This window comes from Vicia villosa, unplaced genomic scaffold (genome assembly GCF_029867415.1).
Source record: "Vicia villosa cultivar HV-30 ecotype Madison, WI unplaced genomic scaffold, Vvil1.0 ctg.001280F_1_1, whole genome shotgun sequence".
Lineage (NCBI taxonomy): Eukaryota > Viridiplantae > Streptophyta > Magnoliopsida > Fabales > Fabaceae > Vicia > Vicia villosa.
The window spans coordinates 209,203-353,381 of record NW_026705557.1 but is presented as its reverse complement, the minus strand read 5'-3'; the positions used below and the strand labels follow the sequence as shown (position 1 = coordinate 353,381).

General features: G+C 34.1%; 12 protein-coding genes, 1 long non-coding RNA gene and 1 other non-coding gene across 21 annotated transcripts; 5 read left to right on the top strand and 9 right to left on the bottom strand.

The window, feature by feature from the left end:
* Window positions 1-2,665: 2,665 nt before the first annotated feature.
* LOC131634299 (putative FBD-associated F-box protein At3g50710) lies at window positions 2,666-5,140 on the bottom strand. Of its 2 annotated transcripts, none has more exons than XM_058904953.1 (4): window positions 4,193-5,140; window positions 3,949-4,077; window positions 3,582-3,860; window positions 2,666-3,031 (listed from the first exon to the last, which is right to left on the bottom strand). In XM_058904953.1, exons 1-3 carry the CDS (start codon window positions 5,015-5,017, stop codon window positions 3,594-3,596), a joined length of 1,221 nt encoding a protein of 406 aa, XP_058760936.1. In that variant the 5' UTR covers window positions 5,018-5,140; the 3' UTR covers window positions 2,666-3,031; window positions 3,582-3,593. The 2 variants fall into 2 exon arrangements, with proteins under 2 accessions (XP_058760936.1, XP_058760935.1); XM_058904952.1 differs by having other exon boundaries at window positions 2,666-3,028; window positions 4,193-5,139.
* A 33,597-nt stretch (window positions 5,141-38,737) lies between these two features.
* Window positions 38,738-40,399, bottom strand: LOC131634320 (uncharacterized). The gene has a single exon (XM_058904977.1). The coding sequence runs from the start codon at window positions 40,397-40,399 to the stop codon at window positions 38,738-38,740; it is 1,662 nt and encodes a 553-aa protein (XP_058760960.1).
* Window positions 40,400-49,154: 8,755 nt separating this feature from the next.
* On the bottom strand, window positions 49,155-51,722 carry LOC131634301 (F-box/FBD/LRR-repeat protein At1g51370-like). Of its 2 annotated transcripts, none has more exons than XM_058904957.1 (4): window positions 50,787-51,722; window positions 50,511-50,639; window positions 50,143-50,415; window positions 49,155-49,590 (listed from the first exon to the last, which is right to left on the bottom strand). In XM_058904957.1, exons 1-3 carry the CDS (start codon window positions 51,609-51,611, stop codon window positions 50,155-50,157), a joined length of 1,215 nt encoding a protein of 404 aa, XP_058760940.1. In that variant the 5' UTR covers window positions 51,612-51,722; the 3' UTR covers window positions 49,155-49,590; window positions 50,143-50,154. The 2 variants fall into 2 exon arrangements, with proteins under 2 accessions (XP_058760940.1, XP_058760939.1); XM_058904956.1 differs by having other exon boundaries at window positions 49,157-49,587.
* Window positions 51,723-54,949: 3,227 nt separating this feature from the next.
* On the bottom strand, window positions 54,950-55,899 carry LOC131634313 (uncharacterized). Its single transcript, XR_009293520.1, has 2 exons — window positions 55,763-55,899; window positions 54,950-55,502 (listed from the first exon to the last, which is right to left on the bottom strand). It is a non-coding gene; the product is annotated as an uncharacterized LOC131634313 (long non-coding RNA).
* Window positions 55,900-56,212: 313 nt separating this feature from the next.
* Window positions 56,213-61,251, bottom strand: LOC131634304 (uncharacterized). The gene is made up of 2 exons (XM_058904961.1): window positions 58,076-61,251; window positions 56,213-57,491 (listed from the first exon to the last, which is right to left on the bottom strand). Exon 1 carries the CDS (start codon window positions 61,234-61,236, stop codon window positions 58,510-58,512), a length of 2,727 nt encoding a protein of 908 aa, XP_058760944.1. The 5' UTR covers window positions 61,237-61,251; the 3' UTR covers window positions 56,213-57,491; window positions 58,076-58,509.
* Window positions 61,252-67,333: 6,082 nt separating this feature from the next.
* Window positions 67,334-69,018, bottom strand: LOC131634307 (F-box/LRR-repeat protein At4g14103-like). 2 transcript variants are annotated; one of them, XM_058904963.1, is made up of 3 exons: window positions 68,138-69,018; window positions 67,851-67,991; window positions 67,334-67,767 (listed from the first exon to the last, which is right to left on the bottom strand). In XM_058904963.1, exons 1-3 carry the CDS (start codon window positions 68,960-68,962, stop codon window positions 67,468-67,470), a joined length of 1,266 nt encoding a protein of 421 aa, XP_058760946.1. In that variant the 5' UTR covers window positions 68,963-69,018; the 3' UTR covers window positions 67,334-67,467. The 2 variants fall into 2 exon arrangements, with proteins under 2 accessions (XP_058760946.1, XP_058760947.1); XM_058904964.1 differs by having other exon boundaries at window positions 68,318-69,018.
* An 11,935-nt stretch (window positions 69,019-80,953) lies between these two features.
* On the bottom strand, window positions 80,954-82,676 carry LOC131634293 (F-box/FBD/LRR-repeat protein At4g00160-like). Of its 4 annotated transcripts, XM_058904945.1 has the most exons (5): window positions 82,279-82,662; window positions 81,999-82,199; window positions 81,757-81,894; window positions 81,459-81,599; window positions 80,954-81,385 (listed from the first exon to the last, which is right to left on the bottom strand). In XM_058904945.1, exons 2-5 carry the CDS (start codon window positions 82,017-82,019, stop codon window positions 81,095-81,097), a joined length of 591 nt encoding a protein of 196 aa, XP_058760928.1. In that variant the 5' UTR covers window positions 82,020-82,199; window positions 82,279-82,662; the 3' UTR covers window positions 80,954-81,094. The 4 variants fall into 4 exon arrangements, with proteins under 4 accessions (XP_058760928.1, XP_058760927.1, XP_058760926.1 ...); XM_058904944.1 differs by having other exon boundaries at window positions 81,999-82,662; XM_058904943.1 differs by having other exon boundaries at window positions 81,582-81,599; window positions 81,757-82,676.
* Window positions 82,677-84,441: 1,765 nt separating this feature from the next.
* LOC131634306 (uncharacterized) lies at window positions 84,442-88,450 on the bottom strand. The gene is made up of 5 exons (XM_058904962.1): window positions 88,002-88,450; window positions 86,639-86,748; window positions 86,179-86,550; window positions 85,209-85,707; window positions 84,442-84,952 (listed from the first exon to the last, which is right to left on the bottom strand). Exons 1-5 carry the CDS (start codon window positions 88,225-88,227, stop codon window positions 84,855-84,857), a joined length of 1,305 nt encoding a protein of 434 aa, XP_058760945.1. The 5' UTR covers window positions 88,228-88,450; the 3' UTR covers window positions 84,442-84,854.
* Window positions 88,451-104,702: 16,252 nt separating this feature from the next.
* Window positions 104,703-108,256, top strand: LOC131634303 (probable plastid-lipid-associated protein 4, chloroplastic). Of its 2 annotated transcripts, XM_058904959.1 has the most exons (6): window positions 104,704-105,104; window positions 105,224-105,337; window positions 106,444-106,542; window positions 107,066-107,140; window positions 107,551-107,618; window positions 107,951-108,256. In XM_058904959.1, exons 1-6 carry the CDS (start codon window positions 104,784-104,786, stop codon window positions 108,021-108,023), a joined length of 750 nt encoding a protein of 249 aa, XP_058760942.1. In that variant the 5' UTR covers window positions 104,704-104,783; the 3' UTR covers window positions 108,024-108,256. The 2 variants fall into 2 exon arrangements, with proteins under 2 accessions (XP_058760943.1, XP_058760942.1); XM_058904960.1 differs by lacking the exon at window positions 107,066-107,140 and having other exon boundaries at window positions 104,703-105,104.
* An 840-nt stretch (window positions 108,257-109,096) lies between these two features.
* Window positions 109,097-113,118, top strand: LOC131634290 (uncharacterized). The gene is made up of 7 exons (XM_058904938.1): window positions 109,097-109,734; window positions 110,929-111,072; window positions 111,722-111,794; window positions 111,965-112,070; window positions 112,165-112,261; window positions 112,354-112,449; window positions 112,536-113,118. The coding sequence occupies exons 1-7, from the start codon at window positions 109,189-109,191 to the stop codon at window positions 112,710-112,712; spliced, it is 1,239 nt and encodes a 412-aa protein (XP_058760921.1). The 5' UTR covers window positions 109,097-109,188; the 3' UTR covers window positions 112,713-113,118.
* Window positions 113,119-117,734: 4,616 nt separating this feature from the next.
* Window positions 117,735-120,904, top strand: LOC131634302 (protein SUPPRESSOR OF GENE SILENCING 3-like). Its single transcript, XM_058904958.1, has 6 exons — window positions 117,735-117,868; window positions 118,094-119,010; window positions 119,124-119,418; window positions 119,716-119,960; window positions 120,122-120,276; window positions 120,465-120,904. Exons 2-6 carry the CDS (start codon window positions 118,123-118,125, stop codon window positions 120,688-120,690), a joined length of 1,809 nt encoding a protein of 602 aa, XP_058760941.1. The 5' UTR covers window positions 117,735-117,868; window positions 118,094-118,122; the 3' UTR covers window positions 120,691-120,904.
* A 2,638-nt stretch (window positions 120,905-123,542) lies between these two features.
* Window positions 123,543-127,073, top strand: LOC131634296 (FBD-associated F-box protein At5g56370-like). The gene is made up of 3 exons (XM_058904949.1): window positions 123,543-124,468; window positions 124,581-124,697; window positions 124,790-127,073. The coding sequence occupies exons 1-3, from the start codon at window positions 123,626-123,628 to the stop codon at window positions 125,075-125,077; spliced, it is 1,248 nt and encodes a 415-aa protein (XP_058760932.1). The 5' UTR covers window positions 123,543-123,625; the 3' UTR covers window positions 125,078-127,073.
* Window positions 127,074-132,853: 5,780 nt separating this feature from the next.
* LOC131634298 (26S proteasome regulatory subunit 6A homolog) lies at window positions 132,854-136,713 on the bottom strand. Its single transcript, XM_058904951.1, has 10 exons — window positions 136,469-136,713; window positions 136,259-136,375; window positions 135,990-136,097; window positions 135,120-135,311; window positions 134,835-135,026; window positions 134,196-134,314; window positions 133,945-134,032; window positions 133,555-133,674; window positions 133,326-133,466; window positions 132,854-133,067 (listed from the first exon to the last, which is right to left on the bottom strand). Exons 1-10 carry the CDS (start codon window positions 136,583-136,585, stop codon window positions 132,990-132,992), a joined length of 1,272 nt encoding a protein of 423 aa, XP_058760934.1. The 5' UTR covers window positions 136,586-136,713; the 3' UTR covers window positions 132,854-132,989.
* Window positions 136,714-141,902: 5,189 nt separating this feature from the next.
* Window positions 141,903-141,974, top strand: TRNAE-UUC (transfer RNA glutamic acid (anticodon UUC)). Its single transcript has one exon. It is a non-coding gene; the product is annotated as a tRNA-Glu (tRNA).
* Window positions 141,975-144,179: the final 2,205 nt, after the last annotated feature.

The following is a 144,179-nucleotide window of genomic DNA, read 5'->3' as shown; positions in this document are numbered from 1 at the left end:
GATTGAGATGGCGGTTTCAAATCGGTGGTCTCCGGAAATGCAATTTTCCGCAATTGTTCTTTTATGTGCATTTTGGTGGTGTCATCCGTTTTAGCAAACTTCTCCATTATCACTTCCAACTCGTCGGAGATGGTGATTTTGGAGTCATTTTCCTTCGGCGGGTCAAAATCATCAAAACGAAGTTTCTTCCAATGGTCGGCTACCTCATCCATGCGTGTTGGTGAATTCAACTTCTTCTTTTTTGAAAGTATACAAGCACATGGAAGGCCGTATGTAGTTCTAATGGTACACCCACATAAAGAACTATCCGGGCCCGTGGTCTCCGACCGTTTCGCTTCATGAAACAAAAAATTCAAACCTATCCGGGATATGCTGTAAATCAATTGAGAGAATAGAATTTGGCCCTTATACCGGTGTTCCATAACCGTCTTGCTCCGACCGAACGATGTTTGAATTTCATTGTGTTGATTTTGGAGCATTTGGTTGACGGTGTCCCATCCCTGACACAAATCTCCCTTGCTATCAGCCAACCACCTCTTGAAGACCGCATGTGCGGATTCAACTCGGTTAGTCGTGGTGCAACCAAGATGTCTAACTCGATTTGTCCAAGCAACACGACTTTTTCTCTAACTTTGTCAAGAATGGTGGATTCGACGTAATGACAAAATGTCTTAATGGAACCACACAAAGACCTAAAGTGTACCAATTTCTCGGTATACACCTCTTCGGAGTGTGCATCCAAAATTTCCCTCCATGCCGCCATTCTCCTCTCAACCACAACATCGGCTTGATAACTTTACCGTTTTCATCCGGCCTATCTTTTGTCCCAACTGCGGGTTTCAACTTACTTCTCACGTTGCAAGTTATGTGATACCGACAAAGTAACGCGGTCGATGTCGGGAATACGGTATCAACCGCATTCATCAAAGCATTGTCCCAGTCGGTGACAATGACGTTTGGCATAACCTCTTGATCAACCAACAAAGACTTGCAAATTCCCAAGGCCCATGTAAAGTTGTCTTCTTTTTCACACTCCAAAAAAGCAAACCCGACCGAATAAGTCTTGTCCGTCGAGGTCACACCGACTATCTCTAGAAGAGGAAGCCTATACTTGTTTGTCTTGTACGTCGAATCCATGACTAGAACGGTTGGAAATGTGTTGAATAATTTGATACTTTCGGGATGAGTCCAAAAAATATCATGCACCGTAACTTTGTCCTCGGAGGATCGGAAGCTTGAAACATAGTTGTTATCGCCTAGTAGTTTCAAAAGTTGTTGCATTTTCGACCGAGGGCCCATATTCAAAACTTTGAGATTGTGTCGTTCATTGTAAACTTGTTTGATATTTGAAACTCTATTCGGTTTCTTACGCTTCAAATCCGCAAGTATGTTGCGAGGCGCCACTTTGACTATCGTGAAGTCCGATATCACATTCCTCTCTTCGCGGGACAAACGACACGCCATTGGATGTCCGTGTAACTTGACATCCAAGGCATGATTATGAATTCCACAAATTACGGTTAACTGCCACAAATCATCAACCCTCTGAGTAGCACGCAACTTAAAAGGGCACCCGCACTTTCTCGTTCCCGTGTCGTCGTGTTTTAGCACCCGGTTTGATTGTACATAATTCCCACCCCGTTCGCAATTCAAAACAACGAAAGCTTTCCGCCTACTATTTCCGTTGTCCGACCTTAAAATAACAATTCCAAATCCAAGTTTACTAGCTTCGTTCCTAACCCACTCAATCAATTGTTCGCGACTACCGGAGCTCCGATCATTTGTAAATTCTTGTCGAACATCAACCGCATTGATCATATGATTAACGTCGATAACCGGATCGTTATTAACGCTGATAACTACTGGAACTACTGCGTCAACGTCTTGCACAATGTTGTCCGGATGCACCATACCTAACAAATGAAAAAATTAGCAAAAGTTGGCCAAAACAGTTTTTTTTTAACTGCCAGGGCATATTTCGGAAGTTCATTTCCGAAATTTGTTAGGTAATATATTTCGGAAATGAACTTCCGAACCATATCAGTTTCAGCATAAATTTGTTGAATCAATGTAGTGAAATAGGGAATGAAATGAGAGATGTTTACTTGAAATTGTAGCTTTCTATGCTCCCTTTAACGTGATCAACGGTTTGAAACTTGATTTTAGGACGAAAAATGGATGGAGATTGATCGGGTTTTGGAGAGGGTTTGGGGAAGTTTTGGAGAAAAATGATGAAATAGTGAAGGAGGGAAATTTGTATATGCAGCAATATTTTCGGAAATGAACTTCCGAAAATATTCACGGTTTTTGAATTTTTTTGACTTCGGAAATGTATCTCCGAAAACACCACTTTTTTGGTGTTTTCGGAGATGTATTTCCGAAGTCAAAAAAAATTCAAAAAAAAAATAACTTCGAAGATGCATCTCCGAAGCAGGGGCAGTTTTGGGTTTTCGCTGGGGGTGACCCCCATAGGGAGGTGAGTAAAGAAAAATTCAAAATATATATATATATATATATATATATATATATATATATATATATATATATATATATATATATATATATATATATATATTTGAAATCTTCTTTCATTTGTTCACAAGTGTAGTTTGTTAGATGTTTTGGTCTTGGGCCTGTCATAGTTTAGAGCGTTGGGATGTGTCTATAATGAGTAAAGATAAATTAACTTTAATATATTTTGGAAAATTTGAATACCAATGATATCATAAGCTATTGCCAATAAAATCAAATGCCATATGTAATGATTTTCAAATCATTCCAAACCACACTGCAATTAAAGACAAATGAGCAAACTAGATAAATAACAGAAACATATAGAGCAAACTAATCTAGTTCTACAGAATCTTCATTTTCTACCTTCCAATACTCTTGCAAGTAAGGTAGCCACTAATACATACTTGTAGCAATCTCTACTTACCATCCATTTAACATAATGTATTTGAGACACCTATTTGGAAGAGCAATTCCATGGTAAACCCTCCAATAAGAATCAAAGTTAATGCAGTTCCTGCTAACAATAACAAAAACAAATGGTAGAAGAAAGTCATAATTACATGGTAGAAGAATTCCAACCACCAAAGATCTCCCCCCCATAAACTATTCTAATCCATAGACAACCACATCCATATTTTCGTTGATGAGCTGCATCTCAATAACTCAAAGTATTTATGAATTTTGCTTTATGCATAACCGCGTACATACATATAAGCCATTGTGATAGGCCAAAATATGCAGGGTAAGTCGTACATGTAAACCTTAAACCAGGGTCATAGTACTTTCACAAAAACATATTATGTATATATACGAAAACAAAATATCCATTAGACATGTAAACATGAAAAAGTCAAAACTAAACGAAAGCAACACGGCTCTTACTGGAATTGGTATGACAAAAATGTTCATTTCTAAGTTCAAGTAATAAACACTTTAAAAAATAAATAAACAGAAAAAAGTTACTAAGTAAATCATTTAAAATCCGTTTTCATTGTGAGACAAAGTAGTGATATTCATAACCAAATCTAACAGGAAACAACAAACAAGATAGTGAAACTACTACTTACCTAGTAAATATCTTAAACATGAACAAAGAGTTGGCATGTTGCTGAGGCCTTTGGGCATAAGGACAATTTTCTTTCTATTTCAGATAGTTCACTTCGGTACCAGATTTTGATTTTCATGGTTTGTAAAATTCTTGCATTCTTCAAAATATACATTGGCAATATAAACTTCCTATGTAGGCGTCCAAGATTATGAATAGTGCAAATTTTAAGATGCGATAAAAGGCATTGTGGAACAACTGCCGGATCATCATCTTCATTCTCCCTTTCCACGTACATAGCCTATTAATAGCGCACAAAATAAAACAAAACATAAAGGAGATGTGCTAAAAAAAGGATAGTCTGATTATGAATCTTAAACTTAACAAACCTCGTAAAGTTCAATATTTTGAAGCTTAGGACAGTGGTGGAGCAATTGTACTACTAAATCCCAACTATCAGTGAGCTTCAAATGAGTCAGATTATGGAAGATGGGCATATCATCAAATGGCTGATTCACCTATATTATATAGAAATACACTATCATTTAATTAAAAAAAGAGAAAAAGCAGATAAATTTTTTTTATCAGCATGTACTTAACATTTCAGTATCAATAATTCATAATAATACTAACCTTGAAAGGTTCATGGTGTTGTAATGTATCTAAGCACAAAGACTTGGAAGTAGAGAGTGCTGCCAAGGGTAAAATGTGCCACAAACTTTCAATGATGTCTGTTGTTTTCAATTTGGGCAAACTTAAGTTTTCAAACTCCTTCAGGATAGCAGACTCATTAAACCAACATCGCAAACTTACATGAAATAGTTTTAAATCCTCGAGAATTGGACATCCGGATAGAAGCAACAAAAAATCCCGACCTCGCGGAAACTCAATGTCATCCAAATGAAGGGTTTTGAGTGACGGAAATCCAAATCCATCGGAAGAAAAATTAAAACCCTGAACACGGAACCGCCGGAGATCGAGACTGACAAGTGTTTGGCAAGTGAAAATACTTGTAGGCAATTTAGGTAAAAAATGTTCATCTTCATTGTTATCTTCATCATCGTATTCATCCACATCGAGATGAAGACAAAGATTTTTGAGTTGATTTTGAAGAACAATCTTGTTAACCCATTTGACTACATTGCGAAAACTGACCTTATAGGCAAAATGAGGATGACCGTACAGGATTTCGAGAAGGAAAGTGTTGATGGAGCGAGAGTCGGTGGTGGCCAAAACGGACTCGACAAGTTTGTTACATCTGCGATTAGTTCTATTGCAATGAACTAGAATATCGGTGAAGTCGATAGTGTGGCAAGATTGCCATAGATCAGTCCATCTCTTGGACAATAAGCTTGTGCGAACTGCCTTTTTGGTGGTTAGAAAAGAGAGAATGTGGCTGAGGATATCATCGGGTAAACGGCTGATTCTATCTTCTTCGGAAATTCTCCATCGCTGCATTTTTCTTCTTCTTTCACATAGCCATCAACAGTTAGGGTTTGTTGGTTTTTTTGAGACTGGAGTGGGAATAGTTTGCGAACAGCATTTAGGCGCTTATCTGCTTAATAATCCCGCCCAATTGGTACTGACTTTTTACTTTTTACCCTCTTCCGTTTATTATTCTTTTATGTCTTATTTCCGTCTATCCTTAATATATTAAAACAAAATACAAGTTTCCCTCCTAGTCCTTCATAAATTTCCCTCCTAACTTTTTTCTAATCAGTCATGTGCATCGCACAGATAAAAGTACTAGTTTCATATAAATGAGGGAGAAAAAATTGTAAACAAGTAAGAAATGAGTAAGGATTCACTTCATTTCTTAAAAAAAAATGGAGGGTCTATTATTATAGTTTTGTATGTATATTATACGTATTTTTAAAATATGTGACATATATTTATTATTTATTTATCTTTATGCACACAAATTTATAGTAATGGACCATCCATTTCTTTTTAGGAAATTGAGTGAATCTTTATTCTACACTAACACTAATACTGTAAAATATTAAAATATTTTACATTGTCAACTAATAAAAAACATGTATTATGCTAAATTACACTTTTATTTTTAAAATATTGATATAATTTAGCATCTAACTGTCTTCTTTTTTCGATTGTGTTTTAAGAAAACCTTTAGTGCTGAGACAACTTTTTTAAGTGTTTGGATTCCAAAATATCCTAAGTCCTTGATGTTTGTCGAACGCTTCAACTTCGACATTATGTTGAAAGATCAGTTGGATATGTTTTTGTGATTCTCCCAAACCATGCTCACCAAGCTTAGTCGAAACACTATAGTCAACGTGGTAATTCCTGTCGAAGCTTGTCAATAAATACTCATTCACACTTAGTATTTTCTCAACGTAGCCTTTCTTGGTTGACTTTTCCTTAGCTAGAATTTCCAGGCTACCAACTGCAGAGAGGAAGAACAGGATTATCATGAACATGGTAAGCAATATGCTATGAGGCAAGCATTTACCAAATGGTTTGTGGGGTGAAGTTGTGCCAACTGCAACATATATGTCCGACAAAGAAGCAAGAAGGAATTACACAAGAAGAAAGTTGGTCTAGTGTCAAGCATAGCTTAATACATTTTAATGTGTTTGGATATATAGCACATCGACATGTGCCTGATCAACTGAAAAGGAAACTTGATGACAAGTCAAGCCTAATGATCCTGATAGAATAACATTCGTGTTAGTTCCATGGTTTTGTGATTGACATAATTTTGTTAAAACATGGTTCTTAAGTGATGTTGAGCAAGATGTTGAAACATCTTAACCAACTGTCATGACAGGTTCTGCTGTCATGAGTTTTTACATATGTTTTGCCAGATGTTGTGACATGTTATACCAGAACATCATGATACTTTAGACTGATTTTAATCCTTGAAGATTTGATTGAAAAATATGAGATTCTAGAAGATTGAGAAACTCATACAGTCGCAACCAATCAAGGAGTTTTTAGGATAAATGCAAATTTGGTTGTGTTTAAGAAAAAAGGATCATTGAGACTTTTTTAGGAAACTTAGATTTGAATTGATTTGGTCCTATTTTCTATGAAGATCTTGCACCTGATTGATTTGGTGTTTCCACAAAGCTTCTTTTAAAGTGATTTAACATGGTTCAAACATGATAAAAAAATGATATTTAAAAGTGATTTAATATGGTTCAAATATGATTAAAAAAATATATTTGAAAATAATTTTAAACACAAATGGTCAATGCATGCAAGTGATTTTTTGGAGAATAATTTGAGCACTAAAATTATCAATATAATTGCATGCTTGTACCTCTATCAATCAAGATCCATACTTAGTCTTCAACTTTAATTTTGAATAATTTGGTGCTAGCTTTTGCTCATGATAAGACTTGGACACTTGAATTGATACATTGTTCTTGAAGCTTTTTCCATACTTTTTGACATGATTATTTGGCTTTCACTTTGTCTTCATCAAAACACATTGGATGGAGAGTCTTGACTTCGCATTCTCCCTCTTTTGGACAATGACAAACAATTGAAAGTTGGAACGCTTGAATCTCTTATGTGAATGTTCCCCCTATCTTTGATAACTCCCCCTTGATCAAATCTATCCCTTGATTCATATAGATTTTTGCATCTTTCTTTTAGGCTGCAATAGTTAGAGACAAGCATACACATACACATATATTTCTTCTCCCCCTTTGTCATTAGCAAAAAGGATGGGAAAAGACTTTAAAATTATAGAGAAATTTATAAAAATAAAAGAAATTTATACCTATGAGTTTTACCTCATGAGTGACTTCATCAAAACATTCATCTTTGGTGAATATGATTTTGAAACCTTTGTCACAAAGTTGACTTTTGCTTTAGAAGATTTTGCTTTAGTCTTTCAACATAAAGTACATCTTCAATTGGATGTGAAAGTTAGTACTTAAACTTTGCCAATGCCAAGAATTCTTCCTTTAAGGTATTCCCCATATGAAATAACCCTTGGAATTTTTGAACTAGATTTAAAATTTAGTTTACGTCTCTCATCAAATGCTTAGAACCACCATTTATCAAACCATCATAGATTTAAAGTGGTCCTTAAGTAAACCTACAAAACAAATTAAGTTTGATTTGGTACCCAATGTGCTTTGGGTCCATCATAATTAGTTCCTTTCTTAACCCACACATAATGTCCACTTGATACACTAAAGTTTCTAACATAGCAAGCATTGGATGTATGGCCACTTATACCATAATAAAAACATGTAGGAACAAAATTACTTCTATATCTAGGAACATAAGGTTTATTTTTAGGAAATCTTTTCTTAGGATGGTGATCAACTGTTGGATCACGGTTGTAAAAAGTTTGCCACCGAAGAAATTATTGGGTCGAGTCGTGGACTAGGTCGCGCTCTTTAAGGCGTTTTGCGGTACTGCCCAAAATTATGCAAAGCATTTGAACTACCGCCTCGCCTCCATGATAAAACAACACAGTTCCATAATCAAAAGCTATTTCTGGATTTTAATTATTTTTGTTCATCTTCTTCCCCAAATTTTTTCTTAAAAAAACCCAGAAATTTAAGGACAACAAAAAAAACCTAGAATTTCATAATCAAAAATTCAAACACTAATCTCATCTCCTATGCTTCCATCTTGTTTCTATATTCATTAGTCCTTTTTAAAAACAATTATGTATGTTTCATTTCTCTTGTATCTTCTAGTATTCTTTTTGAAGTAATTTGGTAGAATCCACAAACCTTTGCGCAGGATACAACCATCACCATTTTCGCACCAGACTTTGCTATGTCATTTGCCTCGGATCTTGAGCCCACCTACCAACAAGGTAGTTTTCCAATATCACAACTCAAAATTGTTAACAGAAAAAATGCTTAGGTTTAACAAAAAAATTGAAAAAAATGAGACACAAACAAATAGTAAACATTTTGCTTCAGCATTCTAAACATTTCCAGAAAATTATGACTGTAAATAGGACAAAAAATGATGGATGACATTAAGTGTATTTTTCAATCACTTATTGAACCAATCCAGTGATTTTGTGAGTAAAGAAAGAACCAATCTACTCAGAAATAAGAATATAGCGACACAATGTTCTTCACAGTAGCGGCGCAGTTGTCCAAATCTACGGTGTTGAGCCACTGTTTGAACATGGTGATACTTAGTCGGGTCTGAATCGAAAGGTGGGTGTTGTTCCATTCTTGACCTTCATGCAACCTGGCTGTCATGAAGACAAACACAAAAGTGAAAGAAATTAGGGGTGATATGATGAACCTGTATGTAACCATATGCCTTAAATCAATATCAATTCCTTAATTAAGAAATTCTTGGTTTTTGTTGTTATTCTTAATTTATGGTTTTTTTAAGAAAAAATTTGGGGAAGAAGATGAACAAAAATAATTAAAATCTAGAAATAGCTTTTAGCGTCTGTTTTTCTGACGCTAAATCCGTCACAATACTTGGTCAGATCCGCATGTCACTGCTACGTAAACTTTTAACAGACTTTGACTAACGGAGCTGACAGAAAGGACAAACGTGGTCCTTTTTGAACAATTAAAGGGTCACTTCGACACTTTTTAGAGATAAGGGACCATAATGGACCTTGGGGTATAGTTAAGGGACCAAAAAGGGTATTTTGCCAATTTTTAATCTAAGCGATGTGGGACTAAGGAATTTTTCCAACTAACATACAATGTGAGACTTGACTTAATGAATTTTTTTTAATTCATCTCTCTCTATATTGGAATATATACATAATGTTCCAACAATCCCCCACTTGAATTTAAAAAAAAATGTTTCAGAAATAACGTCAGACGTTTCTAAGATTGTGCATAAGCAGAGGTGTCTACGACTTGAACCTTTGCGTAACAAGTAGGATTTCGATTCAACAAGAGTGACACAATTGTCTTGAACTCTATCTCAAACATCAAAATCGCACACAATCTTTTCTTGAGGTGTATTCTAATTGCTCATGCTTCAATGGCCCTGCACGTGTATCCCAGTTTAGTGAATGCTCTAGGAATTCTGCCTCGAAATTCCATAAGAACCGACCTAAGTTCTACAATCACATAGGTGAGTCTATCAAGATTACTCCTGTAGCCTAGGTACTCCCTCATACAGAGTATAGATTTCATTAAGAGTTTCTATTATCTCATCCTCTTATTACTTCAGGATTCATGCTTCTCTTATTTACTCTAGCATGATCGCCTCATATTACTCAAAACTTGTTATTACCCATTGATCCTATTTCTTGGGATCTCCAGTCATTTAGGTCGAGTTACCATCATGAGAAACTCATTTCTTTATAGGCATTAGTCCCATTTTTGGATATATTATGGACTTTCTCTCTAGCTTATCCTTTCGTCAAAGGATCTGTTAAGTTTTCATCAGTGCATACATGATCCACTCTTACAGCTCCTTTAGAGATACAATCTCTAACGGTGTTGTAATTTCTTCTTATTTGACATCTTTTACCATTATAGTAACAGTTCTCAATTTTTTCAATAGCTGTGGTACTATCACAATGAATCAACACAACTGGCATAGGTTTTTCCTTTAAAGGAATATCAGCTAGCAAGCATCTTAACTAGCTTGCTTCTTCACTAGCTGTGGCTAGTGCTATCACCTCATACTCCATAATGGACTGAGCCAGGATAGTCTGTTTCTTTGATTTCCAAGATACAACTCCTCCTGCTATACTAAATATATAGCCACTAGTAGATTTGGAATCATCTGATAAGGTGTTCCAATCTGCATCATTGTACGCTTCTAGCACAACAAGAAATTTCTGATAATGTAGGCCGAGATCTATGGTCCTCTTAAAGTACCTCATGACTCGCTTAATAGCTTGTTAGCGCTCGTTACTCAGACTACTCGTAAATATGCATAACAATCCTACGACATATGCAATGTCGGGTCTAGTACAATCAGTGGCATATCTAAGGCTGCCAATGATGATCGCATATTTAGTTTGTCTCACACTTTCACCAGTGTTCTTAAACAGTTTCACACTTGCATCATAAGGTGTGCACACAAGTTTACAATTAAAGTATTTATATTTCTTTAAGATCTTCTCCACATAGTATGATTGATTCAAAGAAATTCCTTGCACGAATATCGTGATCTTGATACCAAGAATTTCGTAATCTTTCATATCAATGTTGTTACACCACAATGATTTCACACCATAAATGGTTTGAATGTTTGATCCAAATATGAGTAAATTGTCTACATAGATACATATGATAGTTCATATGCGACTTTCAAATTTGTAATAAACGCATTTGTCACTTTCATTTACTTTATACTCATTCGATATCATTAAGTTATCAAACTTTTCATGCCATTGTTTAGGAGCTTGCTTTAATCCATACAGAGATTTGTCTAACTTACAGACCTTGTTTTCTTGTTCGTGTAACACAAACCCTTTCGGTTGTTCCATATAGATTTCTTCTTCTAAGTCACCATTTAAAAAGGTTGTCTAGACATCCATTTGGTGTACTATTAAGTTATAAATAACAGCAATTGAAATAAGTAACCTGATGGATGTAATCCTGGTGACTGGAGATAAGGTGTCAAAGAAATCTATATTTTCTCTTTGTCTAAAACCCTTGGCTACAAGGCGAGCCTTGTATTTATCAATAGTTCCATCAGGTTTTAGTTTCTTTTTCAAAACTCATTTACAACCGATTAGTTTGCAATCAAGAGGCAGGTCTACTAAGTGCCAGGTCTTGTTAGATTCTAGAGATTATATCTCATCGTTTATAGCTTCTTGCCACAAATATGCATCCATAGATGACAAGGCTTCTTGAAGATTTACTAGATCTTCTTCTACATTATAAGCCGCCTAATCGGGCCCATAGTATTTAGAAACTCTTACTCTTTTACTTCGTCGGATTTTGGTTTCTACATTGTCGTTGCTTTCCGTGCTTCTTATCACATGAATATGACTCGATTGAGTGCCCCCACTATTTCTCGTTTTGAAGGGAAATTCGTCTTCAGAGAAATCATCATCATTTGATTCTATGATCACTTTTGCATTTAGGACATAAAACATATGTGCCTTACTATTTGCTGTATATCTAATGAGTACACATTCATATGGTCTACTAGCGAGTTTAACTCGTTTTGGATCCAGAATTCTGACATAAGCCAGATATTCCCAAGTTCTCAAATAAGACAAGTTTAGTTGTCTTTTCTTTGATATCTCATAAGTAGAGATATTACTCTTTGACTTGGGAACTCTATTCAGGACATAACAAACAGTCAATAAAATCCCCCCCCCAGTATTGAGGTGCAGCACCAGAATTCATCATTATTGCGGAAACAAGTTCAGTAAGAGTTCTATTCTTTCTTTCTGCTTTACTATTCATTTTAGGAGAATATGGAGCAGTCAATTCATGTACAATTCCATATTGTTTATAAAGATCATTAAATAAAGGGTTAAATATGTTTTTAGTCCCTATAAAATTACCAAAATCTACTTTTAGTCCCTATTAAAAAAAAGTCTACTTTTAGTCCCTATAAAATTATTTTTGCACTCACTTTTAGTCCCTGTAGAGGGACTAAAAGTTAGTGCAAAAGTGATTTTATAGGGACCAAAAGTCAACATCTTTTTTATAGGGACTAAAAACTAAAATTGAGATATTTACAGGGACTAAAAACTTATTTAACCCTTAAATAAACTAGAATCATACAGTTTACCTATCACTACAAATTCTTGATAAATCATTTTCAAATTCTTTACAATTTTTTTTAAACTTATCAATTTCATTCACGAAATTATCATTCTTTTTGATGATGGTGTACAAATCTACCCCAATAAATTGACTAAATCTTTCCTTATTTATAAGAAGAAGAAAAAACATAAACATGATTCTTTATAATATTAGAAGTATACATGACATCCTTCAAGATTAAAGTCTTTTCATAGGTGGACCATGTTCCACTTCTCCAATAGCGACAACATTAGTTGTGTGGACATCTCATAACAACACTTTCTTATCTTTAGTATTCGTGTACGTTTTAAACATAACACGATCATAACAAACATGACGAGAGACGTCAATTTTTATCCACCAACCATCAGATCTATCAACCACATTGATTTAAATTATCATAGCAATGATTTGCCCATTATCCAGATTAACTTGTGCATTACGGGCTACAATGGGTTCAAGCATGCTCCTACATAGCCATATGACTTAGTTTTCCTCGGTTGAAACAAAGGGAAACCAACATCATTTCTTTGAGGTAGTGGTTGTTGTCTAGTTGGAGCAATTGGGACCATATAAGGGTTCCCATTCTAAATTCGATTCACAATATTATGGTTCTAATTCTTTAATGATTTGTCGTATGGCTTCAGAACCACACTGAATTTCTTTTTGTTGATTAAAACAACCAAGAATTTTCTATTTAATCATGTCTCTGAGATTTTTCTTCAATGTAAATGAGAATAATCAGTCTCTCAATTAAAAATTATTTTATTTTGTAGGAAAGCAGAATTCATAAAAACTTTCAAACTAGGGGCAGTTTGTCAACAATAAAAGAAATTTGAATTGTTCATATAAATACATATCTTTAGTGATGATCTCATGAGCAATTTTTTGAAGTTCGTGACTTTGGGTTTCCACGGACCTTTCATCTACCATATGATACTTCACGTGGCTGCTAAAATCATTCTTCTGTTCTCCAGCTTCTTCAATGTCATACTTGTTTTTCAGAGCCTCTTAAACATACTTTGAAGTATCGCAGTTACTGTAGTAGTGATACAAATCATTTGCGATTCCATTCAGAATGTTATAATCATTCTTTCTATAAGGTATTTTTTTCCTAAGCTGTAAATTGTTCACTTTAATTTGTGCAACAGATTCAACTTCAACACTATCACGCGTTCCTTTTGAATCCTCAGATTTCTTACTATTAGTTTGTTCAATTGATCCAAAAGGAGCAACAAAATGTCCTCGTTCAAAATGTAAGCTATCTTTAAAAAGAATTTTTTTTGTATCCAACATTTGAAGTGACATCTCTCAAACATAAACGGTTTGTCAAAGACAGTATCCGCAAAAATACCAACAATTTCTTCGGTAGCCATGGCAATTCGAAACTTCTTAAAATTGTTGGATCACGGTTCTAAAAAGTTTTCCACTGAAGAAATTACTGGGTCGAGTCGCAGATTAGGTCGCTCTCTTTAAGACGTTTCGCAGTACTGCTCAAAATTATGCAAAGCAGTCGAACTACCGCGCTGCCTCCAGGATAAAACAGTCCAGTTCTATACTGTACGATTACTATTTGCACGATAGATAATCGGCCTAGAAATACACCTTCAGATGGTACTAAGACCATTCAAATATGGTATAAATACCACCTTACTATCTGGATTGACCAGTCATAGTAATTTCTCAAACCAAGAGAAATTTCAATTTTTCTCCAAAGAGAATTTAATAATGGTCATTTGACCAATCACAATAATTTCTCAAACAAAGAGAAATTCGAATAATTCTCTAAAGAGAATCTAAGAAAAATTATACTTGAAAATTTCTCAACTCAAAGGAGAAGAAATTAAGATTATTCTCCAAGGAGAATTCAAGAAAATACTCGGAAAATTCAACAAGTAGAAAGAAATGGAGAGAAGTTGGTGCTTCGACAATTCGAAAGACGCGAAGTTATGAGAGCGAGGAAGGAAAAACTCAAAATAAGTTTTTGGTGTGCTTTGGAATGAAACAAATGACTTCCTTATATAATGAAGTAAACTAGCCAAAATTTTTAATCTAAGCGATGTGGGACTAAGGAATTCTTCCAACTAACATACAATGTGAGACTTGACTTAATGAATTTTTTTTCAATTCATCTCCCTATATTGGAATATATACATAGTGGTCCATCTCTTGGACAATAAGCTTGTGCGAACTGCCTTTTTGGTGGTTAGAAAAGAGAGAATGTGGCTGAGGATTTCGTCCGGCAAACAGCTGATTCTATCTGCTTCGGAAATTCTCCATCGCTGCATTTTTCTTCTTCTTTCACATAGCCATCAACAGTTAGGGTTTGTTGGTTTTTTTAGAGTGGAGTGGGAATAGTTTGCAAACAACATTTAGGCGCTTATCTGCTTAATAATCCCGCCCAATTGCTATTGAGTTTTTACTTATTACCCTCTTCAGTTTTTTTTTTATGTCCTATTTTTTTTTATGTCCTATTTCCGCCTATTTCTTATAAATGTGAGAGAAAAAATTGTAAACAAGTAAGAAATACGAGAAAAAAATATACACTAACACTTATAGGTGTAATTTTACATTGTCAACTAATAAAAAATATGTATTATGCTAAATTACACTTTTATTTTTAAAATTTTGATATGATTTAGCATCTAACTGTCTTCTTTTTCGAATGTGTTTTAAGAAAATCTTTAGTGCTGTGACAACTTTTTTTAAGTGTTTGGATTCTAAAATATCCTAAGTCCTTGATATTTGTCGAACGCTTCGACTTCGACATTGTGTTGAAAGATTAGTTGGATATGTTTTTGTGATTCTCCCAAATCATGCTCACCATGCTTAGTCGGAACACTCTAGTCAACGTGGTTATTCCTGTCGAAGGTTATCAACAAATACTCATTAACACTTATTATTTTCTCAACATAGCCTTTCTTGGTTGACTTTTCCTCAACTAGAATTTCTAGGCTAACAACTGCACAGAGGAAGAACATGATCATCGTGAACATGGTAAGCAGGAGGCAAACATTTACAAAATGAATTGTGAGGTGAAGTTGTGTCGACTGCAACATATATCTTGAAAAGATGTCCGACTAAGAAGCAAGAATGAATTACACCGGAAGAATGTTGGTCAGGTGTCAAGCCTAGCTTAATACACTTCAAGGTGTTAGGATATATATAACATAGACATCTGCCTGATCAGCTGAAGAGGAAACTTGATGACAAGTCAAGCCTAATGATCCTGATAGAATAACATTTGTGTTAGTTCCATAGTTTTGTGATTGACATAATTTTGCTAAAACATGGTTCTTAAGTGATGTTGAGCAAGATGTTGAAACATCTTGACTAACTGTCATGACAGGTTCTGCTGTCATGAGTTTTTACAGATGTTTTGCCAGATGTTGTCACATGTTATACTAGAACATCATGACAGTTCAAACTGATTTTAATCCTTGAAAATTTGATTGAAAAATATGAGATTCTAGAAGATTCAGACACTCATGCAGGCGTAGGCAATCAGGGAGTTTTTCGGAAAAAATGCAAATTTGATTGAGTTTTTGAAAAAAGGATCATTGAGACTTTTTTAGGAAACTTAGATTTGATTTGATTTGGTCCTATTTTTTGTGAAGATCTTGCACCTGATTGAAAAAGGAGAAGATTGAATTTTATTCATAAGTCCAAGCCCATGCTGCAAAAGTATATAAATAAAGACTTGTTAAACCTAGTATAGCAAGCGTTCGCAAATAGAAACCGTGAGTGCAAATAAGGGTTGGTTTTGGGAGTCTTTTAAGGTTTTTGTGTTTTTGTTTGTGTGTGACTCATGTATCTTCTAATACATTGAGGTGGACTGGTTGTTCTCACTCTTGAAGCTTTTAAGTGAAAGAGTTGAGTATTGTTCTTGATTGTAGCTTTTAAGCAAGATCGAGTGTTTATGTTGAGACATTGTGTTTGTGTTGAGACATCTGTCTTGACATCTATATTGTAAGTGCCAGAATTTCAATTCGACTAGAGGTTACAAATTATATGATCCTGTGAACAAACAAGATGAGATTAACAGAGATGTAATCATTGATGATTTGAAGGGATGGGATTGGAATGATAACATCAAGAAGGATTCAGTAAAAATCTATGTGAGGAACCGACTAGTGAAGCAGACAATGAGATTCACTTCAAAATCATCATCAAAACATGTTTAGAAACACAAATTCATAGAATCTAGTATAAACCCTAACAATTTCAATTTCACAAAAATGGATACTAAGTATATCATCAAAACCCCACCATAATCTATCATCATACAATCCCTTATCATGAAAGAATCCCACCATTACCTTAGGTTTTAGATTGAAGACAACTCTAGCTTCAATTTGGGGTTTGACCTAGCTTTCTCTCCTCTTCCCTTCTTTCTCTTCTTTTCTCTCATTTCACCAAATGATCTTCTAATTCTATTTTCTCAATTTCCCTTGTTTTGTTTAACTCACTAACTTATTATTACTAATGGACTCTAATTAGCACCTCTCATTTACTAACATTACCATTAAGTTAGGCCCAATACCATTTGTCTCATTATGCTATTATTACTAATTTCTAATAAAATAACATAAAACCAATTAATCACATAATTAATACATAAATCACAAAACATACAATAAAATAAATAATTAAACTAAAAACGAGCGTTACACCTCGCATACTATCACACAAGTTAGAGATAACAAAGTACTGCAATCGGAATTGCGTTGTTGTGTTACAAATTAAACCGAAAATGAACGACGAAATAGAAAATGAAAATAGGGCAAAAGAAAATCAAAACCCGAACAGGACAGCAACAATGCACATAAGAAAATATATGCAAAACAATGTCGGAACCAACAACAAACACCCACAAGTAGGCAAGACACAATTAGAAACAAAATATTTGGTTTTTTAAGCAAGAATTGAACAATTAACACACTTTTAAGCATAAATCGAGCGAAAGTAGGACAGCAACATGAAATAGCACTCAAATATTAACCAAATATGTACACAAGTATTATGGAAACAAAAGCAAATATATACAAATAAAAAAGTACACCGAAACGGCGAAATCGGGTAAAAACAGTAAAAATCAACTTTGTCAGAATTAAACTAAAATTTTATAGTAAGCTAGAAACGTGTTGAAGAACTCAAATATGCGGTCGAAATTTATTAAATCGGCTCGGAAGCACGATTTTTGAAACGGGACAGTAGCAAAATCGATAAAAAAAGCCGGCTGAAACCGAAAATAAACCCCACCATCAGCTCCGGAAACATTATTCTACTCAATAAACATTATTCACATGCGCAAAAATTCAACATGATTCAAGAGATACATCGTTTTCAATTAAATCTGATGTGTCGCGTCTACTTTGCAAAATTGGAAGAAGAGGGAAACTAGCACAACAGCAACTTTCAGCATATATGAACAATAAATAACTCTCATTTAAAGTCTACTCCACTCCTTGAATCAACAACTTTGCACAACACTTGTTCTCATTTTTCACGTTTTTCATGAGTCAACAAACAATAGAAAACCACAATATTTTTCATATTCAAGACTCAACATCAAACAAATATCATCACCAATTTGCATTGAATCATGTATTATGCCAAAATGGGAAAACGTTTGTAAACCTGAGAATTATCATATTAATCAACATAGAACTTGAAAAAACTAGCATTATATTAGTAAGCAACTTGAGATGAAGAAACACCAATTACCAACTCAACATATTATGTTAATCTGAACTAGCAAGTAAGCTTGAATTATCACAAGTTCAGTACAAACAAAATTATTCACGGATTGACATAACCGAATCAACGTGAACATCCTTCAATTACTATCACCATGCCACGACAAACATGCTTCAACATCAAACCGGCAATTAGCGATAATCCTCACACGGGACAGCAAGTGCATCACAACAAAATGCAATAAAAGCATGCATAGAAATAACCAACCGATCACACCTAGGGGTGTTCGCGGGTTTGAGCAGTTTTGACGGAAAAAATTGTTGCAAATTGTGATTATATTTCAAAAGTTTAAATAATTTTGATAAATATGAGAAAATAGTTTTTTAATTATTATTCATTTTATTTATGATGTGTAACCGATTGACTTGACTTAGTCAATTATTGACTCATTTCTCTCTCTCTCTCTCTCTCTCTCTCTCTCTCTCTCTCTCTCTCTCTCTCTCTCTCATATAACAACTCCCTTATTTTTAGGTTTTTTCTTTAGCCACCTCCCTATGGGGGTCACCCCCAGCGAAAAACCCAAATTACCCCTGCTTCGGAAATGAACTTCCGAAGCACTTTTTTTTTTAAAAAAATTTCCACAATTTGGAAGTTCATCTCCGAAAACACCTCATGGGGGGTGTTTTCGGAGATGAACTTCCGAAAACACTTTTGTTCAGATTTTGGGGGGTTTCGGAAATGAACTTCCGAATTATGCAGAAACAGGTTTTTTTTTTATGTTTTTCACAGTCTCGTATTTTAATTAAAGGAAACCGGGAATTAAAATAAATGACATATAAACAGAAAAAACTAATATGATAAAAAAAAGTAATATATACAAGCCGATCCAAATCCAAATAAAAATAGTGTGCTAAAGATACAATCCGAAAACAAAAAATAAATAAACCCGACCACTACTGGGTGTGCCTAACCCTCTCACCCTGGGCCCTCCTCTGCCGCCTGTATGCCGCCGCACGGCCCGCATCAGTGACGATCATCTCCATCACGGCGACTGCCTCTGGACCGCCCTGATGAACGACACCTCGATCCAACGCGTCCCGCCCAAGCATCTCTATCCGCTGGCAGATCGGCATGAGATCAATGGCGTGGTCATCCTCGGCCTGCTGGTTCTCCAGGATCTCCTCGTGTGCTGGCCTAGGAGCGCCGGGAACGTCGGGTCTCAGCAGAGGATGTGACACCCGGTAGAACCATGTGACGTATCCCTCCACACTGTGCCAGTCCTGTGTGACCCGAGTGCGACGGTACTCCTGCGGTACCACATGATGCTGCCAGTCCTCCCATATGGCAGTGAGCTACACTCGGGTCACTGTGTCGGGAGCAGCCTCAAAGGGTGACCTGGGTATCTGCTGCACGAATCTGAACTGACGCATGCACCGCTCAGGGAGATACCGGACCATGATGCCGGTCCCGCATGCCAACCAGCCAGAATATAGAGATATGCCGTCAAAGGGGACAATCTGAGTGTAGTCGCTGAACGGCCTCCAGGTGATGTCGTCGTGCATCGTGCGGTCCAGGTACCCACGGTATGGTCCCACCGCATTGTTCCCCCTTAAAGAACGTATCTGGCGGCCCTGGGCATGGCGTCAACGTACACAGGATCGATGTGGAAGTCGTGGATGCGGGAGAAGTAGGAGATGATCCAGCTCTGAAACATAAATAAATACGAAACATAAGTAAATACGAAACACAAATACGAAACATAAATAAATACGAAACAATTAAAATGAAACGTACCGTGAGTAGTGTGCACGATCCAACCAACTGCCTCGTCCTCCAGTTGGAGGCCTCATTTAGCTTCTGGTAGAGGTATGCCAGAGTAGTTGCCCCCAGTTTCACTGGTGAACGGTATCCAGGTCCATGAAGTAGCGGAGGTAGGTCACGTCGACGTACCTTGCACTCTTGTCCAAAAAGCATGCAGCGCCTACCACATGCATGTACCAGCACCGGAGAGCGCAGCCGCGGTGATACTGTGTGAATAGATCGTCACCCGCCTCCTCAGCCTCGGCTGCCGCGTCCAAGTGGTGCTCGAAATAAGCGCTCAGTGTGGTGAACCGGATATGAGGCCCAGATGTCGTGATGCACTCATAGTCAGCAGCTTCGGGCTCCATGCCCAAATAGAGCGCCATCCACTGACTGGCTTCGACCCTCTGGATCCGGGTGTGGGCCAACAGCGGACCCCTGATCGGCAGGTGGAGAAGACACTGCACGTCATGCAAGGTGATCGTCATCTCCCCAACCGGCAAGTGGAAAGAAGACGTCTCCTTGTGCCAGCGCTCCACAAAAGCCCCCTGCATGCCGTGGCTGATGGTGGTGTACCCCGTCATGCAGAGCCCGCTAAACCCTGAACCTCGCACCGCGTCGTTAAACCACTCAGCTGCTGGTTTAAACAGACTGAAAATCTTCCGGTCGTGGTTCACCATTTTCAAAGGATCTCTCTCCTGTTACAAAAAAACAAATAAAAGCATATGTTAAATAGACCGTTAAGAAAATATCGAATAAACGTCTAAATTATAAACGGTTAAATTAAAAAAAATACCTCTCCCTCCCAGATACGCCGAGCGACGTGATCGCAGTAGGATATCAACACGGAAGTGTCATAGGGCCCTCCCGGGTAGCTGTCCTCCTGCTCATCCTCCTCCCCGGATGGAGGGTCAACATCCGGTACCCCCTCCGGCTCGTGGTATGCCACTGCCACCTCCTCCTCCTGCTCCTCCTCCTCCTCCTCTCGCTGGCGGGAAGAAGATACCCAAGCCAGCCGACTCCTAGATCCAGATGAAGAGGTACCCTCTCCCACTTCCACGGGAACTCGCACACGGCGTCCCCGGCCCTGCCCCCGTCCCTGGGTCGACGCCAGCTGCGCCGCCGTCCGCTCGCGTCTAGCCGACGCAGTCTGGGACTCTCTACCCTGTCAGATGCATGCTGGTTGGTTGCCTGGCATGTTCCTGTAAACAATTGAAATCGATTAATATGCGAGACAAAAGAAAAAACAAAAAAAATTGCACTTCTGATACAGTTCGGAAGTTCATTTCCGAAAATTGGGATGAAGCTGTTTTCTGAAATGAACTTCCGAAACACCCCTGTGCAGAACTTCTCTGCAACCTCCAATGGCAGACCCCAAAATCAAACTTCAAAACTACTTTTATGCCTACTAAACAACCTAATATCAGTACCAACCTATCTTAATGTATATTTTTCAATTTCTAAACACCCTAATAGAGTTTATTCAAATGGATCTAAAAATTGAAATAAAATGCTAAACTTACCAATTAGTGTTTGAGATTATTTAGGTTGAGATTGGAAGAAGACTTGGGCGATCTATTTGACTTCACACTTGCTTGTTGCAGAAATTTTGAAAGAGGATGATTTTGGAAGAAGATTAGGGTAAATGAATGGGGGAGGGGGGCTGTTTTGCTTAATCTGCAAAACGCGCAGTATTTCAGAAATGAACTTCCGAAATACTGTTTTCGGAAATGATCTTCCGAAATAAGGCAAATTTTTTTAAAAAAATGGCGCTTTCGGAGATGCATCTCCGGAAACACCTTTTTCTTGCATTTTGGAAATGCATTTCCGAAGTTAGGGGTAGTTTGAGTTTTTCACTGGAGGTGGGCTAGAAAGTTGGGAGGTGGCCAAAGAAATTTCCTATTTTTATATCAGGGGAGAGAACATGACCAACTCTCTTTTTTCTTCTATCCTTTATTTCTTTGTGTTCTTTCCTGATTTCATCTTCCGGTCAATATTTCTTGTTGTTCTGATACCTCAGATTGATAATGAGAATCTGGGAAGAACCTGTTGAATCCTGGGGGATTTGCGCTTATGAGGCGGATAAATCCTTAAGGACAGTGTTCTTACACGCCTCAGGTTTATTTAACTTTTATTATTTTGTAGGTTTAATCATTGTTATTACGAGAAGAGAGGATTGGATTATGCAGGTGACCAAATTCTACAACAATCTTAAGAATTTATTTAATCAATTATATCAAAGTAATAATTTCGGTGAATAACAAATACAATGAGTAGTTGAGAGATTGCATGCATGCTTGAGCATGATACTTATTCTTTCAAGGTACACACATTATTCTCTTTATTTGATAGATATATTCAAAATGAAATTCCTTTGAAAATATAATCAATGCCGGTTAAATATTGACTTTTATCGTCTTGGATAGATAATTATATATTTGAATGATATTTTCTTTATATCAAATAAGATGATTTCTTTGCGTACCTATTGATTGGTTGTTGAGTACTTTTTAGAATTTTTATAATTAAATACTATATTAAATATTAAATTTAACAAGACAAATTGGTCAACCCTTATAAATATTTCAGTTTTATAAAACAAAGATAGAATAGAATTAATCAAATTAGTGTATTTGTGTGAGGATTTGAATAGTGGAAAAATGTTCCAACGTGATATTTTGTTAGCAATTTATTTTCATCTTTAGAATAGAATAATAGATAGTCTGTTTCTCACTTTTAATCGGACATATCCTATATTAAAAATATTAATTTGAAATCAATAATATAATTGGTTACATAATTATTATAAATTATTATATTATGTTTAATTGTATATTATTGATTATTAATTATTATATTAATATTATATTATTAAATATAATTAATTTTTCTTTGTAATAAGTGACAATGTTTTCTATGAGATTGTGATATTAGTCTTGGGATATTATCAATGTTGGGATATTATTACACTAATACACATTGATTGTGTTTTTTAAAACCGAATTTCTCTTGTGATTTATATTGATTGTCCTTTCTAATATGTAACTGAAATTTAATTGCTTATAATGATTGAATAGAAACAAATATTTATAGCAATGAAGATTTATTAAATTACTTTTGTGATTTTGAAAAGTCAATATTTAGACTATATGTTTCTGATTTTCATTATTATATTATAATGACAATATATTTAATTACATGTGTCATAAATATCCTTAATATATTAAAACACAATACTATGTACCATTTTAAGCGCCTAAATACAATCAATTCCCGCCTAAACCTATTTATTTAATATTTGCATTTTTTTTATCTCAGCCACATTTATCCTTAATATATTAAAACACAATACTATGTACCATTTTAAGCGCCTAAATGCAATCAATTACCGCCTAAACCTATTTATTTAATATTTGCATTTTTTTATCTCAGCCACATTTATTGGAAAGAACAAGAACACGTTTGTTGTTCGTGTATTTCCTTTTTTTTATCTCAACCACTTATTCTCTTTCCAATAAATGTGATTTTATTATTAATTATTAATTATAATTCTTAATATATATTTTTTTTTTTGACAGAAAACAACTTAACGACTTTCATTCAATAAGCAAGTTTCAATACAAGGAGGTATCAAATTAAGGGTACTACGCCTAGACCAAGAATTGGCCGCCTTTGTTAACAAATGGGCAACCGAATTCGCTTGGCGCTTAATGAACTTTACCTCAAAGTTCGGATACAAAAGCAACAAAGTCTTAATATTCTTAATAATAACACTAAATTCAGAGTTTCCTAACTGTTTAGAGTAAACAGCATGGACTACACCTTGGCAATCACTCTCAAAAATAACATGTGATAACTGAAAAGAGATAGCCTTCTGGATCGCTTCCTTCAAAGCCATGGCTTCAGCCTCCATGACCGATAAGAACCCCACATCCCACGCCACACCTGCACACTGGAATCTCCCTAAATGATCCCTGAAACACCAACCTCTGTTTGTGGTACCACACATATTATTGAAACCTGCATCGACATTACACTTCACCTGACCATACTCCGGCGGATTCCAACTATCCATAACCGTAGTACCTGTAGCGATATTATTATCTTCTTTAGCTAGAAACCAATCCTGCCAATTATGAAAAGCTTGTATCCCAATGCTAGAACCATCCTCTCGAGTATCCTGCCAAACCACCTTATTTCTACTCCTCCAAATATTATATAACAACACGGCAAATCTACCCGCATCTCTAGTATCTTCTCGACTACAAACATCAAAAATGAGGGATTTAGCATCGTGGAAAGAAGACAACCGGGATTCAATTATAAAAAACAAACCTGCTGCCCGCCAACTGTGAGATGTAGAAAAACATCCAAAAAAAACATGCCATTCATCCTCGTCTTCAAGCTCGCACCAAGGACAAAGAGACGAGCATGTACCATTTTAATATATTAAAACACAATGCTATGTACCATTTTAAGCGCCTAAATACAATCAATTCCCGCCTAAACCTATTTATTTAATATTTGCATTTTTTTTATCTCAGCCACATTTATTGGAAAGAACAAGAACACGTTTGTTGTTCGTGTATTTCTTTTTTTTATCTCAATCACTTATTCTCTTTCCAATAAATGTGATTTTATTATTAATTATTAATTATAATTAAAAATCATAATAAATTCTGAACCATTCTATAGAGCCATTCTATATTCTCTTTTTTATCTCCAGTATTTACACTCCCATTCTATATTCCATTTTTTATGTCAACCACATATACTCATTTTCTTTAACCCACGTTCACCTCCTAAAAAAATTGACATATCAATTCATTATTATTAAATTGATTAATTGATTAGTAAATAAAATTTTCATCCCATTAAATTATAATAATTAAAAATATATTTCGTCAATTTAGTTTATTTATTTATTTATTATATTATTATTTTTTATTATTCCCTTTTTTATATCAATTATTTATATTCTTTCTCTTTTTTATCTCAACCATTTATATTCTATAAATAGCTCAATATTTAAAATCGCCATTTAATTTATATTCTATATTATTTCTCTCAAATTGTATTTTATAAATAGTTGAACATTTAAAATCACTTAATTATTTTTAACAACATATTTAGAAAAACTTTGATATTAAAAAATATTATATATTTAATGTAAGTAACAATTTAAAATTTTGATATTCTTAACTTAATTATTTTTAACAACGTATTTAAAAAAACTTTGATATTAAAAAATATTAAAAAACCTAAGCTATGTTTGGGAGTTTGGAGGGGAAGGGAGGGGAAGGGAGGGGAGGGCTTTGAAAAATAGGAAGAATTGGGTGAAAAGGATAAAAAGATTTTGGGTAGGAGGGTTTTGGAGGGTTTGAGTTTATTCATAAACCAAAAACTCCATAAAATGGGGGAACTCAAAAATTGTATTGAAGGAGGGTTTTGGAGGGTTTTGAAGGGCTTACATAAATTTTCCAAATATCTTTTAGATTGTTATAGTATTCTGAAAATTAAAAATTTAGTAATGATAATGACTCTTTTATAATTCTAAACAAAATCATTTTTTCAAAAAATGTCAAATATTTTCTATATTTTTTTAAATTTTCGTTTTTGAAAGCCTTTTCCCTCCCCTCCTCTCCAAACTCCCAAACATAGCCTTAATGTAAGTAACAATTTAAAATTTTGATATTCTTAAAAATGTTGTATTAAAAATATGAAAATTTTAATACGTTATTTTATCAAAAAACTATGTAAATTAATTTATTATTTAATGGAGCCATTCTATATTCTCTTTTTTATCTCAACTACTTACAATCCCATTCTATATTCCCTTTTTTATCTCAACCACTTATACTCCTTTTCTTTAACCCACGTTCACCTCCCAATAAAATTGACATATCAATTTATTATTATTAAATTGATTAATTGATTAATAAATAAATTTTTCCCCACATTAAATTATAATAACTAAAAATCTATTTCATCAATTTAGTTTATCTATTTATTATATGATTATGTTTTATTATTCCCTTTTTTATCTCAATCATTTATATTCTTTCTCTTTTTTATCTCAACCATTTATATTCTATTTACTATAATATTATTTTTTTATTATTCCTTTTTTTATCTCAACCATTTATATTCTTTCTCTTTCAAACAAATGTGATTTAATTTATATTCTGTATTCTTTCTCTCAAATTATATTTTATAAATAGGTCAATATTTAAAATCACGATTTAATTTATATTCTATATTCTTTATCTCAAATTATATTTTATAAATAGCTCAATATTTAAAATCACTTAATCATTTTTAACAACATATTTAAAAAAAACTTTGATATTAAAAAATATTATATATTTAATGTAAGTAACAATTTAAAATTTTGACATTCTTAAAAATGTTGTATTAAAAATATGAAAATTTTAAAACATTATTTTATCAAAAACTATCTAAATTAATTTATTATTTAATATTTTCTTTTAGTTTATTATTAAATATTATAAAATAAATGTTCACAAAATTTTATCAATAATATATATTATTAATCAATTTAATACAAATCAATCAATCATTTATTTATTTTTCTTCTCAATAAATACAATTTAATTATATATTATTAAATTATTTATTTATGGTCATATCAACTTAATAATTTATTTACTAATCAATCAATCATTTATTTATTTTTCTTCTCAATAAATACAATTTAATTAGAATATTTTTTTTAATAAACAATTTAAACCTAGCTATTACTAATAAGCAATCATTTATTTATTTTTCTTCTCAATAAAAAATTTAACTATGAATTATTATTATTATTAAATTAGGAACTATTATAATAGATTGTGATATTTTTTCTAATACGTGTAACATTTGTTTGGAATGTACAATCCAATAAGTTATTATGTATTCCCTTTTTAATCCCAACCATATTATTTCTTTTTAATTAATTTTTAGAAAAAACATAAGATATCTGCACTTATTGCTCAAACGATTCATTGAACGAAAAATTCTAAAGTTTGCCTACTTTACCTTCTCCCTCATTCTTTGAATCTAACCCTTCACTTCTTCTCCATTTTTAATTTTAATTCTGCAGTTTTCAACTTTCAATGCAAATTCCAAAAACTCTACCAATTATCTGCACTTATTGTACCTATTCACATTGTCCTATCATGATTTGAGTACAAATAGATCCAACCTCCACATTTTTTCTATATTATCCAAATTCTAAACAGAAAGGTTACATCAAGGTTCTTCAAACTTTAGGTATAGAAAATGTGCATTGGGAGTTCTTAACTCACATATATTTTCACGTTTTGATTTCCTTTATATCAATTAATTGTCTAAATTTTTTCTTTTGCACTTTATGCAGAATGACTCTGTGTATCAGTATGATTTCATTATTTTGTGTGATGTTTACTTTTTTTTAAATAGGTGGATAGTGCCAATTACAAATTAGAAAGATTTTGTTGCACATTACATACATATTGTGTAAGTTTGTTTAAATTACTATTTTAATTCACTTTCAACATATGCATAATGAATTAGGTTATATGTCATTATCAGTGTTATAAAAAGTTTTATATTCTCTTTTATATTTATTCTTTTTGCTTTCAAGTTTCAAAGATTATTTTACTCTATTTTTGTTCAATTGTAGGGAAAGTCAGAGAAGGATAATTTATGTTTCATGTTCTTATTGTATCAGTGGAATGTAATTTTTTTGTTTTGTAATATGAAAAATATATATTTTTGTTATTTTCATTCATTTATATTTTTACATAAAAATACAATATATATCTACAATTTGTCCCGTGCATAGCACGGGTAGAAGTACTAGTTTGTGTTTAAATTCACAATAATTTTGTTATTAATACTTTATTTTTTTTAATCTCCACAAATAGTATTTGAAAATTATTTGAGTAATTGAACAGAATGATAGGAGACTTTTGTTTTACAAATATCTTTAACGCTTCATATCTGTGTTTGTTGATGTAAAGGTGTGTGTTGGCAGCCATAAGTATTAACAATTCTTGTTATAATTATATTTTTTTTTGAGAAAAATTATTAAAATTTTATCTGCCATCAACTATATCACAATGTAATGTATAGTGGGTGATGTTATATTATTATGTTTAGTTTTATTATATTAACAAATTGAATTTAATACTATTTACTCTTAATGATTAATTGTGGAAAAGTGTAAAATTTAGAAATATTTTGTTTTTGGTGAAATTTTTGTGAGAACAAAATATATTGATATGAACAGTATAATATATGTAAAATATAAATTATTGCAGGGACATATAATATTCATATTACAATAATAATAGTATTTTGCAAAAGAAAAAAAAATTAAATGTAGAAAATATTTTAACTAGTGATATTTTCCTTTGTAACATTATTATTTTATTTAGAGGTTGAGAAAAACAAAAATTAGATTGTGGAGTAATACTTTCATGCCTATAATTTTTGAAGTGTATGTCCATTCTATTTTGTTGAAGAAGAGTTTTAAATTAGATCATCTATATCAGAATATATTTAGTATTATATTTTCTTTTTCAAATGGAGAAGTTGTCACTTAGAAATTATCTAAGCAGACCTGTGTAGTTTAATATGAAAATTTTAGAGGTATTTAATGATCATTAAAATATTTAAAATCGTGGTTATACTTTGTGGTGTTACTTTTTATACTTAAGATTACATTGTAGTATTAAAATTTTACAATGACATTATATGAATTAAATTTGTAAAAAAACAAATTTATATGTGAGTATATTTAATTTTATCTAATGTGGGGGTGTTGTCATTTGAAAGTTATTCAAATAGACATGTATAATAAATTCATAAATGAATTTATTTATATCGTGATGGTATGATATCTTTGTTGGAGTAGTGTTGCTTATATATTTAAGCAGACATGTATAATATTTTTTTTGAGATCAAGTATAAAATATTAAATATTTGAGTAAATATTTGAGATTTAACTGACTTAGAGACGTCTTGGACCTTGGTCAATATTTTTAGGGAAGAAAAATGTATCTTCTTCATTTGTGTATAAAGTAGCTACTTATAATGAGGCAATATATCCTCTATTATTGAGAATTCCAATTAAGTTGATCCTAGTTGATCCTCTATTGAAGTCCTGGGAAAAAATTAATTTGTGACACATCGAGGGTAATTGGACGTAAGCCAATTGAAACTATCAAGTGATGGGAACCCAACCTTTGTGATTGGAGATCCCATGAAAAAGGTTCATATGGGTAAGAACAAGTCACTTGTTAGTTCTGCTAGCACCAAAAATTATATAGCTAATTTTTGTTCGGGTCCTTTTCTATGGTGTAAATGAGAAAGTGCTAGACACTGTATTACTGAGAGGATAAGCTTATGTAGCTTCTAATGAATTTCACATCCCTTATGGGTGGTGTATGATTTGCAGCATACACTTGATGAAATCACCTATATGAGTGTTGAGTGGGGCCGCTTATATGAGATCTTGGCAAAATCTCTAGAGCACTCATGAAAATAACCAGGCACGCGCATGGCCTATTAGCGCACCACAGCGTCAACAACAAGAATTGTGGGGGTGTGATGTGGGTGGTAGACCTCTAACATACGTAAAGTGTTTTTGGTTCATATAGCTTGCTACACCAACTTCACTGTATGTTAAGTACTATCATTCTAGGACTAGTTCATATAGCTTGCTACACTAGTTTGATGCATCACACTCATGATGTTAATCCAGGAAATTCCTTTTTATTTTTCTTTTAAACTTTTGAAATATGTGGGGGATTGTTGCAAATTATGATTATATTTCAAAAGTTTAAATAATTTTGATAAATATGAGAAAATAGTTCTTTAATTATTATTCATTTTATTTATGATGTGTAACCGATTGACTTGACTTAGTCAATCATTGACTCATCTCTCTCTCTCTCTCTCTCTCTCTCTCTCTCTCTCTCTCTCTCTCATATATAACAACTCCCTTATTTTTATATCAGGGGAGAGAACATGACCAACTCTCTTTTTTCTTCTATCCTTTATTTCTTTGTGTTCTTTCCTGGTTTCATCTTCCGGTCAATATTTCTTGTTGTTCTGATACCTCAGATTGATAATGAGAATCTAGGAAGAACCTGTTGAATCTTGGGGGATTTGCGCTTATGAGGCGGATAAATCCTTAAGGACAGTGTTCTTACACGCCTCAGGTTTATTTATCTTTTATTATTTTGTAGGTTTAATCATTGTTATTACGAGAAGAGAGGATTGGATTATGCAGGTGACCAAATTCTACAACAAAAATCATCCGAACTGTAAGAGAAAAAATCGTGCGATTTGATTTGGTTCGATTGGCTTTTAGAAAAAAACCAAACCAAACCAAACCAATATGTAAATTATTTGGCAAAACTCGTTATATTTTGACAACTTTCTATTTAATATGTAAAAATTAAATTAGACAAAAGTGGAATAATAAATATAAAATAATAGCATAAAACAATATAAAAATTTATTATAATCAAACCAAAAAAAATAGAAGAGATGAGTGAAAATGAAAAAGAAAAAAATAAAAAGAGTTTAGAGATTAGAGAAGAAGATGTGCGATAAAAACGAAACTGAAATAGAGAACATTTGCATAAAAATGAGAAGGTGAAAAAGAAAAAATATAAGAGAGTAGAGATTAGAGAAGAAGAGAAAAGATGTATGTGGCAAAGAAGGCGCCATAATGCTATTAGAGATTTAAGAAGATCGGGACTGAAATGATATGTGTAAGGATGAGAAAATTGTTCATAATCATAAGGCTAAGGTATAATAGATTTAAGTTTGGGTTGGATGTGAGTTAAGTAAAAGTTAGGTTGTAACATAATGCGGTTTGATTCGGTTTACAAAATACAAACCGCAAACCAAATCGAACCGTGTGGTTTTATTAAAAGATGACCTAAACAAATTCAAACCAAATGCGGTTTCGATTTGATTTAGTTTAGTTTACGGTTTTCTATTGTGTTGGTTTGGTTTTGAACACCCCTAATCACACCGCAAGAGGAGAACATGTTTTCATCAATTCATGTAAGCAAAGTATCCATAAAATATCTCAACATGTGATGCGTTCAATCAATTAGAATACAACATGTTGGTGATTTTAGTATCATCAATGTATTTTGGTAGTAATGTGATTTACTATAGGCCAATGCAATTATGCGTTAAGTTTGAAACGAGTTAGGGTAGTGCGGAGTGCACGCTCGTCGAGCCAAACGTGTAACTGAATACGAATAATAGAAATGGGGTTCCAAGGGGCGTAGCCCCTGGCGGGGTGCGGGGCAGCGCCCCGTCGGGGTCCAAGGGGCAGCGCCCCTGGATGGGGTCCCGCTGAATAGTTGTACCCTTTCCCAACAGACATGACCGTTTTTTTCGAAAAAGGTGTGTCTGTTCGTTTTCTGTTATTTGTCTCCTATATAAGGAGTCATTTTGCCTCAATTTTGGTACACGAAATATACTTCCTCTCTACATTCTGATCTGTTCTCTATTGTTAGAAAACAGATTGCTCTTCGAGAATTATCCCCACAAAGATTTCGTGAACCCAGACAAGAATAGGGTCGAAATACTTTGTTCGGAAAGTGAACGAACACGATTCTTCGAAGATATCCAGGATTATCATACCAAATTTCTAACAAACGAACAAAGTATTATTTCTGATAATCATGGCTGGAGGAGGAAGCACCGTCAAGGAGATGACTAAAAGTTTCGGAAAATTGGACAAGTTTCAAGGACAAGACTTCAGGCGTTGGCAGAAGAAGATGCATTTCATGTTGACAACGTTGAAAGTGGTGCACGTCCTATCTACACCAATTCCAGAACGTGAGGAGGATGACACGGTTGAAAATCTGAGACGCCGATCAAAGTGGGAGAACAACGACTACATATGCAGAGGGCACATTCTTAACGGTATGTCTGATCCCTTATTTGATATTTACCAAAATGTGGAATCTGCAAAGGAATTGTGGGATTGTCTCAAAGCCAAGTACATGGCAGAGGACTCATCCAGTAAAAAGTTCCTGGTGACCGATTTCAATAATTACAAAATGGTTGAATCGAGGTTTGTCATGGAACAATTCAATGAACTCCTCTGAATCCTTGGACAGTTCACACAACATGGATTGAAGATGGATGAAACAATATCTGTCTCAAGCATCATAGACAAGTTGCCTCCTTCATGGAAGGCTTTCAAACACAATCTGAAACATGGAAAAGACGAACTGTCTTTGATCCAACTTGGAAGTCACTTGCGCATAGAGGAATCTCTACGTGCTTTCAATAACAAAAAGGGCAACTTCGGTGTTAACAAGAAACCGAAACTAGAATGCTGGAAGTGTGGCAAAATAGGCCACTTCAAGAAGGATTGCCGTTTCGGCAAAAAGCACGACAACGCGAACACAAGTGGTTCAGGAAAGGGGTATAAGGACCAATCTGAAAACCAAGGTCAGAAATCAATTTGTGATTTGAATAGTTTGATTAAACATTTGGTTTCACTAACTTCTGAGGCATTTTATGTGCAGGATGATGCTATCGCGTGGTGGATTGATTCTGGCGCCACAACACATGTTTGCAAGGATCGTTTCTGGTTCAAGACTTTTGTTCCAGTGGAAGATGGTTCTGTTCTATACATGGGAGATGATCACTTCGCTCCCGTTGAAGGCAAAGGAAACGTGGTGCTAGAATTCAGTTCTGGAAAGACTATTACTTTGTTTAATGTATTGTATGTTCCTAAGTTACGTAAGAATTTAATTTCTGGTCCTGTATTGAATAAGCTTGGATACAAGCAAGTGTGTGAATCCGATAAATATGTTTTATCGAAGTCTGGTGTGTTTGTAGGATTTGGATATTATAATAATGGAATGTTTATGATGAATTTGAATGGAGTTCCTAAAGATTCTGGTTCTATATTTATGTCTTCTTCAAATGTTATCAATTTTTCGTTATGGCATGCTCGTTTAGGACATGTACATTATAAAAGAATGCATGAAATGTCTAAAGACGATTTAATTCCTGTTTTTAATGAAAATAATGAAAAGTGTAAAACTTGCATGTTAACAAAGATCACTATGCAACCTTTTAAAAGTATAACAAGGAAATCTGTCATTCTTGAGTTAATACGTAGTGATTTATGTGATTTGCATGCTACTCCATCATTAGGGAATAAAAAATATTTTGTCACTTTCATTGATGATGCATCTAGATTCTGCTATGTTTATTTGTTGCATGCTAAGGACGAAGCCTTAGATAAATTCAAAATTTATAAAACTGAAGTTGAAGTGCAACTGAATGTGCTGATTAGAACATTACGTACCGATAGAGGTGGTGAATATTATGATCCTGTATTTTTCCAATCGGTAGGAATCATTCATGAGACTACGGCACCTTATACACCTCAACAAAATGGTGTGGCTGAAAGGAAAAATAGAATTCTTAAAGAAATGGTAAATGCCTTGTTATCTTACTCTGGTTTGAGTGAAGGGTTTTCGGGAGAAGCTATGTTAACGGCTTGTTATTTGTTAAATAGGGTTCCTAATAAAAGGAACAAGGCTACCCCATATGAACTTTGGTATAAGAAACGATCTAACTTAACATTTCTACGTGTTTGGGGTTGTAGGGCCATGGTTAGACTCCCGGACCCAAAAAGGAAAACTTTGGGCGAAAAGGGTGTGGCTTGCATTTTTGTTGGATATGCTGAACACTCCAAGGCTTATAGGTTTTATGTTATAAAACCTAATGACTCGATTTCTATTAACACAATTATAGAATCAAGAGATGCCATATTTGATGAGAATTGTTTCTCTTCTATACCTAGATCAAAGATATCTATACCTAATTCAGACGAATCTCTAAGGGATGATCATTCATATGGTGTGCCAAGTGAGACACTTGAATCCCGTAGAAGCAAAAGAGCTAGAAAATCTAGATCTTATGGATCTGATTTTCAACTATATTTAGTTGAGGGATCAAAGGATCAGATTGAAACTCAATACTTGGGTATTATCTGATATAGTTGTACCCTTTCTGTAACACCCCATACATACATTGCCTAGGATATACGTATATGGCATTAAAATGGTACTCGAAAATCATAAACATAAGCAGCGGAATGGATAATGTATGAGTACAACTACAAAAGCCCAAACTGTCATGGCCAAAAAAATACAAGAGTTTCAACTGGTACAAATACATATCCATAGTACAAAAGATGGAGATACAAAAGATCATAGACTACAACAGAAAGCATCGCCAAGAAACATCAACTCGAAGCTAAGTCATCTTACCCTTGCCTCGATCCTGCCTCGAACCACCTGTAAAAAGAATAATTGGAATGGGGTGAGATTACTAAATCTCAGTGAGTCTCCCTATCTTACGGGTTCACTCAGTTCTACAGGGAACATGCAATCAACTGATTCACCGAGAATCCGGGTTACCTCACGGCTAGGTACAAGTACAAACAAGGTACACCACCATTGGAAGTCCCATAACTATCCAATGTGGCCACAAAGATAACCATATAGTCAAAACCACCGTATGCAAACCCGTACCCGTGTACGAGGAATCCAGGAGTAAGTTACAGCCCGCTCATTAGGCTACGCAATCCACACCCTCGGTGAGTTACACCCGTGCATCGCGTCAAGAGACTTGTACCGGCACACTGCAAGATGGAACAAACGAGTCCTAAGTAGCACACCGTTTGCGACGAGTTGCAGCGGTGACATTGCCTACGTGGCGTCACAGCCTCGTCAACCATCAAAACGCACGTGTGAGGGACCCAGCCAGCTCAGTACAAAACGCCATCTTGACAACACGAGCCCACCGGGCGAAAGCCTAGTGATCTTGCCTACGTGGCATCACTAGAGGCGAATCGAAAGTAATGTTGCCTACATGGCATTACTTCTCCACCATACCAAGCACGCCGATGTGTAACCGCTAGTGGAGAAACGCCTATAAGACCTCCACATGCACATCGCAATGGTAGCTCAGGTGTGTAGAACATACCGAGAACGCTGATGTGTACTGCAAGTGTGGAAGTGCCCCCTTCGGCCCGCACAAGCACATCGCAACGGTATCAAGTGTTCTATGCGATTTACCCCCTAATAGCCTAGGCCCACTCCGATTCAGCATACCATAACACAATCAAGCCACACAGGCAAAACGTCTCCGAACGTTCAACCGGAACGAACGAGAATAACAATGATCACATCATAACACAATCAACAATTGCATATCTCAAATATACATGCATACAAGTAAGATGATGATCATATCATAGTCTCATACACTTAAAACAAGTACTGGCATATCATACAAGTCATAAGAGGCCTTCGATTCCGATACGAAGCGAAACTGCACTCAAACGGGAGAAATATCAATTCTGTACCAGACTAGTTCGCTACAGCGAACTTCTGTTCGCTACAGCGAACTCAAACAGAAGCTAAACTTCATCAAACCCAGGTCAGTTCGCTACAGCGAACTCCAGCGAAGCCCCGATTCGCTACAGCGAAGGAAAGTTCGCTACAGCGAATAAATCAATTCAGCTCCCAGGTTTATTCGCTACAGCGAACCATTCGCTACAGCGAATGAAAGTTCGCTGCAGCGAACTCTGCAAAATCAGCAAAAATGCAGAAACGTATTTGGGGTCCCCAAGCCCCAAATTTCCACATGCATCCATTCTTAAGCGAAAATGAGACATAGAAACAATATGTAAACTAATTATTGCTACCATTAAGGTCTAACACATGCAAAAGGATGAGGATCAAAAGCATTTACTCACAAACCCTTAATCCCCAAAGTTAGCATAAACCCCAAAATATTCCCCCAAGGTCTCTATCTATGAGACTCACCTTGTATAATAGCAGTAGGAGCTGCGAAAATCAGAAGAAAAGGTGAAGATTGCTGAATCAATGGTGCATGCAAGGTTGATGATGAAGTTGACAATGGGTTCTTTTCTTCCTCCCTCCTTGTTTCACGTTTTCCTCTTCTTCTACTCTCCAAAATTCTGTTTTGGTTCACAAATTCAAATGAGTCTATAGCCAAACAATCCCTTAAGCCTTAGTTATTAGGTGCATAGACCAAAACACCCCTCAACTATTCCTTATTTACCATAGTGCCATTTAGTTACATCTTCACTAAATGAAATTATTATTATTAAATCTCTTGAATAAAACATTGGGATATTACATTCTCCCCCCCTTAAATAGAATTCGTCCTCGAATTCAAAAACTTACCAGAACAGGTGAGGATACAACTCCCGCATCTCTGATTCGAGCTCCCAAGTTGCTTCCTCAGGACGCGACTCTTCCCATAACACCTTCACAAGAGGTATCTCTTTGCTTCTCAACGATTTGCTAGCATACTCCAAGATACAACAAGGTTTCGGTTGGAAAGAAAGATCTGGCTCTACTTCAATCGTATCTGGTAGGATAGGATGAAATGAATCCGGCACAAACTTCCGCAATTGAGACACATGGAAAACGTCATGCAGCCCGGACAGTGAAGGAGGCAACGCTAACTGGTATGCGACTTCACCTATCCGTCTCATGATCTGATAAGGTCCTACGTATCTCGGGCTAAGCTTGCGCGTCTTAAACGGTCCTTTCAACCTCAACCTCGGAGTCACCTTCAAGAACACGTGATCTCCTACATCAAACTCCAACGGTCTCCTTCGTTTGTCCACATAACTCTTCTGTCGATCTTGAGCTTGTTTCATCTTATCTCGAATCATCTTAACCTTCTCCGTGGTTTCTTGAATTATCTCCGGTCCAAGAATTCCCTTCTCGCCAACTTCAGACCAACACAACGGTGATCGACACTTCCTCCCATACAAGGCTTCATATGGGGCCATACCGATACTTGCATGATAACTGTTGTTATACGCGAATTCTATCAAAGGTAAGTTATCCTTCCAACTTCCACCAATTTCTAAGATGCATGCCCTTAGCATATCCTCAATGGTCTGAATAGTCCTTTCCGTTTGTCCATCTGTCTGAGGGTGGTTAGAAGTGCTCAAATTCAGATCTGTACCCATCTCTTGATGAAAAGCTTTCCAAAATCGGGAAGTGAACTTCGGATCTCTATCCGACACGATGCTAGAAGGTACGCCGTGCAATCTCACAATCTCCACTACGAAAAGCCTCGCAAGGTGAGAAACCTTGTGAGTTGTCTTGACCGGTAAGAAATGCGCGGACTTAGTCAAACGGTCCACTATCACCCATATCGAGTCATGGCCACCTAAGGCTCGAGGTAGTCCCACAATGAAGTCCATTGATATACTGTCCCACTTCCACACAGGAACATCCAATGGTTGTAGCATACCACCGGGCCTTTGGTGCTCTATCTTCACTTGTTGGCAAATCAAGCACTGCTCTACATAATCAGCCACATCTCTCTTCATACCAGGCCACCAAAAATTCCCTTTCAAGTCTTGATACATCTTGGTCGACCCGGGATGGATGGTGAATTTGCTCTTGTGAGCCTCGTCCAGAATTAACCTCCTTAACTCCGCGTCATTTGGCACACACATCCTCTGTCCAAAAAGAATGAGTCCATCAGATGTGCGAACGAAATCTGGAAGGTTTGCTTTAGCCTGCAATTCTACATCATTCCACTGTGCTTGACGGATCCTTTCCCGCAACTCATTCTCAATACACAAGTTACTTATCAACACACCCGTTGGTGCCCACTCAAACTGTAAGTCCAAATTTCTGAACTTCTCCATAAGGCCAAACTCCAACATCATCAGCTCTGCAACTTTTATCTCTTTCCTACTCAAGGCATCCGCTACCTTATTAGCTTTACCGGGATGGTACTTCAAATCAAAGTCGAAGTCCTTCAAGTACTCCATCCATCTCCTCTGACGCATGTTAAGTTCCTTCTGATCAAAGAGGTACTTCAAACTCTTATGATCGCTAAACATCTCAAAGTGAACTCCATACAAATAATGTCGCCACACCTTGAGTGCGAACACAATTGCAGCGAGTTCAAGGTCATGAGTAGGATAATTCTCTTCATGAGATCTCAACTGTCTCGATGCATAAGCTACAACCTGTCCATCTTGCATCAACACTCCACCCAAGCCTTTCTTAGAAGCATCACAGAACACTTCGTAAGATCGGTTTGGATCAGGAATCACCAACACTGGAGCAGTAGTCAATTTCTCCTTGAGTTTCTGAAAACTCTTCTCACATTCTGAATTCCATTTGAATGAAACTTCCTTCCTTGTAAGTCTGGTCAAAGGTAATGCCAATTTGGAAAAGCCCATAATGAACCTCCGATAGTAACCTGCCAAGCCTAGGAAACTACGGACTTCAGTCGCATTCTTGGGTCGTTCCCAATTTATCACCGCTTCTACCTTTGAAGGGTCTACAGCTACGCCGCCACCAGATATGACATGTCCAAGAAACTTGACTTCAGACATCCAGAACTCACACTTGCTAAACTTCGCAAACAACTGCTTTTCTCTGAGAACCGACAACACAATCCTCAAATGCTCCATGTGCTCTTCGATAGTCCGTGAGTATATCAATATATCGTCTATAAAGATTACCACGAACTGATCCAAATACGGTTGAAACACCCGGTTCATGTAATCCATAAAGACAGCAGGAGCATTGGTTACCCCAAATGGCATAACCAAAAACTCATAATGACCGTATCTCGTCCTAAAAGCAGTCTTAGATACATCTGAACTCTTAACCCGAATCTGATGATATCCCGACCTTAGGTCAATCTTCGAGAACACACAGACTCCTTTCAATTGATCTAGAAGGTCATCAATCCGCGGTAGAGGGTACTTGTTCTTTATGGTTACCTTGTTCAGCTGACGATAGTCGATGCACAAACGCATACTACCGTCCTTCTTCTTCACTAATAAGACTCGAGCTCCCCATGGAGAAACACTAGGACGAATGAAGTGTTTCGCCAACAACTCTTCTAGCTGACTCTTCAACTATCTAAGCTCTGTAGGAGCCATCCTATAAGGGGCGATCGAAACTGGAGCGGTACCCGGTACAAGATCAATAGAGAATTCAACTTCCCTTTCCGGCGGAAGAGAAGTAACATCCTCCGGGAATACGTCGGAAAATTCACACACAACCGGAATCTCCAAAATACTCCTCTTGTCTTTGGAGTCCGACGTAAGAACCAAAAGGAAAGACTTCTCTTGAGCAAAAAGGTAATTGATCATGTTAACCGTACCTTCAAGAAGATGTTCAATGGCATCGATTGGTGTAGTCTCCTCAGCAGGAATGAAGATAGCCCTCTCTTTACAACCGATGTACACCGAGTTAGCTGACAACCAATCCATACCAAGTACTACATCGATCTTCTTAAGAGGTAGACAAATGAGATCAATCACGAATCTACGACCGTTGAAGGTAATAGAACACTCCTTGCAAATTTCTCGAGCTTCTACTACATCGTCCGTAGCCGATGAGATAATCATAGGATTAGGAAGAAGACTCGTCTCAAAACCAAGCCTCCGAACACAAGGGTAAGAAATAAAAGAATGTGTTGCTCCACAATCAACTAGCACAAACAAGGGCTGATCATTTACATAACACGTACCAGCAACAAGATTAGTGTTTCCTTGGGCCTTCCTAGCGTCCAAGGTGTAAACACGACCTTTAGTCTTCTCAGGAACATCTGGGGCAGTACAATCCCTAGCATAATGCCCTGGTTGATGGCACCTGTAACAATTTCCAAAATCCGGTCTACAATTCCCATGATGCTTCTTGTTACACTTGCCACACCAAGGAGGTTGAGTTAAGCTACCACCATGGGTCTGTTTCTTCGCCGCTGGAGGAGTACGGGGTTTCAAATGCTGCCCCGACCTTCCATGATCCCTACGAACCGGCCTGTTCTGCTCTCTTTCCTCTTGGACCCTCTTCAATGTGTTCTCGGCAACATAGCATTGCCTTAAACACTCAGCATAGGTGGTAAACTCCCTTTGAGACACACTGTGCACAATATCAGCATTCAGCCCCATGAGGAACTGATCAATCTTCCACAACTCATCTGGTGCATAAGCTGCTTGTCTGGAATAGGCAGCCATGTCTTCAAACTTCTCAGCATATTCAGACACCGACATGTTGCCTTGTTTGAAGGACTGAAACTCACGCTCCTTCAAAGCACGCACACTGTTGGGGTAGTACTTCTCCAAGAAAGCTGTCTTGAAATGTTGCCAATCCTTTGGAATCCCTCGGTTAGTAAAATACGTAGACTCCGTATTCCACCATCTACCTGCCGGTCCCTTCATTTTCTGAGCAGCAAATATCACTTTCTCTTCCTCTGTGCACTGAATAGCCTGGAATATCATTTCCATGCCATACAACCAATCATGAGCAATCACAGGATCTAAGCCACCCAAGAACTCTGGCGGATCCATCCGAAAGAAGGCACGAAAGTCAGGCCCTGCTGCAGCCTGAGGAGTAGGAACAGGAGCGGTTGGTTGTTGTCCTTGCATGCCTTGCATCATTTGCATCATCATTTGATTCTGCTGCTGCATCTGTTGCATTATCTGCACCCAAGGCACACCCGCATTCTCAGTTTCAGGCTCAGTCTCCACATTCCTTGTTCTGGGCCTTCCGGGACCTCTGCGTTGTTCAGCCATCTTCCTGTTTGTCCTACACACGGAATCAAGTTGATCAGGCTTAATGCCATAAGTAAGACATAAGGAATCATGCCGACACTACACATATGAGGCAGAATTATGCTGACTTATGATGTTTCGTGGCAAAGCCGAGGTTCGACCTGCTCTGATACCAACTGTAACACCCCATACATACATTGCCTAGGATATACGTATATGGCATTAAAATGGTACTCGAAAATCATAAACATAAGCAGCGGAATGGATAATGTATGAGTACAAGTACAAAAGCCCAAACTGTCATGGCCAAAAAAATACAAGAGTTTCAACTGGTACAAATACATATCCATAGTACAAAAGATGGAGATACAAAAGATCATAGACTACAACAGAAAGCATCGCCAAGAAACATCAACTCGAAGCTAAGTCATCTTACCCTTGCCTCGATCCTGCCTCGAACCACCTGTAAAAAGAATAATTGGAATGGGGTGAGATTACTAAATCTCAGTGAGTCTCCCTATCTTACGGGTTCACTCAGTTCTACAGGGAACATGCAATCAACTGATTCACCGAGAATCCGGGTTACCTCACGGCTAGGTACAAGTACAAACAAGGTACACCACCATTGGAAGTCCCATAACTATCCAATGTGGCCACAAAGATAACCATATAGTCAAAACCACCGTATGCAAACCCGTACCCGTGTACGAGGAATCCAGGAGTAAGTTACAGCCCGCTCATTAGGCTACGCAATCCACACCCTCGGTGAGTTACACCCGTGCATCGCGTCAAGAGACTTGTACCGGCACACTGCAAGATGGAACAAACGAGTCCTAAGTGGCACACCGTTTGCGACGAGTTGCAGCGGTGACATTGCCTACGTGGCGTCACAGCCTCGTCAACCATCAAAACGCACGTGTGAGGGACCCAGCCAGCTCAGTACAAAACGCCATCTTGACAACACGAGCCCACCGGGCGAAAGCCTAGTGATCTTGCCTACGTGGCATCACTAGAGGCGAATCGAAAGTAATGTTGCCTACATGGCATTACTTCTCCACCATACCAAGCACGCCGATGTGTAACCGCTAGTGGAGAAACGCCTATAAGACCTCCACATGCACATCGCAATGGTAGCTCAGGTGTGTAGAACATACCGAGAACGCTGATGTGTACTGCAAGTGTGGAAGTGCCCCCTTCGGCCCGCACAAGCACATCGCAACGGTATCAAGTGTTCTATGCGATTTACCCCCTAATAGCCTAGGCCCACTCCGATTCAGCATACCATAACACAATCAAGCCACACAGGCAAAACGTCTCCGAACGTTCAACCGGAACGAACGAGAATAACAATGATCACATCATAACACAATCAACAATTGCATATCTCAAATATACATGCATACAAGTAAGATGATGATCATATCATAGTCTCATACACTTAAAACAAGTACTGGCATATCATACAAGTCATAAGAGGCCTTCGATTCCGATACGAAGCGAAACTGCACTCAAACGGGAGAAATATCAATTCTGTACCAGACTAGTTCGCTACAGCGAACTTCTGTTCGCTACAGCGAACTCAAACAGAAGCTAAACTTCATCAAACCCAGGTCAGTTTGCTACAGCGAACTCCAGCGAAGCCCCGATTCGCTACAGCGAAGGAAAGTTCGCTACAGCGAATAAATCAATTCAGCTCCCAGGTTTATTCGCTACACCGTTCGCTACAGCGAACCATTCGCTACAGCGAATGAAAGTTCGCTGCAGCGAACTCTGCAAAATCAGCAAAAATGCAGAAACGTATTTGGGGTCCCCAAGCCCCAAATTTCCACATGCATCCATTCTTAAGCGAAAATGAGACATAGAAACAATATGTAAACTAATTTTTGCTACCATTAAGGTCTAACACATGCAAAAGGATGAGGATCAAAAGCATTTACTCACAAACCCTTAATCCCCAAAGTTAGCATAAACCCCAAAATATTCCCCCAAGGTCTCTATCTATGAGACTCACCTTGTATAATAGCAGTAGGAGCTGCGAAAATCAGAAGAAAAGGTGAAGATTGCTGAATCAATGGTGCATGCAAGGTTGATGATGAAGTTGACAATGGGTTCTTTTCTTCCTCCCTCCTTGTTTCACGTTTTCCTCTTCTTCTACTCTCCAAAATTCTGTTTTGGTTCACAAATTCAAATGAGTCTATAGCCAAACAATCCCTTAAGCCTTAGTTATTAGGTGCATAGACCAAAACACCCCTCAACTATTCCTTATTTACCATAGTGCCATTTAGTTACATCTCCACTAAATGAAATTATTATTATTAAATCTCTTGAATAAAACATTGGGATATTACACTTTCCCAACAGATATGACTGTTTTTTTCGAAAAAGGTGTGTCTGTTCGTTTTCTGTTATTGGTCTCCTATATAAGGAGTCATTTGGCCTCGATTTTGGTACACGAAATATAATTCCTCTCTACATTCTGATTTGTTCTCTATTGTCAGAAAATAGATTGCTCTTCGAGAATTATCCCCGCAAAGATTTCGTGAACCCATACAAGAATAGGGTCGAAATACTTTGTTCGAAAAGTGAACGAACACGATTCTTCGAAGATATCCAGGATTATCATACCGAATTTCTAACACAACACTCCTCTTATCAACATGTATCACCAATCCAAATTCAGCAACATTCACAATTAATCGTAAAATGCATCCCAAACCAACATGAATTCTCATCAAACATTATCATCAACATGAATTCTCGCGAACGAATTTCTCATGACTCACACCAACAACAATTCCACGTGATTAACAAACATCACAAAAACAATCTATCTCGTCAACATCATCTCAACTTGATTCAATTTGTCAACAATTAGCAACACAAGCACGCAACAATTATAGTTCAAGCATTTACTCAAACATCTAAACTACAACAACATATATTTCATGAGAATTTAAAGAACTGAGCCATTACAATTATCAATTCGCACAATTCAAACATCAAAGAGTATTGACATCTTTATTTAATATCAAAATTCACAAATTAAAGTTCATTAGCAAGATTCGAAAATTACAGGATTCGAAAATAACAGTTGAAGACGAACAGAAATTAACAGTTGAAACCACAAGAAAGAGAGAGGAAGAGATGTGCTGACAAAGGAGATCTTGAGCAGTATTCACGAAATTCTGCACAGTCGCGCCAGATGAACCGACGTTTCTCGTCATTCAAACGCGCGTAACTTTTTGACCGCTTATTTAATTGAGACGATTCTCGCGGTTACGAATCACAAATTCAATCATATTCGCATTGACTTTGGTTTGGTTTCCAAATTCCGCACCGTCGCATTTCCCAAAAACAATCTATACGTTTTCATAAGATATGTCTTTTATATATATATATATATATATATATATATATATATATATATAGTTTAAAGGTAGTGCACTGACAGTGTAAACTAACTTTACACATACAACCAATCAAAATCCTTACATTTGCCATGTCATATTAGTTTTTTTAAATTAAAATCATGTTTTAATTGGATATATGGTTGTGATTGGTTGACAGTGTAAAAATATTTTACACTATCTGTGCATATCCCTTTTTCTCATATATATATATATATATATATATATATATATATATATATATATATATATATATATATATATATATATATATATATATATATATATATATATATATATATATATATATAGGGGACGACTCAAGTGAGAACACTTGGTTATTATGAGAAATGAGAACAATGAATCACGACCATTAAATTTTGATTTGTTGATTTTAATGAACTGGATTGATTTCTTTTTCTATGTTGATTTAAAATAAATATTAAGGATCTTAGAAAGAGAAATCAATTCAGTCCAATAAAATAAAAAAATCAAAATTTAATGGTCGTAATTCATTGTTCTCATTTCTCATAATAACCAAGTGTTCTCACCTGAGTCGTCCCCTATATATATATATATATATATATATATATATATATATATATATATATATATATATATATATATATATATATATATATATATAATCAAAATTTATTTTTATAGGGTTTTATAATACTTAATTTTTAATAATATATTGCTAATTAAATTTATGAATAAATTATGGATTATCATTAATTTATTAATGGTAAATATTTTTGGATTTCATTAAATAAACAAAGTAACTCGGTATAAAAAGATAGTACCATGAGAGATAATTTATGTCCTTCCCCATGCTAAATGGCATTTTTAAAACACGCATGAATTGGAGCAAACTCATATAAGTCTTTCCAGTGTACGAACTTAAAAAATTGTAAAAAATAATTAATTTCATTTTAATGTTAAGTTTTAATTTGCATATTCAATAGTTAAATATTTTAACTTGAAATGAGTACCGCACTAATTAAATGTAACTAAAAAATGACATTAGGAGTAGGGATGGCAAACAGACCCAAACCCGCGGGGCCCACCCGCATCCGAACCCGAGTCAACGGGTGAAAACCCGAGTTGACTGGGTTCGGGTTCGGGTGTCACCCGATATTTCGGGTGCGGGTTTGGGTAGTGTGAAACCCGCGCCCGAAACCCAAAATCACACCCGAATATATATATATATATATATTATATATTATATAATATATATATATATATATTATATAATATATATATATATATATATATATATATATATATATATATATATATATATATATATATATATATATATATATATATATATTTTATGGAAAGTTGTAAGAAAATTGTAAGAAAAACATATTTTATGTATTTTTTGCGGGTTTGGGTTTGGGTGAAAAAACCCGAACCCAACGGGTGTGGGCGTGGGTGTTATTTTGTCACCCGAATAGCTTTTGGGTTTGGGTTCGGGTTCGGGTGGTAATTTCGGGTGCGGGTTTGAGTAGTATAAAACCCGCACCCGCGGGCACCCGTTGCCATCCCTAATTAGGAGTACTCCATACTAGTATTAATAAAAATGAACATTTTATACTAGAATAGGTATAATAAGTTAGTAACATGGTTTTTTCTATTCCATTATAAATGTGAACTTTGAACCTTCTTAATGTATCTCTATTTAAAAAGAAATTTATCTCTATATAAATTAATTTTTAAGTCCGCAATGAAACATTTAAGATGACAATTTAAAAAGAATAATTTTAAACTTTAAATTAAAATTTTGTTATTTTATATAGAGAATCTCATGATATCAACTCCGTCAATATTAAACATGCAAAAATTAAAATGATTTACTTAATTGTAAAATGGAGAGTAATTATATAAATTTAATTGTATTAAATAATCATATAAACAATAAAAAAATTTGTGAGATGGAGAAAGAAAAAATATTTAAAAATAAAAAATTTGTCTCTCAAATTAAGACGTTGATTAAAATAAAATAAATATTGTGTTGATAATGATCCGTGAGATAAAATAAATTATTAATTTTACTAAAATAGAAAATAGATTATTAGTATTTTGGTGGTAATAAATAAATAGAGAAAAAAATTAAAATGAAAGTGAAAAAGTGTGGAAAAAAGGAATGTGAGAGATTAAAATTTTTAATCAAGAGAGAGAATGAGTGGATGTAGTATTCAATTATGGTTTAATTGATGAAGGTTGGAAAATGAATGTCATGCGTCAATCTTAGAAAAAGTTAAATATTTTATATATACTACCCATAACAAATTATAAGCACATTTTGCATTTTTGGTTCATTGAATAATTGATGTAGATACATCAATTATTCAATGAACCAAAAATGCAAAATGTGCTTATAATTTGTTACGGAAGGAGTGGTAGATTGTTGAAAATGGACACATGACATGTTGTAATAGTATGAGAATGAAAATGTAAAAATTATTTAATTACTTAAATGCCCTTTTTTAAGGTAAATAATTTGTAATGAAAGGACAATTTAAGGAGTTCGTGCAATTGATTTTTAACGGATAGAGAGTAGACTATCGAATTTTTTGTATTTCTGTGAAGAAATATTGGATATTACAAAAACAATCGATTTTTTAAAGATTATTTGAAGAAATACCAGATATTTTTCAAATTACTGATAAAAATACATTGTTTTATGGTATTTGTATAAGAAATTGTCAGACTAGATTTTCGATGTCATTGAGCTCAGCGTGTGAGAGGAAAGTTCAGAAAGAAAAAAACTTAGTAAAATTTGAAAGTTTGGAAGAGCATTTCGACATGGTCCTTTCAACTCAAGAAGTTGAAGTCTCAAATGTAGGATGAAATTAGGACTTAGTTTTTTTTCTCAAGATTTCGACGTCAACAATGCATCCAAGGTTTCAACATCATAAGTTGGCACAAGATTTCTACAACAGCAGATGGCATGAAGAAGAGCAAATAACCGTCTTTTGATTTTATCCAAAGGAACACGTGAAAGCCAATTCAAAAGGGAAAAACATGCTGCAAACACGTTTCGACTTCTAGAAAGAGAGTCGTTGTATGTAGTAAGTTTTGTATTAGTATAAATAAAAGTTCTATTATTAGGATTCGGGGTGTAAAATTCATTACAAAAACTCACATACACAAAGTACCCGAGCAAAGAAGTGAGAAACAAGTTACCTGAGTGAAATGTATGATTCTGAACACCATTTTCTTTCTATTTAAGCAAAATATCTTTACTTTTACTTTTCTCTTTACAACAATTTATTTACCTTCTCTGTATTACGTTTACCAAGATTTCGACTATGTCGAAATTCCTTACTTTCTGATAAAACTACAAGAGTTTATGCACATAGGTCGTAAGATTAAGTAGTCGAACCTCCAAGTAACGATGCTGACATGAAATGAAAAAGTCAACTCAAAATTGCGCCTCTCCAATGAAACTTTGACACGTAGCTTTTTAAGAGAGAGAAAAAAGTTTGTTCCATTCTTTTCTTCCTCCATTGATGATATTAAATGTCTTGCACGCTTTTCCCTGTAAGAGACACTTGAAGATTTTCCAGCTGACGTGTGCCTCACAGGCTGGAATGAGTCACGAGGAAATTTGGTCACATTTCCTTAAACATTAGGAGATAAACCGCCCACTTACTTTGTGGTTACTATTTTCAATGAGGTCTTGGATTCAGATTCAGGGTGGTTATAAATACTCCAACATCGCAACAAAGAAATGGACCGACAACATAGAAATACATAGATACAATAGCTTTTCATCCCATGTGAGTTAGCTCTCAGCCTCACAACAACCTTAAAGTCTCTGATAACCCATAACTATTAGAGGTTGTCACATATTTGTACTTTTTGCAAGTACAAGCTTAAAAACCGCTATTGTGGATAAAGACAAGAAAATTCTTCCCAATGTTGGTTTGGAAACAGGCCTTACTAAAACATTAAAGAGTTTTTAAGTCTTTGAACAATTATTCAAAATAACGATATATGCTTCGCATTAAAGTAAATAATTCAACAGTTCACAATTTTTTGTACACCAAGCTTGATAGTTGTTACTTCCATAAGACGAAAGTCACCTACAAAAGTCTCCATAGTCGTCCACCAACACTAAATTAGTAGTCGTCTTTTCGGTAGTGTCATTCTGCATAACCCTTCAGATGATAACATCTAGAAATACAGTTAAAACCAGGGGTACTCAATTCCAAATACAAACGAAGAGAGAGACCCAAAAACGGTCCCAAACAAAATTTAACGAAAATAATGCAGAGAATTTTTGCAGAATTCGTAAAAATTACAATTGGCGTATAGGGATGTCAACTTGCCTCTGTTAGCGGGGATCCCCGTGGGGATTCCCTGTTTGGGGCCCCAAAGACGGGGAATTCCCCCCCCCCCCCCCCCCCGCGGGGACGGGGACGGGGAACAAAGTCTCCCGAAGGTACTTCGGGATGGGGGTGGCGTAAATGTCCCCCGCCCCGTTGAGTCCCCGTCCCGCCTAAAATAGCACAATGTCCTTAGTTTATATATAATCTTAAATTATTATGTAAGTTTATTTGTCGTTTCATATAATTAATCTTATAGACAAATTTAAAATATATATGAAATGTTAGTAAAAAAGTGACATCCAAATTATTATTTCAATTTTTTGCAGTTTGAAATTTTAATTTGGTGGTCATGACACTCAATATTATAGATTAAATATTGTTAAAATAATATATTTATCTTAAAGGAATAATTTCTAAATTTTTTGTAGTTAGATTTTGAAGCTTTTACTTTTAATTTAGTTTAAAATAATAAATAAAAAACCATGTTTATGGATCTCCACATAAACTTGGGGATCCGTGGGAACCCACGGGGATCCGCGGGGACGGGGATGGAGGACAAAATCCCCCCATAGCGGGGATCCAAAATGGGAATGGGGAATAGATTTGAGGGCGGGGATTGTGATGGGAATGTATCCCCCGTCCCCGCCCCGCCCCATCGACATCCCTATTGGCGTACAAATTTTCTCCATGAGACGACCACTTCTCATGTACTCCAGGATTTTTTTACATAAACGAGTCTTTAAATTGAACAAAAATAGACAATTTTCTTGCCAACACTCCACTGATAACTTTAGACGTAGACAACGTCTTGACAAAAAATAAAATAAATCCGCAAAGTAATTCTTAAAGACGTGATAAACAAATTGATATTTCAAAATAAATTGCTAAAGGAATTAGTGATTTTTCTAACATATAAGATTGACTAGTAATATATCCATAGTAGTTATACAATACGTCAAACATATAATAGCAACCAACCTTTTAGGCATTGAAGCATAAACGTTGATTCAACATTGTAATCAACCTTTTCTAAAATATATTCATAGTGCCAACACTTATACTTTAATCCATGTTTTAGCTATTGGGATGTGTCTATAATGAGTAAAGATAAATTAAATTTACTATATTTTGGAAAAAATGAATACCAATGATATCATTAGCTATTGCCAATAAAATCAAATGCCATCTGTAATGATTTTCAAATCATTCCAAACCACACTGCAATTAAAGACAAATGAGCAAACTAGATAAATAACAGAAACATATAGAGCAAACTAATCTAGTTCTACAGAATCTTCATTTTCTACCTTCCAATACTCTTGCAAGAAGGGTAGCCACTAATACATGCTTGTCAGCAATCTCTACTTACCATCCATTTAACATAATATATTTGAGACACCTATTTGGAAGAGCAATTCCATGGTAAACCCTCCAATAAGAATCAAAGTTAATGCAGTTCCTGCTAACAATAACAAAAACAAATGGTAGAAGAAAGTCATAATTACATGGTAGAAGAATTCCAACCACCAAAGATCTCCCCCCCACAAACTATTCTAATCCATAGACAACCACATCCATATTTTCGTTGATGAGCTGCATCTCAATAACTCAAAGTATTTATGAAATTCTGCTTTATGCATAACTGCGTATACATACATATAAGCCATTGTGATAGGCCAAAATATGCAGTGGAAGTCGTACATGTAAACCTTAAACCAGGGTCATAGTACTTTCACAAAAACATATTATGTATATATACGAAAACTAAATATCCATTAGACATGTAAACATGAAAAGTCAAAACTAAACGAAAGCAACATGGCTCTTACTGGAATTGGTATGACAAAAATGTTCATTTCTAAGTTCAAGTAATAAACACTTTAAAAAATAAATAAACAGAAAAAAGTTACTAAGTAAATCATTTAAAATCCGTTTTCATTGTGAGACAAAGTCGTGATATTCATAACCAAATCTAACAGGAAACAACAAACAAGATAGCAAAACTACTACTTACCTAGTAAATATCTTAAACATGAACAAAGAGTTGGCATGTTGCTGAGGCCTTTGGGCATAAGGACAATTTTCTTTCTATTTCAGATAGTTCACTTCGGTACCAGATTTTGATTTTCATGGTTTGTAAAATTCTTGCATTCTTCAAAATATACATTGGCAATATAAACTTCCTATGTAGGCGTCCAAGGTCATGAATAATGCAATTTCTAAGATGCGATAAAAGGCATTGTGGAACAAGATCATTATCTTCATTCTCCCTTGCCACGTACATCGCCTATTAATAGTACACATAAAATAAAATAAAACAAAAGACACATGAAGGAGATGCGCTAAAAATATATAGAACCGATATTCTTAAACTTATCAAACCTCGTAAAGTTCGATATTTTGAAGCTTAGGACAATGGTGGAGCACTTGTACTACTAAATCCCAACTTTCAGTGAGCTTCAAATGAGTCAAATTAGGAAAGATGGGTATACCATCAAATGCCTGATTCACCTATATTATATAAAAATACACTATATCATTTAATTAAAAAAAACAGAAAAAACCGATAAATTTTTTTATCATCTCATCGTCATTACTAAGAACGGACACCAGCATGAACTTCACATTTCAATATCAATAATGCATAATAAGACATACCTTGAAAGGTTCATGGAATTGTAATCTATCTAAGCACAAATACTTAGAAGTAGCGAGTGCTTTCAAAGGTAAAATGCGACACAAACTTTCAATAATATCAGTTCTTGTCAATTTGGGTAAGCTTAAGCTTTCAAACTCCTTGAGAATAACAGACTCATTAAACCAACATTCCAAATATACATGAAATAGTTTTAAATCCTCAAGAATTGGACATCCGGATAGAAGCAACAAAAAATCCCGACCTTTTGGAAACTCAACGTCATCCAAATGAAGGGTTTTGAGTAACGGAAATCCAAATCCATCGGAAGAAAAATTAAAACCCTGAACACGGAACCGCCGGAGATCGAGACTTACAAGTGTTTTACAAGTGAAAATACAGTTAGGCAATTTAGGTAAAAAATGTTCATCTTCATTGTTATCTTCATCGTCATATTCATCCACGTCTAGATGAAGACAAAGATTTTTGAGTTGATGTTGAAGAACAATCTTGTTAACCCATTTCACTACATTGCGAAAACTGACCTTATAGGCAAAATGAGGATGACCGTACAGGATTTCGAGAAGGAAAGTGTTGATGGAGCGAGAGTCGGTGGTGGCCAAAACGGACTCGACAAGTTTGTTACATCTGCGATTAGTTCTATTGCAATGAACTAGAATATCGGTGAAGTCGATAGTGTCGCAAGATTGCCATAGATCAGTCCATCTCTTGGACAATAAGCTTGTGCGAACTGCCTTTTTGGTGGTCAGAAAAGAGAGAATGTGGCTGAGGATTTCGTCCGGCAAACGGCTGATTTTATCTTCTTCGGAAATTCTACATCGCTGCATTTTTCTTCTTCTTTCATTCACTGAGTTCGAGTGTTAGCCGCCATCAACAATTAGGGTTTGTTGAGTTCTTTTTTTGGTTTATAGTAGGCGCCTATCAATCTGCTTAATAATCCCGCCCAATATGCTTTCTTGTATTCTTGTATGTCCTATTTCATATAAATGTGAATAAATTTGTAAATAAATATAAAATGATTTTACAAATAATTATATTAATGACATTATATTTAGAAGTTTGAGCTTGCTAAAAATTGTAAATGTGTGACACTCCTAAGTAGAAGTGAGAAACTGTGTATTTTGTGAGTTTTTTGTTTAGTATTCAAAATGTCTTCTCAGCGTTAGAGTTGAGGTATTTATAGGAGTCTATTGGTATGAATTTGAAGACTCCTAAGAAATGGTAATCATTCTACCTTGACTAGGGAAACTGTTGATTGACTGCTTCTTACGGAATTGTGAGTAGGACTTTTTGAACATATGGTTGTAGGTTGTCTACATGTCATAGTCCACGTTTCTCCTTAGAGCGAGCCACTTGCTACATGGAGGTGACGATTACTGTTGCCTCATTTATGGACCTTTACAAATATATCACTACATAGTTTCTTAAGTACGAGGGTTTGCAAAGTGTTTTAAGTTTATCATTTCTTTTAATTGAATCCTGCAACTGGGAAAGTCCTTTAGTTAGGGGTAACTCTCTTAGTCGGGGGCAAGTCCCTTAGTTAAAAATGAGTCCTTCAATTCTTGTTAGGTGTCTCTTGCATAACTATTGTGTCAGCTAAGTGATATCATAACATCAGTCAATTGGTTTTAAACGTTCGTCAGTTACGAAAGTTTAACTGTTTTGTGGGAAGGAAGAGTGTGACTTTTAATGTTGCTCATTATGGTTTTCCTGGAAACACCTAATCTAGTTTCTTTCCTTACACGTGTCCTTGACGTGTTGAACCCCTTCCACTTCTTACAATAGTTGCACTACTAAGCAAGTATGTTGCTTATGCTACTAATTCTTTTACTCTAAATGGTCATGCTTTGCCTTTTAGAAAAACTTTTTTCTTTTCCTTCCATTTCAAAATTTTCATTCGTTTAATTAGAGAAAATTCATTGGTGCGGTGGACCGGTGGTGCTTCTTTAAGTTCGTAAAGAATAGGAGAAAATTATGTTGTTTACTAGTCTCTCTAAGATTCAAGTGCTGTAACTTTTTAATGTTTTCCTTCTCATCAAAGACTAATGATCAATAAGAAAGCTAAGTGTGTTCGTGTTAGAGACATTGTATCTCTATATTTCGTCACTGACAAGATCACGAGTTTCCGTCAAAATATTGGATTCTCAAGTACATGACACAAAGAGAATATAATCTTGAAGTCATGCTCAAAGACATAAAGAGATAATATGCTACCTTGGATGGTTCATTAATCTCTTATTTTACTTACATCTACCTGAATCGGTGATTAATGTTGCCCCCTATCAAGTCACGCCCAACGTCTAGAGCATCATTAGGACCTTTAAGATCATTTGTCATGACATGACTGTCCCCTCACCGTTTGGTTTATAGTAGGCGCCTATCGATCTGCTTAATAATCCCGCCCAATATGTTTTCTTGTATTCTTGTATGTCCTACTACCGCCTATTTCATATAAATGTGAATAAATTTGTAAATAAATATAAAATGATTTTAAAAATGATTTTATTAATGACATTATATTTAGAAGTTTGAGCTCGCTAAAAAGTGTAAATGTGTGACACTTGTGTAGAAGTGAGAAGCTTTGTATTTTGTGAGTTTTTCATGTTGTATTCAAAATGTCTTCTCAGCGTTAGAGTTGAGGTATTTATATGAGTCTATTGGTATGAATTTGAAGACTCCTAAGAAATGGTAATCATTCCACCTTGACTAGGAGAATCGTTGATTGATTGCTTCTTACGAAATTGTGAGTAGGACTTCTTGAACATATGGTTGTAGGTTATCTACATGTCATAGTCCACGTTTCTCCTCAGGGTGAGCCAATTACTACATGGAGGTGACGATTAGGCGACACATTTTAGGGTGAGTGTATGATGAAGGCAAGTCTTTTGTTGCCTCATTTATGGACCTTTACAAATATATCACTACATAGTTTCTTAAGTACGAGGGCTTGCAAAGTGCGAAGTGTTTTAAGTTCATCATTTCTTTTAATTAAATCCTGCAACTAGGGAGAGTCCTTTAGTTAGGGGTGAGTCTCTTAGTCGGTGGCAAGTCCCTTAGTTAAGGATGAGTCCCTCAATTCTTGTTAGGTGTCTCTTGCATAACTATTGTGTCAGCTAAGTGATATCATAACATCAGTCAATTGGTTTTAAACGTTAGTCAGTTACGAAAGTTTAACTGTTTTGTGGGAAGGAAGTGTGAGACTTTTAATGTTGCTCATTATGGTTTTCCTGGAAACACCTAATCTAGTTTCTTTCCTTACACGTGTCCTTGACGTGTGGAACCCCTTCCATTTCTTACAATAGTTGCACTACTAAGCAAGTATGTTGCTTATGCTACTAATTTTTTTACTATAAACGATTATGGTTTGCCTTTCAGAAAAACTTTTTTCTTTTCCTTCCATTTCAAAATTTTCATTCGTTTAATTAGAGAAAATTCATTGGTGCGGTGGACCATGGTGCTTCTTTAAGTTCATAAAGAATAGGAGAAAATTATGTTGTTTACTAGTATCTCTTAGATTAAGTGCTGTAACTTTTTAATGTTTTTCTTCTCATCAAAGACTAATGATTAGTAAGAAAGCTAAGTGTGTCCGTGTTAGAGACATTATATCTCTATATTTCGTCACTGACAAGATCACGAGTTTTCGTCAAAATATTGGATTCCCAAGTAGATGACACAAAGAGTATCTAATCTTGAAGTCATGCTCAAAGATAGAAAGAAACAATATGCAACATTGGATGATTCATTAATATGCAACCTTGGATGATTCATTAATCCCTTAATTTACTTACATCTACCTGAATCGGTGATTCTAATACCATTTACGCTTTTGAGACGACTTTCTGACGACTACTAATGTTGCCCCCTATCAAGTCACGCCCAACGTCTAGAGCATCATTAGGACCTTTAAGATCATTTGTCATGACATGATTGTCCCCTCACTGATTGGATACCCTTTTCTTTTTGCTTAGAAATTTGATAGCTAACTTAATATTCAAACATAAATCACTTTATCTTCAACTCAGATAATCAATTTTAAATGATAAATGTACTTATAAGTAATTTTCGTTATGCAACAACAAAGACAAAATTAAACTATTTCTACAATTTTTATCACCCACTTTACCAAGTCAAGTTCCCCAAATAAATTAGAGTAAAAAACAAGCACTTTAAGAATTTAGTACATAATTGGACTTCCAAACACCCAAAATCATAAAAACAGAGTCCTCTATTGGATATTACTGCAGATACTTTACAGATTCAGATGCCCAAAGAACCCATTAATTTCTTTGCGTATTATACACTTAATTGAGTACAAAGAATGGTTCTTTTGACATCTAAAGCCAATTTTGCTTCGGATCATGTTGTTTGTTAGTTGACCCCTTTGGGGTCAATTTCACACTTCATATAGGATACAAAATACAAGATTAGAGGTCTGCCATCTTTCTGGCTTTGACCTTAATCCACCAAAGCTTTACAATATGGTTGCATGCCAGAATCAAAATATAGACAGTTAAATCTTGTCGGAAGTTTCTTCCTTTGTCTGCGCAAAACTTTTGAAGCATCATCAAGCTGTTTAGTCTTTGCATGGCTTGCTGATCCTTCATTAGTCACATCCTCATATCATTGAAATGTAATATCATTGATAAAAACAAAAGATACTAATAGCAAACAAAATCCCATTAGCAAGATTTCTGTGTGGAAAACGCTGCCTGTTGAAGCTGCAAAGAAGAAGAGTGAAAAAGCAGTAGTTAGTGGATAGGATAAATCGAAATGTTCGGCTACTAAACATTGGGTAGATTTTTTTAGGAAAAATGTGAGCTATTTAAAAAACAGGGTATCCATTACAGAAAAAATTAGCACTAGCAGCAACAAAAACATAGAACAAAGACTTCAAAAGATGCTTAAATCTTATTGTCAGATTCAACTATAGCCAAGCAAAAGAAAGGAAAGAATGGTCTGTTATGCCAAATAAACTTACATTGAGAGGGCGGAGCAAGTACGCGAGACACCAACTTTTTAGATTTCTCCTCATCTTTGAGGAGCTTGAAGCAATTGTATGGACAGGGATATGCAGGAGGCTCGGTCATAATGGAAGGTGAAGGTGAGAATACATCAATGGATAGTGTAAAATGTTGATGAGCGGCGCCATCACCAATTTGCGGCGCGAACTGAGCGCCCCAAAATTCATTGGCTCTCTGCCAAGCTGTTTGCGGCGCAAACATCCACACGCGGCGCGAAACGAGAAAAACTTACGCCTTCGCGGCGCAAACACAGGTACGCGGCGCGACTTGAGCGTAATCACAACTTCCTAGCATTCTGCCCACCTGTTTTGGGGCGCTCAGTTCGCGCCACGAATTGGTGATGGCGCCGCGAATTGGTGATGGCGCCGCGTACTGTTTTTTGCGACTTTGTGGTTTTCATGGTGGTGGCTTGCTATTGAATCAATGGATAGAATTTCTTGTAACTTTTACGAATGGTTTAAAAATCCGACGGTTTGTATTTAATTTCCCTGCTTTTATTTGTTTCGGTTCTCCTCTTGTAAGGGTTGAGGTACCCCTAGTACCTTTTATCTCAATACAAGTGTTGCTTAATAAAAAAAAATGGAACACTAAGAATAAATCTTTTGTTGCTTGATCTAGCACTAAGGCAAAATATCATGCTTTGGCTATCACCACTTTATAGCTACTCTAGATGGAATCTCTTCTCATTGAGCTTGCACTGCCTTTCTCTCTTCTTACTCTTCTTTGTAAAATCATAGTGCGCTTTTGTCACATAATTCAATTATTCATGCCATATCGAATCATATTAAGGTCCACATTCATTTCGTCTAAGAGAGAGTCATACAAGAAGTTGAAGATCAGCCGTGTATAAGTTTAGCCACTCTCACTAAGCCTCTTGGTATGGGAGTTTTCAGTGACCTTCTCACCATGCTCAAAGATGCTTCCTAGATCCCTCCTTGAACAACTTATTCAAACAAAATGATGATATATGCTTCGCATTAAAGTAAATAATTCATGAGTTCACAATTTTTTGTTCACCAGGCTTGATAGTTGTTACTTCCATTACAAAAGTCTCCATAGTCGTCCACCAACACCAAATTAGTAGTCGTCTTTTCGGTAGTGTAAAATGTTGTATAAACTTATTTGAACATGAGACAAACTATGCAGCAACTATTTAGAGTCTATAGGAGTCTTTTATCTACATTATACCAAAATTTCTATTAAACTTTAGTTCAATATAAAAAATATATATATTTGAAATTTTCTTTCATTTGTTCACAAGTGTAGTTTGTTAGATGTTTTGGTCTTGCGCCTGTCATAGTTTAGAGCGTTGGGATGTCTCTATAATGAGTAAAGATAAATTAAATTCACTATATTTTGGAAAAATTGAATACCAGTGATATCATAAGCTATTGCCAATAAAATCAAATGCCACCTGTAATGATTTTCAAATCATTCCAAACCACACTGCAGTTAAAGACAAATGAGCAAACTTGATAAATAACAGAAGCATATAGAGCAAACTAATCAAGTTCTACAGAATCTTCATTTTCTACCTTCCAATACTCTTGCAAGTAAGGTAGCCACTAATACATACTTGTAGCAATCTCTACTTACCATCCATTTAACATAATATATTTGAGACACCTATTTGGAAGAGCAATTCCATGGCAAACCCTCTAATAAGAATCAAAGTTAATGCAGTTCCTGCTAACAATAACAAAAACAAATGGTAGAAGAAAGTCATAATTACATGGTAGAAGAATTCCAACCACCAAAGATCTCCCCCCATAAAATATTCTAATCCATAGACAACCACATCCATATTTTTGTTGATGAGCGGTATCTCAATAGCTCAAAGTATTTATGAATTTTGCTTTATGCATAACTGTATATATACATATAGGCCATTGTGATAGGCCAAAATATGCAGTGGAAGTCGTACATGTAAACCTTAAACCCTGGTCATATTACTTTCACAAAAACATATTATGTATATATACGAAAACAAAATATCCATTAGACATGTAAACATGAAAAGTCAAAACTAAACGAAAGCAAGGCTCTTACTGGAATTGGTATGACAAAAATGTTCATTTCTAAGTTGAAGTAATAAACAATTTAAAAAATAAATAAACAGAAAAAGAGTTACTAAGTAAATCATTTAAAAATCAGTTTTCATTAACTCACGTTGTAAGACAAAATTGTGATATTCAAAATAGCTCATAACACAGTTCAGACAACCAAATCTAACTGGAAACAACAAACAAGATAACGAAACTACTACTTACTTAGTATACATCTTTAACATGAACAAAGAGTTGGCATGTTGCTGAGGCCTTTGGGCATAAGGACAAGTTTGCCATAGATCAGTCCATCTCTTGGACAATAAGCTTGTGCGAACTGCCTTTTTGGTGGTTAGAAAAGAGAGAATGTGGCTGAGGATTTCGTCCGGCAAACGGCTGATTCTATGATAGGAAGCTAATCCTATCAACACTATAAAACTAGGGTTTTCTAACTAAAAGGGGAAGAACACTAAAAGTAAAGGAAATTAAAATAAAAGACCACTTTGATTTCTTTTGATTGATACCCTTCATTGTGTCAAAGACACTACATATATAGTATTCATAGTGGATCCTTAACTAGAAGACCCAAACACTATAAAAAGCCCAATAGCTATAAAAGTACTACTAATAAAAATTAGACATTAATTTAAATAACTAAATTATTTATCTAAATAATTTCTCTTCTCTATCATTACCAACCCCTTCAAAAACAACCTTGTCCTCAAGGTTGTAAAAATCTTCCCTGGATCCCATAGTCTGAAGAGAAAAACTCTATTAGTGTAGACATATGCAACCACACTTACAACAGAATTCCAGCCCATGTTTCTATAGCCAACAAAATATGCAACCAAGAAATGACCCTTTAAGGAACTACTAGCTGCCAGCAACACATACTTGAATAGCTTTGGATTAATTGGGCCACTCCAATAGCATAACCATGTGACTGTATTGTCATTTCTTATATCCTTTTGTCCACTATTTTGGCGTATGAACTGCACGACTTGTTCACGAAAGGAAATAGGAAGACCCTCCTTGAGCATCCATTTATCAGCAACATCAAACATGAGTTGCGGCTCGTGATGCATCACTCGAACAACATCGGCATAATACGGTCCAACAACTGCCCGCGTAACAGCAAACCTGTGCGGAATATCGCTCTGTAACAACTTAACTACACTAGGGCCACCAAACAGGTTGTGCAACCCACCAAGTTCCTCCTCGCACGCCCTGCCTAAGAGCATTCCGAGATAGTATCCTCTGCCAAGTCCTGTCAATTCCTGAAGTGGCAAGCTTGACTTACCACCGATGAACTTGTCAATATTCCCATCACTGTCACAAGTTAAGTCATATAAAATACCCCTCGCAGTTGGTTTCCCATCCAAACAATGATTTGGGAAAATGGGAAACAAGTGATCTCGGCTCCAAAAATCCGGAATGGAAGTGAAGAACACAGAAATATTCATATGGTACTTCTTAACCGGATCCGTATCCCCAATTGTCTCTGTAATCAAATCACAAAGACCATCCACTGCAGCAAGGCAATCCTCAACAGACTTCGACTTACCGCACCAATCAAACAGAAGCTCATTTGCAAATGAATTTAGCATAATGACTAACTGAGCATTGCAATGCCTTCGGTTCTCATCAGGATACTCTTCAAATTCACCTATCAAAAGAATCTTTCTTAGAGAATCTCTGTCAATGGTAGCAAAAACTCCTGCTTGAAGCAAATCTGTGCTGTTTACACGATGCGGAATGGTGATCCTATCATTTCCCTCATAATCATTCCAACTTGAGTACGATACCATAACAGTTGCCACACTTTTTCTAATGGAGCTTAAGTAACTTGGTATGTGAATTACCAACAATTCATTTTTATCTATAACAGTGTTTCTCTCATCAGCTGCAACAATTACTCCATATTTTTCTCTTGCTATGTTACTCCGTATGGCTTGAAGCACTTTTATATCTGCATTCAGATTCTTTCCAACTTTCAGCTTTAAAGTCTTAAATCCTTGTTTATAGTACTTAGAAGCCAATTCAGCTGCTTCAGCTGAAGAAACAATCGGGATTGTTATATCAGTCGTTATGGTATTTGAAGCACCACCAATAAACCTCCACAAAGGCACCCGAAGACTACTCGCAACGGCGTCGATTAATACCATCTCTACTCCAGCTCTAACCTTAATCAACGGACATCTATTCGGTCCTGCAGTAACATTATAAGGCAGAGAATTAAGATTACAATGCAAATCAACATCCGAAAAATGCTTCCCAATAAGCCTCTTAATCTGAGAAATTGAATTCTTAGGGTTCATCCTAGTCGAAGCAGCACCAACACTACCAATGAAATCTTGCTTATACTCAAAACACACAATAACAGGGATTTCACGTTGAGATTCATCGTTTAACACAACATCAATCCCTTCGTTTTCATCCTCGCTTTCATCCTCTGAGACGTCCTCTGTGTATAACGGGAAACATCCAATAGACAGAAATCCTGAATTTCTTGTAGAAGACACCTTTGAACCTGGCAGCAGCGAAACTCCGGCGACATCGAGGGAGATTTCGTTACGGAAAATAGAGTATTGTTCGTGGTTGTTGGAATTTAGGGATTCGTTAGCAGCGAGAGCAAGAGGAGTGAGAGTGGTGTGGAGAGTGGCTTCGGAGGTCTGGAGATTCTCTGGTTCCGCAAAAACAAATGATTTGGATTGACTGGGATTAGGGTTAGGATGCCCATTATGGGGGTTCCATTGATTCTGATTGTTCCATCGATTGGGACGACTGGGTGGTTGAAAATTGGGGTTTTGAGAAGGTTGAAATGGTGAGTTGCGAGCAAAGGTACTCAAGGTTTGGTCTCCGTGGATGGTTTGTAGCTTGAAGGTAAAAAAAGAAGAAGGTTTTGTGGTTCGTGAACGCTGAATCAGTGAAAATGTCGACAATTTCTTTTTCGCAAAACAAGGATAAATATTTTTTTTGGAGTTTTTCTTAAAAGTGGGATGGGTCACTTGCAGATACCTATCAGAATCTCTTATATTTTTAAAATGGGTTTGATATTGATTAAAAATTTTAGAAGAGGTGTTTGTTGGTTGAAGTTGTTGATGATAATTATTGTAGTAATATGAATGAGGAGATGATGAATAAGATGAATATGAGTTAGGGTTTGGTGGATGTGGTGAATACCCATGATTTGGATACAAACTTGGGGATGGTGTTGGAACATATGGATTTGTGTAATAGGGTGAGAAAAGTTCCCATGGAAAGGATGGAAATGAAGGTGTGGTAGGAGTTATGAAAGAGGGGTTTGTGGGATAAGTAGGAGGAATGCTCCATTGATGAGATGAAGGTGTAAGATAAGGGTAATCCATAGGAGGATTTGAGTACATGATGAAAGCACCAATTGATAGGAAGCTAATCCTATCAACACTATAAAACTAGGGTTTTCTAACTAAAAGGGGAAGAACACTAAAAGTAAAGGAAATTAAAATAAAAGACCACTTTGATTTCTTTTGATTGATACCCTTCATTGTGTCAAAGACACTACATATATAGTATTCATAGTGGATCCTTAACTAGAAGACCCAAACACTATAAAAAGCCCAATAGCTATAAAAGTACTACTAATAAAAATTAGACATTAATTTAAATAACTAAATTATTTATCTAAATAATTTCTCTTCTCTATCATTCTATCTTCTTCGGAAATTCTCCATCGCTGCATTTTTTCTTCTTTCACATAGCCATCAACAGTTAGGGTTTGTTGGTTTTTTTGAGACTGGAGTGGGAATAGTTTGCAAACAGCATTTAGGCGCTTATCTGCTTAATAATCCCGCCCAATTGCTATTGAGTTTTTACTTTTTATCCTCTTCAGTTTTTTTTTTATGTCCTATTTCCACCTATTTCATATAAATGTGAGCAAAAAATTGTAAACAAGTAAGAATACGAGGAAAAAATATACACTAACATTGATAGTGTAAAATATTTTACATTGTCAACTATTAAAAAACATGTATTATGCTAAATTATATTTTTATTTTTAAAATATTAATATGATTTAGCATCTAACTGTCTTCTTTTTTGAAGGTGTTTTAAGAAAACCTTTAGTGCTGAGACAACTTTTTTTAAGTGTTTGGATTCTAAAATATTCTAAGTCCTTGATGTTTGTCGAACGCTTCGACTTCGACATTGTGTTGAAAGATCAGTTGGATATGTTTTTGTGATTCTCCCAAATCATTCTCATCATGCTTAGTCGAAACACTCTAATTAACGTGGTTATTCCTGCCGATGCTTGTCAATAAATACTCATTCACACAGTATTTTCTCAACGTAGCCTTTCTTGGTTGACTTTTCCTCAGCTAGAATTTCCAAACTAACAATTGCAGAGAGGAAGAACAGGATCATCATGAACATGGTAAGCAATATGCTAGGAGGTAAACATTTACCAAATGAATTGTGGGGTGAAGTTGTGTCAACTGCAACATATATCTTGAAAAGATGTCCGACTAAGAAGCAAGAAGGAATTACACCAGAAGAATGTTAGTTTGGTGTTAATAGGGATGTCAAGTTGCCTCCGTTAAAACAATATATTTATCATAAAGGAATAATTTCAAAATTTCTTGTGGTTAGTCTTTGAAGCTTTTACTATTAATTTGGTTTAAAATAATAAATAAAAAAGTTATGTTTATTGATCTCCGCATGAACCTTGGGGATCCGTGGGGACCCGTGGGAATCCGCGGGGACGGGGATGGGAGACAAAATCCCCCCGTAGCGGGGATGGGGAATCGATTCGAGGATGGGGATTTTGATGAGAATGTATCCTCGCCCCGCCCCATTGACATCCCTAGGTGTCAAGCCTAGCTTAATACATTTTAAGGTGTTTGGATATATAGCACATAGACATGTGCCTGATCAGCTGAAGAGGAAACTTGACGACAAGTCAAGCCTAATGATCCTGATAGGATATCATTCGTGTTAGTTCCATGGTTTTGTGATTGACATAATTTTACTAAAACAAGGTTCTTAACTAATGTTGAGCAAGATGTTGTAACATCTTGACCAACTGTCATGACAGGTTCTAGCATCATGAGTTTTTACAGATGTTTTGCCATATGTTGTGACATGTTATACCAGAACATCATGACAGTTCAGAGTGATTTTAATCCTTGAAGATTTGATTGAAAAATATGAGATTCTAGAAGATTCAGATACTCATACAGGCGCAGCCAATCAAGGAGTTTTTAAGACAAATGCAAATTTGAATGAGTTTCAAAAAAAAGGATCATTGAGAATTTTTTTAGGAAACTTATATTTGATTTGATTTGGTCCTATTTTCTACGAAGATCTTGCACCTAATTGAAAAAGGAGAAGATTGGATTATATTCAGAAGTTTGTGGCCATGCTGCAAGAGTCTATAAATAAAGACTTGTTAAACCTAGTATAGAATCGTTCACAAATAGAAACCGTGAGTGCAAATAAGGGTTGGTTTGGGGAGTCTTTTAAGGTTTTTGTGTTTTTGTTTGTGTGTCACTCATGTATATTCTAATACATTGAGGTGGACTGATTGTTCTCACTCTAAAAGCTTTTAAGCAAAAGAGTTGAGTATTGTTCTTAATTGAAGCTTTTAAGCAAGATCGAGTGTTTGTGTTGAGACATGTGTCTTGACATCTATATTGTAAGTGCCAGAATTTCAATTCGACTAGAGGTTACAAATTATATGATCCCGTGAACAAACAAGTCTTGATCAACAGAGATGTAATCGTTGATGGTTTGAAGGGATGGTATTTGAATGATAACATCAAGAAGGATTCGGTAAAAATATATGTGAGGAACCGACTAGTGAAGCAGACAATGAGATTCGAGCTGAAGAAGGCATAACTCAAAGAACAAAAAACATGTTTGCAAGGTTGCATGAATGTGTGATAACATCAGATGATGTGGTATATGATGAAGGTTACCTGATACATTATGTCTTCTATGCAGATATTGAGCAAATCAATGTAGATGAGGCATTGAATGACTCAAAATGGTTGAAAGCCATGTTAGAAGAACTTAAATCCATATAAGATAACGAAACCTAGTCATTAGTCGAATCGCCACAAGAGAAGAAAGCAATTGATGTGAAGTGGGTATACAAAGAGAAGCTGAATCTAGAAAGAAAAGTAATCGGACGCGGAGGAAAACTTGTAGCTAAGGGATTTCTTCAAAAAGAAGGAATCGACTTTGATGAAGTTGTTGCACCAGTTGCTAGGATCGAAACAATCAGGTTGGTTGTTGGCCTAACAAATATGAACAATTGGTACATGAGTCACATGGATGTGAAATGTGCATTTCTGAATGGTCCCTAAGACGGAGAAGTTTATGTTGCACAACCAATTGGGCTTGTGAAGCAAGGTCAAGAAAGAAAAGTATATAGGTTATATAAAGCTTTGTATGGACTTAAACAAGCTATGAGAGCTTGAAATAAGAAGATGAGTGATTTTCTAAGGGATAACGAGTTTGTGAAATGCACAACTGAGAATAAAATATATGCTAGGAGAAGCATGAGTGAACTGCTTATAATATGTCTTTATGTCGACGACTTGATGATAACAGGTAGCTGCAAGAACGAGATCGAAGACTTCAAGGGTGAACTGAGCAACGAGTTTGAAATGTCTGGCCTGAACAACATTTCATACTTTCTTAGTATCTAATTCTATAAGATTAGTAGAGGCCTGATGGTGCACCAAATAATATATGAAAGGGAGATACTCAAAATATTTGAGATGGAGGATTGCAATGCAACTTTGACACCATCTGAACCAAGATTGCAATTGAGGAAGGATTAAAATGAAGATGAAGTCGCTCCAACTCAGTATAGAAGACTTATTGGATCACTAAGATACCTTTGTCACACAAGGCTCGATCTAGCATACATTGCGGGTATGGTGAGTAGACTCATGCAAAAGATAAAGGTATCTCACCTCGCAACAATCAAGAGAATACTAAGGTATATCAAAGGAACACTCAACTATGGAATTTTGTTTCTTGCAGTAAATGAAGGAAAGAAATGCAAACTAGTGGGTTACGCTGACTCGAGTCGATGTGGGTGATGTTCAGGATAGAAAACTAACAATTAGTTATGTGATTAGGCTAGGAGGTGCACCAGTTGCTTGAAATTCGAGAAAAGAAACAGTTGTAGCTCTATAAAGATTGCTAACATGTATGTTATCAACTTGGTCAAGAATTTGATAACACATGGAGGAAACAAACACGTCGAAATAAGGTTCCATTATCTTAGAGAGCAAGTGACAAAATGGAAGTCGAACTTGGAACACTGCAAGACTTAGAATCAGATTTCAGACATCATGACGAAGGCTATGTAGGTGGAATTGTTCAAAAGATTAAGATCTATGATGAATGTAGATAGCTTAGACACAATGAATTAGGTGGTGCGTTAAAAATGCAATTCTTTGTGTCTGCAAATGCTTGATTTGACAGAGTCGAAGTTTTGTGCACTCGATAGAGTTGAACAGAGTATGTATTACTTGTATCAGCTGAATTCGACGGAGAGTCAAATACTGCTGGTTGAAGTATGTGTTAGTTAACTATTTTGCGAATTGCTTGTTGTGCAAGTATTCTCATTATAAATAAGGAGGTGCCCTATTATTGTGAAAGTGTTGAATAGAGAAATTTACAATTTGCAAGTTGAAGGCAGAGAGAGACTATGCAGATAAAAATTCATCTTGCTCTTTTTCTCCCAAAACCCTAATTTCTCTTTTCTTTCTCTTTTCTCATTAAAGATTTCTTTTCTTCTGAAATCATTGTGCATGTGAATCGTATTGCAACCAAGGTGTGATTGAATCATTCGAGTGAAGTGTGAGGAACGAGAATCGTGAATCAATTTAAAGTAATTGAATCTTATCCCGTTAAGACCGGTTTTCAACACTAGCCACTAATATATACTTCTTACCAATCTACACTCACCATTCTTACCAATCCCTACGCACCATTCATTTATCATTTAACATTATATGCTTAAATGCATTTTTGATTCCCTTATTTTGATTATTTTTATCTTTTAGTCCTTTATTTTAAAAACCAATTTTTTGTCCCTAAACTTTCCATCACTTAGAATTTAATTGATCCCCTCCAGTTTTGAAGAAGTTTTAAAATAACTTTCATAGGCCTAGGGCCCAATTCTATATAAAATCAATTCAGCCCACATGTTCCCATAAATTTTTATTTTGTTGTCTTTTTCAAACCTATATAAAGACTAATTATTTAGTAAAAAAACAAGGGTTAAATATGTTTTTCATCCCTATAAAAAAAAATATATATGGACTTTTAGTCCCTATAAAATTACTTTTGCACTCACTTTTGGTCAGAGACTAAAATGCAAAAGTATTTTTATAGAGACTAAAAGTTAATATTTTTTTAGAGACTAAAAATCATTTTGGGTAATTTTATAGGCACTAAGAACATATTTAACCCAAAAAAGCAATGTGGGACTTTTATCCAACTTTTTTTTGAAATTATATCTTGTTGTCTTTGCTTAAACTTGAAGAACTCTTCAGCTGAGACATATCCTGCATATTTGTGAAGTGATGCTTAGCATGGTTGATTAAGGAGCTAAGCAAAGAATTGGATGATTTTGTTTCAGGAAATACCATCCTTGAGGAGAGATTGAAAGTAGTGATCATTCACCACTAAGATGATTGTATTCTGTATTTACTTAGACCTTTCTATAAAGGACTTCCTTCTGTGTTTAGACATTAAGATGAAAAACCAAATTAAATTGAATATCTCAAACAATTGCATGGTGATGGAGACAAAATGCATATCATTACTCATTATAATTCCTGGCGAAAGAAGAATGCCAAGAGTAAATGATTTAAGCAACACGTGAGACATCAAACAAATTGGAAGAACAACTCCATGGTAAACCCTCCATTGAGAAACAAATAAAGTAGTAAGTAGAAGAAACTTAACATTACAGCACAGAGATAGCATGCTAAATCCTTTTCGTATGCTTGTTGTATGCCTTTTATCCATTGCCATTGACAATTAAGAACATGCAACTAAACATTGCCATATACATCACATTTTCCATTTCTTTCTCTAATCATCAGAACTCAAATGACAGCCGTTTGCAAGTCAACTAATGTATCGGCCATTAATTAATTATGTACAAGAATCGATATCTCACATGGACATAATTAAACAAAATAGCATGCCTTTGCTTTATGCATAACCAGGGTCATAGTATGCCAAAATATGAAGTGTTAGCCATACATGTAAACCTTAAACCGGGGTCATAGAACTTTTACAAAAATATATTATGTATATATACAAAAACAAAATATCAACTAGACATGTAAACATAAATGAAAGCAACATGCCTCTAAGTGAAACAGGTATGACAAAACGGTTCATTTTTAAGTTGAAGTAATAAACAAATTAAAAAAATAAATAAACTGAAAAACCGTTAAGAAGTATCATGTCATGTTGTGAGACAAAGTTGTGATTTTCATAATAGCCCATAACTCATAGCTCAAACTTCAAATCACCAAATCATGGTATAAGTTAAAGAAACAACAAACAAAATAGCAAAACTGCTACCTACATAGTCTATATATATGTTAGACATTAACAAAGCTGGCATAAAATAAGAGTTGGCATGATGCAGAGGCTTTCGAGCATAAAGAGAATTTTCTTTCTATTTCAGATTGTTCACTTCGGTACCAGATTTTAATTTTCATGGTTTGTAAAACTCTTGCATTCTTCAAAATATACATTGGTAATATAAGATCCCGCTCTAGGCGTCCAAGATTCTGAATAGTGCAACTTCTTAGGTGGGATAAAAGACATTGTGGAACAAATTCTAATTCCTCACAACTTTCTTCGTTATCATCTCCGTTCCCCCTTGCCCCGTACATATCCTATTAACAATACATGTAAACACAAACCATAAAGTTAGTGCTAAAAAAACACATAGGAAATATGATTCTTAAACTTAACAAACCTCGAAAAGTTCTATATTTTGAAGCTTGGGACAGTGGTGGAGCACTCGTACAACCAAATCCCAACTATTATGAAGCTTCAAGTGGGTCAAATTATAAAAGATAGGGATATCATCGGATGGAACCTGAGTCTGGGCCTGGGCCTGATTCAACAAAAAGAAACTATCATATAATAAAAAAAACAGATAAACCACACTTTTCTTTTTCATATCATTCCATCATCATTCAATCGAGACATATACCAGCATGACATTAACATTTCAATATCAATAATTCATATAAAACTGACCTTGAATGCTAAATGGTGTTGTAATGTATCTAAGCACAAAGACTTAGAAGTAGCGAGTGCTTTCAAAGGTAAAATGTCACACAAACTTTCAATAATATAAGTTCTTATCAATTTGGGTAAGCTTAAGCTTTCAAACTCCTTTAGAATAACAGACTCATTAAACCAACATTCCAAATATACCTGAAACAGTTTTAAATCCTCGAGAATCGGACATCCGGATAAAAGCAACAAAAAATCCCGACCTCTCGGAAACTTAATGTCATCCAAATGAAGCGTTTTGAGTGATGGAAATCCAAATCCATCAGAAGAAAAAGAAAAACCCTTAACACGGAACCGCCGGAGATCGAGACTCACAAGGGTTTTGCAAGTGAAAATACAGTTAGGCAATTTAGGTAAAAAATGTTCATCTTCATTGTTATCTTCATCATCGTATTCATCCACATCTAGATGAAGACAAAGATTTTTGAGTTCATTTTGAAGAACAATCTTGTTAACCCATTTGACTACATTGCGAAAACTGACCTTATAAGCAAAATGAGGATGACCGTACAGGATTTCGAGAAGGAAAGTGTTGATGTTGCGAGAGCCGGCGGTGGCCAAAACAGACTCGACAAGCTTGTTAAATCTGCGATTAGTTCTGTTGCAATATACTTGAATATCGGTGAAGTCGATAATGTGGCAAGATTGCCATAGATCAGTCCATCTCTTGGACAGTAAACTTGTGCGAACTGCCTTTTTGGTGGTTAGAAAAGAGAGAATGTGGCTGAGGATTTCGTCCGGCAAACGGCTGATTTTATCTTCTTCGCAAATTCGCCATCGCTGCATTTTTCTTCTTCTTTCACATAGCCATCAACAGTTAGGGTTTGTTGGTTTTTTTGAGACTGGAGTGGGAATAGTTTGCAAACAGCATTTAGGCGCTTATCTGCTTAATATTCCCGCCCAATTGCTACTGACTTTTTACTTTTTACCCTCTTCAGTTAGTTTTTTTTGGGTTAAATACGTTTTTAGTTCCTATAAATACGCGACCTTACAGTTTTAGTCCCTATAAAAATTTTCTTCAATGAATGGTCCTTATAAAATTATTATGCACCTAGTTTCAGTACTTATTATCAAACCAATGTGTATTTTAGAATGATTATTTCGCAGACATGTTCATAATGTTTTAAAAAGTTCCTGGAAAAAAAAGAAACTCAAAATTTAATTTCTAAGTTGATATTTTCATAACTTTTATCATTATTTTTTGAAATTTGAAAATTTCATATTTAATTCTTCTCGTTTTAAAAAATTCTAAAACTTGATAAATGAATATTTTACAATATTCTAAACATATATAAAAAAAATTATTCGAAAATTTAAAAATTAAAGGATAATCAAACAGTTTTTAAAATTTTAGAAAATAGCAGAGAATGAAATTGCATGCATAAAAATTTTAGAAGGACCGTTTATTGAAGAAAACTTTTATAGGGACTAAAAATGCAGGGTCGCATATTTATAGGAACTGAAAACATATTTAACCCTAATTTTTTTTATGTCCTAATTCCGCCTATTTCATATAAATATAAATGTGAGAAAAAAATTTGTAAACAAGTAAAAAATACGAGAAAAAAAATACACTAACACAGATAATGTAAAATATTTTACATTATCAACTAATAAAAAATATGTATTATGCCAAATTACACTTTTATTTTTAAAATATTGATATGATTTAGCAATTAACTGTCTTCTTTTTCGAAGGTGTTTTAAGAAAACCTTTAGTATTGAGACAACTTCTTTTAAGTGTTTGGATTCTAAAATATCCTAAGTCCTTGATGTTTGTCGAACGCTTCAACTTCGACATTGTGTTGAAAGATTAGTTGGATATGTTTTTGTAATTCTCCCAAACCATTCTCGTCATGCTTAGTCGAAACACTTAGTCAACGTGGTTATTCCTGTCGAAGCTTGTCAATAAATACTCATTAACACTTAGTATTTTCTCAACATAGCCTTTCTTGGTTGACTTTTCCTCAGCTAGAATTTCCAGGGTAACAACTGCATAGAGGAAGAACGGGATCATCATGAACATGGTAAGCAATATGAAATGTGCATTTCCTAATGGTCCCTAAGACGAATAAGTTTATGTTGCACAATCAATTGGGCTTGTGAAGCAAGGTCAAGAAATAAAAATATATAGGTTATATAAAGCTCTGTATGGACTTAAACAAGCTCTAAGAGCTTGGAATAAGAAGATGGAAGGGATAATGAGTTTGTGAAATGCACAACTGAGCATATAATATATGTTAGGAGAAGCATGAGTGAACTTCTTATACCATGTCTCTATATCGATGACTTGATGATAACAGGTAGCTGTAAGAACGAGATCGAAGACTTCAAGGGTGATCTGAGCAACGAGTTTGAAATGTCTTACCTGGGCAACATTACATACATTCTTAGTATATAATGCTATAAGATTAGTAGAGGCCTGATGCGCCAAATAATATATGAAAGGGAGATACTCAAAATATTTGAGATGGAGGATTGCAATGCAACTTTGACACCATCTGAACCAAGATTGCAATTGAGGAAGGATTCAAATGAAGATGAAGTTGCTCCAACTCAGTATAAAATACTTTTTGGATCACTAAGATACCTTTGTCACACAAGGCTTCATCTAGCATACAGTGCGGGTATGGTGAGTAGATTCAGGCAAAAGATAAAGGTATATCACCTCACAACAACCAAGAGAATACTAAGGTATATCAAAGGTACACTCAACTATGAAATTTTGTGTCCTACATCAAATGAAGGAAAGAAATGCAAACTAATGGGTTACACTGACTCAAGTCGGTGTGGTGATGTTCAAGATAGAAAATTAACAATTTGTTATGTGTTTATGCTAGGAGGTACACTAGTTGCTTGAAGTTCTAAAAAAGAACCAGTTGTAGCTCTATCATCACGAGAGGTCGAACACATAGTTGTCTCTCTCTGTGCATGTCAACCAACATGGATGGTGACTCTGATCGAAGAAATGGCAGGTGTGAGTCACGAAGCAATGATCATAAAGATTGCTAACATGTATGCTATCAACTTGGTCAAGAACTCAATAACTCATGGAAGAAGCAAACATGTCGAAATAAGGTTCCATTATCTTAGAGAGCAAGTGAAAAAATTGGAAGTTGAACTTGGAACATTGCAAGATTGAGAATCAGATTTCAGACTTCATGACGAAGGCTATGCAGGTGGAATTATTCAAAAGATTGAAAACTATGATGAATGTAGATAGCTTGGACACAATGAATTAGGTGGTATGTGTAACACCCTTCTAAACCCCGCGGAAATTAATAAAATAATTCAGAGTAAAACATGAAAACAAGGGTGCCACAATTCCAATTATAACAACGTATCATAAATCAATTGTCATGCTTCACTTAGGGGAAAATCATCCATTTAACAAATTCATGTTTCTATACAGCGGAACATTAATCGACAGATAAGCATAACATCATCTATGCAATATCTCACAAAATTACTCCAATAACAACAAAATAGAGTATCATCATAAACTCTAAACTAACGTTCCCCCAGTGTTACAATATCAGAGCATGACACCGACGCTATACCAAATAAACTGACTCATGAGCTAATCCTCACCGAGCCAAAAGCCGCTACTCGCCAATCTGAAATCATCAAAGTAAGGGTGAGTCTCATTCACAATTAACAAATGTTATCGAATCATAAACAATAACACGTCATAGTCACATTATTCATCCAATTTCATTATATTCAGATTGTCAGGAAGTACTCATCAACACACAACAACAAATAGAATACATTACCAAGAGACAACACCACAATTCATCCAAACAAATCATAACCATTATACAATCATCACATATTATAACATTGGACAATCTTCCATTCATGTTATAATAACACAAGTAGCCTAATGCAAATGCAACTATATGCATGTGGTACCAAATCTGGGATAACCCAACTCACCGATCCACCATCGTCAAGGATACGGCAACACCCACTCACTAATTCCACACAATGGGAATTAGCTACCACTGATCCACCATCGTCAAGGATCAGCCACATAATGATTATGAATGCATGTATCAACCATAACATGCTTATCACCCACATGAATCAACCAAATGTCATAATCATCAATCACCATAGTAATCAATAGCCATACACAGTTATGCTATTTCTCAACCACAATAAAATACATATTTTACATCAACAATATATGTATAACAAACACCAATTACAACACATGATAACTACATTTACCATGAACAACACCCATTTGCACAATTAACAGAAGCAACCACATTATCACAACATACATCATTGCACATATTCAATTATGCACACAACAACCATTGCACCTCATCAGCTATGCAAAACCAGAATAAACCACATTTGAAGAAAATGATACTTTTTAAAATAAATTCAAGTTGTTATTATTTTATTCATCTCATATGGTAGAACATTCAATTTAAGGAACATCGTCCAAAACGGCGTCTAAAACGGACTTACGGTTTGAAAGTTACACATCTTTACATTTTTCAAAGAAAACAATTATCGCTACAGCACGCGGCGCCACCCACAGTCCGCGGCGCGTAACGAATAGAAAACACGCCTTCGCGGCGCAAACACAGGTTCGCGGCGCGGAACGAGAATTTACTCCGCCTTCGCGGCGCGCACCCACCTTCGCGGCGCGAACTGGCAAAAACCAGAGATCTCACATCGATTGACAGCATTACGGGATTTACCCCAAAATTCCCAAAAACCAAACCAAGTTATGTCATGAACCTCAAATACCACCATATCAGCCACATACATGTTATAACACAAATATAACACACAAAGAGGATCATTCAATCATCATAACAGCCATATAATCATACAATTCATCACGTCAAACAATTCCCATCAAAATCATCCCAAAACCCCAACCTAACATATAACCAATTGACACAAACAATGCATCTAAATCAGTCCCATCATCTATAATACGATAAAAGGTATTAACCGGAAGAGTCCCCCCTTACCTTAGTCAAGGATCTTGATTAGCCCTCTTCCTCTTCTGTTCCTCTTTCACGTATCAGCACTTCTACTCTTCTGCTCCTCTTCCACCTCTATTTTCCTTTTTTCCTCAATTCCTTATTTTTATGAAAAATAGATTTTAATTAGTAAAGGGCTTTACTAACATAGCACCCCCTCTTTACTAACACCACACTTGGCCCAATAGCTCATCTCATAATTCTTTCTAAATAATTCCACCAAAATACCGAATAATTCCAAATAATAATTTAATTTCCGATTAAATTAAAATTAGAAAATATGGGGTGTTACAACTCTCCCCCACTAAAAGAGTTTTCGTCCTCGAAAACATACCTCAAGTAACCAGCTCGTATAAGAGTCCTTTACCTGAGTCTCCAGCTCTCAATTAACATTACCATCAGTCAATCCTCAGAATCCATCTGACATATCCAACAGGAAGCATGTTTCACACATTCAAATCCCAGTTCTTATGTCACCTTTGACTATCCAAAGTATACCACCCGCTATATCTCCAAAAAGATTAGCACAACAGAACATAGGTATAACCTATACAATACGCTCAACAAACGAGTAATACAATTACACAATTTATAGTATGATCACACTGATCAACACTGCAGTAATGCATTCCATCTACCAAACATACCAACCTTAGACACACCTTTCCATCTAAGTGATAATGTAATACTTACCTTTTTCATCAACCACTTCCTTCAAGAAACTCAATACTCGTATTCTTATACCATTGAATTCCAATTATCTGACTCCTCTTAAGTCACACCAGTAATTATCCAACACGTTACATTCCGCTTTTTCCGCACTACTCTGACTACTCATCACAATCACCTATACCAAATAGATTTCTGAGTTTTACCCGATTCCGACTCTCTTTACTCATTCGTTTCAAGAATCATTCTTCATCATTCATGGTACTAATCTACCATTTAGCAATCCTTACTCGCATCCAACGAAAACCAATTCCCGATTCACTTCCTCTATTTAAACATCCTAACCATCAGAACAAGTACACACTCATCAGCCTCAATATACCATCGCTTACAAAAAGCTCAACTAAGTCACGCTCTCTACTAAGAATCAAATCAACTCCGTCCTTCATAGAGTGTAATTTCTCATTATATATGGAATTTACAATATCACCTCAATAACAACACAAAATTATTACAACATCATATAGCATCAACTCTTCGTTTTAATTTCGCCGAATACATACTTGTTAACCACGTACAACCGTAATAACATATTCATCGTCTCGGCAATTATTCAAAAGAGTTACAATTCTTCGACACGACATCCTTACATCCACTGGATTCTAAATCCAACATATAGATCAATACATATTCTCTATGTATGCTTCCGACATATTAATTCCTTACTTCCCGCGAGTAGTACTCATAACACTACTCCACATCACACTTTCGCTGCGCGACTCTGATTTACCCGTCTTAAGTCATTTGTCCATCATGTTGCACTCTTTCATATTCACCTCTTCATAAGTCCACACAACATAGTGAGTGATTATTCTCACGACTTAGTATTCATCACATCTTATACCATTAAGGTAACAAAACAAGTTCATCTCATTTATAAGATTCCGTCTACTATCAACAAGAGATTAAGGGTGATCAAGTCCTCAATTTGTCAATAGATAGTCGTCATCCATATTTAAGCATAAACTGTCGTTACTACATAACAGTGTCCTTTCCGAGTTTGCACCCAAACTCATTAACATCGTCGTAGTCCAATAATCCACTACGATGCCCTTCTAGAATATCCTTCTGAAGCTCATAACATCAGTTACGCAAATCCAATCACTCAACCTCATTACATCGTTTTCGTCGATTCTGAATTCACCGCCTTTACTTTGGTGATTCAAAGTCAACCTATCGATCAACTCAACATAATCTTTCCGACCTTCTCTACTCTCGTCAAGAATACCACTAGTCATCTTCTAGCATACTCAATCTAACACTATTAGGATCACCTTCACATACCAACTCAAGTCTCAAAATTGTCCAATTAAATCCAACTCATTCATCATTAGCACCGACATATTTAAAGACTTCCTACGAAACCCAGTAGCACAACATTTTCCTCATTAGGATGGTAATTCAAACCAAAATCTTAATCCAAAATATATTCTAATCATCTCTACTGCCTCATATTAAGCCCTTTCTAATCAAAGAGGTACTTCAACTCTTATGATCACCAAACACTTCGAATTTTGAACCATACAATTAGCCTGCAAGACCAAGACAACATTCATAACTCGTGGTTTTAATCCAAATTCTATTACATCCTTCACGTCCAAATATCATCCCACTCGGAATCTCAACAAAGTCTTCCTCACGTCAACAAATGTTAGAAATTCCCTACAATTCTTCTTTTATACTTATCGTTACTTTGCCATCACAAATACAATTCCAAGAGTTCTAAAGTTTATCCCATCTTTACTACTAATTCACTTCTCCCTAAAATCCATCGGCCCTCAAACCATCTTTATTACCGAACAGATCATCAACTTATTCATCAACATCACGTTCCACTCAATTTTTGTTTCAAACAATCACGGTAGTAGGCATTCCTATCCAACCAGTTTCACGCTTCCTTAACCGGCTCCACAATATCTCCTTATAGGATCAATCTACTGTATTTATAACTATCCCATAAGTTAGAACATAATTTCACCCCTTCGTAGGCTCAAACGGTACATTAATCCGACACTCGGAACCCAAGATATGAATTTTCCAATCATTGCCCGAAAATGCAACACTGACATCATGCAGCGACACTCTATACAATATATCCAAAACTCCTCAATTGGTAAATTCAATTCTTAAAATTACTTCTCAAAAAACCTTCCAAGTATTCCTTCGATCCATTCAACACTGACACTGACACTGACATCCCGTGCAGTACCAATAAACAAGTCTAGTTCTAAGAGCACGCGTAACCGCAACTTCACCTCTTTCCAACATCATTCTGTCACAATTAAATATATTACAGCTGCTGCAACCATTTTTATAACAAAGTTCATCTCATTAGCTTTCCGACGCTTCAAACGGAACTCAATTCGGGTGTCCAGAACTCCAGTTATGAATTTTCGAAGTTCCGCAGCTATTCAGCAATTTCCCTGCGTTTTGCATACGAAAATCTCACTCCAAAACTCATTCTCTTCAACTCGATCACATCCCAAACAGCCCCTTATCATATCTCTTCACTTCCAAACATCCTTATAACTTAAGCGACACATTCCTCCGCCGAAGTCCGCTTCCTGCAACATCACGACAACAATCCTCCTTGCAAACTCGTAACTGAACCTCTTCCGAGACGCAAGGCTACTCAACTGACAACTTCGCAGCACACCAGCAGAGCTGACACATTGCAACTTTCCAATTTTCCTTCTCTTACAATAAATGTCAATTACCTCTAATCATCTTCCTTCAAGATGTTCCAACTCAATTCCCAGTGAAGTCTTAATTCCAAGTCACCTTCAACTCGGGAAACAACAAACTCCGACAACGCTCGCACTGTTTCCAACAACAGCCTACTGAATCAATCTTCTTCAACTGAAACATAACCGAGAAGCGAAACTTCTTCCCCACTTGTTTCAATCTCACACCTGCAACAAACAACCAAGTACCGACAGTGATTCACTCACATGTCGCATACCAAGGTATAAAAATGCCGACAGTATTCAACCGTCGTGCAACTCAACTGACTCAACAATTGGCCGGACGGACCGACCTGCTCTGATACCACTATTGTAACACCCTTCTAAACCCCGCGGAAATTAATAAAATAATTCAGAGTAAAACATGAAAACAAGGGTGCCACAATTCCAATTATAACAACGTATCATAAATCAATTGTCATGCTTCACTTAGGGGAAAATCATCCATTTAACAAATTCATGTTTCTATACAGCGGAACATTAATCGACAGATAAGCATAACATCATCTATGCAATATCTCACAAAATTACTCCAATAACAACAAAATAGAGTATCATCATAAACTCTAAACTAACGTTCCCCCAGTGTTACAATATCAGAGCATGACACCGACGCTATACCAAATAAACTGACTCATGAGCTAATCCTCACCGAGCCAAAAGCCGCTACTCGCCAATCTGAAATCATCAAAGTAAGGGTGAGTCTCATTCACAATTAACAAATGTTATCGAATCATAAACAATAACACGTCATAGTCACATTATTCATCCAATTTCATTATATTCAGATTGTCAGGAAGTACTCATCAACACACAACAACAAATAGAATACATTACCAAGAGACAACACCACAATTCATCCAAACAAATCATAACCATTATACAATCATCACATATTATAACATTGGACAATCTTCCATTCATGTTATAATAACACAAGTAGCCTAATGCAAATGCAACTATATGCATGTGGTACCAAATCTGGGATAACCCAACTCACCGATCCACCATCGTCAAGGATACGGCAACACCCACTCACTAATTCCACACAATGGGAATTAGCTACCACTGATCCACCATCGTCAAGGATCAGCCACATAATGATTATGAATGCATGTATCAACCATAACATGCTTATCACCCACATGAATCAACCAAATGTCATAATCATCAATCACCATAGTAATCAATAGCCATACACAGTTATGCTATTTCTCAACCACAATAAAATACATATTTTACATCAACAATATATGTATAACAAACACCAATTACAACACATGATAACTACATTTACCATGAACAACACCCATTTGCACAATTAACAGAAGCAACCACATTATCACAACATACATCATTGCACATATTCAATTATGCACACAACAACCATTGCACCTCATCAGCTATGCAAAACCAGAATAAACCACATTTGAAGAAAATGATACTTTTTAAAATAAATTCAAGTTGTTATTATTTTATTCATCTCATATGGTAGAACATTCAATTTAAGGAACATCGTCCAAAACGGCGTCTAAAACGGACTTACGGTTTGAAAGTTACACATCTTTACATTTTTCAAAGAAAACAATTATCGCTACAGCACGCGGCGCCACCCACAGTCCGCGGCGCGTAACGAATAGAAAACACGCCTTCGCGGCGCAAACACAGGTTCGCGGCGCGGAACGAGAATTTACTCCGCCTTCGCGGCGCGCACCCACCTTCGCGGCGCGAACTGGCAAAAACCAGAGATCTCACATCGATTGACAGCATTACGGGATTTACCCCAAAATTCCCAAAAACCAAACCAAGTTATGTCATGAACCTCAAATACCACCATATCAGCCACATACATGTTATAACACAAATATAACACACAAAGAGGATCATTCAATCATCATAACAGCCATATAATCATACAATTCATCACGTCAAACAATTCCCATCAAAATCATCCCAAAACCCCAACCTAACATATAACCAATTGACACAAACAATGCATCTAAATCAGTCCCATCATCTATAATACGATAAAAGGTATTAACCGGAAGAGTCCCCCCTTACCTTAGTCAAGGATCTTGATTAGCCCTCTTCCTCTTCTGTTCCTCTTTCACGTATCAGCACTTCTACTCTTCTGCTCCTCTTCCACCTCTATTTTCCTTTTTTCCTCAATTCCTTATTTTTATGAAAAATAGATTTTAATTAGTAAAGGGCTTTACTAACATAGCACCCCCTCTTTACTAACACCACACTTGGCCCAATAGCTCATCTCATAATTCTTTCTAAATAATTCCACCAAAATACCGAATAATTCCAAATAATAATTTAATTTCCGATTAAATTAAAATTAGAAAATATGGGGTGTTACAGTATGTTGAAAATGCAATTTTTTGTGTTTGCAAGTGCTTGATTCGACAGAGTCGAAGTAGTGTGCACCCGACAGAGTTGAACAGGGTATGTATTACTTGTATCAGCTGAATTCGGCAGAGAGTCAAATACAGTTGGTCGAAGTATGTGTTAGTTAGCTATTTTGAGAAATGCTTGTTGTGCAAGTATTCTCATTATAAATAGGGAGGTACCATATTATTGTAAAAGTGTTGAATAGAGAAATTTACAATTTACAAGTTGAAAGCAGAGAAAGACTATGCAGGTAAAAATTCACCTTGTTCCGTTTCTCCCAAAACCCTGATTTCTCTTTTCTTTTCCTTTTCTAATTAAAGACTTCTTTTCTTCTGAAATCATTGTGCATGCGAATCGTTTTGCAACCAAGGTGTGGTTGAATCATTCAAGTGAAGTGTGAGTAACAACAATCATGAATCAATAAAAAGTAATTGAATCTTATTTCGTTAAGATCGATTTTCAACACTAGCCACTAATATATACTTCTTACCAATATATACTCACCATTCATTAACATTATATGCTTAAATGCATTTTTGATCCCCTTATTTTGATTATTTTTATCTTTTAGTCCTCTATTTTAAAAACCAATTTTTTTGTCCCTAAACTTTCCATCACTTAGAATTTAGTTGGTCCCCTCCAGTTTTGAAGACATGTCAGTGATGATTAAGATAATATTATTATTTAATATTTTTTAATAAAATAATTTAATTTTTTTATAAATATATTATATAAATTTTAAAATAACTTTCATATGCATAGGGCCTAACTCTATATAAAATCAATTCAGCCCACAGGTGCCCATAGATATTTATTTTATTGTCTTTTTCAAACCAATATAAAGACTAAAGTATTTAGTGAAAAAACGATGTGGGACTTGTCCAACTTTTATTTAAAAAAAAAAATTCTATCATGTTGTATTTGCTTAAACTCGAAGACATCTTAAGCTGAGACATATCCTGCATATTTGTGAAGTGATGCTTAGCATGGTTGATTATGGAGTTAAACAAAGAACTGGATGATTTTGTTTCAGGAAATACCAACCTTGAGGAGAGATAGAAAGTAGTTATCATTCACCACTAAGATGATTATGTTCTGTATTTACTTAGACCTTTCTATAAAGGACATACTTCTCTGTTTCGACATTAAGATGTAAAATCAAATTAAATTGAATATCTCAAACAATTGCATGGAGACAAAATGCATATTATTAGTGATATGGCTGGTGAATTAATCAATATAATTACTGGCGAAAGAAGAATGTTAAGAGTAAATGATTTATTTAAGCAACGCGTGAGACATCAAACAAATTGGAAGAACAACTCCATGGTAAACCCTCCATTGAGAAACAAATTAAGTAGTAAGTAGAAGAAACTTAACATTACAGCACAGAGATAGCATGCTAAATCCTTTTCGTATGCTTGTTGTAGGCCTTTTATCCATTGCCATTGACAATTAAGAACATGCAACTAAACATTGCCATATGTATCACATTTTCCATTTCTTTCTTTAATCATCAGAACTCAAATGACAGCTATTTGCAAGTCAACTAATGTATTGGCCATTAATTAATATGTACAAGAATTGATATCTCACATGGACAGAATTAAACAGAATAGCATGCCTTTGCTTTATGCATAACCGGGGTCATAGTATGCCAAAATATGAAGTGTAAGCCATTCATGTAAACCTTAAACCGGGGTCATAGAACTTTTACAAAAATATATTATGTATATATACAAAAACAAAATATCAACTAGACATGTAAACATAAATGAAAGCAACATGCCTCTTAGTGAAACAGGTATGACAAAACGGTTCATTTTTAAGTTGAAGTAATAAACAAATTAAAAAAATAAATAAACTGAAAAACCGTTAAGAAGTATCATGTCATGTTGTGAGACAAAGTTGTGATTTTCATAATAGCCCATAACTCATAGCTCAAACTTCAAATCACCAAATCATGGTATAAGTTAAAGAAACAACAAACAAAATAGCAAAACTGCTACCTACATAGTCTATATGTTAGACATAAACTAAAAGTTGGCATAAAATAAGAGTTGGCATGATGCAGAGGCTTTCGAGCATAAGGAGAATTTTCTTTCTATTTCAGGTTGTTCACTTCGGTACCAGATTTTAATTTTCATGGTTTGTAAAACTCTTGCATTCTTCAAAATATACGTTGGTAATATAAGATCCCGCTCTAGGCGTCCAAGATTCTGAATAGTGCAACTTCTTAGGTGGGATAAAAGACATTGTGGAACAAATTCTAATTCCTCACAACTTTCTTCATCATCATCTCCGTTCCCCCTTGCCCCGTACATATCCTACACGTAAACACAAAACATAAAGTTATGCTAAGAAAACACATACGGAATACGATTCTTAAACTTAACAAACCTCAAAAAGTTCAATATTTTGAAGCTTGGGACAGTGGTGGAGCACTCGTACAACCAAATCCCAACTATTATGAAGCTTCAAGTGGGTCAAATTATAAAAGATAGGGATATCATCGGATGGAACCTGGGTCTGGGCTTGGGCCTGATTCAATAGAAAGACACTATCATATAATTAAAAAACAGATAAACCACACTTGTGTTTTTCATATCATTCCATCATCATTCAATTGAGACATATGAAGAAATGGTACCAGCATGACATTAACATTTCAATATCAACAATTCATAATAAAACTGACCTTGAATGCTAAATGGTGTTGTAATGTATCTAAGCACAAAGACTTAGAAGTAGAGAGTGCTTCCAAGGGTAAAATGTCCCACAAACTTTCAATGATATCTGTTCTTGTCAATTTGGGTAACCTTAAGTTTTCAAACTCCTGGAGGACAACAGACACATTAAACCAACAACGCAAACATACTTGAAACAGTTTTAAATCCTCGAGAATTGGACATCCGTATAGAAGCAACAAGAAATCCCGACCTCTCGGAAACTCAACGTCATCCAAATGAAGGGTTTTAAGTGACGGAAATCCAAATCCAACTGAAGAAAAATTAAAACCCTTAACACAGAACCGCCGCAGATCGAGACTCACAAGGGTTTGACTAGTGAAAATACTCGTAGGCAATTTAGGTAAAAAATGTTCATCTTCGTTGTTATCTTCATCGTCATATTCATCCACATCTAGATGAAGACAAAGATTTTTGAGTTCATTTTGAAGAACAATCATGTTAACCCATTTGACTACATTGCGAAAACTGACCTTATAGGCAAAATGAGGGTGACCGTACAGAATTTCGAGAAGGAAAGTGTTGATGTTGCGAGAGTCAGTTGTGGCCAAAACGGACTCGACAAGTTTGTTACACTTGCGATTAGTTCTATTGCAATATACTTGAATATCTGTGAAGTCGATAGTGTCGCAAGATTGCCATAGATCAGTCCATCTCTTGGACAGTAAGCTTGTGCGAACTGCCTTTTTGGTGGTTAGAAAAGAGAGAATGTGGCTGAGGATTTCGTTCGGCAAACGGCTGATTTTATCTTCTTCGGAAATTCTCCATCGCTGCATTTTTCTTCTTCTTTCACTGAGTTTAATTGTAAGCCGCCATCAACAATTAGGGTTTGTTGAGTTCTTTTTTTGTTTTATAGTAGGCGCCTATCGATCTGCTTAATAATCCCGCCCAATATGTTTTCTTGTATTCTTGTATGTCCTACTACCGCCTATTTCATATTTCATATAAATGTGAATAAATTTGTAAATAAATATAAAATGATTTTAAAAATAATTTTACTAATGACATTACATTTAGAAGTTTGAGCTTGCTAAAAATCGCAAATAATTGTATTAATGACATTATATTAATGACATAATTTAGAAGTTGAGGTATTTATATGGGTCTATTAGTTTGAATTTGAAGACTCCTAAAAAAAATGGTAATCATTCCACCTTATCTAGGGGAACTGTTGATTGACTGTTTCTTTCGGAATTATGAGTAGGACTTCTTGAACATATGGTTGTAGGTTATCTACAAGTCATAGTTCACGTTTCTCCTCAGGGCGAGCCACTTACTACATGGAGGTGACGTTTAGGCGACGCATTTTAGGGTGAGTGTTTGATGAAGGTAGGTATTCTTTTGCCTCATTTATGGACCTTTACAAATATATCACTACATAGTTCCTTAAGTACAAGGGCTTGTAAAGTGCGAAGTGTTTTAAGTTCATCATTTCTTTTAATTGAATCCTGCAACTGGGGAGAGTCCTTTAGTTAGGAGTGAGTCTCTTAGTCGGGGGCAAGTCCCTTAGTTAAGGATGAGTCCCTCAATTCTTGTTAGGTGTCTCTTGCACAACTATTGTGTTAGCTAAGTGATATCATAACATCAGTCAATTGGTTTTAAACGTTAGTCAGTTACGAAAGTTTAACTGTTTTGTGAGAAGGAAGTGTGTGACTTTTAATGTTGCTCATTATGGTTTTCCTGGAAACACCTAATCTAGTTTCTTTCCTTACACGTGTCCTTGACGTGTGGAACCCTTTCCACTTCTTACAATAGTTGCACTACTAAACAAGTATGTTGCTTATGCTACTAATATTTTTACTATAAATAATTATGGTTTGCCTTTCAGAAAAACTTTTTTCTTTTCCTTCCATTTCAAAATTTTCATTCGTTTAATTAGAGAAAATTCATTTGTGCGGTGGACCGTGGTGCTTCTTTAAGTTCATAAAGAATAGGAGAAAATTATGTTGTTTACTAGTCTCTCTGAAATTCAAGTGTTGTAACTTTTTAATGTTTTTCTTCTCATCAAAGACTAATGATTAGTAAGAAAGCTAAGTGTGTCCGTGTTAGAGACATTATATATCTATATTTCGTCACTGACAAGATCACGAGTTTTCGTCAAAATATTGGATTCTCAAGTACATGACACAAAGAGTATCTAATCTTGAAGTCATGCTCAAAGACAGAAAGAAATAATATGCAACCTTGAATGGTTCATTAATCCCTTATTTTACTTACATCTACCTGAGTCGGTGAATCTAATACCATTTACGCTTTTGAAACGACTTTCTGATGACTGCTAATGTTGCCCCCTATCAAGTCACGCCCAACGTCCAGAGCATCATTAGGACCTTTAAGATCATTTGTCATGACATGATTGTCTCCTCACCGTTAGGATACCTTTTTCTTTTTGCATAGAAATTTGATAGCTAACTTAATATTCAAACATAAATCACTTTATCTTCAACTCAGGTAATCAATTTTAAATATTAAATGTACTTATAAGTAATTTTCGTTATGCAACAACAAAGACAAAATTAAACTATTTCTACCATTTTTATCACCCACTTTACCAAGTCAAGTTCCCCAAATAAATTAGAGTAAAAAACAGGCACTTTAAGAATTTAGTACATAATTGGACTTCCAAACACCCAAAGTCATAAAAACAGATTCCTCTATTGGATATTACTGCAGATACTTTACAGATTCAGATGCCCAAAGAACCCATTAATTTCTTTGCGTATTATACACTTAATTGAGTACAAAGAATGGTTCTTTTGACATCTAAAGCCAATTTTGCTTCGGATCATGTTGTTTGTTAGTTGAGCCCTTTGGGATCAATTTCACACTTCATATAGGATACAAAATACTAGATTAGAGGTCTGCCATCTTTCTGGCTTTGACCTTAATCCACCAAAGCTTTACAATATGGTCGCATGCCAGAATTAAAATATAGACAGTTAAATCTTGTCGGAAGTTTCTTCCTTTGTCTGCGCAAAACTTTTGAAGCATCATTAAGCTGTTTAGTCTTTGCATGGCTTGCTGATCCTTCATTAGTCACATCCTCATATCATTGAAATGTAATATCATTGATAAAAACAAAAGATACTAATAGCAAACAAAATCCCATTAGCAAGATTTCTGTGTGGAAAACGCTGCCTGCTGAAGCTGCAAAGAAGGGTGAAAAAGCAGTAGTTAGTGGATAGGATAAATCGAAATGTTCCGGTACTAAACATTGTGTAGATTTTTTAGGAAAAATGTGAGCTATTTAAAAAACAGGGTATCCATTACAGAAAGAATTAGCACTAGCATCAACAAAAACATAGAACAAAGACTTCAAAGGATGCTTAAATCTTATAGTCAGATTCAACTATAGCCAAGCAAAAGAAAGGAAAGAATGGTCTGTTATGCCAAATAAACTTACATTGAGAGGGCGGAGCAAGTACGCGAGACACCAACTTTTTAGATTTCTCCTCATCTTTGAGGAGCTTGAAGCAATTGTATGGACAGGGATATGCAGGATGCTCGGTCATAATGGAAGGTGAAGGTGAGAATACATCACAGTCAAAACAAGGAGGTTTCTCAGAAGTTTCTGGCGATATTGGAGAATGAAAAGGAGCATGGTATGGTGAAATGAATGGCTCAGAGTGATCAACTAACTTTGGGGATGGGGCAGGGGCAGGAGAAGGTGGGTGAGCGTGTAGTGTATCCTTTAATAAAGAAGATAACCTGATTTCTTTGACTCTGCCAAAAACCAAGTTATTAAGGCCAAGATTTTTTCTAGCAGAGCCTCTTATTGTTTGAGCTATTTGCTTCAATCTTTGTGGCAAAAGGCTCTCAAACCCTCGCATGACTGATGCCTGAACTACTACAGGACGAGCTACTGTTGAGCCGTGTGCATTTGTTATGTGCACATACACATTCTGCAATGGCAAACAAACAATTAGGCAGATGCTTGTTATAACAAAATTAAATCAAACTTCTAAAATTTCATTTTCTTAAGGTATTAAACAAGGCAAATTATGAAGTTAAAGAAACAAGGCAAACTATTCATTCTTAATAAACTCAATGATTTAGGCTATTCTCAATGCTTGTTATAGCAATCTGTAAATGGAATTAAATCCAACTTCTAAAATTTCAATTTCAATTTCCTAAGGTTTTAAACAAGGCAGATTATGGAGTTAAAAAACAAGGCAAACTATTCATTCTTAATAAACTCAATGATTTAGGCTATGCTAGTTTGATTAACGAAAGAAAATTATAAAATTTAAAACTAATAAAATTAGTTGAAAATCAAGAATGTAAAAAATGGCAATGCATCTGAACTTTGTTGTATTAAAAAAGACATTTTGCGATTCCCAAAATAATAAATGACACAGGTTATGAGACTGCACCTCGTCAGGCTTCAGATGCAATCCAAACTTCAATTCTCCCTCAAAGTCGTCAAACTTATCCAGGACTTCAGATATTGAATTATTGAGAGTAAAATTAAACAGAATCTCGGGTATCTGCCAAATAGAAGCAGACTGCACTGGTCTTACAGTTAACCCACCAGGAATCTTCAAGATTTCAAACAAAGAAGCATTTCCAAATACTGATGTTGAGAAAGTCAGATTGGATTGCTGGAGAAACAGTTCAGTTAGTGATGATCTCAGCACACTCAAGTACACTGGATTTATTGGAATGTTCATTGGATCAGAGAGAACACCGAATACCACATCAGAAAAGCTAGGTGCAACACTTTGGTGTATGGATAGGATAGCCACCTGTTAAGAGTAAATAGCTTATGAGCCACTTTTTAGGTATAAATAGAGTCATGATGAAAAAATGTAAGAGTGGAAGCTTGGCTTAGACCTTTGTATTTGGCAGAGCTATTTCACCAAATATATCATCTTGTAATCTTTCAATGTATGGAATAAGCTGTGAAACTGGATTTTCCAGCCTGAAGGATGCCTGAACAGTAGCTGAAATTTGTTCAAGGAAAAAAAAATATCGTCAATAAATAAATTCAGTAGTCACCAACATTAAAAATTCAAATAAGATCTTAGCACAAAAGTCTGATCACAGGGAAGTAATACAAAAAGAAACCATATCAAACTTATGAGAGATAGTTGCACAGATCACATGTATGTCATGAAGCATTGTCAAGCTGTTTTACAGCAGTAGGCAGCTGAATCCCGTTTCAAAACATACTAGGGACTAAAAGACTCGGTGGAATTATATATTTATACAAATCAAGATAGATAGATAATAAATTCTGAATACAATTTAAAGACGAACTGACGAACAGTTAGACTGACTCTGTTACCTAAAAAATAAGATATAACGAATCTATTTTATTTTTATACAATTAATCTAGTACTACTTGGAAAGTCAGCACTACTTCTACTCTATTTCCTATTAAAAAAAATTGTTTATATGATTTATTACCTGAAGCTAATAATGACAAACTGCCTACATTTATCAAAATGAGGAAAGCCAACAACACACTCAAAACACTGATTTGCTTATTTCCTAAAAGAGGGACGCCAATAAGATAGTTATATCAATTGTTTTAAAAATAGATCAAACATCAAGGGTATCGTCAAGAGTTGTAAAAAAAATGTGTTGCAGCATTCCTCTTCCAAAGTATACAGATCTTGCTGATGAGGTCAACAACAATAACAATTGCTTAGGTCCAAGTCAACAATAAGTCAATAGCCGCTTAATTATGATTTAAATCTTCAATAAGATGATTAATTTTTCCAGTTTTACACACAATACTACTGTAAATAATTTACAAACACACCTCAAATTGTAGTTAAGTTCGCATATCACATTAGCACAAAAGAGAAGTCAAATCCATGATTGTCAGTAATGCTTTATAAATGAGCATAAATCACAGCTTCACAGATATTCTTGCTGATCCTCTTAACATATTATACCTAAAATTAAACAAAAAGAAAAACCGAATCCCTAATTCAACAACCTAAAAAAGGATCACGATTCACAAACACCAGAATTTGTATAAACACAATTCCTCAATTCAACAAATAACGAAGAAGAATAAGAAAATCTAATTTAACAGTAGGAGTAGTTCACTCAAAACACAACAAAACCTAATCACAACTCAAATCGAATAAAAAAAATTCAAATCAACAAACAATAACTGAAACAATTCAAAATCAAAAATCAAAAACAAAATCACTATTCGAAATTGAAAGAGAGAATAGTTTACCGCTATGCTTAATTACATCTTTGGCGTCAAAGCTTAATTCAGTTGAATTATGTTTAGGAAGAATCCAGAAGATTCCAGAAACAAAAGCCGCTAAACTGAAAAACAGAATGAACAAACACTTGAAACTGAATAATCTCAGCACCACCACCGAACACCGTGAACAGCCTTCACCGTCGTTCTCCCTCTGTTCTTCTTGTTGCACATCTTGATTTCCAATTTTCCCCATTGCCAAAGCATCTGGAATCTCTCTCTCTCTAACTAACTTTCTCTCTCTTATTCTCTCTTTCTAGCTGTTGGTTGCTATGCCTCTCTCACACACACAGTCTCTCTCTAATTAACTACCGTGTTATTTAAATTAATGTCTAGTGAGTAGTGAGTAAGTAACCTCTCGTGTTATGTACGCTGGCAATTACTACAAGCTTATCGCTAATTTTTTAGTTTAGGTTTTTTAATTTTGGGTTTAACTTTTTAGGCTACCGAACGTTGAGAAGAAGTAAAGGTGAAAAAGAAAGAGGAAGAGTACAAGAGGATAAAGCTAGTGGAATAATAATCATATTATTTTTATTACTACTCTTATCTTCATGTTGTATAATTTAATCCAATTATGGTAATAAAAATCCCACTCGTAAAATTATTAGGTAATTATGATTAAAAGATAAAAAATTGAAAATGAAAGTTTTTTTTTATAAGCAAAGTTACTTTCCCTTGTATTAAACTTAAAATAGTAGTACATGGTAAAGTAACGGCATATAGATCATATAGTTAAAACTATAGAGTTAGAATGGGTGGGATACAAATCTCAACAAATTTACAAATGAAATGTTTGTAAGATACTAGTTTGTGACCCGCGCGATGCGCGGCTGCTTTGCATTTGTATATTTATATAACTTTTTAAAGCATTTTATAGTAAAGGTAATCTTACCTAATTTTTTAAATTGAATAGGTAAGAATTCTCATATATAAAACATGCAATAAATGCAATAATTATATATTGGTACCGTTATCCATATACAAAACATGCAATAAATTGAATTAGGTATTATGCACCATTGAATTGAATTATATATTATCCATAGTGTTGATAATAATTTAGCAAAAGTTTCCAAATATTGTAATATCATTGTGTTTTTATTTTAAAGATTTATTTAAAAAACACTAAATTGTTTTGAAATTTTTATCAATTATAAGAGTAATATAAGTATATTTCCGTTGTTATAAAACTATAAAAAAATCATGTAAATATCTTTTCTCATTCATAGTTAAAATAACTATTTTTATATTTTATTTTAATTGGACTACAAAAATATTAAAAAGTAATATTAAATTTTATAATTAAAGTTAATGAGTTATTATAATCATTAAATAGAATATGAAAGGGATAATTATTAGAAATCTCATAATAATATATGAAATGTGTTTTATAATATAGTATGATTATATTTAATATTTGTTTAGAGAATTTATAAAAAAAATTATTGGATAATATATACAATTTAATTTTTAGGTCCTTATTATTTTTAGGGTGACAAATATCATCTGTACATTAAAAATAATTAAATTTATAAATTTATAAATTAAAATATTAAAATATATGTTAAAATGGATGAATTAAACACAAATAAAAAGAAATTTCCATAATATGGTGTATTATGGACATATAACTCTAAAACATGTATGTGTTTTCAGCTGCACAAAGATAAAATTTAGAATAATTATGTGATATATTAAATAATATAATTGAAAATATATATAATATAAAGATAATAAAAAAATTATTATCGAAAGTATTGGTAGTGACATATTTATTAGATAAAATAAATTGAGGGAAAAAACGAATTTGAGAAATATATGTGAATAGGAGAAAATAGAGCAACTCATAAAATGATGGGTTATAAAATGTAAAGATAATTAGCTATTTAAAAATGACCAAAGTTATGCTACACTTTTTTTACCTTGGAATGAATTTCCATGTGAACACTGCAATGTTATAAAGATTGCAAAATTGTTAAAACAGTAAATAATGAAATAAAATGATACATAAAAAATTTTAAAATAAAAAAAAATAGAATGTGAATGATATTTAAAAGAACATTGTTGAATTGTAGACTATAATGAGAGAAAATATGGCAAATTGGTGAATGAGTTCATGAGTAACAAAGGCTAAATATGTATAGTATTTTATTTTATATGAAAAAATTAATTGGATAGCAATGCATTCAAAATATAACTGATTTTGCCATTTAAAACTTATAAATTTTAATAAAATGTAATAAAGTCAATGAAATATGTAGTGTTACCTTATAAATATATAAAATTGAAATTAATTTATTAAATGCATTTGTCTCTTAATAAATAGTATAATAGAATATGAAAAATAATAAAACTAACACATTAATTTTGATAAAATGACTTTTTAATTCACTTGCAGCAAACGTAATAATAAAGTGAGACATGCACAATAATAAAATGCGGTAATGGGTCAAAATATCTTAGAAGTTTTGATTGTAACAGATAAATATACTTAATATAAATCTACTTAATATAAAATAAAATAGAATTAAAATTGAAGAAACACTCAAATAAGAAATGATTTGCTACAAATAAATTTAAATCGTATTTAACCTTTTTTATTTCTTCTCTATACTTAATATAAATCTACTTAACATAAAATAAAATAAAATTATATGAAAGTAATTTACAGTTTTTAATATATTTTAACGAATTTTTTATTTTATTTTTATTTTGACATAAATAATTTATTTCTCAAATTCATGTTTGTACTTAGTGCTCGACTATTTCAATTGTAATGAGAATACATATTTAATTAATAAAAATGAGATATTTGAATAGATTAATAATAAAAATTACTAATACAAAAGCTATATTAATAAAAAAAATAGGGTTTTTATTTATGTACTATATATTAGAATTAATTAATAAAGTTTTGTGAGAATGATACATAAGTTAAATTTGAAATATATAAGAGAGATTTTTTTTAATTATATTTTAGAAATGACAAATATAAATGTAAATTGTAGTTATATTTTTAGTTCTTCTCTATTATAAACTATATATATATTATTAAGTTTGATTTTTAGATAGCTTTTAGCTAAATATTATATTATTATTTATTATTTATGTTATTATTATTATTAATGGTGAGTCAGTATTATATTATAATTATTATTATTATTATCATTATTATTATTATTATTATTATTATTATATTTATTATTATTATTTATTTTAATTGTAGGGACAAAATAGTAAATAGGAGTATTAGGGTTTTACCAAGAGTTGCTATCATGATGACACGTGGCTAGGGTTGCCATCATGACAATCTTGGATTTATATATAAGATTGCTTCTAAATAAGCAAATTGAAACAAAATTTAAGAATAATTAATAACACAATTTAATGAGCAACAACTCTTGTGTTCTAGAGATTCTAATAATTAGATTTCTCACAACAGAGTATTTAGAATAATCTCTTAAAGATTTTCTTTTTCTTTCTTTCTCTTTTCTTTTCTCTTTGAAATTGTATGTTGGGTTTAATATATTTGAAACGCTTGAGCAACTTTAGTAGTGAATTGACAACATTCTTCAATAGAGAGTGTCTCATATATATAGTCCCATAAAAATGACCGTTGAGAAGGACAAGTCATAGCTTTCCTTGCAGCTGATGTAACGTCTCTAAAAAGATCGTAAGGGACAAAGAACACACCAAAATAGGGTTCGTATAATACATCATTGCAGTCGTGGAGAAGATAATGTATTACTGTACTATTTAGCTTCTAGCGCAAGTTTCTAATCTTTCTTATTTGAGATGTAATTCTAATCTGAATTAAAGAGAGCATGGAAGGGATTAGGTGACGTAGACAACCAAAGAGAATTGATTCTTCAGAGTCATAATGAAGTTTTCAGAGTTGAAGGCAGCAGTTTATCTGAACGACACATCTTGGTTTCTGAGTTGGAAGCAAAAACTTATATGAGCCTTGAAATCTTGACTTCTGATCTGATGGTAGCTTATCCTCTAGAAACACTTTCATAGTCCTTTTTTGACGGGCATCCAACATTCTTCAGAACCGCGGATGTCACTTCAGAGATGGATGAATAGTTCTTATGATGTGTGCATTTGCATTTGTGGATTCAATTCTTTTTACTACTTGCCACAAATGTGCATTTGTGGTTCACACATGTTCAATTACTATACTTGTTCTTGGGGGTGACTCATGAGAGATGGTCGTCTACTCGACACTAGTTGCTTGATCAAGGGCTTATGAAATTCGAGACTTGGCACCCATACTACATATAACACGTCTACACTACCTCCTTTACTTTTGGACCGTCCTGGTCCCTAGACGACCATGAAGTTTAGATCTTATATTTTTTAGGAGGATTAGACATATTTTTAAGCAAGGATGAGTTCATTATTCAAGAAGAGTTGGCTAAACTAGCGTACCATTCTTGTCGAGAGTTAATTATCTTAGCTTTTAGTGCCTCCGAATGGGGGGATGTCTTCCTGCACTACTGTCTTCAGAAGGAGAAAGAAGTGCTTCAGGAACGTGTCAACGTTTTTACTATCAAGCAAAAACAATGCTTGGAGGAGATTACTAAGATGAGCATCTTGCTAAAGGAAATAGGGAGAAAAGTGCAGAATTTTGGATGTCCCAACTTATTGGCTGAAAGGGTGCAACCCCTAGTGCAAGAAAGGAAGTATAAAGATGAAGTTATATCGCCTACCTAGTCGGTTTTTTCCTTATATGAGGCTGCTCTTGTAAAAGTGAATCCGGAATTGATATCTTCTCCTAAAAAGGTGGAGAACTTGGAGTCATGATGAGAACCTTGAGCTATATAAAGAGTGTGCAAAGTATGTGGAAGACAATTTCTCTATTTTACAAGTTTCCTTCCAAATTCTCTCAAACAAGTAGAATTATTTTATATCACGATGTGCATTTCTCGAGAGCAAGTTCTATTACGATCTGGAGACGGTGGACGAGAAATCTATTTTTGTTGGAGACGAGCTGACTTCGTACTATTTTTCTATGGGAAGAGTATGCCTGGTGTAATATTTGCCATAAACGAATCTCGTAATAGTTGTTCCATGGAATTGTCTTATTTTGTCCATTTTAGGTTGTTTTTACCTATTATGGTGTTGCTTTAGTTCCCTGAGTTCGTTTATATAGGAATTTCATGTCGACTAAGTTTGTGCTTAAAATTTTAATGGACATCTTTGGGGATCGTTCCCTCTATGAATATATACTCCCATATGGGATGGTTTTGAACTAGGTCATGGCAACTACCTTGTGGGTTAATGTGAAGAGCTTACACTTCACAACTACAAGGGCATGGTAATAATCCATCTTGTTGTCGACATGTTCGACATTCTCATCAAAATCTCAATTATCATCATAACTTTATACCTTTGGGGGTTTAGTAAGAGACAGTGTTTTTTCGTGAAAAAAACTATGGGAATTGTTGAAGTATTCCTTAAAACCCTAAGTGGTGAAGAGAAGGAAAACATGTTTTGAGATTACATAAACGATAAATCAGCCTAAAATTCGACAAAGACGAATTAGTGCAGAGTGAGTCTCGTAGTAGTGGGGCCGATATGGCCAGAGGCTGGCGGCGGCGACAACATAACAAGAGGTGTGGGTTTAACAGGTGGTTTAGTTTGTCGGAGCTCAGGTCTAGTTTTCTTGATTTACATGTATATTGGGCTTCGTTGTGTTAATTTATGGATCAGTTTGTCTGTGGGATATGTTTGGGGGTTGTTATGGATTCGTTTGGTTTCAAAAATTATAAATATGTATTTCTTGCATGCTTGCTATCACAACCTTAAGAATTTTAAAGCTGAAGACAGAGAGAAGGGTTTGAGAATGCTATTGGTAATCTTAGTGAGGCAAGGGTAAATTCCTAAGAATGAGTTCTTAAAATTTTGGAAATCATTGGAGATTTCTAGGAGAGATTGAGAGACAATTCTAAACACCTTAGGCTTGCGTCATTCATATATAGAGAGAGTTTGAGAGACTATGAAACACTTGGATAGAAAATAGTGTTTTTTTTTGAAACATGGGATATAATTTTCTTGTAACTTGTTTATAATCTTCTGTAACAACTCTTGGAAGTACTGTACTTCAGAGAGTTGTTCTCTCCTCCAGAGTAGATCATTTCATCAAATTGGGTAAGCAAATTATTGTGTTTCTTATCTTTATTTATCTTTTTTGTCAGGTTAAATCCATGTCCTATAGCCTTGGTAATTAAAACCGGACCGAATCGAGCGGTTCAGCCGATCAGAACAGAAACCTGAACCCTAGTCTGTCTGTTTGGACCTGAAAACAGATAGCAAAATAACCAGAATTTAAATAGAAAAACTGGTCTAAAATCGGTTTAACCCAGGTCTAATTTTAAAATCTTGAATCAGAGAGTTGTTCTCTCCCCATAGTAGATCGCTTGATCCAACTAAGTAAGCAAGTTTTTGATTTTGTTGTCTTTACTTTATCTTCTTTTGTCAAGTTAATTTGATTTCTTATTGTCACGGTAGTCAAAACCGAATTGGATCTTGCAGTTTAATCAGTCAGACCAGGAACCGGAACCCTAGCTAATATGTTTGGACCTAAAAACTGGATTGCAAAAGAATTGAAATTTAAATTGGAAAACTGATCAAAAATCTCCAAAAGAATTGAAATTTAAATTGGAAAACTTATCAAAAATCAATTCAACTTAGGTGTAACCTTAAGACTTTGAACTCGTAGTTCGATGCCCAATCCGGTTTTGATTATCTTGCTTAATGCATATAAAATTATTTTTGTTAAGTGCTATTTATTTTAGTTGTCATCGTTCTTTGTCCTCACACATTAAATTTTTTAAGTTTTGTTTGAGAGTTTGGAGGGAAAGGGAGAGAAGAGCTTTAAAAAAAGGAAAAATTGAATGAAAAGAATAGAAGAATTTAGATGGGAAGAGAGTTTTGGAAAAATATATAAATAATAAACATTCTTTTATCATTCTAAACAATTTCTTTTTTAAATATTCATTTTTTTATATTTTAAAAAAATTGTTTTTCCAAGTGTTTCTTTCTTTCTCTCCAAATTCTCAAATAAAATCTTAAGGTATTCAAACTCCATCCTTCTTTGCAAGTACTTTTAAATATTTTACCAGTTTTTTATAACAAAAATTAAGAGTCAATTTTCATATATGGGTTCAATGGTTAGGTGAATATTATTTATTATTTAGGTGGTATTATTTAATCGGATATATTATAATTATATTATTTAGTTGGATATTAATTGTTATTTTCATAACTACTAGGGTAATGAAAATTTGGCAAGGTAAGTTATTAGAACAAAGAAACGTGTGGCATATGTCAAGAGAAAAAGATAAATTTAGGAACTATATCCAACTACCAAGAACTATAATTTGATAGAGTGCATATTGCAACTTTCATGGTGGTTGGATGGTTGATATGTGATTGTCCTCTACTGCGACAATGTACCAACTCAGCCTCATAATATAATGGACACATACATCTGTTCAGGTTACTTGTTTTATAAATAAATAAATAAATAAAAGAGAAAATAGTACTTTCATTATAATATTTATTTTATGTTTGGATTATATTCTCTTTATTGTAAATAATTTAATGTAAATAATTTAATGTAAATATTAATATATATGGCAAAAAAAGTCGTGTGAAAATCAATGGAAAGTTGTTTTTTCTAAGCAGAAGAAACATAAATCGTAGAACATATGTATTTCACAACGGAGAGTTAAATCAATTTGATATTGAATTAATAATTAATTTGGAACGTTAGGAAAAAGAGTCAAAAAGACACAAATTTGAAAAGGTGTTAGTTGTTATCTTAAGTGTTTGGTTAGAGAATTTTTTTTATTAGAATTGATAAATTAATTTAATTTAATTAATGGATGCTATTTTTTAGGCTTTAATTGTTTTGATTAAAAAAAATTATACAAAATAAAAAATGCACTACTTATTTACGTGGGGATTCTAATGCTATTTTCTAGGCCTTAATGAATGCTATTTTTTAGGCCTTAATAAATTCTATTTTCTAGGCCTTAATTATTATGATTAAAATTTTTTTTCAAGGGGCCTAAAGCCCTAGCTTTACTAGCCTTACCCAATGACCGGCCCTGGGCCCCAAAGACGGGGATTTTTTTCCCACGGGGACGGGGATGGGGAACAAAGTCTCCCCGAAGGCAGTTCGGGGACGGGGGTGGCGTAAATATCCCCCGCCCCGTGGAGTCCCCGCCCCGCCTAAAGTAACATAATGTCCTTAAATTTTATATAATTTTAAATTATTATGGAAGTTTATTTGTCATTTCATATAATTAATCTTATACACAAATTTAAAATATATATGTATTGTTAGTAGAAGAGTGAGATATAAATGATTATTTCAATTTTTTTAGTTTGAAATTTTAGTGGTCATGACACTCAATATTATTGATTAAATATTGTTAAAACAATATATTTATCATAAAAGAATAATTTCTAAATTTCTTGTGGTTAGTTTTTTAAACTTTTACTTTTAATTTGATTTAAAATAATAAATAAAAAATAATGTTTATGGATCTCTACATGAACCGTGGGGACCCGTGGGGATTCGCGGGGATGGGGATGGGGGACAAAATCTCCCCGTAGCGGGGACCCGAAGTGGAGATGGGGAATAAATTCGAGGGCGGGGATTGTGATGGGAATGTATCCCCCGCCCCGCCCCGCCCCATTGACATCCCTAACCAAAGCCCGTTCCGCCGACTAAAACTCGCCCCGCCAAAACTCAGCGTCTGCTAAAGTCCGTCTTGCCTATTCGTTGACCGTGTCCCGCCTTAATTAGTCTGTATTTTTAGTTAATTCTAATAATTATAATTCTTGATGATTTTATTTTCTACATTTATATGCAATATTTTTAAGTAAAATTTGTATAAAAGATGCTTTATAAAAAATTATTCTAAGTAAAAAATTTATTTGAAAGGTAGGTGGATAAGTCAGCTGTCCGCCAACCCGCCATCTTGGCGGAGGGAACATGATTTTTATGGCTATTTTTACTGTTCCACTTGTTTTTTGACGAGCTTAAAATTAGGCTGGCGCTGGACAGAACCGTCAGACGGCCCATTTTACCACCCTATATTACACCCAATATGTAACATATAACATATTCAATTGTGGTAAAGAAGAAACTTATTATCCTTCATTCCATTCATATGAGAGGTTAAAACTTAAAACCACATTTAAAGTGAAAGTTTTAAAATATATTAAAAAGTTAAAACTTTTTACTTTTTATGGTTGTCAAAAATTAAATCCAAAGATCAAAAAATTAAAGGTCTTTTTACCAGCTCAACTATGAAATATTTATAGTTAATAGTATGTTATTTTATATATTTATGATTAAATTTAACATTTTTGAGACGATAACAAATTTTGAGATTAATTTTAGGAGCATGATGATTTTGTTTAAGAGAGATACGATTATTTGAGGTAGAGGATAAATATAAGCAAAACATAATTATTACTTTTTTTTAAAGATTTCAACAAATAATTGATATTTTAACATCAATGTAATATAGAGATGATAGAACCAACAAAAATCGAAATTGTTGAAAAATATTGCTCCTCGCCTCTACATATTCACATATTATAATCTCGTATACATTTGTAATCACCAACCATGTACCTAATACACAAAACACAAATTTATTAGAGAATTTGAAAAAAAAAATTAAAGATTAGACGAAAATAACATAGGGGTTTAAGTGGAGAGAGAGGATTTTGAAACTTTATTTTTATTCATAACATAAACATCTTCTAATTTAAAAGAACTAAAAAAAATTATATTGAATGAAGAGTTTTTAAATAAATTATTTAAATATAATATACATTGTTATAATATTTTGAAAATTAAAAATATATTAATAATTTATATTTATTTATTATTTTATATAATTTAAAAAAATCAAAATTTTTTATATATATTTTAAAATAAATTCTCCATAACATGTGAAGACACAAAGAATTTATATTTTCATAGTTCATAAAATATCTCAAAAACAATGTTCTGAGATATTTATGTATTTCTAAGAAGGATGAAAATAAGAAGAGGGGAATAGGGGGTTTGGGAAGAAGGAAATTTAAAGAAAAATTAAAGATTTTTAATAATTTTTGAAAGAATAATTTTACATAAAATAATAATAAAATAAAATATTTATTATTAATATTTTTTAATTTTCAAAATATTATAATAGCATAAATTATAATTAAATAATTAATCTAAATCTTTCAAAATTCTTCTTCAATGTAATTTTTAAATTTCTTCAAATTAAAGAATTTTTATATTATAAATAAAATTAAATCCCCAAAACTCTCTCCACTAAATCTCTCAATTATATATATATATATATATATATATATATATATATATATATATATATATATATATATATATATATATATATATATATATATATATATATATATATATATATATATATATATATATATATATATATATATATATATATATATATATATATATTAAACTCCTCCCCCTCTCTTTTTTTTTCTTTCAAAATTAAAAAAAAAATGCCAAAAGAAAAAGTACAAATAATAACTATAGTGAAAGAGAGTCAACTAGAAAAATATACATTACCTAGGTTTATGCATGTAGTATATATATATTTGAAAAATGAGACCATGACCTATCACTAAGTATTGTTTATTATGTGATATTTCTTCCAAAAATGTATAAAATATCTAACAATATCTCTTAAAAATAGTTTCTAATTGGAAAAATATTTTCTAACTAATTTTGTTTTTTTTTTTCTCTTTCAAATTAACACCATTTTCATTAATTAATGAGAATCAACCGATTTCCAAATCTGAAGATAATTTTTTATATGTCATTATACCAAACAAAATAAATAAGCAATATTATACTTCCATTAAAAATATATCTTGTGAGTGTTAGAAAGAAAAAAATCAAAGTCAATTACCTTTGTCCTTATTAAACTGATTTTTCTTTTGGATTACATATGGAGTAATCATGTTTTTAAAACGATTTCTTAGACAAAAATTTTGAAAGTAAACAAAAAAATATTTAAATGGATAAAAAATCATTTAAACCAATCTCAAATTAGATAAAAATGAAATTAAATTCAAGTATTTATATTTATTAAAATATTTTTTATCTACATAATTCAATCTACAAGTCGGATGATTGAACTTCCGGTTCCTAAATGGGATGTAAATATGATAATTATATAATTCATTAGTTATCTTGTGAAAAAATCATCACATCATATACATATATATTATTGTAAATAGAATTTAACCACAAAAAGAGGTGTAAATAGAAATAAATTATCCAAAATTGATAGAAGAAATATAAGTTTATTACTTTCTTTTTATCTATAATATGTAAAATTTATTAGTGATTAGTAAAGTTTACCTGACTAATTCTCTCTTTTTATAGACTACATACTGATTCGCTATTTAAATTTGATATTTTATTCCTTTGAAAAGTAATAAGTGTATATTTTGTTACATTTAATTTTCTTCTATTTTCTTTTGTTACATTTAATTAATTCCTCATGCCTGTGCCAACATTTTTGTAAGGGTCGAAGTTTTAAACCCGCACTCTCCCATTTATTTTTTACATTCACGAACGTTAATATGAAAATTTACAATTTAAATATTAGGTGAGAAGCGTCATGATTCGATTCTTGTTCAAAGACATAATCAAATCATGAGTTTAATTGTAAATGAAATGAATCGAATTATTAAATAAAATTTTGAAAGAATAATTGAGACTTTTCAAATTGCTTTGTCAACTTAAGACCATATACTCCTTTCAATAAATATGCAAAATCATTTTAGTGATAGGATTGAATGCAAAAGCAATTGAGCTTATTTTAATGCATATGAAAAGAGACTTTGATGCAAAAGAATTCTATACGAATGTAAAGAGGTAATTTCAATGCTCACATAAATGAGAATGCATTAATGCATGAGATGTAAATGAACTTAATGAACTATATAACAATTAAAACCGGTGCATTGTATAAATGACAAATCAAAGTATGCAATGCACAAACACATCACACATACAAACATATTTCAGTCATACCACACAAAGTTATACCACACAAGGGCGAGAATAATTATACTCATGTATACACACAAAAAAAAAAGACTGAAACGATCATACCAATTTTACGATCTAAGCTTAATCTGTTGTATATGATACTAATCGGGAATCAACAACAAGAATGACATAGTTGTAAAGTACTAACCATAATATACTAATGAATATAACTCCTTTTGCACGTCTGAAAAAAAACTATGAAACTCTCCTTCATAAAGCTTCAGAAGACCTTTGAACGACATTAGTCTGATTTACACCAATTGACATAACTTGTCAATTCTGAATTACTATTTCAACTCTTTGATGATTGATTAGCACTTCAAGTATATTCTTTGAATCTTTTGAAATTATTGAAACTATAGAGAATCAATGCCAATAGCCATAATGTTGCTTTCACCTTCTTTTTACGACAACCTCGGAAGAATAAGCCACTTAGAAGATGCTTTTGTTTCGTTCTTTTATCTCATAATAGTTTCCAGCATAATAATCTGAGTGTATGTCCATCTTATTTTAGGATCAATCTAAAATACTTTGAAGACAAACTGCACAATACTAAAACTGCACATACCTCAAAAAATAGTTAGTTCAATCTTGGATGAATCAAATCTTAGAAAAGTATCTGAAATCAATTAATGTTTGAAGTACATATTTGCAAGGTTTTGCTTGTAATAATATATGTAATGCTTTGCAAAGAACAATCATGCACAAGTACATCAAGGTAGTTTCATTTTAGATTCATTGAATTACACAAGCTTTCAAACAATTAGAAAAACTCGTCTAGGATCGAAATGACCATATCCTCAACTTTTGGAGTCGCAAGACTTTGATCAAAAGTCCCGCTCTTATACCAATTGTCGGGTGATAATATGGACATCAACGGTCTAGAAGAGAGGGGGGGTTGAATATTCCATTTCTTGATTAGACGTTTTTAGAAAATAATTTTAGGTCCCATGTACGAAATCCGGGATTTTAGAAAGCGCAGAGGCAAAACACAAAATATGAGAGCTAGGAAGCATCTCAATGAAACAATCCATATGAAATGGTACGTGATATTCTAAATGCATTTGATTGCTTCATAAGCAAGTTAATCATAAGACTACACAAGTAACTCTGCATCAAAGCTATTTAAAAACACATAGCTTATAGATTCTAACAATGGTATAATTGAAGTCATGATACTTCAACAAGATTGATACACCACATAACTAAGCTTATACATTAAATCGCTATAAGAAAAGTCTATCTTATGTGGTATACAATCATTGCAAACATGTAACAATGCAATAGCATGGTAGTTAATGCTTGAAAAGTAAAAGAGTTAAGGAAAGAAGAAAAGATACACATTGATATATAGTGGTTCAGATATCGTCCTTGCATTGCCCCTTCCACTCTTAAATGGTGTTAAAAACCATTTGAAAATAATCACTATCTTCCACTTGATCCAATGATTCTTCACACGCACAATAATTCTACTCCAAGTATTCGTATGTAGCTATTAACCATTTGATCCTACCGATTTCTTGTTCTGAGTGATTGACATGGCTAAGCATTCATTGGACAACACCCAACTTTATTTGCGATCTATCTTTCTCCAACTCAACCAAGAATGGAAAACTTCCAATCCCGTCTTACGAACATCTGATACTTGATCTCACTAAAGTCTTCCTTAGAGTATATTGAAACACTCTTCTTGATGAATATCAAGGATACCAAACTAGATTCAAGAAATGATGCCTGAACTTGTTATAAACAACAAAATTCACACAAAAACATTAGATATCCTAATGTACCATTAGTCTCCCTCAAGAACTCAATCTTTAGAGGTGGAGGACCATAAACATGGAATTATGACTAAGGAGGAAGATGATGAACAATGCTCGAAAATCTCACAAACCAAACTACAACACAAGGTGTTAGTCGAGGTATAGATAAATGTGAAAGTATAACACAACACAAGGTTCTAACAAATTTATAGATGAATGAGTCTTGGTAAAGATGATATTCTTGAGATTGATAAGTCATGGAAAATACAACAAGATTAATCAAGTCACTCTGTAATTCAGTCAACACAATAACCCAATTGCATAAAACAATAATGCAACAAAAAGGATATAATGAATTTGACATGATTAATCAACTCACTCTATAATTCATATATTGCACTTGATTCAAATCAATCCACTGGTATTCCAATTTTTATAACTTTAACTTGTGATTCAAGCTACGCCTGTGGAAATGACAAGAGAGCAATCTCATAGGCTCAAAAACATAATCTAACAAGGATGAAAGAGGTTTATTTCATGAAATATAAAGGGTACATAGTACAAGTTCTAATAGTTGTAGCGATTACAAATAATAAAAGAGTACAAGCACAACAAACAAATTGAATTCAAATTACAAATATGCAATGTAACATGATAGATAATAATCAAATGACAAAACATCGAAAACACAAACGGAAATTAAAGCACATAAAAGATACCACATGATACACTGTGCTTTCAACATAAACATAAAGCTTATCACCTCACGTAAGCTTGCTTTCTCCATATCCAAAAACACCACCAAATAGGGCCTTTCGCTGCCATGGAAAAACCCTAAACTATTAGAAAATACTACGGCCTCTAGTCACCCTTACTAGCTTAGGGGTACCACACATTATGTACTTTTTGACTAATACAGTGGCGTCCACCGTGAGACTATGGTAAAACTAACCTAGGCTACACCTTCATCATCACCATTTTGACCACCTTCCATTGAAGATGGCTAACAAAGCTTCATACTCTGTGGTAACACCATAGCTGTAAGTCTTGCAGCGGAGGAAGTTCCAACTTCTCCTGGAGGAAATACGCTAGACAGGTGCTAATTGCGAATGTAATATCCATTAGATTCTCCAAAGTTGATCAGGGAGATCCAAGGGCCAACATCATCTTTTTTAGTAATGATGCCATTGAAATCCCCCCACGATAACGAACCCATGGTCATCATTGTGCAACACGACAATTGGGATATCAAGCGATTCTTGATAGACCCAAGTATTTTGGCTGACATCTTATTCTGGAACACTTTCTAGAAACTTAAGCTCAATCCTAGAAACATCAAAGCATTTTGGGGATCGTTAGTAGAAGTGTCAGAAAACAGAAGGAAGTGAGGGGCCACATAACCCTAGAAACGACCTGCAATGTGGAGTTAGACTTCAAGGAGATTGAAGTCAACTAATTCATAGTGGACCCTCTGTCACCCTATAACATCAACTTCGGTCGACCATCAATCAAAGCGTTAAGGGAAATTGTTTCCACTTAATACCTGGTCCTAAAGTACCCACTACCTAGTGGGCAAAGTAGGAAAATTTAAGGAGACCAACAAAGTGCCCAAGAATGTTGCAAAAAATATCTGACAATAGGAAGGGAAGAGTTTGCCCTTGAGGGCTTCCTTCCCCAAAACGCCAAAGGCAAACATTAGCGGTTGGGATCCCAGGGTGGGCGTGGACAATGAGAGGCTCACGCCCACAGAGGGCCTAAATGCGGCCTAGATATGCCCTTCATCCCACCAGGTGACAAAGATAATTATCGAGGAAGAAGAACGCGAGCTAGTCGACCAACTCATTATAAAAGTTGACTTGTTCACCTGTGCCCCCTTTGACTTGCCACGAGTAGACACCAGAGTGGTGTGCCACCGGCCACCGCCTCTCTGTCAACCCTTCTACCAAGTCAATGGCACAAAGGAATCAAAAAGTTGGAGAGGAAAAGAGAGTCACCATTGACAAACAAGTAGACAAGCTCTAAAGGGTCGGGTACATCACAAAGAAAAAAATCCAACCTGATTAGCCAATGTGGTACTGGTAAGGAAGTCGGCGAACAAGTAGCCCATGTGCATGGACTTCATCAACCTTAATACAACCTACCCTAAGGACCCATATCCATTAATGAGTATTTATCACTTAATTGACAGGTCCTCTGGCTATCGCACGTTGAGCTTCATCGACACCTACTCGAGGTACAACCAGATTAGAATGGATCCCTAAGACACTTCTAAGACAATAATCATGTCCAATCATGACATCTGCTACTACAATGTCACGTCCTTCGGTCTAAAAAATGTTGGTACCACCTACCACCAATTCAAGGGCGCCATGTTCTCCCATCAGATAGAAAAAAACCTAGAGGTCTATATTAATGACATGATAGTGAAAACCATTGAAGGGCGTCATGTTCACTCCCTCCCTCCTTGTATGATATGATTTATGTTTGGTTAGAATTAATAATCAAATTATCTATTTGTTAATTGATTTGTAAATTTGTAATCTAGAATGCTGCTGAATTTAATTTAAATAAATTCAATCCTCTCAACTTAAATCAATAAAGACTACAACACAAATTACTAGTATCACATCTCATTTTTTAACCCTTGATTAGCTTAGTATAATCTATCATATTACACATAATTTTTAAAAGATTTTTAAATATTTTACTTCCACAAAAACTCTAATTTACAAGTTTTAAAATCAATAGTTTATTAAACCCCTATACACTCTTCCCCAATTAATTTAGTTGATCGAAATTTCAAGCAATATATAAACTAGCACTTCTCCTAAACATGTTTATTTTGATAAATGTTGGTTCATCACCATGACTCATCTCTCATTAGTTCTTCTCTCCACTCCCACTTCAACTCTACCACTCAAATATAGAACTAATTCCCATCCTTTACAACAAAATCTTCTTTTTACACCTCCACAACCACAATTCAACACCACCCACTTCAAATCACCACCATCCATATCTAATTCTAAAAAATGGAGAAACAAAGTTTCATTCTTCCAAGATTTTCTCACTGGAGGAAACAAAGAAAGGGATATTCAAAGCCTCAAAGATGAACTCTATGAAACAATTGCACCACTTGAACGTGGCGCTGAGGCTACTTCTGAAGACCAACAACGTGTGGACAAGGTTAATTTCAAAAGTACAGACACTAATAACATGTTACATGCATGATAATTTAGGTTTATATATCTTTGTTTTATTGTGTTTTGTTGGTTTGTGATTGGTTTCATGTTTGTGTTATCTAGATTGCTAGTAAACTTGAAGCTGTGAATTCTGTTAAGGAGCCTCTTAACTCTGACTTGCTCAATGGAAAATGGGAGCTTTTGTATACAACATCTCAGTCTATTTTGCAAACAAAGGTTTGTCTCTAGAACTTTTATATGTATTTTGGATTTTGATGGCACCTTATCACAAATGAAAAAGACAATTATGTTTGAAGTTTAATAAAATCCTCGTAAAAATGTAGCAATTAGATGTAATTAGTGTTCCGCTAGGTAACCAGAAAACTTGTGAAATGATGGAGTAGAGTCTTGATTTAGTGGAGCGGATCTCCGGTGCGAAGGAGTAGGGGTGGACCGGCAAGATTAGCACTCTCGTACTCAAGTTAAGAGAATGAGGAGTAGCGTGAGTTATGGTTTAGAGAGAATACGTCTAAGGTTTCATGTGGGATGCTTTATCTATGAAAGACTTATGGACGTTTCCTATCGTTTCGGCATGAAATGCAGGAAGCCGTCTGATGACATCTAACGGTAGACAGCAACCCGTGGCGTGAATGGTGAATCCAGCGTGGAGCTCTAGAGTAGGATTACAATGTACCTTCAATGCCTAGGTGGAGAGACTTTGGACTGATGATTGGACTTCCCTTACGGGCATGTGACCGGCCCAGAAAACTTAGTGCTAACCATATTGAATCTTTTGAAGTCTTATCTTTAAAATTTCTCAATCTGCTTCCCTAGCTTTATGTTTAAATATATCAAAAATACACTAACGGAAGCACTACACCGCACGTAAAATGCTGCATTTTTGGGGGCAGATTGAACAATCATAAAAAAATAAACCGACTCTTAAGCTTTGGCTCTAACTCAACCCTATAAAATAGATTTGTAAGATGAAAATTGTCCCCTTTATAAGCTTTATCTAAGAACTTGAGCATAAAACCACTTTTTTTATAGTCTAAAGGGTCAAGTTGTTTGTTTGTGGACTCTTTCTCTTGAAAGAAACTATTTTGATGACTTGCCAACATACTTAGAGATAGTTTTATTAGTTGGGACATAGATTGAGTTTTAATAAGCAAGTCAAATTTGCTTGACTTAAATTACTTGGTTAGCTGATCTTAATTTAAACAAGAATAACCCCCATTTTGTTGTTTTAAATATAACATGGTTGATTTTGCAGTATCACTTTTATATTTATGTATTCATTTTCTTTGATAAAGTGATAATTGATTGATGTTAAACTATCTTAGAGACCGAAATTCTTGCGACCAAATGGAAAGATCTATCAGGCAATCAATGCAGATACATTAAGAGCTCAAAATATAGAAACTTGGCCGTTCTTCAACCAGGTACTACAATTCTGACCATTGGTTTGAATATCTGTTTAGATTGTATAAATCTATATAGTTGAAATTAAAAGGAAAATTCGACAGGTTTTAGTGTTGCAACTTATGATAATATGATTCTTAGAGGAACATGAACATGCCCAAATAAGTTGCAATGTCTTGTTGCAATATGATGTTTTTTTTAACGCCGTAGCACTCATGCCTCTGAACAAAGGTGTATCCCGTGTGAGACACCTATACAATATTGATAATCTACACATGTGATTTTTATTTATTTAAAAATATATATTACCGGTGTCGACATGTCAGTGTACTGTGCACGTGTCAGGTGTCTGTGTTTATATTCGTGCTTCATAGGTTTTGAAGAGCATTTTCAAGCTTTTTGAGAAACAAATTCTAGCTATGTGCTAAGTGAATAAGTAAATGAATCTAAATGATAGGTTAGTAGTTGTAGTTTTGTCGGTTTAACTTCATCAAATTCTTAGTCTTATGCATCTCTCAACTCAAGTTTCCACTATTGTCACAGGCTACTGCCAATTTAGTGCCACTTAACTCAAGAAAAGTGGCTGTCAAGTTTGACTTCTTCAAGATTGCTAATTTGGTTAGTAGTGCTTGAAATTACTTTTCAATTTTCACATTTCTAGCCTAAAATTTGCCATATTTTAACAGAAAATCACGCATTTAAGTTGTGGCTAGTTGCTGGCTACGTCATGGCTTGGTTTGTGTTTCTGAGAATGGATTTGAATTGTCCGCTCTGCAATCACAAATCCATGCAGTCACGCAGTCAGTATAACAATAATCGTTGTATCTAAATTTGATGGTGTAGAAAATAAGTAGATTTTGTTTGTTTAAACTATAAAAAACCGAACTTGAAACCAAGAAGGTTTGTTCTTTATCCAACTATCACCGATCTGGTGACTGCGTGAATGCATGAGATGTGCGACTGCAGTCAAACCAAATCATGTTTTCTCGACAATTTCTTAACAAATGAGTGTACAATGCTAATTTCAGATACCTATAAAATCACCTGGGAGTGGTCGCGGCGAATTGGAAATTACTTATTTGGATCAAGATTTAAGGTAATTGGCACTCATAGAATTAATGGTCCCTTCTCACATGTTCACATCTTGATTCTTTCTAAAATTCAACAATAGCTGCACTTTAAATTATTACCAGTAGAATATGGCTTCTTTCTGGAATTCAACAATAGCTGCACTTTAAATTATCTATCACTAGTAGAATATGGTTGAATACTAGTTTTATGAAATTCAATAATATATATTCGCACCGTCACTATTATAAACACAAATTTATTTTTTAAATTCACTGAATAATTAATGTATCTGATGATTCATATTATAATATTAAGTGTTCAGGGTATGAATTTATTTTTTCTGCTTGATCCTGACAGAATATCAAGAGGTAATAGAGGCAACCTGTTTATATTGAAAATGGTAGATCCATCTTATAGAGTCCCTGTTTGAAGTGAATTCTTCAAAATCAATCAATGCTACAAAATTGAAATCAAGAAATGACTCACAATTTATGTACAACGGTCAAGCTTTTTTCTCATTATATTATGTTGGGAAATCATGTGAATGTTTGTTTCAACTGTTTGGTCGTATGCACCCAATATTAAGATATTGTTTTCTTAATACACGTCAATATGTATTCTTTTGAAAATCAAACAAGTCTCTATTAAGATATTCAAATTTAATTCTAGAGTCAAAGTTCATTTTAAATTCTGTGAATAATATCAACAACTTTTATTCCATGAATTTTTTTTTAGTTTTTATTCTTTCTATATTTTATTTAGTTGGTAAAAGAAGTGCGAAAAAATAAAAGGAATAAAATACTAAAATAATTATTTCCTAGTTTGATGTTTGCAAAAAATTAAAAAAGAAATGAAAGATAAAAAAATGAATGTGTATTTATAGAATGACATAAAAAAATTTGAGAAAAAATCAAATATATAAAAGGAAAAAACACTTTTTTTGACTAGTGGCACACTTTTATTATTTTTTTTAATACGTTAGGCCCTGATTACAAACAATTCTAATTCGGAACTTAGTGTTGACCTCAACTTAATACATTTTTTAAACATTAATATTAATAAGTGAATGGTCGCATGATCGAATTCACACACTAAATTAACATATCATATTTCATTTTAATCAACCAAAAAATTATAAGCATAAAATAAAATATATAAATATCAAAGAACATTTTTCAAATTTAATAAATTAAAAAAATTATTTTCTCGAGTTTACATTTTTAATATATAAACGAAATTGTAATAACCACCAGATAAAAAGACTAAATCAAGCGAAAAAATAATAAAACAATTTTCTTTTACCTTTAATATATAATATTATCATTATTATTTATTTAATTATTGTAAAACGTGGGCTAAATTACAATTAGCAATTAGCAAGTAGCAACGTGTGAGCATTAGCAAAAAAGGGGGTTAAAATAGCACCTCCGTCCAAAAAGAGAGAGACAGTGATCGTGAAAATCGAAATAACGAAAAAGTAATAAATAAAAAAACAAACAACGCTTTCAGCAGGAATTAGAAAACAAAATAAAAAGAGGTTAGAGGAGTTAAGTTAGTTTCATCTCCGTCCTCACCTCTGTTACTCCGTTAACCCAATGGGATTGGGTTCCAATTGCATGGCTCCTTCTCCGTCCATCTCTTCGCTTATCTCACACTCCCAACCTCACCGTTACGGTTACCGTTACAGTTACCGTTTCCCCATTCATCTCCCCACGCGCACGCAATTCAATCACACACCACGCGTCCATCAAATCTCCACAACTCCTTCTCCTCCTCCTCCGCCGGAGAAGAAATCCTTCGCCGTCGCCACCGGGGAACTCTTCCTAGGCATTGCTTCGCGTCTTATCAAAAGCAGCGGTCCTGCTTCCGATTCGGATCCCGTTGCAATGTTTGAGAATTCGAATTCAAATTCGAACTCGAATTCAAGAGTACTGATGAACGATGAGAAGGAGAGAATTGGAGCTGTTATGGAAGATGAGATTCAACCTGATGTGATTTGGGAGCAGAGAGTGAAAGACGTTGAAGCCGAACGTAATAGGCGTCTTGTAACTACTCCTGGCTTTAGTTTCTCCGCCGCTGGTCTTCTCTTTCCTTATCATCTCGGTGTTGCTCATTTTCTTATTCAGAATGGTTACATTAAGGTTCGTCCATTTTTTATTGGTTATTTATGTTTGAATAACTTTTTATATAATTTATTCCATAAGCTAGTGTTGAGAGTTTGTGAAAATAAGCTTTAAAACCGTGTTAGAAGTGCTTATGTCAGTAGATAGTTGTACTGGTGTTCGATATGAGTCTTTGTCAGACGCATATCATTATCTTCAAGTTATTTATTTATTTAAATTATTACTGGTGTTACTGTGTCAGTGTTATCATGTCAGTGCTTCGTGTGATAAGTTCAAACAAATTATTACAAATTATTATTGGAATGTTTATATAGGGACTCCAATTGGATCTTGAGGAATTAGTTTTGACTCAAAGTATATCTTGTTCATTGTGATGTGATATGTGTTTTAACTTTTATGTCTATGTCAAGTGTAAAATTGGAATCTGCTTTGCTAGGGGATAGCTTCTAGGCACTTTGGACTGTCTTTATTTCTGGGAGGGGGTTCTCTCCCTTCAATTTACCCTGGAGTGAAATCAAGACCACACCATAAAATATAAAAAAGTATAAATAACTTGAGGAGGTAGAGTTTGAACTTTGAAGGGTGGAGATTAGTGTTGCTCCTCCTCCGGTGAATTGAATTCTACACTGGAGGGAATATTTTTGCATATTTTTATGTTGGTGTACTATCAACTATGCATGAGCCGCAACCTTAATCTACTTTTTTGTTAACACTTTTATGTCTGAATTTTTTGTTTGAGTCCTGAGTTTATAATGATACTTTTGTAGCGCTATTGTATATCAGAATTTGAATTCATACTATTTAGTACTCCCTCTATCTTGTAAAGTGTAGTCATATTATAGTTGTACGTGATTCCTGAGAAAATGATTAGTTAGGTTGAATTTGACGATTATATGAGTTTCATTTATTAGAGTATTTTTTATGTAGCTAGATGGATTGAAATTCAATAAATAAGGATATATTAGTGAAAAAAATAATTAATTCTTCATTGATATTCTAATGTGAGAATTATTTTGATACAGAAAATATTGCTAATGTGACAATTATTTTAAGACCAGAAAATATTGCAAATGAGACATTTTTCTTATGAGACCGAGGGAGTACAAAATATTGTGAAATAGCGGCTATAGTTTGCGTAGCGGAATTTAAAAAAAAAACTGCTATTTTTTGCTAGCCACAATTGATAACATTGGTTCTATGATGCATGTCCAGGAAACCACACCGTTAGCTGGTTCTTCTGCTGGAGCCATTGTCTGTGCTGTGATTGCTTCTGGAGCTAGTATGGAAGAAGCCTTGATTGCTACTAAAGTATTGGCTGAAGATTGTCGAAGTCGGGGGACTGCATTTCGGCTCGGGGTATGCCTCTATTCTTGAACTGAAAGTACTTCACTTAGTTGGTCTTGCTCTTAATCTTAGTAGTCAATTCTTGTTTGCCTTCGGTCTCTTGCCCCATGGGCAAGAATCCTTTGAGCTTGAAGTGTGGATAGTCTAAAGTCTAGTTTACCTTGTTTTGAAACATGAAAGAAGGTCTGAATATTTGGAGCCGAAAAAAGTCGATAAATAGGATTTAGTTATACGAGATCATGTGTTACCTCTCCACTGTTTTTCCTGTAAAGCCATGCCACTTTCTTTGGATTCAATTGGAAATTTGAAATGGTAGAACCTATCTTGAAAGTTACTAGTATCAATTATTAGTGAATGAATGGTTTAAGAAAAACCACTTCAGTACTTTTACGAAATATAATTGTTTTTGGGATTGAACGTTGATGATATTTTTGTTATATGATATAACTATTTTTGAATTGGAATGGAATTTTATATGACCTGCAGAGCTTTATGAAAATGTGACTAAGTTATTATCCATGATGGGGAATCTAAGATTTTCTTTAACTGTGATACTATGCGTTTTTTTATATATTAAAGGAGTGTTCAAATCTCATAGTATGTTCTTATTTACAAAATAAATATAATTCCAATTTGTGGCATAATCATTTTCTCTCTATAGGCTGTTCTGCGTGATATTCTTCAGGAGTTTTTGCCAGATGATATTCATATAAGATCTAATGGAAGAATTCGAGGTAATATTGGATAGTCTGCACTTCAGCTATTTTAACTATGGAATTGGCTTCTACAATGAATTGAACTGGAAAATCTTCTCCTTATTTTTAACTTTTAGGACTAGAAAGTAACACGTACTTAAGAATTTTTTTCAAGTCCTACCATGTCTTAGTATGTACTTCTGTTGCAGTTGCTGTGACGCAGCTTCTTTGGAGACCCAGGGGTTTATTGGTGGATCAGTTTGATTCAAAGGAAGATCTCATCAATGCAGTTTTTACTTCTTCCTTTATTCCAGGGTGATTTGTCAGTGTACTATATTACCATGGTTGCATGTGATGATTTTACTCTTCATAGATGCTTAACAGAATTTCAAACTTATACTCCCTCCAGATATCTTGCACCAAAGCCAGCAACTATGTTTCGAAATAGATTATGCATAGATGGGGGTTTGACGTTGTTTATGCCACCGACATCTGCAGCACAAACGGTATTATATGTGATTGGCATGCTTCAATTTTGATGTGATTAATCTAGTTTCTTGTCACATTTTAACCTCGAAAGACATTTACTGCTTTACAGGTTCGTGTTTGTGCTTTTCCAGCAGGTCTAATTGGATTGGAAGGGATAGGGATTAGTCCAGACTGTAATCCCGAGAACGCGTCTACCCCTCGTCAGGTAACTCTTAGTTTTGTGACTTAGCATAATAATCTTCTTAATGACAAGTAGACGAGTGATGAGTATTTTGGGTTGAATCGTTTCAGCTTTTCAGTTGGGCACTTGAGCCAGCAGAAGACGTAATGCTTGACCGACTCTTTGAGCTTGGATATCTCGATGCTGCTGTATGGGCAAAGGAAAACCCAGTTGAAAAAATAGTTCAAGATGATACTCCTACTCCTGCATTTGGAAATAGCATTGCAGAACAGCGCGTTACGGGTTAAAGATACATGAGGAAACAACAAATCGGATTCAAGTATGCTATCCTTGAAAGAGCATCACTTTAGCAAAGAAAATCATGGCGGGAGGTCTACGGTTCATAACTTCTAAGTGTATACATATTTCTTTCATATATTTACTGTAAATCGAGATAGAATTCTTGCTGTGGACAAGAGGGAATTGAAAAGAAGAAAAAAAGTATAGATATTTTATTTAATTTAAATTTACACAATAGGGTGGTAATGTAGTAGATTTAAGTCTCTGATTTATTGTGGATTACAAATAAATAGAACTTATATCCAATTTACCTATGAATAACAAAGTTAAGGCATATGAGTTTTCTCTGAACGGATGTCCTATGATACTTGGAATCTAATTTGAGTTTTATTACCCTTGATTATGTACTTGGAGACAATTGTGAAATAAGGGGACATTTGGAATAGTTTTATTTGAATTTATTTTAGGCTTAAATGCAGTTTTGACTTTCAGTTTTTTTTTTTCATCGAAATAGTTACTTTCTAATTTTTTTTCTTTCAATTTTTAGGTCCCTTCTTTTGAATTTTCTTGGGATTTTTTTTGGGGCAATATCTTAATAAACGCCTTGATACTTTTAGGCACCCGACACAATTACTTCTACGAAAGTAGTTTAAAATGTTTTGTAGATGTACATCTGAAATATTCTGCTATATTTTAAACCAACTACATTTCACTCCAAAACTCCAAATTTTTGTGTGCAATAGAATAATACAACAAAATATTGTACATCAAAATAGTGACATGTCTACTCAATCTTATATAATACATCAAAATAATACATCATCCCAATAGTCATATGTCATACACATTATCAGAAAACAGTACAACAATGTAATAAAAATACAAACATTAAAATAATCAGCACGGTCACTACTGTGTGTGTCGGACAACATCTGCATCCTCTCCTCTGCTTCTAGCGTCTCCTCTACGTCTACCACCTCCTCTGCCTCTACCGTCTAATATCCCACCTTTCCTAGCGCTAGACTTTACCAAGCCTGAGTTTGGCCTTTCAAAAATTTCAAAGTCTAAGCCTGGTCTGTGGCCTATTAAAGGCTTATTTTTAGGCCTAAGCTTGACCTTTTCGAAGGCCTGTTTGGCCTAAGAGCCTACATAAAAGCCTATTTTATTTGAGCATTTGTAAATAAGAAATTTAACGAATGTTTAAATAGACTAACAAATTAAAAGATCAATAAGACTAAATGTTTATTTGCGTTGACTTATTCAAGTTTACCTATTAACATAAATTTTGTGATACTATTTGTTTGAGAGAATGAAAACAACTAATGACATTGTTCATAAGGTTTTTGCAGTTAATTTTCATCAGTTCTTCGAAATGACTAAGCTTGATTTTTGTATTTAAATTCAAAATATAAATACTATATTATAATAATAATTAAACTACTCATATATACTTAAATAGGTCGGCCTAATAGGCTTAAAAGACTTTTTGTATGGCCTGTGGCCTAACCTTTTTAGCTAAATAGGCTTTTAAAAAAGCCTAGGGTTTTCTATTTGAAAAAAAAGCCCAACCTAGTCTGGGCCTGTGTAAGCTAGGCCGCAGGCCCCTGTTTGTTGATCTTCCCTATTCCCACCACTACCCGGTGCGATGTCTGTGGTACACCAGTGCCCCATGTGCCACCTCCATAATGTCATCCAGTATACGTTTGGCACCAGACCCTTCAGGAAAAAACCTCCCTCAATGACTGCCCACCCAATCTCAACTATCTGACGACGCGAGGTAGCACATTCTGAGTATGGTCCAACTGAGGTTGTTGCTCTTGTAATATCTCCTGATGAGTTGGTATGGGCGGTGATCTCGCTGTAGTGGGGACCATATAGGAGTGTGAGATAGTGGAGAACCATGTGATGTACCCATCGACACAACTCCAGTCTCTCTCTGCTCTGGTCGCCTGAGCCTCGTCTCGAATCATGTGGTTCTGATAGTCAGCAAATATCTCATCTATCTGCCTACGAGTCAAGCCGAGAGAAGCGGAGACAGAGGGTGGCGGGGTATATTCTAACAATAGCCGAATTGCCGCATGACGCGCTCCGAAAGATATGGAACAATGATGGTCGAACTGCATGCAAACCATCCAGAGAATAGTGCAATGTCATCAAACGGGCGCGTCTCGCGGTGAGATAGACTTTGTAAGGGTCTACCGTCTGGTTCCCTCTCGTGGGAATGAAGGCATAAGCACATGGCCAATCTTTGATGTACTCGGCACATATCCCCAGCCAACTATCATCGGGAAGTGCTGTAATATCCACCCCTGAAATGAAAATAAAAAACACTATGATCAAACATTATCACGAATATAGAATGAAAAGTAGTGAAAAATATTAGAAGGATATATGATTATTTTCCTTTAGCATGACCCTATCAGCTGCCTTATTTTCCTTGCAAGTCCTTGTGTTATGGACTTGCATTCGCAGAATTTTACAGTTGCAAAGTGAATAAAATTTTTTCACAGTTTGTGGATAGAGAGAAACTCTACAAAAAAATATTCTTCTTTCTCCTTTTAAGTTTCTTCAAACTCTAACTCACCTTTCTTCTCAAATTTTCTTTCTTCTTCCTTTCATTATCATTGTGTAGCGATAAAGAATTATTCAAAGGATTGAATTTAATTCCAACATTTATATTAAAGATTAATCTTCTCATACAAATTTTTATATATCTTTCTCTTTTGATGAATTCTTGAACTTTTTTTTATATGTCTGTCTTTCAAAACTTTTAGCTCATTATCTTTGTTTTCATTATTTATCTTGAAAGGAGGCGAGTAAGTGTTATCATTATCTTTGAAAAAAATGTGGATGTATTTGAGAATTTTGATTCATCTTATTTAATTTTGATTTTATATTTTGTGTAAGTAAAAACATGACATTGAATCATGGATAATTTGATTAGTTTTGTTTGCTATGGGCCTTTTCTATATTTAATCGTAAACATGATATTATCTTTACTTCAAGATTTTTTTTTGTCTTTTTCTATTAGATAATCTATAAAGTTGATGCAATGTTATAAGTAGGGGTAATGTTTACACCAATTTAATTTATAATATTTTTTCCTTCTTTGAACTGTTCACTAAATTAATTTCTTATTATTAACTTGACTTATTTGCATTATAAAGTGGTTGGATAGGGCCATAACTTAGAATAGAATGACCGAATTTTCTCCTTTATATAGCTCTCGTACTTAACCTTTTGGTTTTTATTTATTTCTTTTGAATTTTTCTTCTAAAATTTTAAAAACAGTATAATTTAGTTTTTTTCCTAACTTTTCTTATTCCAATTTATGTATTTCAATTTCAATTTTCCATTTCAACTACCTGAAATCGGGGCTATGATATGATTTGTGGATAAAGGAGAAAACACTCATGGAATATATGCCTAGAGAGAGAAAAGTTTATTTTTAACAAGATTTACACTAATTTTTTAAAAAAAACATATACGCGTTAATACAATAAAAAAGCACACAGACAAATACGGAAGTGGCCGTCGCCCATCGGAATGCTGGTAAGAGAAAAAAAATAAGAAAAAGAAAAATTCTTAACTCACCTTATAGTCTTTTACGTACTATCAAATTGGCAAAAATACGTCCATATTTATATAGATATATCTATGAAAGTATTTTTTTGTTTAACTTTGTTTTGTTCTGTACGAAAGTATATGCAATGAAAGCATTAAAAGATAGTGAAACTTGGGATTTTTTTAATTAATCGGGAAAATCTCAAATTAATTTCTCAATTAAGTTGAAAAAATTCCAAATTAATTGATAAAATCTCAAATTAATTTCTCAATTAATTGAAAAAATTCATAAGATAACTATGTTTTTAACGCTTTCGTAGATGCGACAATATTGAAATTTCGCGTAGTATATAAAAGATGCATAGGTGCGTACCGGAGTCAAAAAAGCTCTAATTGACCCCTTTTTTCTAGGCCCCTAAATAAATATTTTTTGGCCCTATTTTTAAAGCCCCTATTGTTAGGACTTCAAAATATAATATAATTTGTTTGAAATTAAATAGTTTGAAAATATAAAAATTCGACTTTTCGAAACATCAATTTTTTATCGAAAATATAAAAGTCGATTTTTTAAGAAAAAAAATCAATTTTTGTCGAAAAAATATAAAAAATTGATCTTTTTGAAAATTAAACCGATTTTTTATGGAAAAACACAAAGTCAGTTTTTTCGGTAAAAAATGATTTTTCTCGAAAATATAAAATTTTGATTTTTTTTGGAAAAAAAAAACAAAAATTTTCCGAAAATATGAAAAATTGACTTTTCCAAAAAAATAATTTTGTCGAAAATACAAAAATAACTTTTTCAACAAAAAATTTATTTTCGGAAAAAATATCAAAGGTCAATTTTATTGAAAAAACTCCAATTTTTTATTGAAAATATAAAAAATCAAATTTTTAAATTGACAGCTCTACTCCTATACAAGAAAAAGAATACAACTTTGACTAAAATATTTTTATCTATGTCTTGATTGTATTGTTTTTATTATAAATATGAACGTAACGTAAATTATTAACTTATGGTTTAATTATTGATAATATTTATTTATATTTATATATTAATTAATAAAATTAAATTAAAAATAAGTAAATAATATTAACCAAAAAATAAAAAATAAAAACAAATTTGATAATTGAGTAAAAATATTAAATACAGGAGCACCAGTTTGAATATGTAACATCCTACCAATTTATTTTTAATAAGCTGAACTCAAACTATTGACTATTCAACCAAATAAATATAGAATAAAAAACATTTACTTTGCAATAAATTATTATAAAACGGAATGAATAATATTATTGAATTCAGTAAATTAAAATTAAAAAAATTGTTACCATAAAAAAAATTGAAAGTAAACCAAACATTAAAATGGTTTATTTCCATTTATAATTCCAAAAATTCTATAATAAAGAATAAAGTGGTCCCTTGACCCTATCCTATCAGTTCCTTTCAAACTGAAACTAATATTCACTACTACCCGTAATATTCACCAATTTGGATTTCTCTCGCTAATCTCCATCTAAATCACCATTACCATATCATCAACATCATCATCATCATCATCATCAACATCATCATCATCATCATCATCATCGTCACCATCAGGTTCCGCCGCTGCATTCGCCTCTCTCCATCTTTTTTCGTTTCAGTCTTTTTTCGTTTTTTCTCGTAATTGCACTATATGAATGCAATGTTGATGATAAATTTATTCTATTATTCTATATAATCGTGTTTTTTTTCTGATTCTAGATGTATTTTTTTCCTCAACATTGCATGCGGTTGAGAATGATATACTGAATATTGATACTTATTGTTTCGTTGAAATTACAGAAATTGCATTCGGTTGTGAAATTTGAATTATGGCTGGAGATAATGTTGTTGATCCTTTTCCCAAGCTGGGAAGTGTGTATAGACCGTCGAGTCGGAATGTATCCGACTCGGAAAAAACTGGTGACTCTAAGGTGATTTCAGTTTCAGTGCCTTGGTGTTCTCGGAATTCTTGTTCAAATGCATGGAGAAATCCGAATTTGATTCGGAAGATAATAAAGAAGAGTGATAGTGGATTAGGACTGGTTAACAATAGTAATAGCATGTTAAAGAAAAGCGGTTTTCCAAAGAATGATCTTATTAATGGGAGTGTAAATGGAGTTTTGGATGACGGAGAGTTACCTAATTGTGTTGAAGTTGATATAGATCCATCCAAGGATTGTAACTATGGTGAATGCGATGATGAAGGAATAGCGAAATCGCATTCTGACAACAATGATGATGAAATTGTTGATAGTGGATCTGATATTGTGTTTGATAGTGATGACGATGATATTTCTTTAGATGACACTGACTCCGACACGGGAGAGAAGAGCCACGAAGGATCGAAGAAGAGCAAGTGGTTCTGGAAATTCTTTGATAATTTGAGTAAACTGAGAGTAGATGAGATGAACTCACAGGCATTACGGTGGCACTGTCCGGCATGCCAAGGTGGTACTGGGGCTATTGTTTGGTATCATGGGTTGCAGCCGCTTCTGAATCATGCTAGGACAACTAAAGTTAGGAGGGCGAGATTGCATCGAGCGTTTGCTGAAACTTTGGAGGAAGAGTGCTCTAGGAGAGGAGCTCCGTTGATGAGGTTTGGTGAAGCGTATGGACTATGGGAGGGTCTTGATAAGAAAGTCAAGGATCATGAAATCGTTTGGCCCCCAATGGTTCTCATCATGAATACAAAATACGAGCAGGATGAAAACAACAAGGTGCAATATATTTTCTTGTCTCTAATTTGATGAAATGTGTATATGGTTTTAGTCCTTTGTTATTTTCTTCAAATTTTTCATTTGTGGTTTAAATTCGCTGAGCTGAATTGCAGTGGACTGGAATGGGGAACCAAGAACTCGTTGATTGTTTCAGTGACTATGCTGCAATGAAGGCTCGACACTCGTATGGTCCACACGGGCACCGGGGGATGAGTGTTTTGATTTTTGAAGCATCGACAGCAGGTTATTTAGAGTCTGTGCGGCTTCACAAGCATTTTAGAGAGCAAGGAAGAGACAAGGAAGCTTGGAATCGTTGTAAGAAACTATTTGTCCCAGGGGGAAAACGCCAACTTTATGGTTACTTGGCTTCTAAAGAAGATTTGGATGTTTTCAACAGACACTCTAGAGGTCCTTTTTCCACTCTTAATTATCCTTTTTTATTCTATGTCCAGTAGTTCATCTTTTGTGGAAAGATTAGAGGTTGAAATCATTTATGATGAATTTGATGACAGGACTAAATTTCTTAACTGTTTTGGTAGTTTAAGAATTCTTAGATGTCATACTTCACTGTTTTTGTCGAAGACACGTTGTTAGGTGTTATTGTTTGTTTGTTTTTGGAAATTGTTTTTCTGTCTTAGTTTCTATGTAATATTTGGAATAAATGTTGATGTCTTGCTGATATATGATATATCTATGATTGTTTAGGAAAGTCAAAATTGAAGTTTGAAATGAGATCATACCAAGAGATGGTTGAGAGCAAGATAAAGCACATCAATGAAGATGGTCAACAGCTGGGCTTCTTTAAGGACATGATAGCTAAAGAACAACTCAAATCGAAAGTCTTCGAAGACACTTTATGTAAAGTAACTGACAAGTTACGCAAAACAACCGAAGAAAACCATGTTGTGAGAGAACGAACTAAAGAACATCATCAGCAAAACAAGGAGGAGGTAATGCTATGAAAATAAAATTAGATCAAGATTATTCGTCTGATGCGCATTGGTTTGCCTTTGAACATGCTTGATTTCTTGGTTATGGTAATTGTTTTCTGAATAGTGATGCAAGATATACTTCTATGAGTGATTTCATCATGTTATAAATCCTTTTTTAGATGGATGCACAAGAAGCTTTTTTCCTTGAACAAATGCAAATCATTCATCAAGCAATAGCTGCAAAGGAAGATGTGTTTGCGAAATCGCAGCAGGCAAAACGAGAAGTGATATCGGCTAATGGAGATTATTCTGCGAAAGAGGACAGCAATAATATGTAATATTCTCACATTCCCTTATTGTACACTAACTGAAGCATGTTTTAAAATTTATGATCCATATAATTGTTCTTTTATCGCATGTTAGCTTTCTTTTTGTCACATTCGGAGTTCTTAACTAAATGGCCATCATGTAAGATTCAATTCTTGATCTTTTCTGAAGTAAAACTCAATCTTCTTTCAACAGAATGGCAAATATTTCTAGTCTCGTGAAGTCCCAAGATAAAGAGATGGGGCATTTCGAGTTAGAGAAAGACAATATCTTAAAAATGCATGAAGAAAAACAGTTGGCTCTGAAGAAGAAGCAGTGGCAAGAGCAGCTTGAACTTGCAAAGGAATTGGAAAATGAACTCACTCAGCTCATGAAAAAGCATGCTTTAAACCAGTGTCAAGAAGAAAGCTGTCAAAAATAAATGAGAAAACAAGCACAGAATTGGTAAATTTTGGTTGAGTTTAGTTTAAAAGTTGAAAAGTGTCAGATGGTTAGGCCATCACCAAGGTTTTGATCCCATTTTGACTAGTTGTAGTAATGTTTTCTTTTGTTGCAACTGTTACTTTGAATATATTATTCATCTGTTGAGATGATAGATTCCAAATAGTATTGACAATTAAGGGAATAATAATACACACATTATAGTACTTTATGGTAGTTATACAGGAAATAACTTCCTGCAACTTCCTGCGGTAGCAATTACAAACTGCAACAGCAGTTATACATACACAATTAACTGTAAATAACCACTAGGATATGAGAGCCTAGTCTCTCCCAAACCAACCCAACCAAATACAAACAGAACGAGAGACTTTCTCATTCTTTATTCTGCTTATATACTTGACATCTAATTAAATCATTTGGGCCTAACTTACGCGGTCTTTGGGTCTACGCCTAACATACACATTAGTAATTGGAGGTCTGCTAACATAACATAAGATTTATCAGTTGTAATGCAAAAATTAATATTGTTTCTCATTCTTAAGTCCCACATTGGTAACGGTAAGGCAAGAGGAATAACAGTAAAAGTAACAGGTAGGATTTATTCATCTAATAACCCTTAACTATATGAATTATCAAAATATAACAGGTTACAGGTTTATCAATTTTGTCATATAATTCTAACAAAAATATATCACATGAACAACTTACAAAATATACTAAGATTTATGTTTGCATGTTTCTATGATGGGATTATAAAACATTAAGGTCTTTTCACTCAACTTAACGATTGTTCAAAGAGAAAGTACAAACTTTTACAAAATGTGCATTAAACAAAATATTATGTATGTAATGAATTTGGTATAAATATATGAACATAAAATTTTGAATAATTATAATCTATGTTTTATTTGAGTAAAGCACAATAGACTATAAAAAAAGATATTGGCATTTCATGTTCCTAAAGCAAAATTATAGTTTATGAAGACGACTGTTACGGTAGTCCAGATCTCTATCATGATATTATTATCATGATAATATTATTATGTTATTATTAAATTTTAAGATAGGAGTTGTCTTTGTCAACTATTAAAAATACTTTGTCTTTCATACCTAAAAAGAAATGAAGATAAGAAGGGAATAAAGTTACTTTGACTTTTATGCCTAAAAAGAGATGAAGATGAGAAGAGAATAAAACTACTTTGGTTTTGCCTAAAAAGAAATGATATTATTGTAAGCTTTACAGCTCAAAGGAATCATCTATGTATATGTTTGGATTGGCTTCTACAAGATCCAAAAGCACTTCTAGTGCACTTCAACTTGAAAATTGGTTTTTTTTCTTGTTTGGATATTTTTTCAAAATCAATTCTTCTACTCCAAAAGCAATTCTAATAGAAGCTTCAATTCCTAACTTTTGAGTTTAGTAGAATCAATTCTACATATATTATATATTATTTATTACAACTTTTTAAAAATTTCCTTCTTTACCCTCTTTAATTCTTATCAATTACTTCTTTTCTTTTTTATTTGTATTAGAATCTATTACGATTTTGGTAATTATCCAATTCAAAATGACTTTTGTTAAAACTATCCAAACAACATTAATTGATGACAATCACTTCTATATCATTGTATCCAAACATAAATCAATCATTCTAAACTCAATTCTGTTGAAATTAATTCTACTAAGCTCAATTCTTCCGGAATCAACTTTGTCCACCGCCGATCCAAACACACCAATATCATTCATCTTGGTATTATTAAGTGTATTATTAAGTTACGTTGACTTTGGCTTTTGCTTTTTTTGCTTTGGCCATATATAAGGGCAATTTTGTCCTTTAAATAAATTTTACTAGGGACAAAAATATATTTATATATTGTACAATATTACTATCTCCGTCTCATAAAAAGTGTCTTATTTAAACAATGCATGGTTCTTAAGAGAAGTATTAGATGTGTTGATTTTAATAATAAAATTAATATTATTACTAGAATATCCCTATTACTTGTAGTTAAAAGAATATTTGAATACATTGAAAGTTAATAAATAAATGTATAGTAATGAAAAATAATAATAAATGTTGAATTCATACTGTAAAACGACAATTATTTTGAGACAGAGAAAAAATGCAAATAAGACATTTTTATGAGATGAAAGGAGTAATAGAAAGAAGAGAGTGAAAAAATAAAAGAGTATTTTTGTATATTAAATAAGTTGCAATTAGGAGTGGGAATAGGCCATACTTACTAACGGGGACCTACGGCTTAGCCTACACGGGCCAAAAACAAACCATATTTTTTTAAATAGAAAATGCTTAACCTTTTTTATAAACTTATTTAATTAAAAAGGTTAGGTCATATAAAAAGCTTTTTAAGCCTATCAAACCAACCTATTTAAATAAATATGAAAAATATTATTTATATTTTATTGTGTACTTTTAATTAAAACATAAAAATAAAGCTCAGTTATCTTCAATTATGAAAATAAATAGAAAAATTCTCACGAACAATGTGATATGTTATTTTCATAAATTCTCTCAAACAAATAGTATTATAAAACGTATGTTACTAGATATACTCAAATAAGTCAAAGTAAACAAATATTAAATCTATTTGATATTTTAATTTGTTAGTCTATTTAAGAATTAATTAAATTACTTATTTATCAATGCTCAAATGAAATAAGCTTTTAAATAGATTTGAAAGCCAATCAGACCTTCAAAAAGGTGAGATTCGGACCTAAAATAAACTTATAATATTTTGACAAACCAAACTAATTCGGCCCAACCTATTCTCATCCTCTACTTACAATAAAGACAAAAAGTTGTCTCACGTTTTGAACTCGGATAACTGGTTTTTGTTCTCTCAAGTGAATAATGAATAATTTTTAAATCAAAAGACAACTCGAAGAAAAAATGGCGCCGCTAATGGTGGATAGCATAAGCAGTTTACCGGATGAAATCCTCTGCCGCATTCTCTCTTTACTCTCCACCAAAGAATCAGTTGCCACAAGCGTCTTATCCAAACGGTGGACTCATCTCTGCCACCATGTTCCCAATCTTCAATTCTCAGACATCACAGTCAACACACTCCCATCCATTCTTCTCTTTAACCAGTTTGTTTACTCCCTTTTACTCTCCAGAGACTCCGCCGCCGGTTCTAATTTCGTCAACACTTTCCGTCTCCACATTCGATACGATACCTTTTATTTTGCCTATAATTTCGGATTTCCCAATATAACCAAATGGATCAATTTCGTCGTTCAACCCAAATTCACACTCAAAAATCTTAGTCTCCATTTCAATGGCTTCAGTGTTGAAGACCTTGATCAAATGAACCCACCCAAATTACCTTTAAGCATCTTCACGTGCAAAACTCTTGTAAGTCTCAGTCTCCGTTGGTTCAAGGCGGACGGTTATTCTTTTTCTTCAAAGGGATGTCAACTTCCTTCACTCAAGATCCTTCATTTGGAGTTACTTTTTTTCTCGGATTTTCCAGATTTTCTGTTGCTTCTTGCTGGATCTCCATTGCTTGAGGATTTGTTAGTTTCACAATTATACTTCTTAGGCGTCATGGAAGATGCCGTGGAAGATGATTCTGATTCACAAGATTTCAAAAGCTTATGCCTACCCAATTTGACTAGAGCAGATTTGGCTCAATGTGGTTGTTCATGGTTTCCGATTAATGCGCTTTCTTCCTGTGTGTCTCTCTGCATACAAACATGCAGCTTTTACATAGAAGACGACGTAGTCTCCAAGGTACGTTTGATTATGATGCATACTAGCTGTTTGATTATTATGCATACTAGCTGTTTGATTATTTGAATACTATAAACCATTGTTTGATACTGTGTCTTTATATACAATTTAGATGAAGCAGTTTCCTGTTTTTCATAACTTGACCGACTTGAAGCTCCACAATAATTGGGAATTGGCACTAAAGGTGCTCCACCTATGCCCTAAGCTTCAAAATCTTCAACTTTATCAGGTTTGTTAACTTTACGAATTCTATTTGCCTTATTTTTTTCTTATCACATCGTTATGTTAAGTTTTATTTTATGTGTTTTGTATTATAAATAGGACTCATTGGAGGCAATATTGAATGGAGAAAATAATCAAGAAAACACGACGGAACCTGAATTTGTTCCACAATGCATTTCATTATACCTTAGAACTTGCACTATTCGGAACTTTTTAGGTCTACAAGGTGAGCTTAAGTTGGCAAAATATATTTTGAAAAATGGGAAAAATTTACAAACCATGTCAATCTGGGGCATATGGGAACTACCTGAAATAGAAAGAGAGTTGTCTGCGTGCCCGAAGGCCTCTGCAACATGTGAACTTTCGATTATTTATAACAGAGCTTAGGTAAGTAGTATATGTAACTAAATGTTTCTACTTGTTGTTTCGTTAGCTTTTACTATGCACTTTCTTGATTTGGTGGTTTGAACTTTGAACTATAGGCTATTATGATTTGTGAAGGTCATGAATTTGGCTCAACTGCATAAGTTAAGAAAAAATCATCTTTAAATGATTTAGTTAGTACTTGTCTACCTGTTTATTTATACATTTGTTTATTAAACTTGTTTATGACTACAATTACATCAATGCTTATCTATTTATTGCCACTTGTATGCTAAATCCAGATTGGTTGCATAAACACATGATAAGAGACGCGTCCAGAGATTATATAAGTAGTTGTTTTCTTATGGGAATACTTTTGTCTTTTGATAGAAAATACTGTTTTTAGTGCTTTATCAAATATCACTTAGTTCTAAATGATCTTTTTGAAGATTTGGTTTTGCTGTCGTAGGTTACCGGATAGTTAAGGTTTTACTTTTATGTACATTTGGTAAAAGGTTAGAGTTTGAGAAAAGAGAGATTCATAACAGAATTTTGTTATTCTGTATAGTAGAATACTCTTGATGATTCTAACTAGTTAAATGTGAGTTTTTACACAGTGTGATTATCTAACTGACTTTCTTGGACTTATGTGACAACAGTAACTAATTGTAACAAACAGCAAGGCGTAAAGACTACTAGTGAGTAATAGTTGCTCCTAACTTCCTCAAATCTAAGGTGGTTGACCGAGTTTACACTTGTCAAACATGTTTGTCCCTGTATGGTAACACCCTTCTAGAATTACATTTAACATCCCTTTATGACTTTCTTGATCAGCGCCTTGGGGTGGTAGCCGGGCTCTAGAACATTACTGCCACGGCTACTATCAACCCTAGCCCAAAGAAGGAAAAAAACTGCCTAAAGCAGGTAGTTCATTAGCCATACATAGTGGAGGGGATGGGGGTCAACCTCTTTCATGACCCATGACCTTGCTACTATTTCTTATAACATTTGATGTCCTACCTGTGGCTCAAATCCTCCAACCAACTTTGATGAAGTGATTCCTTTGGTTTCCACTTCAACATCCAGTTATTTGTCTCAGCTCTCTCTAGATATGTCTAATTTACAACACCTAGTTTGTTTTATATACCAAGTAATAAGGACTGTGTAGTTTATGTATTACATTTATCTCATTTTCAGAGTCTCAGTACTTTTATCAAATGTATAATCAAAGACGCGTATAAGGTGTGTACCATGAGAAAATATGGTCTATCCATGCACTTTAGCTTTGAGCCATTTTATACATCGCTAGGTAGAAGATGGAGACTCTTGAAGAACTAGTTAGTAGAAGAGAGACTAGGTTGATTGGCATTATATGCATCTGTTATTTAGATTATGAATTTGCAAAATTTACTTGCAGTTTGTTTTGGAATAATTTGAAAAATATTACAGGTGACATTTGAAAATATGATTGCCAAATGGAGAAATGAAATTTTTTGAAAGAAAAAATAATTTTGAAATTGTCTCGAAGGAGAATATTATGGTGGAGAAAATTAATAACAAGTATTTGTGATCAATGTGTTTTTGCTTTAACAGCAGAACAATTTGTAAAGTTTGAGAATATTGTATTTGTTTTTGGATGCCAAGTTTAAATGAGAAATTTACTCTCAAGAAATTTGGTTTTTGGTTTTCAGATTTAACCCCATTTGTATGAGCTTAACTGCAACACTGATTAGAAACATCATGGCTATAGAATGCTCAATTTCATTAATTTCTAATGTTGAGGGGTTCAAGGATTATTCCCTCTAACACTTTTCTTATCGAGTGAAAAACAGCGTGAATCGCACTCAAATATTAAACGGTGTGACTTACATAAATTTCATTTGATAAAAGAGTGTTCCTAACAATGTCTATGCTAATATATTGATCTTACTAACTTAGAGATGATTATTTTCTTAACTAAGAAAATAATCAATTCTCTTTGATTTGGAGATACTAGTTAAACTACCCGTGTGTTGCGCGTGTGTTATTAAATAATATATTTAATTTTTATTTATCTTTGTTTTATTATAACAATATAAACGTGACATTTTATTTAAATACAATTTTAATATATTATTTTTAATGTTTATTTTATCTATTTTAGAAGTTATATATTAGTTATATTTTATATTTATATCTTTAGAAATTATGTATCAATTAAATTTTGTTAAATAAAAATAATAGTATATATTAGTTGAATATAAATTTAATAGTAAATAAAGTTATAAAAATTATTAACAATATTAGTTGAATGTTATAAAAATTATAAATAATATTAGTTAGAAGTAATATTAGTTGGAGCAAATTCTTTCCAACTCTCAACATTCCATTGGTGGTTCACTCTGCAGAGAAGTTTCACACGATCACTGTGGTGCATATCCATAATGTTGTATCGTATGATAAATGTTTTTGCAGTCCAAACAGCTTCATCGTCGGGGTTGGGTTCATGTTGGAGACCCAGATATGGTCTCCAATAAAACTGCATAGGAATAAAAAATATTTTTTTAGATTATTTAGAATTTGGTTGATATTAAAAATAAAACTCGTAGAATATGAATAGTTTAGTGGTAATACATCCTTCAGTTGAAGGTGATCCAAAAGTTGGCGATACAGCAAGATACTTCCCCTAGGGTTTTTGCCGTAATCCATCCCTTTAACACAGAACCTTAAACAAAATGAGAGAAAATAAATTATTTACATGGCACATGTAGTGGTCGTTGTTGTCAAGGGCTAGTATTGGCATTCTCCACCAACCCCATACTTGGAGCAAGAACACGCATCCATAAAATGTGTGAGCCATATAAAAAGGCGTTCAAAGGAGGCCTGTGTGCAAGCCATAAAAAATTTTCACATGGCACAAAATGTTGATTTTAAAGTATATCGCACCAACGCAGAGAGGTACATAATTCTGGGTGTGAACCCTGATTGTGCATTCAGGTTGTCTGCATCATACAGGAAGAGAAGTGATTGTTAGGTGATAGGATCTATTTCTTAAGAACACGTGCGTTAACACCAATATGTCTCAAGATCATCGAAAAGCTAAGTTATGATCTTATATGTCAAGAAATCTTACCTCTTGTGAGCAATGATCCGTTGTTAAAGGTGAAAACAATAATATATCATATCGTTACAACATAAAACTATACTTCATCTTATATAAAGACGTGGGTAGCGAAAACCAAGGCAATTAAAATTGGGTGTGGAAATTGGGAGGACTCCTACAAACCACTTCCATGTTTCTTGACTGCGCTTCGGACTTATGCTCCTGATATGCTTCTATTTTAGAAACACTACCATCGCATGCTCCCGACGGAACATTGTCCAAGGAAATGGCATATTCCATCTACTATTCTGGGTTTTTCAACCTTTCATAAGAGGATTTGCATATTGCAAACCAGTTCTTCAAATAGATGGAACTTGGTTGTACCATAAATAAAAAGGAACCCTATTGATGGTTGTTGCACAAGATGGAAAGAGTAATATTTTTCCAATTTCATTCGCTCTTGTGGAAGGTGAAACTGCTGAGGGTTGGAGTTTCTTTTTCAGGAATCTTTGAATATACTTTGTTCCCCAACCTGATCTCTGTTTAATTCCCGATAGGCATGCTTCCGTTGCGAGTGCATACAACAATCCAGCTAACGGTTGGCACAACCCACCTTCAATGTATGTCAATTTCATGTGGGAGATCAAGGATCAGTTTCTTCGGAAGACTCTTGTCAACGCGGGATTGCTAGATGGAGATTTCGACTGGAGAACATGTTTCTCGAAGGATTAGAGTTCGAAGAAAAAATGGCTTTCAATGGCCATTTCCGAGAATGTTATTTATGGTGAAGATGCCTGAAATCGAAGCTGAATCGAGATAGGTTGTCTTCAAGACTTAAGTGTTTTTCTGAAATACGAGAGTACTGAAACTTGTAGTATTTCGTTGCATTCTCACTAAAGAACACGTTGCCACGTATCGAAAGAGGATTCAGGCGGGAGGATTTGAATTTCGAAATATTCTGTATAACCCAACGAGGACAGATGGCGCCCCAGGGATTCGAAACGCATGCATGTGAGCAACGTGGCATTTCGTTGGCGTAGGACCGTTAGGGTCGAATTAGTATAAATAGGGGTCTTAGTATCAGGATCCAGGGTGTTCATTTTGTACAAATCACTCAAGTATCAAGTGTTAAGAGAAAGAGTTCGCTGAGAAATGTACGTATGACACCACACTTTAAATATGTTTGTATTTCTATTTACAGAATCGAAATGTCTTTAAATTTCATTTACTTTTTCGCCTAGTCTTTCCTTTGATTCAAGTGTCTTTATTTCTTCCGACAAGTTGTTACATTCTTGCACTTTACATTTCTGAAATTTACATTTCCTTTACATCTTCGTCAAAGTTCTATTTACTTTTATAACCAGTTTATTTTCAGTTGTGTACTTTGTTAGTTTATTTCGCAAGTTATTTATATATTCATACCATAACCAAGTTTTCGAAGCAAAACCAAAGACCAACGAACATGAACCAAATTATCTTGAAAGACAACTCTTTGACTATGTCCTAGGATCAATCTAGTCGATCCTACGAGTAACCAAATTATATTTATACTTTGGAGGACTAGCGGTTGTTTACCGGAAATCACCGTAAACAGGGATATGCATTAACTCAACCAACATTCCACCATTATCATTGTAAAATTGTATTGTCAAATCCGGATGCAGGCAGGTGGATTGATAATCTTGCCAAAAAGAAATAGACTAGGGCTTAAGACAACGGGAAACAATGGGGTCACATGACAAAAAATCTTGTGGAATCGATGAACGGTGTTTTTAAGGGCATCTGAAACCTTACAATTACTGTGCTGGTGTGATCAACCTATTTTATGATGGCTTCGCTATTCGCAATAAGAGGTGAACGATGGCATGCAGTTACAAAATCAGGGCAATTGTTCAGTGAAAGTTGCATGAAATTTATGAAAGAACAAATTTCCAAAGCCAATAGCCAACATGTTACAGCTTTTGACGGATTCAACCGCACCTTCGGTGTCAAAGAAACGATTGACCATAATGAGGGGCTGCCAAGATAAGAGTATCAGGTTCTACTACAAGAAAGTTGGAATTCTGGAAGATTCATACACTCATACAGGCGCAGCCAATCAAGGAGTTTTTAGGACAAATGCATATTTAATTTACTTTCACAAAAAGGATCATTAAGACTTTTTTGTAGGAAACTAAGATTTGATTTGAATTTATTTGTTCTATTTTGTGTGAAGATCTTGCAGCTGATTCAAAAAGGAGAAAATTGGATTTATTTTAGAGTCCAAGCCCATACTGCAAGAGTCTATAAATAAGGACTTGCTAAACCTAGTTTTGCAAGCATTCACAAAAGGGAAACCGTGGGTGCAATAAGGGTTTAAGTTTTGAGGGGAGTTCAAGTTCTTCGTGTGTTCTTTTTGTCTGTCACTCATGTATCTTTTGATACATTAAGGTGGACTGTTTGTTCTCACTCTTGAAGCTTTTAAGCAAGAGAGTTAAGTATTGTTCTTGGTTCGAGCTTTTAAGAAAGACCAAGTATTGTTTATTTAAAAATGTAATCTTTCTATTTTATTTCTTCTGGTCATAAGGTTTGTGATTTTTTTTATCATTGCGGTGATTGGAAGTGAGATGTCGATTTCTCATATCTAGATGTTGATTTCTAGGTAGAAGTAGCATTGGGTAGTGATTAGGAGAAAAGTTGTAAACTAGGATTATTTAGGATTTGAACTAATACTGCTAACAGTGGATTTCCTTCCTGGCTTAGTATCCCCTAGATTAGGTGTCGTTGCACTTAATAATTTATTGTGTTCTTTATCATTTTGCAGTTTATTTCTGTTTTGATAATTGTGTTGTCAGTCAACAGATGCTATAACATTTGTCTTGACATCTGTTTTGTAAGTGCCAGAATTTCAAATAGATAACAACCTTTATCCACAATTGGTTCGCAACGTATCTCGGGCGGCATTGGATTTTAGTTTTCAAGAAGTCAAACAAACGGATACATAAAGTGATATCGTTTTTTTTTTTTGCGCAAATACATAAAGTGAGTTATAAATGTTAGAGGTGACGATAATTGTCATTCTCAAATTGTTTCGGGTTTGCTCGATAAGGGAGAGAGTGACTACCAATTTTGGTTGTCGTCATCTTATACAAGAGATGAAGACGCATATGGAATCATATACAAAGCTATAAGGGAACAAATCAAATTACGATGCAATTATCAATGTTCTGGATCCCTTTCTTACGGGTCTGGCTCCGCTTGAAAAATGGATGTGCTTTTCGAAAATGGAACACCTTATAGCAAATGCTTATGATAGGGTGTGTATTTCTTTAACACTATATGGTTTCTCGAAAAAATTATTTCTACTTAGGAGTAAGTCATCTCAAAATTCATATGAATGTATCATGTGCATTGGTTGGCAATAAAAAAAACAACATTTTGTTCAGCTTTATTTGAAATCAAAATATCATATACCAAAGACATCGCTGAAGTGGACGGCACATTTAACACAAGATGTTGAAACTTGGTCAGATCACTTTTTAGAAATGATGGAAAAGTTCATCGAGTTGAGCGACATTGAAAGAGAAGAAAATAAGGAAAGATCGAAGAATGTCGGAGAAATCCATACTGAATTCTCTCCTGCGATATCCAAAAAAATCGGAGAGTTGTCAAAGTCGAATATCGTTCACCCTCGATTGACAATGGAGGAAAGATACAATTCACCGTGCTTGAACTGAAGACGGATGATGATTTAAAGATTATGTGGAGTATCTTCTATCGTTATTCAACAAAGGGTCTGATTGAAGTGGATGCGATAATTCAAAAATTAGGCGAAGATATTATAAGGTATTGCAAGTTGCAACGTCCCAAATCACTCGTTTGTAATGACATGTAATGTTAGATTTATAGAATGTTTATCTATGTAATGTTTATTTTGATGTTAAACTATGTTTCTTATTTCAATTCTGCCATTGTTTCGATCTGTTTATGGTTTGAACTAAAAGTGCATATTCCAGAAATGCATCTCTAAACACTCACAGAATAATTAACTAAGGGAATTACGAAGATACATCTCTGAAACAATCTTTAAAACATACAGAGATGCATCTCCATATTAAATTTTAACAGAATAAAGATTTCTCAACATTTTCATCTCAGGTGTGTGTGAAAAAATACGACCGAAGATGCATATCCAAACATTAAAGACATTTGAGGTGTGTGTGAAAAAAATACGTCCGGAGATCCATATTCAAACATTAAATACATTCGAGTCTTCTCACAGTGGTACAGGAGAAAATATATATACTATAGTTAGTGTGTTACCTATAATATTTGATATAATTTCACTACCCTAAAACCACTTGAAATCATACAAATGCATCTTTATCTTCCACTATATGTACATGATTAGTAAAATTCACGAATTTCTAACTTCCAAATTAGTTTGTGGTCGTCTTAGTTCTTCCCAATTTTCTGTAATTACTACAATTGTGATTTCTAATTGTCTATTTTTGCTTGATATATTTACTCATGGTTTTTTTTTAATTAACTCAAGCCTATTTTTTCCATTCTTAAATACATATGTAAGTGCTTACATGAGCCTGACAGTTAATCACTAGCAATTCAACTGGGAGAGCCAGAACGCACTAATTAAAAATAGCAAGCAGATACAGTTTCTATTACTTCAAATTTGATTGCATCACATATTTCTTAAATGACAATGGTCTTGGCTGACAATATAAGTAATAAATCACGTGATAAGTAAATTAGCACAAGATAAAAATCAATGTCAAACATCAAATTTGGCTTTCTATTAGCCTGAGATGAGATGTCTTGAACATTTTAACTGAAAAATAGCTCGTTCTAGAATCTAGCTTAAGCATAATAGTTCAGGCTTGCTTTCTTCTTTGCTTGGACTTGAATTATACCTTCATTGAAGTCCTCGTGGTTCACCTATATTAAGAAAAAAAGATACATAAAAGGATATTCCCACATCAACAGATATTTCATCAATTTATCAGCATGCTTAACGTAAAATTATGATTTAGCAGCGCTGTGAAATATAATTAAAAGTCTACGTGTTAATTGTTAAACTCAATTCTTAATTGCGGTGTGTTCATAGGATTTTTTGTGCTTGGAAAAAATTATTAAAAAATAGATGATTTAGGGTGTTCAAATAAGTTGTTAGTACAAGTTTGAAAGAAAACAAACCTCTGTTGCATCACGGCGTAGAGCCAACATGCCAGCCTCAACACAGACAGCCTTCAGTTGTGCTCCATTGAAATCATCTGTGGACCGAGCTAGCTCTTCAAAGTTTACATCGGGGTGAACGTTCATCTTCCTTGAATGGATCTGAAATATCAATGTGGAAGCAGTCATCAAATATTATTTTCTAGGTACAATAAAGAACAAAGCAGATAAAGTTTTCAAGATTTCACACCTGTAGAATTCGAGCTCTTGCTTCTTCCGTTGGATGAGGAAACTCAATTTTACGGTCCAATCGACCAGAACGCATGAGGGCAGGATCAAGAATATCTGCACGATTGGTTGCTGCTATCACCTGCAATTTTCAAGAATAAATTAAAGCAGCACTTTAATCACTTACATCCTAACTGAACAGAAAACCAATATATTTGGTTCCAACTTCTAAAACTAATTAATCGCTATTCAAGATGTTAAGGCAAAGGTAGTCACAGAAGCCTAAACACGGCAATTAAGGGCATATGAACAATTATGCAAAACCCAAATACAGTAATCATCTATGAAACTTTCCATTATCACTTCAGTGTGAAAAATATTACTATCGAAACAAGAAAAATTAAAAACAAACCTTAATTCGGTCATCACTACTAAAACCATCAAGCTGATTTAGCAACTCCAACATAGTTCTTTGTACCTCCCTGTCTCCACTCACTTCGCTGCAATCAGTCACAATATAAATCATAAGGTTGTTGAAATTCTACACTTGTTTTTCGACATACTAAAGTATTACACTTGAACAAATAAACACATGCTACCACAGAATGGGAGGAAAAAGGAAATTTGGAAGTTGATCGAAAATTGTGCATGCTTGAGTAATACCTATCAAATCGCTTTGTACCAATTGCATCAATTTCATCTATAAATATAATGCATGGTGACTTCTCTTTTGCAAGTTGAAACGCATCACGAACAAGTTTTGCTCCATCTCCAATGAACATCTGTACAAAATTTCAGTTGACATCATCAAATATTAATCCAAATGCAAAGCATGTGAATACAATTTATACAAACAACAAAGAAGGGAGTTCAATGAAATAGAGGGACTGAGCCTGACTATTTTGATGTGTTGGACAGTTAGTAAAAGCATCTGAACTAGATAACCAAGCTCGTTTGTTTTCAAAATAAAGAGTATAAGAAATAGATGATTCCTTGTAAAAGACACAACTTAAGATAACGAAAAACAGGCCTCAGTGTACAACTAAATATAATATAAAAAATAAATAACTCCTTGTACAATCAGCGGGGGGCAGGCCATTGACATGCATCGTAGAAAATGATAGCCAAGAAAACTCAACTCAAGATAAAAAAAAATCAGGCCTTATTGTACCATTATTTAATATTATAATTGCATTAGAAAATGATGGAGGAATAAGGGCACAAACAAGTAATAACTGAACCATAAATCATGCTTAGAAATATATATAATGGACAAAGAAAAAAAGATTTAGATGCTCGTACCTGGACCAGCTGAGGACCTGCTAACTTCAGAAAAGTGGCATTTGTCTGTGCTGCACAGGCACGGGCCATTAAAGTTTTCCCAGTCCCAGGTGGGCCATATAAGAGCACTCCCTTGGGAGGACGAATTCCTAACTTCTGGAAGCGCTCCTTGTGGGTCATTGGCAAAACAATGGCTTCAACTAATTCTTGGATCTGTTACCAGCACCAATGTTATTATCTAGCTGACCTCAAATTCATTAAAACAACAGAAGGGCTTCAGTAAAATGTGATAAAATTAAAATTTACCTGCTTCTCTAATCCACCAATGTCGTTGTAGTCTTCAGTTGGCTTTTCATCAACTTCCATGGCCTTAACTCTAGAATCATACTCGGAAGGCAGAGTATCCAAGATTAAATAACTATCTTTGTTTACACCAACAAGATCCCCAGGTTTTAGCTTGTCAGGGTCGACAAGTCCAACAACTGGAAGAAAGATTGTCTGCATTACAGTCAAAAGAAAACATCATTGAGTTAAGGGTTGCATTAGATTGTAACAAGTTATACCAAGAACTACCCTTCAATACCTAACTAATGAATTCATTAGTATTAACTAAAGGACCCTAAATTTTTTTACAAGAAATACAAGTAACAAACAATATTGAAATGGATTCGTTTTTCTTAACCTAAGAAGCACATGCTCTGACACGGTTATAGGACACCGCAACATATATGATAGTATTAGAGTTTCATTTATCCATATATTATTTAAAGAGTCAAAAATATTCTAATAAAAAATAATGTATTACTTCCATTACCATACATGTTTAACCCTTTTAGATGTGTCAGATTTGATCAAGAAATGTATAAGGTACACTGATGCGAAGAAAAAAAACTTTTTTATGAAACACTTGTCTGGATTGCTGTCCAACATGTGTTGTATGAGTGTCATTTGAGTCCGGACACTGATTCTAAGAGTGTCGAATCAAAGAAAAAAATCATTTTTCTGGGGAACACTAGTCTTACTTTTACTTGACTTTTCCAACACTTGTCGTACAGATGTTATAAAAGTGTCGGACACCGCGAAACGCCAACTGCCTACTCCTAGAGGTTTGCGTGCTTCATAGTAAGTATTTAACTAAGCCCCTAAAAATTTATAAGAAATACAAGTAACAAACACCTGTCGGGTAGATGTTTTTAGCACAACACATTTCCCTTTCCTTTGTGAATCAAGATCAATATTAGCACCATCTTCTTCAGCCTCATCTTCAGGATTCATTTCCAATATCTAAATACAAAAGAGTATCATATCATAATCAATAAAAATGTAGAAAATTAATAACAGCCAATAACTCTAATCAATTCAAGAATATTCATTCATTCATAATAATACAAAACCCTAAAACAGATTCAGTGACATATAAACCCTACTCAAAAGTAATCATCTACCTCAACAATATTACCAACAAGGTAGGGTAATTGTTTGTTGAGCTTAATTTTCTCCTGATTCTCTTTAATCTTCTCTTTGTAAGATTCCAATTCCAGATTCGTTCTCTGCAACTCTTCCTACATCCACAATCGAAAAAAGTGTCGCAAACCCTAACACAATAAAGTTACGGAACTAGAAAATTGAAAAGAGAGAGGTAAGAAAAATGGAACCTTGAGGATGCGAATCTCGTTGTCGAGAAGACGGGAAGCTCTGACGATGTCGTCGGTGGTCATATTCGCCAACTGGTCGTCTTCGAAGTTTGCGTCTTCCACCATTGCGCTCGCCATGTCAGTTGCAATTGGAAGTTTGCTTCAGATCAATCGAAAAGGGTTGAATTCAACAATCGCAGATTAGGGATTTTGATAGAGAAAGTGTGAATCGGTGGTGATTTTCTGAAATAAACACTTGTTTTTTTTGCTTTGTGTGATAGGCAAGAAAGTAATAAAGTTTTGGGCCCAATGTGAGTGTGAGCCCATTTAAGGGGGTGATCACAATTCACAAGCCCAATTATACTTTAGAATCTTAGATTTTGTTATGCATAAAAAAATCTTAGATCAAAATAGGATAATCTTTTGTTTTTGGATTTTTATTAAATTTCAAATAAAATATTTTGGTAAAATTTTGTCATAAGATTTTAAGATTACACTGTAAATGCATAAAAAAAATGTTAAAATAAGAGAATCTCATATAAAATGTAAATGTATTGAAATAAAGAATGAATGGTAGTAGAAGATAATCGATAAGGTGGTAGAATTCTCTGGTGATTAGAGAGGAAGTTGCTTGTAAGATTATTACTTGAACGTTCAAGTTATTGTTTGAGAAATGTGGAACTATGCAAGTGTGAATGAGAGTAATACTTTGTGTGACTCAGGATCACGCATATGTAGGAAAACGGTTATTACTGTTTCAGGTTGGTCCGGCGTGGATTGCGGACGATCGTTGAATACATATTGACGGTGGAGAAAATGAAAACATTTTCACTTTTATGTGATGCTCCAATGGACGAGCTTTCACACTTTATCTATTTCATAACTTTGAAGCTTTAAATTCTCTTGCTTGTTTCATTATTGATTTAGCACTCCATATGAAACTTGATTGTTCTAACTTATGAGGTTTTGATATTTTTTTTGATATATGTCATCATCCGTTATTTATGGATAAGAGATCATCAAAAGCTTCACTGAACACTTTTTGACATATGGTGTTGTTATCATCAAAAATCGTCATGATCATCTAACGATTATAAACAGTTGCACGCGTAAGTACATAAATTTTAAAATAAATCGAGGAAATAAAAATAAATATAAAAATACTATTTCGAAAAATAAATTAAATTAAATTTAAAATGGGCTACATTTTTTCTTCGTTTTTGCAAAAAAAAAAAAAAAATTGATTCTTAAGTTTATCACAATTAATTAACTAGTATGTTATTATTTTTTTAAAAAAAATATTTATCGGTTATTTATAAGATGTGCAATTTTTAATTTTTTTTACCAATAACCATGTTTTAAAATTACAATATATCAATAACTAATTTTCCAAAATAATTACCTAACAGGGTTTTGGAAATGGTTTAAGTGGACACAACATCTCATGTGGCGCATGCATGTAAATTTTTAAGGGAGGTGCCATGTGAGATGGCATATAGGTTTATACGAGGTCGGAGAAATCATCTCATATGGTGCCTAAGTACAATTTTAATTTTATTTATTTACTTTTATTTAAATAATAATAATAATAATAATAATAATCAATTTATAAATAATACTCTCTCTGTCCCAAAATAAATGTCACATTTGAAAAAATATTTTGTCCCAAAATAAGTGTCATATCCAGTTTCCAATGCACTTTTATATTTTATCTTCCAATTCTATCCTCTAATTATTACTCTTAATTTATTATTTCTCTCACATTGCATTAATGATAATTATAATACACCAATAAATAAAAGGGACAATTTAGTAAATTCACAATTCTCTCTCTTCCATTTATTACATTTTCTTAATCTGTGTGAAAGTGTAACGCCCGGAAATTCGATTATTCGCTTAATCTAGACGTTCGGAGTGTTTAGTGAAGTTTTCGTATTTTGAGACGATTTAGTCGGTATTAGTTCGGGATAGCAGATTGATATTTAATCAAGAATTTTGATATTTTCAGTATTAGAAATATTATTGGAATAATATTTGAAGTTTTGAGAATTTTCTGAGTAATTAAGATTAGACCGGAAATATGATATATTGGTCGAATTTGGATTGTCGATGTTATCTTAAGAAGCGTATTTGAATTTATTAAGTTAAAATTCAGATTTTTGTCGGGCGGTCGAAGAATAATATTATTTACAAGTCGAAATTTATTATATTGTTGAAACATTAATAAAAGTGATATTTTAATTTAATTGGTGTTATTTATCTTATTGGGCCTAAAATTGGTTGTGAAGAGGAAGTGTTAAATAAGTCCAATTGGAAATGATAAATTAGGGTTTTAGAGATATGAAGAGGAGTTTGTCATTTTGGAGAGAACAGAGTTTGAAGAGAAGGAGACAAGCCAAGAGGAACAAACTTGGAGATGCAATTGGAGACCCATTGAGTTGCTTCATTTGATAAGGTAAAGGTGGGGTTCTCTTTCTATAATGGGGCCTATGAAATCTTGTATATGGGAATTAGGGATTTATGTTATTACCATTGATGTATTAGATTATTGCTGGAGATTAGAATCTATGAAATATTGTTTTTGTCACTATTGTATGTTCAATGTTATTGTTGAACTTGTCTTCGATATTATGAGAAATTAATATAGTGGAACATTAATTGTTCAAGACTCTGTGTGCTGCGTTATTGAAATAATTAAGACTCTGTTCATTTTCAGACAGCCCATTGCCATTGACGGCCAGCAGCCGCACATGCTGTTGTTTCTTCGTTCCTTGTCTTTTGTTTGCTCTTGTTTAATTCTAGTTTTGTTGTTTGTTCTTATTTTGTCCTGTTTTGTTCATGCATTTACTGATGTGTGGTGATACATTATTTGGTTACTGTTATTGCATGACATATATAATATGAATGAAGCATGAGTGAAAATGAATAATAATAGAAATAGTAAGTTGTTGGTGATGTAACACTATTAATAGCAAAACATTAGAAACAAGATATATATAATTATATTAATAAGTGGACATGAAACAATATATATTAGAAATAATAGAATATGATTAATTGAATGCAAAACAGTCCCGTTTGATCGAAATAGCCAAATTAAGCGGTATAATTAGTTGTTCGGAATTTGATGAAAATTTATGTAGTAACTAAGTTTAATTAGTACATTAACATGATGGTGTTATTTTGTTGAAATTGTGATATTAATCGGTCGATTAAATTAATGGTTAAATTAATTTTCAATAAGCCTATTTAATTAGAAAATATATAGACTTAGATTAATTATTCGGTTTGTCGATAAATAACGGTATCTTGAGAATTTAATCGAACGAATCGAATAACCGGTAAAGAATAGAATTGTATCCGAATTAACCGGTTGAGCTGTGTTTTTAGTGACTTGGAAGTGTAACCCGAAGACTAATAAAGTCGTGAATATTAAGGATTTAACCGGAACTTAGATAACCGATAGTGACGTAGAATATATATAATTAATTAGAGAATATTAGGTGAATGATTTTGGTTAGTTCATAGTGGGTTAGTGAGTTGATTTAACGACTAATTTATAGAGAATTAGGAGACTAATGTGAATTGACTCAATGTGTTGATTTGTTGTGATATACCGAAACATGATGATATTGTAATGATCTTGATGATATGCGAATTGTATATTTGTGACGATGTTGTGAATACGTGATGTTGTATATATATTTGTGAGGATGATTTTGTGACTAAGTGAAGATGAAATATTATAGTGACGTGAATTACCTCGAATAAATGGTAATGTGATTGTGATATAGGCTTATGCCTCGTGACGATATGTGATTTTGATGAGTATGTTGTGTTGTCTTGTTTGTCGAGTTACATTCCATATGCATACTCTGTGACGGCCTGAAAAATATGGCAAACATGACGGCCTGAAAACTATGGCAAACATGACGGGCCAAATGGCAATTGGTGACGGGGGCTGAAGCTCCGATTGGTACCACATGCATATACATGAGTCATGTCCCATGTGTCTTATGTGATTCATAGCTGTGACGTTTTGTGAATATATTGTGATTGTATTTGGTGACTTGTTAAATGATGGAAGTATGTGAAAATGTGAATTGATGATTTTATGAATAGTATGATGATATCAATACCTGTGAGTGAAATTAACTGAATATGTATGGGTGACTTATATGTGATGTTTTTGTGACTAGATGTATGACTTATATGTGGTGATGTTTTAGGATTAGAATTGTGATTTATACTTATGATGAATCGGGACTTGGCTTGCAAAGTAAATGAAGTATATATATATAATTGATGTGAATATGAAGTGTTGTGACTTGTTGTGAGATGTACGGCATGTGAGATTTGTGAATTAGTGAAAGCATGATGTGTATAGAAATATTAATACTTGCGATGTGATAACTATATATGCCTGGATCCTAATATACAATTTATCATGCGCTCACTTATATGATTTGATATCTCACCCTTTTCTCTTGTTCGTCGTTGCCTTTATATTGGTAACGTGCAGGTGTTCGAGTATGAAGATTTAGTTGCTGTTTATCGAGTCAGTTGTCGCTCTGATACGTAGCACTTGGGGGGGATGATTTATGATGTTTATGATTGTTGTTGCTTATTATTTTGTCTTAGCTGAATATGATGTTATTGAATTAAAGATTGAGAACGATGATTCCGCCATGTTCTAATCAAAGAAGTTACTTTGTTTTGAAAAGTATTATATGCAGAGTATTTGTTTAATTGATTACATAAGTGCTATGTATCCGCTAAATGCGATTAAGTGATTTACTTTAAGTGAATATGTGATGCCTCATTTTGTTCGTTGAGAAATTTTGAAACTCTGATTTATATATAATTGTCGGGTAGAAATGGGGTGTTACAGAAAGTGTCAAGTATGACACTTATTTTGGGACGGGAGGAGTAGGAGATAACATGAAGAAAAAAATAGAGAGAAAGTGAGAAGATGTGTGAAGAATAGTGGAGGAATGTGATATTATTTATAAAAAATGTGCATACACTCATGTGCCATATGAGATGGCTCCTCTTCACAAAAATTGCATGCATGCTCCATCCCATATACGCCTATGAATTGCACGCGTCATCTCATATGACACATATGTTCATTTTTAGGTGCATGCGCCATATGAGATGGTATGTCCACTTAAATCATTTCTGAAACTTAGATATTTGCGTAATTTAAAAAAAAAAGTTATTAATGTACTTTAATTTTAAAACATGGTTATTGCTAAAAAAAATCCACCTTTTATACGTGTACAGTTTTTTCTTTTTACAATATAATAAAAATGTTAGTTTAGAAAGTTGTGGGCTGAAAGGGAAATTGTTTCTACAGAGTCTGTATGTATGACAAAATCTTAAAATGATAGTATGTTCATTACGTCATCTAAATATGTAATGATATATGATGTATTAAAACAATCATCATAAATCCATTGTCGTCCAGCGGTTAGGATATCTGGCTTTCACCCAGGAGACCCGGGTTCGATTCCCGGCAATGGAAACTTTTTAATTGTTTTCTTGTTTTACTTGTTTACAAAATTATTATACTTTTTAATACTCAATCACCAAAAAAGAAATATAGTTCTCATTTGTTTTTATTTTACAACAAAATTTATTTTTATTTAGCTACCATTTTAAAAATCAAATGTAAAGTTAATAATTAATTTAATAAGATTCTTTATCATTTATATAATATTTTAACTATTAAATAATTATTCATTAAATAATGAAATAAAATAAACAATTAATCATATTAAAGGTATAATAATTTGGGATGGAGTTTATAACAGACCTAACTAGAGTCAAACGACCATTCATATTTAATAATTTATGTTGTCATGATGTTAACCTTTAATTGATTTTTAAAAAAAACTCATAGTCCTTGCATTGAATACGATAATGCAGCATAGGGAAGCCTAAGAATTGTTGAAAATCCACCAAAATCTATGATAAATTTCTATCAACCTTGGTGAACAAGATTGTTATCACCACACGATAACAACGAAAAGATAAAAGAAATTTAAAGAAGAAAATAGATTAGGGTTTCTGCAGAGTAACTCTCTGCCCACAAACTGTGGAAAACTTTATTATTCTCTTGCAATTGCAAATTTTGTGAATACAATTTTTTTGACTTGATTACAAAAATAGGGGTTATTCCCTCTATTTATAGAACTGGGTTAGCTTACTCCCTAAGCCAAAACCTTAAACAATTAAAGCCCAAAATATCTATTTTGGAACTAAATTAAATCTAATATATTTTAAATCTAAATTAAATCATCTAGATCTAAAACAAATCTCTGTGTAACAAACTATTTCCATACTTCTAAATAAAACAAATCTTTTTGACACTCCCTTGTCTCTGTCGAGCAAATTGCTTCGACACAAGGAATTACTTTCAAAAAGAATTTCTCCAAAGTAAGAGTTCGCTTGATACATGTGCTAGGGATAATTAAATTCATTTTACTCCTCTTAATGGAAGCGGAGAATAACACATTTGATTTAACAACATTCACTATAAGACAAAAAACATGACAAAATGATTCAAGCTATTAGAAATGATCCCTACTTGGTAGTTAGAAACATTCGCAAAAAGAAGAACATCATAAGCAAAAAATTAATGTGATTGAGGAAGTCCATTAAGAGATAACTTGACATGTTCCCTTTGGCCTTCATCAACTTCCCATATAATTGTTTGCGACAAGAATTCCATGTGGATAACAAATAGAGAATGATAGGGGGTTGCCTTGCCATAAACCTTTAGTTGAAACAAAAATTGTTAATGGTCTTCCATTCCAAAGAATAGAATTGAGGAGTTAGTTACAAAGTGTATGATCAACTTTATAGTAATGAGAGGAAACTTGTGTCGCTTCAAATAAAATGTCAAAAAATCCCAACTGACATGATCATATGACTTTTAAAGATCAATTTTAAAAATCATGTCATATTTTTTTTCTTTTTAGATTACGCATAAAAAGGCTTACGTGTTGCACAAGCTTACGTGTCTGAATTCCTTAAGGTTTTGTTTGTGAGTTTGGAAAGGAGAGGAAATGAGGGTTCCGAAAAATAATTTTTTGGAATAATATAAAAATTTTGTTAACATTTTTTTAAAAAATACATTGTTTAAAATGATAGAATAATATTTATCATTAGGCTCTGTTTGGTAAAACTAGTTGGTAGCTGATAGCTGGTAGCTGGTGACTGATAGCTGGTGACTGATAGCTGGTAGCTGATGAGTGATAGCTGATAAGTTAATTTGAGTGTCTGGTAAATTAGTTGTTACACTAGCTGATAAATATAAAATGACACAAAAGGACATTCTTATTAAGAAATTTGTGATTTATTTATCTTATCATATTAGTATATTATTAAATTAATTTATATTTGATAAAAATAAATATATTAATACAAACTTACAAAACAATTTTAATATATGTGAAAAATTTAAGAAACATCAAAATATTTTAAAATTGTATATAAATTATATAAATAAATTTAACGAAATACATGAAATTTGAATTCATTTAAATTAATCAAAATTAATGATAAAAATAAGTTTATTATTTAATATTATACCATAAAATTATAACAAAATTTTTAATTTTCCTCATCTCGATTAATCTCATTGATTCTTCAATTACGTTTCACTAACTTGAGAATTATCAATATTATTTCAAAATTTATTGTATACTTTAAATGTTATTAAAAA

Coding starts and splice junctions, on each gene's coding strand:
- LOC131634301 (XM_058904957.1), bottom strand. CDS start 51,611: ATGCAGCGATGTAGAATTTCCGAAGAAGATAAAATCAGCCGTTTGCCG. Junction 50,640..50,786: donor AATTCCATGAACCTTTCAAG/GTATGTCTTATT, acceptor TATATAATATAG/GTGAATCAGGCATTTGATGG. Junction 50,416..50,510: donor AAAATATCGAACTTTACGAG/GTTTGATAAGTT, acceptor TACTATTAATAG/GCGATGTACGTGGCAAGGGA.
- LOC131634307 (XM_058904963.1), bottom strand. CDS start 68,962: ATGCAGCGATGGCGAATTTGCGAAGAAGATAAAATCAGCCGTTTGCCG. Junction 67,992..68,137: donor AACACCATTTAGCATTCAAG/GTCAGTTTTATA, acceptor TTGTTGAATCAG/GCCCAGGCCCAGACTCAGGT. Junction 67,768..67,850: donor AAAATATAGAACTTTTCGAG/GTTTGTTAAGTT, acceptor TATTGTTAATAG/GATATGTACGGGGCAAGGGG.
- LOC131634304 (XM_058904961.1), bottom strand. CDS start 61,236: ATGTACTCAAATCCTCCTATGGATTACCCTTATCTTACACCTTCATCT.
- LOC131634296 (XM_058904949.1), top strand. CDS start 123,626: ATGGCGCCGCTAATGGTGGATAGCATAAGCAGTTTACCGGATGAAATC. Junction 124,469..124,580: donor AAGACGACGTAGTCTCCAAG/GTACGTTTGATT, acceptor TATACAATTTAG/ATGAAGCAGTTTCCTGTTTT. Junction 124,698..124,789: donor AAAATCTTCAACTTTATCAG/GTTTGTTAACTT, acceptor TATTATAAATAG/GACTCATTGGAGGCAATATT.
- LOC131634303 (XM_058904959.1), top strand. CDS start 104,784: ATGACTCATCTCTCATTAGTTCTTCTCTCCACTCCCACTTCAACTCTA. Junction 106,543..107,065: donor CTTGGCCGTTCTTCAACCAG/GTACTACAATTC, acceptor CTATTGTCACAG/GCTACTGCCAATTTAGTGCC. Junction 107,619..107,950: donor TATTTGGATCAAGATTTAAG/GTAATTGGCACT, acceptor TGATCCTGACAG/AATATCAAGAGGTAATAGAG.
- LOC131634320 (XM_058904977.1), bottom strand. CDS start 40,399: ATGGCTGAACAACGCAGAGGTCCCGGAAGGCCCAGAACAAGGAATGTG.
- LOC131634298 (XM_058904951.1), bottom strand. CDS start 136,585: ATGGCGAGCGCAATGGTGGAAGACGCAAACTTCGAAGACGACCAGTTG. Junction 136,376..136,468: donor ACGAGATTCGCATCCTCAAG/GTTCCATTTTTC, acceptor TTGTGGATGTAG/GAAGAGTTGCAGAGAACGAA. Junction 134,315..134,834: donor CAGGTCCTCAGCTGGTCCAG/GTACGAGCATCT, acceptor AATTTTGTACAG/ATGTTCATTGGAGATGGAGC.
- LOC131634299 (XM_058904953.1), bottom strand. CDS start 5,017: ATGCAGCGATGGAGAATTTCCGAAGAAGATAGAATCAGCCGTTTACCC. Junction 4,078..4,192: donor AACACCATGAACCTTTCAAG/GTTAGTATTATT, acceptor TATATAATATAG/GTGAATCAGCCATTTGATGA. Junction 3,861..3,948: donor AAAATATTGAACTTTACGAG/GTTTGTTAAGTT, acceptor CGCTATTAATAG/GCTATGTACGTGGAAAGGGA.
- LOC131634306 (XM_058904962.1), bottom strand. CDS start 88,227: ATGGGGAAAATTGGAAATCAAGATGTGCAACAAGAAGAACAGAGGGAG. Junction 86,749..88,001: donor AGATGTAATTAAGCATAGCG/GTAAACTATTCT, acceptor AACAAATTTCAG/CTACTGTTCAGGCATCCTTC. Junction 84,953..85,208: donor ACTTGCTCCGCCCTCTCAAT/GTAAGTTTATTT, acceptor CCTTCTTTGCAG/CTTCAGCAGGCAGCGTTTTC.
- LOC131634290 (XM_058904938.1), top strand. CDS start 109,189: ATGGGATTGGGTTCCAATTGCATGGCTCCTTCTCCGTCCATCTCTTCG. Junction 112,071..112,164: donor ACTTCTTCCTTTATTCCAGG/GTGATTTGTCAG, acceptor TACTCCCTCCAG/ATATCTTGCACCAAAGCCAG. Junction 112,450..112,535: donor ACGCGTCTACCCCTCGTCAG/GTAACTCTTAGT, acceptor GAATCGTTTCAG/CTTTTCAGTTGGGCACTTGA.
- LOC131634293 (XM_058904942.1), bottom strand. CDS start 82,581: ATGCAGCGATGGAGAATTTCCGAAGAAGATAAAATCAGCCGTTTGCCG. Junction 81,600..81,756: donor AACACCATTTAGCATTCAAG/GTCAGTTTTATT, acceptor CTATTGAATCAG/GCCCAAGCCCAGACCCAGGT. Junction 81,386..81,458: donor AAAATATTGAACTTTTTGAG/GTTTGTTAAGTT, acceptor GTTTACGTGTAG/GATATGTACGGGGCAAGGGG.
- LOC131634302 (XM_058904958.1), top strand. CDS start 118,123: ATGGCTGGAGATAATGTTGTTGATCCTTTTCCCAAGCTGGGAAGTGTG. Junction 119,011..119,123: donor AGCAGGATGAAAACAACAAG/GTGCAATATATT, acceptor GCTGAATTGCAG/TGGACTGGAATGGGGAACCA. Junction 120,277..120,464: donor AAAGAGGACAGCAATAATAT/GTAATATTCTCA, acceptor TTCTTTCAACAG/AATGGCAAATATTTCTAGTC.